At 37.8% G+C, this 134136-nt stretch overlaps 7 protein-coding genes, 2 long non-coding RNA genes, 2 other non-coding genes and 1 pseudogene across 14 annotated transcripts; 9 read left to right on the top strand and 3 right to left on the bottom strand.

Moving 5' to 3' along the window:
- Positions 1-3411: 3411 nt before the first annotated feature.
- Positions 3412-8920, top strand: LOC139130099 (uncharacterized). Its single transcript, XR_011551781.1, has 3 exons — positions 3412-3535; positions 6722-6773; positions 8112-8920. It is a non-coding gene; the product is annotated as an uncharacterized lncRNA (long non-coding RNA).
- A 7629-nt stretch (positions 8921-16549) lies between these two features.
- LOC139129326 (trichohyalin-like) lies at positions 16550-21660 on the bottom strand. The gene is made up of 5 exons (XM_070694960.1): positions 20404-21660; positions 19963-20055; positions 19360-19746; positions 18611-18880; positions 16550-16977 (listed from the first exon to the last, which is right to left on the bottom strand). The coding sequence occupies exons 1-5, from the start codon at positions 20723-20725 to the stop codon at positions 16550-16552; spliced, it is 1500 nt and encodes a 499-aa protein (XP_070551061.1). The 5' UTR covers positions 20726-21660.
- A 4296-nt stretch (positions 21661-25956) lies between these two features.
- LOC139130100 (uncharacterized) lies at positions 25957-30226 on the top strand. The gene is made up of 3 exons (XR_011551782.1): positions 25957-26096; positions 27435-27604; positions 29996-30226. It is a non-coding gene; the product is annotated as an uncharacterized lncRNA (long non-coding RNA).
- A 255-nt stretch (positions 30227-30481) lies between these two features.
- LOC139129325 (ubiquitin carboxyl-terminal hydrolase 25-like) lies at positions 30482-39555 on the top strand. The gene is made up of 7 exons (XM_070694959.1): positions 30482-30544; positions 30792-30926; positions 32136-32320; positions 33715-33876; positions 34299-34422; positions 35303-35495; positions 36365-39555. The coding sequence occupies exons 1-7, from the start codon at positions 30482-30484 to the stop codon at positions 36556-36558; spliced, it is 1056 nt and encodes a 351-aa protein (XP_070551060.1). The 3' UTR covers positions 36559-39555.
- Positions 34688-98697, top strand: LOC139130098 (indolethylamine N-methyltransferase-like). Of its 2 annotated transcripts, XM_070695818.1 has the most exons (5): positions 34688-34698; positions 92098-92130; positions 93914-94076; positions 94577-94784; positions 97442-98697. In XM_070695818.1, the coding sequence occupies exons 3-5, from the start codon at positions 93917-93919 to the stop codon at positions 97866-97868; spliced, it is 795 nt and encodes a 264-aa protein (XP_070551919.1). In that variant the 5' UTR covers positions 34688-34698; positions 92098-92130; positions 93914-93916; the 3' UTR covers positions 97869-98697. The 2 variants fall into 2 exon arrangements, with proteins under 2 accessions (XP_070551919.1, XP_070551920.1); XM_070695819.1 differs by lacking the exons at positions 34688-34698; positions 92098-92130 and adding an exon at positions 92031-92093.
- Positions 48366-77050, bottom strand: LOC139129324 (uncharacterized). The gene is made up of 7 exons (XM_070694958.1): positions 76755-77050; positions 67694-68970; positions 67336-67428; positions 66804-67190; positions 66074-66316; positions 64410-64832; positions 48366-49069 (listed from the first exon to the last, which is right to left on the bottom strand). The coding sequence occupies exons 1-7, from the start codon at positions 77048-77050 to the stop codon at positions 48366-48368; spliced, it is 3423 nt and encodes a 1140-aa protein (XP_070551059.1).
- Positions 88631-88704, top strand: Trnan-guu (transfer RNA asparagine (anticodon GUU)). The gene has a single exon. It is a non-coding gene; the product is annotated as a tRNA-Asn (tRNA).
- On the top strand, positions 90840-90913 carry Trnan-guu (transfer RNA asparagine (anticodon GUU)). Its single transcript has one exon. It is a non-coding gene; the product is annotated as a tRNA-Asn (tRNA).
- Positions 98698-99839: 1142 nt separating the features above from the next.
- Positions 99840-101233, bottom strand: LOC139129323 (beta-1,4 N-acetylgalactosaminyltransferase 1-like). Its single transcript, XM_070694957.1, has 2 exons — positions 100641-101233; positions 99840-100569 (listed from the first exon to the last, which is right to left on the bottom strand). The coding sequence occupies exons 1-2, from the start codon at positions 101231-101233 to the stop codon at positions 99840-99842; spliced, it is 1323 nt and encodes a 440-aa protein (XP_070551058.1).
- A 5137-nt stretch (positions 101234-106370) lies between these two features.
- Positions 106371-111148, top strand: LOC139129321 (nicotinamide N-methyltransferase-like). The gene is made up of 3 exons (XM_070694956.1): positions 106371-106398; positions 107275-107482; positions 108416-111148. The coding sequence occupies exons 1-3, from the start codon at positions 106371-106373 to the stop codon at positions 108831-108833; spliced, it is 654 nt and encodes a 217-aa protein (XP_070551057.1). The 3' UTR covers positions 108834-111148.
- Positions 111149-113238: 2090 nt separating this feature from the next.
- Positions 113239-121262, top strand: LOC139130084 (nicotinamide N-methyltransferase-like). Of its 3 annotated transcripts, XM_070695806.1 has the most exons (5): positions 113239-113477; positions 114682-114769; positions 115316-115565; positions 118994-119201; positions 119523-121262. In XM_070695806.1, exons 3-5 carry the CDS (start codon positions 115409-115411, stop codon positions 119938-119940), a joined length of 783 nt encoding a protein of 260 aa, XP_070551907.1. In that variant the 5' UTR covers positions 113239-113477; positions 114682-114769; positions 115316-115408; the 3' UTR covers positions 119941-121262. The 3 variants fall into 3 exon arrangements, with proteins under 3 accessions (XP_070551907.1, XP_070551906.1, XP_070551905.1); XM_070695805.1 differs by lacking the exon at positions 113239-113477 and having other exon boundaries at positions 114546-114769; XM_070695804.1 differs by lacking the exons at positions 113239-113477; positions 114682-114769 and having other exon boundaries at positions 115168-115565.
- An 8380-nt stretch (positions 121263-129642) lies between these two features.
- Positions 129643-132997, top strand: LOC139129320 (nicotinamide N-methyltransferase-like; annotated as a pseudogene).
- The last annotated feature ends 1139 nt before the right edge of the window (positions 132998-134136 follow it).

Below are 134136 nucleotides of genomic sequence, written 5' to 3'. Positions count from 1 at the left end.
CGTTTATTATTTATCTTGCTCAAAATTGCACATGCAGTCCCAGTGGACAGTTTAGTATACTTGTATAAACACCCCACAATGAGTACATTTCCACGAACTTGTTTTAGTTTGGAAGTAAAATCACAAAAATCATGCTAAAAGATACAGCTATTGGGCCTTTAATAACTTTCCTTTGGTATGTGCCCCACATCATAATTAACGCAGAGAAAGACATAAATTGACCTATGAGGATCGACAAAGATTTCATCAGCGAGAATAATCTTGATCCATCATTTCTTGGAGTTTTCCACCAATTGTTGGCATACAGCTTTGCTGGAAGTTGGGAAACTACATGACTTATTTAAACACACACAAATTTAGTACTGAAACTTGATTATGCTTGTTTTATTACTGTATGTGGTGTCATACATTTGATCAGAGTGTTAAATTTGCATCTAAAAAGAGTGTCTGCCGTTGAAGTCTACCAAGTCTACCAAGTCTACCTACCAACTGACACGGCCTTACAAATTGCATTTATTTGTGCAAGGCAAAGAAAATCTAGATGATATCTGGTGAAATAAAACGTACAGTTATAGCCAGTTTGGCTTTATACAACTGATTCAGACATCTTGTGTTCATAAACTTTGCTAAGTGGTATTGTGACTTGTACTTAAGGTGAAGTACTACGAATTACGTCAAAATTAAGTTGTGGTGTCATTTTTTTGAAACTTTGCACAAATATTCTTGGAAGTTGTGCAAGTGCAAAAATAAAATAAAAATGGGGTCACCACGCTCGTTTCCATGGAAACGGACGTTAAAATGGCGTCGTTAGAAATAAATAAAAATGATATAATTCACTTAAACTAAAGAAAGCAATTATAAAACGCTTAGCAAATGAGTTAATTTTAATAAATACCAAGACTTAAGATTCATATCTATCGAATGTATAGCTTTCATGATGTTTGTAAAGAAATTTTAACATAAGTATCGATTACAAAATGACGATATCGAAATTATATCACTACATAATTTTCGAACTTTCTTCCTGTCGCTTTGAATGGTGTCATTTTGACCAAACTTGGCGAATAAAATCCTGACATAATACCATTTAGTTTACACTTTTAATAAAAGGGTGTCACCACGCTACTTTTTACAATATCTCCAGGTGAATGGGTAATATGCGCCATGTAAATGGGAGAGAAATGTTAATTTTTCGCTCATATTGAATAAAAACAGCTTCCTAGGGGGTCAAAATATGACAAGGTTATAGGTCACATGTATTTCGGAGAGACTGATATAGCCTTCATATCTAAAGCACTTGTGTGGTTCACAGAACAGTATCTCACTGAGTTGTAACAAATATAATTGCTCACTGCCTTTATTTTTCTCTGAGACCTTTCACAAAGTAAAGATATTTACGTTATGGGAGGTTTTAAAATTCAGATGTACAGAATCTGCTTACATGTCGTAGATTCTTTTTCCATTTTCTCTTCACCCAACTTCCCAAATGGTGCTGTCTTGGACATGGAAGCAACGTAATCTCACATTTTTGGCAGTGTTAAGGGACTGGTCAGTTTCTTCGGCCTGGGGGGGGGTGGATTATTTTTTTGCCGACGTCAAAAAGTGGCTGACCCACCTATTCCAACTTTCGAAAACAGGGTGACCCCCCCCCCAAAGCACGACAAAGGTAAAACAAAAGTGAAATATAAATTCAATAATTCAGTTTTATACTTATATTTTATATATATATATATATATATATATATATATATATATATATATATATATATATATATATATATATATATATATATATATATATATATATATATATATATATATATATATATATATATATATATATATACTTTAAACATTCAGGCATTCTGTGTTTGTGTTTGTAAGATAGGAATTTAACAGTGTCAGTTCTAAAGTTTGAATACAGTATTTTGAATGGGCTTTGAATGTACTCCAATCTTTTTATGCATAAAGCAAATGTCCAGAACTGTTGTGAGAAAAATGTGATTGTGAAATATTAGTGCGTGTTGCTTTCTAACACTGCATTCTCATAGAGAAAACAGAAAAGTATCAGGAGCTTGTCATGCTTTTTCAATTTACAGACATCAAGATATATCTGACATAATATCTCTGATATATTTATTTATTGCGCCAGAAGGGAGCGCCGAAAATAATAAACATCAAGATATCTCTAATATATATACCTATCTGATATATGAAAGTCATGTAGCTGAAGGGCATGCTGAAATATGATTTTTGATATGGGCACGCCAAAAATTTTTAAACATACAGGTATGTCAGATATTTATTACATGCCTCGATGTGAATGCAAATCAGTGCATTGATTTGAATAGGAACATCCGGGATGTTAGCGGGCCGGTGAACGATGTACTGACCGGTTTCCATGGTTACCCGGGCCAGTGAAGCCTTTCGATGTTTTCGACGTCAAAATAGACGCTTAACGCTAGATGTAAAATATCCATGCGCGCACTGCTATTTTGACTTTCGTTAAAATCTGTTTGATGCTGGTCGATAATGGTAAAATTGTTTGAAAATGCCCTGCATGTAACTAAATGTCATATAGCATTAACTGTGAAGAGGCATGTAATAAAAATATTATTGCCTGAATACATGGGTTTATGTGCCCTCGCAGCAGGAGACAATTTGCCCTCCTTGCGTCGGGCAAATTGTCACCTGCTCTCGGGCACCTAAACCCATGTATTCAGGCAATAATATATAATATATATATATATATATATATATATATATATATATATATATATATATATATATATATATATATATATATATATATATATATATATGTCTGATATATTAAAGTTTTGCACTAGGGCGGGGCTCTGAAAAATGTCTTATTATTATTAGTTATGCGCCGAAGGGCGCGCTGAAAAATGCAGCTGAATGATGAAATTTGTGGCTGGCACGATGCATTTTTTGCAAGTACTATATGAGCCATGTTGAAATTAAAAAACACACTGACCGCCCTATTGGGCATTTCAAAAACATGGTGACCCCCGTACCACCAAAGTCAAAAACATGGTGACCCCCCCCCCCCATGAATCCATCGACCCCCCCCCCCCAGGCCGAAGAAATGGACCAGTCCCTAATAAGACTACATACCTGCGGAAATTTTGTCTGTTGTGCTTAAATGAAGCTTCAGATATAGTATTTCAGGGTAAAGGATTGAATACTTTGTTGATCACTCAAATTAAATTAAGTTTACCAAGGTTTTAAATAGAGAGCAAATCTCTCCGTAATGTACGTCCACCAAAATCACTGCTGGGTTCAAAATACACTGCAGCATTCTCCAGCTGGCGTCCTGATGGCGTGATTGGTCATAGCGCCCTCTTGCGACCATCTGCCCTCTGTCATGTCAAACTCATTTGAGATCATGGCAGCGTGTCGGGATGGGCACGGTCTCTGGTCTCCGTTAAAAAATAACTTAAAACGTGGAAATAATCGCCGATTGAAGAAATCCATAAACAACAGGACACTAACAGGTATCGCAATTTATCAGGTACGTTTTAGCACGCACATTCAGTGAAAAATCGTCATTTTTTCGGGACGTTTTTATCAACACATGCAACAAGCTACAATCTGGCCGCCGGACAGTTTCAAACCCAATCGGCTTGTCAGGCAATTTTTTTTGAAAAAATGAAATTTACTGTTACGGAGACTTCTGCCATGTTTTGGTGACTAATTTAGCGTTCATGTGGAGAAAAGTCAATATTTGTCCAAAATCATGCAAAAATGAAATATTGTGCACTGCAATTTGTTGCTGAAATTATCAGCTTGTCGGTTGCATTGTGTTGTGTAAAATTAGTCTGAAAACTTGAAGTTGTAGATTTTCACCAGAAATATACCTGCAGACTTGACATGTCATATTGTCATGTCTGCTTCTATGTATGTTTCTGTACACTCATGCACACATCTGTGAAGGTCAAAAAATTATTCTGACAAATTTATAGTGCACAAAAATTGCAACAGGCTGCTATCGGATAATAAACAAAATGACAATTTATAAACAGTTGATAACTGTCCGTCTAAGTGAGAAAATGATGTCTTATCCAAAACAAAACACCAGGTACAGTACGCACCATTTCACAAGTGGTATAGCAATAAACTGATGATGTACACAAAAAAACAGACAACTTGTAATTATGGCAATGTGTTCTGTGTACAGCGATATCATCAGTTTGTGGCTATACCACTTGTAACATGGTGCCTACCGGTAAATATGAACAATTGTTGAAATGACAGCAAAAAATACACATTTACAGCCTGGCAGTTGCAATGAGTTGTGTAAAATTTGTCAGAAAATTTGTAGATTTTCACTAGAGATATCCCTGCAGAGTTGACATGATGTGGTGTCATGTCTGCTTATATGTACAGTAGTTTAATACAGTAATCCTGTGTTACAACTAATCTGTATGGATTATCCTTACACAGTGCAATGTAACGGGGTTTCTCTAACTGACCTTGACCTTTATAGCTGAGAAATTCACCATCACAATTGAAGTGAACCACTCTATTCCCATCGTAATCACAAACATATATGCCATCTTGTTGGTGATCAAAACACAAACCCACTGGACTCTCTAAGTGTCCCTTGCCAATGTATCTTATACTTTGCATCTGGTGATTCAAAACATGAACACATTTCCTGCCAGAATCTGATACAAAAATACATTTCTTATTCACAATCAGATCCCAGGGAACACTGACTTGTCCTTTTTCAGTTCTTGCAATGTGTTCACCAGATTTATTATATTTTCTCACATATCCTTTCCTGTCACCAATGAATATAAAACCATCAGGACTCAAGCAGATACCGGTTGGTCTAATTCCTTCTTTGCATCCAAAACAGTTTAAAATCTTGCTTTGTCCAGAACTCACCACAACTTGACCATTCTTCCAATCACTCATAAAGTATTTGTCATTGTCTTCATCCACTGTTACATCGTATGGATAAAATGACTTTGGGAATGCATGGAATTGTAAGATGAGATCACAGCAGAGTTTGATTGGATCAATAACCTGAACTCTATGATTCACTCTATCACATATAACCCATTGACCGTTGTTCTTGATGTATATTCCCTCGGCCCCATCAAACTGTCCCGGCATTGATCCTTTCCCAAACACTTCCAGGACACTTTCCCTGACCGGATAACCTAGTAGGAAAACGAAAACATAAACAAAGGTCAAAGGTCAATTTGCAAACTACAATTTCTATGAAGTCAAACATTTTCTGATCTCACAAATTTTGACTGAATGCAAACTTCTTTTGTTTACACAAACACATGGAACATTTAAAGGAACAACTTCCTTACATTGTTATGTAACTTGCATGTTTCCATGGCAACATATTTGCATTTTATTGACGGAAATACGATTTCCAATCCATAAGGTAAGTGATTGTATTGCAGATTGGCTGATGTTTTACAGACAAGAATTGCCAGGTTGTAGATTGTCTTCTTGTGTTTTGACCTCAATAACTGATACAAGTTTATGTAACTCACATGTTTCCATGGCAACATGTTTGCATTTTATTGATCAAAGTGTGATTTTTAGTCCATAAGGTAAGTTATTGTGCTGATTGGCTCATGTTTTACAGATAGAGTGGCCTGGTTGTAAATTGTTTTGTTGTGTTTTGACCTCAATCACAGGTACACAGACTGTGTTTGTGTACTTTTTTTTTATTAGATTATCATTATTATTAACCTAAGACGATTTTTTTAGTTCTTACAAAATTATATTGTTACTTGTATGTTCTATTTTGTGAAAATTCTACCTCAACCAGGTTTCCCTGTCCTGCCAAGCTTTGTCTCCCTATGTCTGTTTCAATTTTAAAATACACACCTTTGCTGAATTTTTTATGGTATTGTCAATACCGTACTTTTATTTTGTTTGCTATTTACCAGTTTTCTACATTTTCCTGAAGTGTGTAATATTTTCAAGTTTGTTTTGATTTTGTAAATGGGGATTTACTTATTCAAATAATCCTTGATCTAAAATTCTCAAATATAATATAATGCTTCAAAGGTATAATTGTTTGTTTTGTTGTTTGTTGTGTTTGGCCTTATTAAAATTTATTTTTTTTAATGTTTCTATTTTTTTGAGTTGTTTGACTATTAAATCCTAGATTGATATTTATTTGTTAGATGTGTCAGCCATCAATCAATTGTAATTTATTTACCATTTGTTTATTACTCAATGTTTTTTCAGAATCACCACATGAAATGATTTATTTGTCTTACTGATTTCTGCATGCCATTTATAATAAAACATTTTGTTTGTGTACCATTTCCATGTATTTTTTTAATGTATCAAACAGTTAAGGTATTGTGTTAACAACCCTTGACCTTGGTGACATATTGTAATATACATTTGTACAAGTCTGAAGAGATGATTTTGAAGGCCATGCTAAACTAAGATTGTGTTTAACAGTTTCAATTCTGTTACCATGTTGTCTATCCAAGATCCCGGTTTAAATATTTCCTGAAATGTTGACTTTTTAAATTCTTCAGTATTGCATTTTGTTCATGGTTTAGGCTACTTGCAAATGTTCTCTTTATTAGAAATGAATGCTTCCATTTTCAGTACGATGTGCAAAATCTCCTAATGGTTTACATGTGTGCTAATAAATGAAAATATCACTTGACTAATATATGATTTTTGTATTTTTTGTTGTTGTGCATAGGCCAAAGTGCAAGTTCCAATTATTCAATATTTGCTGCTTCTTTGTTCAAAAAGTAAGTTTTTTAATTCTTTCTGAAATTCTGCACATGGTAATTTTCATTGCTTATCTTTATTGTTCTCTCGCTTTGTTATATTGGACATTCTTAATAATCATTTCATGTCACATTTTGAAGCTTGTTAATTCAAATCAACACACATTTCCCCAAATTACTGTCATGACTCATTCTGTTTTTCAGTGATTATTTTCTTAAACTTTGTCAGCTGTCATAAAATATAATTTTCCTTAATATTTTTGTTGTCTCTTTGTTTCAAAACGAAAGCAATTTTTGTCCCTTTCTTTAATGGGCAGTTGTCTCATACACACTACGTTCTTCTGTGCTTGCTCTGAGAGAAATTTTATCTATTTGCTGATGTACATTTTAGGCCACAAAAAATATTTTGTCGATCAAAATTGTTGTTGATTTGAATTACTTCAAATTTTGGACAATGTTTGCCTATAATTGGCCATGAAAGTTTCCACAAGTGGCTTCTAGCTGGAAATTTTAGAACTGACTCACTGTCATATCAAAACATGCCCTTAGCATTTTCTTGTAGTCAATCTTATTGGACACAATCATTTCTTTGTCCTGGATTTCCACTTACACAGAAGATAACCAAACAGACTCTGTCTTCATATCATGGCCAAACATACCAGGCTACTGACAGCGTTATCTCCATATCATATGCTCTAAGGTCTGTCTCTGCCGATGTTGGCATATCTTGCTAACTCTGTGTCTGTCTATGCCTTTCATAAAAACTTTTTGTTTTCCATGTTTGTCCATAAACAATAGTGTCTTTCCTTCATACATTCTCACTCCCATGCTTAAAGGCACTGTTCGTGATTCCTGGAATTGCCTTTGTTCTAGTCTGTAAGAGGATTATAGAGGTGTGGTAGCCTTTTTTCCCGTTGAAATTGTAATCTGGTGGATAAACTTTATCTCTGGTTTTCTTTCAGTAATCAAACTTTTGCATTTTTGTTCTCCAACAATCAAAGTGTTTCTACCATTGAGAAAAACAATTTGGGTATTTGTCAAAAGAGGAAAGCATTTGTCATGGTGACCCTTAGATTAATCATCAACTGCTTTTACCTTTTTAGGTACTCTAGTGGTAGAATGAATTTTGTAAGAATTAAATTTGACATTTACCACTTTATAATGACAAGCTGAATATGGTCATTAATAGTGTAAACCATGAATACCTTCAGATTTTTGTTACAATGTATCTGGCACACTGAGCCAATCAGATTATAATTCTCCATGATTCTCTAAGATGCCTGGATTTTTTAGTTTTTTTGCATATCTCTTTCTTTTCATCGACATAAATAACGTACGCTATGCTTTTATTTTATACAGATTATCGAAGACATCATTTTCAGTGAAAATCAAGGTGACTGACAGAATGGGTGATGTGATGTCCTGGTAAAAGATCAGCCAGTCCTCCATGATGAAGTACCTTCGACTGCATCACAAGATGATACTGAAGATGTCAGAGTCTATGAAGACATGAAGACAGATGAATAAGGCAGTGGAGAGCTAGGTCCCGGCTATTCCCCAACCCAGATGTGAACACTGACCCTAAAGATATCTTCGGGTTCAACTGAGCCTGAAATTTTATATCGTACATGTACATGTATTGTACACACAAACCAAACGGCCCTTTTCAGGGCCATCACATCCTCCAAAAAGAGAACTACCGTATACCAAAACTGTTTATTATGTATTTATTTTTATTTATTAACAATTTTCTGCTAATTTTCATTGATGATCTACATTGTATGTTATTTGTTTTTCCATGGTGAGATGCAAGTCAACTGATATACGGTAGGTAAGTTGAACGTAATGCAAAACATCAGTGTACCAGCTTTTCAGTACTGACATGCTTGCATAGTTATCAATAAAATATCCTCAAGCAAAATATTTGAACTCAATCACACTCCCGTTATCCAATACAGAGTTCTGGTGCTATTGGATATGCCCCGTACAGATTATCGCATTACATACACGAGACTAGTTAGTCTTGAACAACGTATATGGCTTCATGATGATGTCTATCCAGTTTCTATACTTTGGATTTCTCTCAGCTCTCATTGTCGATCTGTCAATACTGTTTTAAAGACTGACAGTGTAAACTTTGCAGGTTACAACAAGCAAAGGTTGGAAGATCGGACATTTCCAGGTGCAGGACAGAATATATGCTGTACGTATTATTTCAACAAGCATGATGTGTATCTTGTAGTCTACCTGTCTATGGTACGTCAATGGTGCAACAAGAAGTACGCACAGTGGCCCAGCTTATTACATTATGCTGCATGAATGGATCAAAATATTGTAAATATTGTGTAAAAATTGGAGAGACTGATGCATGTCCTGAAGACAGATGAATAAGGCATATGGTCGTATTGAACTGAAAAATTGAAATTCGTTTTGTTGGCACCTCACCTATTAGTCAATGCGCTCTGAGGTGCAAACAAAGCAAATTTCAATGTACAGTTCTTAAAGAATTGTACACACCTAGCAATCACTTATAAAACTTTAAAAGTTTTGTGAAAATCCCTATGAAAATAAGCCTGAGAAATCGATTAACTACATCGTGAAAACAATCATTCTTTTTGTCCTAAAATATTAATTGTCATCAAAAAGATTTGCGACACATGCTGTGTACATATTGTTTGCCATGTGTGCGGTACATTCGTATGTCCTGCAAGAGCGTGAACGCCATTGTAAATATCATCGGTGTAACTGTGGAGCTAGAAATATTTCTAGCTCCATGATGTAACAAACTCCAACCTCGCTCACTGGCTAGCAGCACAGTGCGCTTGGTAAATGGACTGTAATTCTGAGGCATCGATCTTGTATATTTTACTGTAATATCCCTGTTTATCAACCCTTGGTTGAAGAACTATGGCTGTAAGTATCAATAGTGGTCTGATCGGGCTGAAATTTGGACCTCAGTGGTCCATTGCCCACAAAACCAGGTTACAGCACTGCAGCTAAAGGCAAAATATGTTCTGCAGGAGGCAAACACATGGCAAGAGGCAGAATGTTTGATATTTTTTCTATTTTGGAAGTGACCTTGAATCTGGAGGAGCTGACCGTAATGTATACAAAAGCGACTGTGGAGGGGAAACAGCACTGAAAAGTTAGGCCTACCAAAACAAAATGTATAATTATGTGTTTTCTGCACAAAGCAGAGTACGTTTGAAGACCGTTGTTCTTTCCAACCTAAATGTGCGTAGGCAGCTAATAAACATTTTTGAAGCAGTTGAGTAGAGGCCAGGCTCAAGTGATTAAGGTTATGTAATGAGGAAAAGTCAAAGGCGGTCAAAGTTATGAGGGTTTAATTTTATGTATAAGGTTATAGAATTCCAAAATTTGAAGAAGCAAGCATATGACCAAACTCTGCACGAAAGGCAAAAATATTCTTGACCTAACTTTGTGTACATTTTACATGTGATAGCAATCCTTCATTCTGACAAGAAAAAAGCTATGTGTTTGAATCAACGATTTTCCCTTTTCAGTTACAAGTTAACCCATTTTTTCAGATGTTTTTTCCAAAATTTTGACAAAAATTATAATCCAACGAAATGCGATATCCATTTGGTTCAAAATTATCAATAAACTAATATCGTAAAATTAATAAAATGTTGCCCTAAAATTTTGATTGGCACTCAATGAATTGATAAGCATGTAACTTTTGTTATTTTTTTTCTACAAATATTTGATTTTGATATCTAATAAAAACAACAAGTTACAGTATTTGAAATTAATTCCACCCTGAGAATTCACTTGCCTCATGGCAAGTGAATCAAATTTTAATTTTACTCATAATATCAGCAGTACAGTTTCAATATAGACTTGTCTCCTTGCCAGAAAATCATAATAAAAACACTCAATCATCAAACCATGAAAATTGTGTCCAGATTTTTTACCTTAAATGTAAAAAAATGGTAGTTATCTAAGAAATGTTTTAAGTTTATTTGCTATCGCACATAGGTTACAGATATCTATAGTATGTGAATGAAACCAGACAGAGGATATAGAATTCTGGAAGTGTTATCTTTTTAATAACAAGTTGAATAGGCTGCATGGTAATAAGTAGTGTGTGCAAAGAATTTTTAAAATGGAAAAATATGAGATGTTGTGTAACCAAAGTTCACATAAGTGATCATAATTGTCAAATTGGGAAGAAAAGAAGCGCCAAGAATTTGTCATAGATGTGAGTTAGATGAAAGAAATGATGAATGGCATTTGATGAACACAAATGTTATTAAAAAGTGTGGTATCATTCTATATTGCAGCTAGAGCTAAGAGAAAAACAGGCTTGCATTAACGTGATGAATTTTGAAGTATTGCCATTGGTAATTTCTCTTACAGGTACTTCTGTTAACATGTTAATTGTATATGTTTGTGTTAAATGTATGTGTTTTAATAGTTTATTGTATCTTACTACTATCTCCAATATGTGTTTTGTAATGAACAAAACAGAAAGTGAGTTAAAATTACATTTTCTAGTCGTGATAGTAATTATTAGTAAATTACTTGATCATGACTGTAGGGCCCATTTCAGTAGGGCCCATTGAAGTTCAAAATGGCCCGTTCATTTTTGCTTGGATGGGGCCATTTTCACATTGGTGTTTTCAGCCCTCCCAATCACTGATACATGAGAATGCATTGATTAGTATCAAATCAAATTTTCACTTCAATCAGAAAATGTCTTGTGTGATACTGTAATTGCCTATCAGAATTTAAGAACTCTCCTGCAAAAGTGGATAAGATAGCATTGATGTATCCATCACATGTTGTTGAAAATTTGAATTGTGAATATAATTCAGACTGTAAGTCACTCAGTGATCATTTGTAATTTTTGTCCCTGGGCCTGAATGTGATAGCGCCCTCTATAGCTATTGTGTATTTTCCATGTTCTGATCCTGTTTGATTAAATAATCACTAGTCATTACTTCTATTCAAAGGGAGAAAGGGAACATTCTTTTGCCAATATGACATTCCTTGACTTTGAAACTGCATTTACATTCACATTTGTACATGCAGTGTGCATCACACAAAAAGATAATATCCGGTTGACAGCTAAGCCATAAATCATCTCCGCTAATGTTTCAGTTATGCCATATATAGGGGGCCTAAGTATTCATTTTAAAGCTTTTTAGTGACTAAGACTGCAGATCTATAACAATTATGATATGAAGTCATGTGCACTAATTTCTTGACGAGTAAACCCTTCAAACTATGCACACAATAGTTCTCTTTATAACATTGATTGTATGTAGCCGTGATCAGAGGAGCAGAGTTCAGAGGAGGTTATGCAAATATGAACATTATCAATGTCTGGTCTATACGACGCAAAAACCCAAGCACTACAGAGGTTGAGATAGTTTAAAGGGCAAGTAGTTGTAAATTTTGATGGGTTTTTTGCTGTTTCTGTTTTGCAAGGTTTTTTCTACTCCCTAAAACAAGTTAAAACACCCACCATTTAGCTTTTCAACACAGAATCTACACGTAAAAGGCACTGTTATTATTTACATTGAACTATAGTCCAGAACAGATTTCATCGTTAGCAATAACAAAATTCAATTTACATATATACACTTGACAAGCTGAATACTGTGTATCGCAATATGTTTTGGGGAGTAGAATAAAAAACTGTAGGTGACATTAAAGACAAAAAAATAGTTAAAAATCTCTAAAATTACTGCTACTGGTTCTCTAACTTTCATATTATCATTCATGGATTTTACAACATGCACACGAGAAAACAATTACTAAATATTTACCAACAACTGAAATTCAAAACCGCTACCAATTTTAATGTTCTCTGAGTTAAAACTATTTCGCGTCGGGCGATACGCTGCGCCAATGTCCTCGTGCATCCTTTGCGGTATTTTCGTGATAACCTCATATTATCAATATCAAAAGTTGACTTTCGATGAATAGGTAACATTGTTATTAGTATTCAGTTTGTATATTGATTTCTTTCAAGTTGCAAGATAAGACAGCTGCCATGAGGTTGACCTTTATAAACAATGATGAAAGATCAAGAACAATATTCAGTGCCCCAGGGGTCCCCATAAGACAATCAGCGTATGCATATGAAGAGTAAAAAAAGAAAAATTGCTGTAACAAAACATAATTTTAGCAACATTATTGTTTGATTGTCATTTAAAGTGAACCAAGTTCAACAATATTTCACAAACAGAAGTATTAGTGAAGAGAGGAAAAGATTAAACTTTGATAGGAATATTGACCTTAGCAGATGACCATCATTTTTCCTTCAACCTGATTCAAACTTACAATGTATGGCACCAAGTCACTTATCAAAGATATCACAATCAAAACTGCTAGGGCAACACTCTCCTCCCCCCTCTCTCTCCCTATATAAAGTTGTAACGACTATTCTGACTGTGCCCGTTCCACACACTCATGAGTCTAGTTATGTTGTAATTTTGATGAGCATGACTTTCTACTCAGCAATTTCTATAGATACACACACACACACACACACACACACACACACACACACACACACATATATATATATATATATATATATATATATATATATATATATATATATATATATATATGCAGCATTTATTTTGACTTTACCTCTGCACACTCTAAATTTTGAGTAAACGTTGATAAATGACCTCTGTTTACCTCAAACATTATAACCATGATATTAGAGGCATTAAGGCTATTGTCTGGGCTATTTTAAAACACTAACTGTGTAGTACCTTGTTTTCAAATTTTGTCATCTTTTTGTTGCAGTAGATGGTAAAATGCAGTGCAGGAGGAAAACCGGATATTCGGTTGGCATGGCGACTATTTCAGGGTTAAAAATATGAGGAAATTTGTGGCAAAGATATCTATTGAACGAAAAGTCATACAACAACCGAATTTTTTCTGTAGCATTCAGATGTATATGTATTACAATATGAACCTAAATCTATGACTGTATAAGATGTCAATATAAATTAAATCATAGTCATCTCGGTAAGATTTAAAAATTAATAAATTTCACAAATTTCCGTCAAGTTTCTACTATGACATGATTGGATGACCTTGTTTTTTGAGGTTTATTTTGTAAAGTATTTAATTTCACATATGTTGGCTGATTTTCATTGTATTCCAACCATTCTTTCAAGAGTTATTACTGCCACAAGAAACGAATGCAGTACAAAACACAATTGTTAGGAGTATTGGATTGAAATGTTTACAACATAAAGGTGATACTCATACTTCATGCAAAGTTTACGACCTCAAAATAGGGTATTCGACAAGTTTAAATTGTCAGTTGGAATTCTATTTACAAAAGCCTAGTTGTAATTGCTTTCTAAGTGAAAAATGAACTGTTAATTATCAAAAAAACATTGATTTTATAATCAGCATGATAATGAAATTCATGTGAGATTCTTAACTTGTTATGTATATGGACACCATAACGTCTAATATGGTTTGTTTTCTGGTTTAATTGCTATACCTGAATGAAAATCTTCATATGCCTTACAGTAATATCCACACAAAATATAAAACAGAATCATTTGTTGCAAATTTCTTCCGGTTACTCATTGATCTGACTTTTTTAGACTGCAATTAGTCTCAAACTCACAATTTCCACAATGTCATATTTTTACCTCTGAAAAAGCTGCTTCAATAAGCAAGCAAATGGTCACTACTTCATACATGATGCCATAACTCAACAAAGTTTTTAGGCAACCAAAAATAGCGATTTACCTGTTTTGAATATATAATTAGACTAAATAAAATTGGACCAGGGGTCAGTGGGAAAAACGCGATTTTTTCTCGATTTTAGTTAATATTTTTTGAAGAATGATATAGCTTATTTGAAAGTATACATGTCGAGGGTGACAATGAAGGAAAAAAATAAAATTTGATTTTTGAGCATTTTGACCGACATTAGCTCAGACGATGGCCTTAAGTTTGTGTATAGCATACACTGTATAAGTATGGATAAGCACCTCAGCCCAGCTATTGAATCAAAGTTGATCATTTTAACAATAATAACACACTATGCATGGTTTTTATTGAGACCTTAGGGACCGTTCAGTTTTTACGGGCGGGGGGGGGGGCGTCAAAATCTTGTCGCCGGTGTTCAAAAAAATATAGACCCCCCTGCATTTTTCCGAAAAAAATGATGACCCCCCCTTTGTCAGACGAAAAATTTTGATGACCCCCCCCCGGCTGAAAAATAACCAAAACCCATATGTCAAATTTACCCGCACAGTTTGGATTTGAACTCCGGTACGCGGCGCACTTTATTCGTGTAGCAGAGATGCCAGTGCACAAACTTCTCAGCCACATCAATGCAAACGTCTGTTAATTAGGACGACTGTAAGGCAATTTTGAACTTCATTTCCATAGACAACTTATGTCCATGGACATTGTATAAAGTAAATTTTATTGGAGTGGTTCGCCAAAGGCAGCCCTCCGGTTAAGAGGGTCATGGGCCATTACGTAAAGTCAACGTTATTCTAGTGGGCCACCAATGGTGGCCCGCTGGTAAAAAGAGGGTCGACCATGGCCATTGCACGAAGTAAACTTTACTGAACAGGGCCGCTGAAGGCGTCCGGCCGTTATGATGGTCATGGGTATTACAATAAAGTCAATTTATTGTAGTGGGCCGCCGCAGGCGACCCGCCGGTAAAGAGGGTCAATCATGGCCATTGCATGAAGTAAACCTAATTGGAGTGGTCCGCCAAAGGCGTCTGCCCATTAGGAGGGTCATGGGTAAATGGGCCGCCGAAGGGTCGATCATAGCCATGGCATAAAAGTGAACTTTAATGTAGGTATTATGTTTTTGAAAATGTGGTGACCCCCCTTTCCTACCAGTGAAAAAGTGATGACCCCCCCCCTTCTCGGATTCCAAAATTATGATGACCCCCCTGGATTTTGCCGCCCCCCCCCCCGGCCGTAAAAACTGAACGGTCCCTTATTCAAAAATTTGATATTTATTCACTTTGAGTGCAGTGTTAAAACCATCCTAAAGATACCCTGGTGTTAGTCTATAGTGCACAATTAACATTAGCCGCCATTGATTGACCACATGGAGACCCCCTCGATCTCCGATGATGATTATGATGATGATGATGATGGTGATGATAATGATGGTGATGATTAAATTTTTAAAAAATGAAAAATAAAATATTTGGACTCAGTAATTTTTTTTGTTATTATCATTGTTGCTGTTGTTGTTGTTGTTGTTGTTGTTGTTGTTGTTGATGATGGTATTTGCAGAAAAGAACAAAGTATGCGCTGCAAAATTCAATACAGCTCATTATACACAAGGGGTGTCTCTTCATTTTCACACACTTTTCCATCGCCAAAAATGCACCTAGCAAGCATCGAAAGTGGTAAAATTCGACATAGGGTCAAAACACATTAGTTCTCAATCACACTCAACTATATTTTACCTCTTGCCAATGAAAAGTCAACAAATCAGCAGGTTTTATCAGCGCATCTTTTCGTCTCTGTAAAGTTCCAGATTTAAAAGACCCCGCGTTAGATTGAGTCACGTGGGCGTATTTGTAATTGAACCAATAGCAGAGCCTGTACTGAATGAATGTGCCCAGCGTGACGTGACCCGGCGTACGATACTGCGTGTTCCGTTCCATTGCGTCAAAGTCATTCGTGTGCAACAAGTCCATAGACGCCTTTAAGAGAGCTGCTTCTGCATGCGTCTATGGACTTGTAGCTAAATATGACGATGTGTTGAGGATACGCTAATGATTACATTCACAACATAAAGAAAATTTAAACTAACCTCTCTCAACCTGTCTCACTTTCAGGTACACTTCTTTTGTTTCTTCAGGGATTTCTGCTTCACGGACAATATCATCTGCATACGCTGATAGCTTCTCAGCTTTCATCACCACTTCAGGATGGTTGATCTCCAAGTCCCGGGTCTCAGACTTCACACCTACGAACTCACTGAAAATAGTATTAAATTTACGTTCCTCTACTCTGTCTCCCTCAACTATCTCCGATTGTAAATCTTCCCTTCCTCGACCCCTGTCTCTGTTTTGTGATCGTACCATTCCACTACTTATGGTAAGTTTGCTGACCTTGGCCTCAAGGGCTTCATTCTTCTCTGTTATCTCTTCATCTGACAGTAGATGTACATCAGTTATCTGTGCAAATGCAGAGTCACCTGGCAGTCGTTTGAGTTGAGAATCCACTGCAGGATCTGTTAAAGCAATATCAATGGGATCGTCAGCGGGAAAAAAAATCAATTTTACCGCCTGTGTATTTCAAAAGACACCTAAAGTAGATATGGGATCATTTTGTATATGGAGTAATCAGTCGTAATGAAAGTTCAATTTGCTCATGTTATGGATATATTTATCAGTATGAATTTTTGTATTGTTTACGTCAAAAAAGATGATACTTGCACAAATGCAAAATATTCAGAATCTAGTGTCTAAATTAGCGCATTCGTAGTACTGCACATACTTATTGTTTTTCATGGTGGCAGTATATGACAGCGGATTTTACGAGAGGTAACTCGTGGCAACCACATGGCAGGGCGAATCACGTGCAGGTTTAGCCTATCAAGTAACATTAGTTTTCTCAACTGCACCTCGCAGATTTCCAAAAAGTTGAATATTTGCAGGCTGACACGAAGCATCATATCGATCTTGCTGTAAAATTTTGCCATGCACGGGCAAACAAAATATGATGCGTAGATCAGAAATGCGGTTATTCTTACTTCAATAACGTCACAAGGAGGTAAAGTTATGATAAGCAGATAGGGTTGAATATAGAATGTTGTGTTATTGAATAAAAAATTACAAGTAGACGAATTCTTGAATGTTCTAGATTACATACAAGAATATGTTGTGGCAGCAGTCGTGAACTAATATATTAACATATATTATTACTTTGTACTTGAAGTAATCTGTGTTACAAATATATATATATATATATATATATATATATATATATATATATATATATATATATATATATATATATATATATATATATATATATCGTGCAGTACTGTGTACGATGTTTTGTCGCAGAGAAATATGGCTAAAAAATGAAAACGCATTAAGGTTCCAAGACAAGAAATTTGACCTTTTTAATCTAACAATTCTCTAATGGTTAATAAGCTCAGAACCCCCGTAAAGTATACATTTTCTGAAAGCCCAGATATACGGGAACATTTTGGTAACCACAGTGTCACCATTGTTTACATAACTATCACGTGACAAGGTAATTTGCATAACCTTTAAAAAATCGGTTTTCCCTATGTTTTGTCTCAATACTTCAAAATATCTGACTCAAACTTGCTGGAATGCAAGCTGTCACAACACTCTTCAAAAGTGTGTCTCAGATTTTTTATATCTTGCTTAGTTTTTTTGGAGCGCAATTTTAAAGAAATCAACTACGGTTAAATTCACTGCTCTGGAAGTTTTTCTGGCATAAAAACTGTTAAAGAAAGTTTAAAAAAATTCTGAGACACTCTTTTGAAGACCCATAGGACAGCTTGCACTCACACAAATTTCAGCCACATATCTCAAAGCATTGAAACAAAACATAGGGAAAACCGATTTTTGAAAGGTTATGCAAATTACCTGTCACGTGATAGTTATGTAAACAATGTTGACAGAATGGTAACCAAAATGTTGCCCTATATCTAGGCTTTCCGACAATATACAATTTACGGGGGTTCTGAGCTTATTAAACACTAGAGAATTGTTAGTTTAAAATGGTCAATTTCTTGTCTTGGAACCTTAAGTAAATTGTAAATTTGGTACCAAATATATGCGTTCTTACATAAGTAAATATACATAATTTAAAAGAGCACGTCAAACCTTTGACCATATGCTCTGTGTGTTTCTGCAATTCTAATTTCTGCGCCTCAGATTCCTGTACGGATTCTTGGAGGTCTCTACGTCTCCTCTCTTCCTTTTCTTGCAAAAGCTGATCAAGAATGTTTATCTGGTCTTCAGTCGCCTGATTACCCTCCATTTCAAATTCTCTCAGAAGTTCTCTTGCTCTGTTCACTCTTGTGAACGCACGTTCAGTGGTGTCTTGCTTCCTGCGTAGGATGTTGTTAGTGCCTTTTTGCTGTACGGGTAATCCTACGTTGGCAGAACAGAAAATCAGAAAATACAAAAACGAAGGCTGTGAATATATTATCGAAGTAAAACAAGAACTGCACAAGCTTAGCGAGATAAACATTACATCATTTACGCATATACGGACACAACACAGATGCCAAAGTTGCCAGTCACGTAATAGTAATTAGAAAATGTACAGAAGCACAGACTTGTTGAACCCTTTAAAAATAGTCTATTTTTCGAAAAGTTATCAAGGCTCACATTTACTGTACGATATTTAACTTTTTCTGCATCTTGACCTTGACACGATATTGTCAAAGGTTCCACAGAGGCTCGGAAATGTTATGCAACTGCTAACAACCTAAGTCAGTCAGAATAAAAACATTTTGTCGTCATAAATGTTTTAACCTTCCGAATGTAAAACCGACTGATAAAACGGTCATTGTATTACTGCATGGAGTATGCGAGACACCAAAATATGGAATGATGTGTCTATTTACCATACTTTTGGATCAGCTCCTTTCTACACAAGAAGTACTCCTCGTAGTCAATGGTTACGTCAATTTCTAGGTGAAATGCACCGATCTTATCCAATAGTTTCTCAGACAGGAATTTATCTTCCATCATATCCTGCAGTCTTCCTTTCTCATGTTCTGACCTTAAGAATTCCAGTGCATCTAATGACTGACAGGACATTGTAAAGGAAATACTTTCCTGACCAATGCCATTCACTTCCATCTCGCTATGTTGCCCATCAAGTTCCTGACGAACTTCTTCAGTCTTCTCCTTAACCTCGTCACTTGCATAGAAATCCCTCTCCACTTCCTCAACTGTTCTGCCTCTCTGTGCAACAACTTCACTCACTCTAACCTTCACCTTCATATCACCTGCAAAGTTAAAACAAACGAAAGTGAATGTTTTTCTTTTCATTTGGTGAATTCGCGATTATTGGTGAAAGCGCTATAAGAGCTTTGCGTGACGACTTTTTGCAAATGGAAGTGAAAGCAACATTTAGATTTCCGGTGTGAGCAGGGACTTCACTAATGTTACTTATTAACAATTATTGTCCGCATTAACGGCGAAATTATTGAGATCACACATACCTGGATCACGTTCCTGAATTTTTCTTTTTCTAGATGGTTTGTCAGGCTCTGTCTTGCCCTTTGTCTTTATTTTATCGATAACATGTTGGAAAACTAAGAAGTAAAAGAAATATTTAACAATGAATAAGTTAATAAATGACACAGTGATTAATCAGGCAATACATATATTACATATATAAAACATCCCTTCCATAGAATACGGTGGTTTCCAATCGGGTTAGAACTTACAACGTACGGTACCCAATCACCTAGCGGAGAAGCCACAGACAAAACCGCTGGGCCAAATCCCCAATCTCAGAAGGATTGGTTCAATAACCGAGCTAAGTTGCTACAATTCTGATTGCGACCTCTCCACACACTGTAGAGCTCTTGAAGAACTCACGGTCGTACGCACACTATCATACATCGCAAACAAACTTTATCGAAGAATCACAGTAATACCTCGTTTTTTCCATGTGGGCTGCTTCTCTCCTTTTAACACGATTCCATGTTTATTCTCAGCGTCTTCCTTTACCACTCTGACGAAATTGTTGTTAATATTCTCCAGTTCTGGTGCTACCTTTCTTTCAAGTTCAGTTCTGATGCTATTCGCCCTTTTCAGTGCAACTTTATAATTGCACAGAAATTCAAGGATATGGTCCCGCAATTTGTCAGACTTTGACATGTCTACGACGACGCTTTCTTCATATTCAGGCATATGAACCCTGACCAGTTCATGACTTTGAGATTTCTCGGGAATGATAATAGGAACAGCGGCACACATAGCTGCGAGTGTTAGGTTGACATAATGTACGGAAAACTGGTGAAGGAGGACAAGATTAGTTCGGCTTAGTTCATCATTTAAGATTTAGCCGATGGCATTCGAGCAAGTACGACATCTAACTTTGAATGTGGATCCATACGTTCTAGAAGAGTGGATTCGCATCGCTTTGGTACTCCTAGAATTTTCCATTTCAGGGACGATTTCTTGCTTTTGTGGAAGTATTCTGCCACTGCATTCATTGCCTTCACGATAGCACTGTCACTTGTCAAGTATGCCAGTTCATGTTCTTGGAACACAGTTAGAATTTGAAATTCGTCATCATCATCAACGGGTTCAGGGGAAGGAATCTTGAAATGATTCTCATCTATTATTGGCGATAGTCTGGAATGTTTTTTATCAGGACATTTGCGATAGATTTTCTCGTACTTTTTGAAAATACTGCCTCCTACTGTAAATATGCCGCTTGAATCTTGTGCTTCTTCGAATAACCTCCCTCGGCGATACTCGAGTTCTCCATCATCACATTTGGCAATGACAGGGGTAATAAAGTCACTGTCGAACAGATTTACCAAGTAAAACTCGGCTTTCTTAAAGACATCTCTTTCAATTTCGAAAGCTGCTTCGGAGGTTATCATTCCGAAACCGAAGACAAATCTCACGTTTGCCAAGTCCTTTAAATTCGGAAAGTAATCTTTGTGATGATACAGCCAATCAGGATCGGGTGTTCCATTCCTTGATTTGAATCTTCCAACCGGTGATGGCGTTATGAGCTCAACGCCATATTCCTTTGCCTCTTTTATTTCTTCTTCAGTTGCTGTCAGGGCAGTGCAGTAAACAGATATTCCCAACTTGTGAAGTAAACGGATCAATAGATGAATTGCATCAGTTACTCCTCCCTGGATCGGACCTCCCCAGTTATAATTAACTATCAAAGCCTTGTTTCCCATATGCTTCCTAATGAGATATAAAAAGCAGAAATGAATGGGATCAAATTAAATGACCGATTGTCTATTGAAATTGACGATTGCTTGAAATGACTTTGATGGTGCAAATATTTAGGGGACGCTGCACCCAACACAGCGTATTTTATTCAAAATCAATTTTTTGCAAATACTCTTTCAATTTTAATTACCTTGTTGGTAGTGTCACCTTTTAGCTTTTCAAGCAGTCGTAAATGACGTGATAAATACGTGTTAATTTACGCAAATGTATGCAAATTACCCGATTTCCCGGCTTCCCTTTTTTCCCAATTTCAGGATTTCCAAATAATGCAACTCCAATCTGGCTTAATCAAATTTCCTGAAATTGTTTTACTATGTTCTGTTATTATTGAAATTGATTACTATAGAACAAAACGACAAGTTTGTTTGGCAATAAAATTCTTAAATTTGGAACACGAGGAATTTTAATTTTGCTAATCATGTTTTCAATCACTTTCTGATTATTAGCCTTTCAAGCCATGCCATTTAAAATGAGGACAGATAATTGAAAATGGTCGTTTTCGATCTACATATACTCAAATTTCAAGTGAATATTACATTTCAGAAAATAGTATCAAGTTTTATCCTGAAATCAAATTTATCATTATACCAAAATTGAGGGTTTTACCCCAAATAGACAACATCGTCATCCTTTAGGTAAGCAATTGCTACCATAGTAACGTTTAGATTCTCTGCCTTTTGGGAAAAATTCAGTATGAGGGAGTTTCCTTGTCATCTTAAATGAGAAAAATTCCTTTGAAAAAACTGTTGGTAACATGCAGCTCCATTTTACCTGTCCCAACAGCTAAAATGAGTTGGAAGAAATGTGCGTGGTTAGTCTTGTATTACATGTACAGCCAGGTCATTTGTGCTGCGTCAGACACTCGACTTCTTCTGGTCACTAACGCAATGACGATTCTGACTTAAGGTAATTTTTTTGGTCATTATATTCCTCTCTCTTATTATTTCCTAAACTGCTGTTAAGAAAATGTTTATTTTATGTTTAGGATTATTGACAAGGACTTGAGCAGGATTCTGAATGAGAAAAACGAGAATGACATTTTTAGAGAGGTCAAAACAGGTGAACCTTGTAAAGGTGCTTTTCCCATCAGCAGATCACGTACAGGTTGATAAACCTCGATTTCCATAGTAATGCTTATAACGAGTACAAGCTGCATTTCAAAATTGTTTGGTAGCAATACTGTATCTTAGGAAAACAGGCCGTACAAAATATACAGTGCCGTAATTACAAGCCGTCTGTGTTTTGTGTATGGCGATTTGACGTCATCAGTTTGTGGCTCTACTACTTGTAAAATGGTGCCCGCTGAGCTAAGGCGTTTTCAATTAAGTGTACAACCATGATCCCAATCAACTCACTTTGGCTTCTTATCTTTCTTTCCAGCCTTCTTTGGATTTTTCCAAGGGGTACTTCGACTGGACGAAATGGCGGCAGCTTCACCCCTCTCTTCAGTGTCTGGCCCGGCTTCATTGTCCTTGCCGTCGGGCAGGTGACCAGTGGCAAATGGAGACGGACCCATGGCGCGAAGACTCGCAATGGCGTCGTCGGTTTGAGCAGCAATGCGCTGACGCTCACGGACAGTGTATTCATCACCAGTGGCACTGTCCCTACTGTCAGTGCTTCCCCGTCTACTGCAACGCTGGGTACTCAACATGATAATTAAGAATTCTATCGAACGTCTTAGATGCTGCTAGTACGTACAGTTGCGCTGTGATCTGGGTTTCACGTAAGTGGGCGTGTCCATAACAGGCATCTGAACGTTAGTATTTACATAATATTTATGGTATTTAAGCAACGCAAGCATTATTAAAACGGTGTTTATATTTTATCGAGAAAATGGTATACTTTCAACAATGATGTCAGTGACGGACTGACAAAGACAAGAGTCTTTTCTTTGGTTAGTATTGGACCTGTGATAATCAGAAAAAATATAATTCAATTGCAATGAACGCGTAAACTGCGCCATCGAAATACGCGCATTAACCTTAGCACAAACTCTGTTGTGTCGGTAGACTGTGCTTGACATAGGGTGTCTGGTATTTGCTCTCCTATAAACACCCTGTATTTTTGTAAACAACCAAATTAAACGTGCTATAAGTTGTTTACAAGGGGAGAAGCGAGTCCTAGGATGACTTTACAATGGCTACAAGACTAGACTTGAGTAGGTTTGAAACTGTCTACTTTTTCACCGTGCGTACATAGCCCATATAGGCCCGAGAAACATCCTGAGATCGAAGAAAGACGCTGTTGCCCTTTGACATTTTGGAATGAACTCGTTCGGCAAATTCATATTTTTGACATTTGAGTTATTTCTTTTCGCATACCTGTGAATTCTGCTATGCTTTGTCTAGCTTACATGCTGGCCTAAACTCTGCCCGCTTTCAATGTATACCCCTCCTCTGAGATTAGTTACATGTAAGTTGCGATGTGAAAAGTTACTTTCCGCAGTATGGGTTTGGGAACGAGGTCAAACTACTATATTTCCTTCTATTGACAGCCTGAAGTAAAGCTTGACCAAACGTGCAGGTACAAACGTTCAGGTACAACCATGGAGGTAAATGACCGTCTACTACCTACCTGGTGCGACCACGGTACATTATGGCACCTTCATTGCCTAAGTACAAGCAAATATTGTCGCAGTTTCTGGAAACGGAAAACGATGCGGATGCCGAGACTGTGCCAGGCATTGGCAAAGAAGAAGAAGAACTAAATCAAATCAAAAAATCAAACCATAAACAGCCATTTTCAGGGCCATCACCTCTCCGAAAGAGAACTACCCCAAAATTTTGGTCCATGCAAGCTGTTCAGCATGATCCATCGACAAAACGCGATTGACGTAAATAACAGAAGCAAGAGAAATCCATGTCGTCATTGTGGTTTAATTCAATTCCCTTTCAATCGTTCGGCCACAGATTTACGTAGATATCGAAATCACTCAGCGGTCATTAAAAAAAATCCTGCTGAGTAGGTAGCTAGCGTACTGTGTTCTCGGCGTTACACAGTCTCCCATCACAACCCTGCTGACTTTCAAAGGGAAACACGGCGACCGCAGTCTCGATTCGGACCGCGCACGAAAAACTACCCTTTCTAACTGTTTTAAATGAAATCAACTATTCTGCTCTATGCCTACCCGAATAACTCAATCGCTCAAAGACTGCCAAAAATTTGCTCTCGTGACGTCCCAAACCGTTAGTTTATCAGCGAGTCACGGTTAAGGGTCCAGTGGCTAACCATAAGCAAGATATGACCTCACCGGTTTGATCATGTTGACCTATAATGGATAGAGAAACATAACTCAAAAGTTATGATGGCAGGAGCATACAGAAACCAAAATTTATTGGGAGTGATGTCACCAGCAGTTTATTTTTAGCACTCTTTACGCGTTTGGTACCTGGAGAGTTGTGCTTATTTACATTTATGCCTTGTTATCCTTCAGTAGTTGTAATTTATCTGCAGTCAAACTACAGATTCGTTTCTCAAACGGTAAAAGACTGATTACCTGTGTACTAAAAGGTCAACAAACATCATGGCTAGGTTTATCGCTACATAATGGAGTTGGATTATTGCCAATTGTGAAGAACATCGGTGCAGAATGTTTCTACCATGAAGGCGACATTTAAAGCGCCGATGCAAAGTATCTTAAAACAAAGCGAATTATTCATGTGTATTTAATTCTTGTGTAGATATACGCGTAGACTTTTTTTGTGTTTTATTCTTGATGAATCAAAATGAATCGGCAAAACCTCAAGGTACAAGACCCAGAGAAGTAGATTTCCTACGTACAATTCCACCAAACAATTCCGTGCAGAAACTTAAAAAAAAATCTCAACATGAATGGTTGTATGCAAGTTTTAGGGTCCGGTACAAGACTGTTTCGGTGAGAGAGGAATTTACAGCTACGATTGTATGTCTACTATTTAAGTACCACCAAGTAAATGACAAAGGTCTTGTGAGGTCACGAGATAAGGTGTGTAAACGCTGACGCCATTGTGAATGATACAATGTCTACTTCTACTCGGCTGAATGGTGGGTGACTCACGGGTTTCATGAAAGACACGTATGGACATGTTGGATATTTGAGCTCTGAGTACAATGATGCCCATATATATTCGTGGGCGAGGTCTCCAAGGATAGGTAAATAAGCCAGGAGACGTTAGCTTAGCACTTTGCATACCATACCCTTTTCACAATACCCTGAGCAACTGAGAGCTTACTCTGCACATGCGGACTCTCTGCCATGTAGTTTGGTTCACTGCCCTCCATTGGGGATAGCCGCCGAGAGGTCAACAAGAAGCAAAAACAGGGTGCTGGATGCAAGTCTTCATAGATATAACACTAATTGTCAGGCGTTCTCCCGTCTTCGCCTGTATTCGTAAGCGTACATCTTACATGCAGTGATTTTTCGTGTACACGAAACTAAACCATTAGATCATCCCCCGTACATGTGGATATTATGCGCGATCAGACCCTATCACTCAGCTACGTCAATGTTATTACCAGTTTGTGGTCATGTTTATAACTTCTGCTTGTCAGCGAAAGAGATCAAAATAGTAGCAGAAGTCGATATATTTGTCAAACGAGTTCAGCAACCTGTAAATCAGCCACTACATAACGATTTAAATAAGGCTTGCATTGCCTTGTAAGCAATCATGTTTTTCAGCCGCTATAGTTACTCATTAACATTTCCAATTTTTTAATTAATCATCATTCCAGTGGCTTCGTCTGATTCAGTCCTACAATATCTACCCTACGATATCACATCGAAAGATTGTCATTACAGCAGAAGTTTCACCTTTCATTAACACTTTGTTCAATGTCTGCAACGTGACTAACTCTCTTGACAGCCTTTCTCTTTGCCATTCGTCTGCGTCTGCGTAAAGCAAACCTAATTCTAATTGGTACATTTGACCCATTTGTCCAACCGCGCGGTAATTATCACATTTCGACTAAAGATGTTGTGAGTTTCAATTGGCATTACTTTGTCAAAATCCATTCGGTGTCCTAGACGCACACTTACTATAGCAATAACTAAATTACCTTGTCACAGCGGACGCTACGCTCAGTAAATACAGAAGTTGTACAAGTTATTTAGGTCAGACCAACAATGACAACACAGTCAGTTGGCTTTCCACAAGGAAAACCACACTTTGAAGTTGATCATGTAAGGACATAAGTGAAAGTAGATATAATATTGACGGCCAAGAGAAAGCGTTTGAAAGCATTCGAATGTCTCAGCATTGCACGAATCGATGACTTCAGTGACCTTGATAGACACAGACACAATTATTGTTTTAATCCCTGTCCAATAGTCCATAAAAGTGGCGATATCAGTTCAAGTGTCCCGTGCAATTAGTTGGTCCCTCTCTCTCTCTCTCTCTCTCTCTCTCTCTCTCTCTCTCTCTCTCTCTCTCTCTCTCTCTCTCTCTCTCTGTAGTGCTATGTGTATCGATATTGATGAAGCTCTCTACAACTGCAGTAAATACCGAACAAAATTATGCTCAATTAAAAAGACCAGGAGATGAAATAATGAAATATATTGAGTACGTTCTATCTCGCTATGTATACGGTACGGTATGACCTTGCCTCGTGATGCTGTAAACAAACAGTTAATTTGACGCAGTCTAGCGAATTCTGGTAGGTATGCAACCGCAAAGCGTCTACCTCCAAACAGTGGAATTGCCTAATAATCTCATAATTTATCTGATTTCAGAATCTGTTTCAGGAGACTTCGAGGATAATTATCAGACGATCAGCAAAACTACAATTCAACCCGACCGAATGAAGTTTTCTAAAGGTGTATGCTTACATTCATATACAGAGAAGCGTTATAATTCCTATACATCTAGCCAATCTGGAATTTCAAACACCGGAAAAGTTGAGGTAAATTTATTTCTCTTGTACAAAGATTTGTTTGGTGACCCCGATATTTTGTCTTTGGTTTCGAAATAGAATGGTTTCACGTTTCCGCGAGGACTTTGTGAGTAACAGTTCAAATCTTTAATATTCGACGCGCATACACCTTATGCACCAAGCAAATAGGGTATGAACGTGATGATTTGCATCACAAAACAACAACCTTGGTTAAGTGGATGTTCCAGTGGCAGAGCTACATGAGTTTTAAGAAATAATGCCAGCCTGACTTGTGCATGACGGCGTACTCTCTCTGATGATACAACAGGTACTGTTATCGGTTTCCATTTTCAACACTGACAGCCATCATATACTTATCCTAAAGGAGGAAAATGTTCGATGTGTTTATCTCCTAAGAATGGTGATCGGTGTTTGTTTGTTTGTTTTTTACTTTATATCGAATTTCATCTGACTGATCTGATTGGTAATACTGACGGACAGTACAACCTGTAGTGTAACTGCCATGCCTTGTTAAGTTTTGTCTTACTTAATCATTTTGAAAGGTAGTGGTGATGTAAATACATGATATACATTAGACTCTGTTAGAAATGTGTTCTAAAATGCAAAAGTAATGTGAAAATAAGCAAGTCCGTCGTCACGGGGGACAAGGCATTACTAGTGCTAGCGATAGTGGAAGAAAATTAATATTAGTTATGAATATAAATACTGTTGATAAAACTTGAGTATTTCTATAATGATTGTATGCCAACGAAAGTATCGCTGTGCACTGGAATCCTGAATGACGATCGGTATTACTATCAGAGACAGCCGAGAGAGTACTCTAAGGGTCTCTGCTGCAAGTGCGTGGAGTTGGCATCAATACTTATCATCATTCAGCATTCTAGTGCGGTTGGGTACTTTCCAAAGATAAATAATGACCTGAATAGTGATTTTATTAACAAGAATATTCACACATAAATTTATTAATACGGCTCTTTACTACAACAGTGTGAATTTGACATCAACATTAATTGTCATTCAGGATTTAAGTGCAATAGTGTACTTAGGTTACTATACAATACTGACAGAAATATTACATTTTTATCAACAGTATTCATATTCATAAATTTGGTAATTTTTTACTCTCTTACCATGATTAATAACGTCTTGTAACCTGGCGGTTTAGTGTATTCTCCCAGTGTCCTGCACACACCAACAATTTGCTGTTTTAGATATCGATTTGCAATTTATGAATTATCAAGGCGCAAGTCGTTGTTGCAAGCGGAGCAGATAGTGAGGGGAGTACATTACTTCGTGAAGGAGACAGACACAAAGAGGTATAAACGGATCGAAAGGACAGACGGATGGACAGAACTGGCCGGTAGACAGACAAGTAGAGAGACAGACGCAAAGAAATACATAGGACAAAGCCGGGGATCTATAGGCTCTTATTTTTTTTTTTAAAAGAGAAATTTATTTCAACAGGGTCGCAAATAAAACAAATCTACATAACTGTGAATGCATTATAATTACAATGCGTCTTGTCTGAAACAGAAAACAAACAAAAAATAATTAGCTGTGTAATTACAAAGATCATCATATCAATGCATTTAAGATGCATTCTTCTCCTTCAAGTCTTACAAGGCTAAAAAACTTTGCGATGAAATCCTCAGTTTTGTTCATCATTTTATAAGTGAAATATAATGTGTTCATCCACGAGGAAAGATAACATTTTAATTGCATAACATAGGATTGAAGGGAAACTTGCAAGGTCACATTAGTTCAGGGTTGGTTACTGTGATCGACTTTCCGGTTTTCAGATCCGGAATAGGATATGTGAATTTTGGTCTAGCCTCTGTCACTAAACTTTGATTCAGAACGCATGAAAGAAATACATAGGACAAAGCCGGGGATCTATAGGCCCTTATTTTTTTTAAAAGATAAATTTATTTCAACAGGGTCACAAATAAAACAAATCTACATAACTGTGAATGCATTATAATTACAATGCGTCTTGTCTGAAACAGAAAACAAACAAAAAATAATTAGCTGTGTAATTACAAAGATCATCATATCAATGCATTCAAGATGCATTCTTCTCCTTCAAGTCTTACAAGGCTAAAAAACTTTGCGATGAAATCCTCAGTTTTGTTCATCATTTTATAAGTGAAATATAATGTGTTCATCCACGAGGGAAGATAACATTTTAATTGCATAACATAGGATTGAAGGGAAACTTGCAAGGTCACATTAGTTCAGGGTTGGTTACATGACCTTCAGGGACAGATATTCAGACTGTTGTACTACTATTGTTGTAAGTCTCTGTAGCAATTGATATCCTACTATTTCACACAGTCTTTGACCTACTAATATGCCAATTCTGCTACCACGATTACATGATTTTGTGTTGGTCGGTTGCAGGTTTCTAAACTATTGGCCTGGTGCCAAGAGATTTCCACTGATGGATGTGTTATAATATGTCCTAGAATTTGCCAGCAGTCGTTCCCCAGTCCTCTATCCAGAGTCTCGGTGCTATAGCGACCAAAAAACTCCCATAAAACTTTCACTGGGTAACACAGAAGATGTAGAGGGGGACTGGGAGAGAGTTGGGAGATAAAGACTGTCAGGGTAAGACAGGGAATGGGTGCTTTACAGGGAAATGTTAACAAAGTGAAGTGCTTTGAAGTGCTGACGTCACTGATATTGTTTCACAAATATTGGAGATCATTTCGTTTGTTTATTTATAAGATCTCAATGCCTCTCCCACACCAATACATGTTTTGAATAACAAAATGAACCACATGTAATGAGTTTTAAGGTTTTTAACCCATGGCTGTTTAAATTCAATATATGTATACTTTCTACTAGCAGGCAAGTTTACCATCCAAAACTCATTTTATATTTGTCATGAATTATATTGACGAAAGTATATCAGATATTTCTAGCAAAAGTAAATTACTCAAGTTACTTGTGTGTCCTATACCAATTGTTATCAACCTTGAAGAGAAATCTGCTATTGTTTTTTTGGTGATTTTATTTACCATAGACAAAAGGAGGGGTTTGAATGTCTTTTATGAGAAAATGAAATCTTCATGACAGACAAGGCAGTGTATAAATTTCTGACTTCTTAAATTGTTCAATTCTCACTGATCGTAGCAATATCAACCAAATTTTAAAGATGATTGCAGTACTTATTTCCATATTTTTTTTCTTTTAGCACACACTACAACATCAGCTGGACAAGCCCAGATGGTTCCCAGCTCACCATCATCACCAGCAGCAGCATCTGAGGCGCCGCCAGCAAGCCCGCCCGCATCGTGCGGTGTACCTCAAGTCTGGTGCTCTCACAGAGGTAAATGTAACGCCTCCTGTCCTCCCTACACTGTAATGGTTTCTCCCTATTCCACGCATTCCTCTCCAGTTCACAGCATCTTGACTATAATTGTTTCTCCTAAGTAAGTTGTAAAAGTCTAGAGCAGTCGACAATATTTTCAATATGGCGGATTTCTACAGGTAAAGCACATAAAACTTACAGAAGCGAAAGTGAAATTTCAGGTTATACAGGAATTCCATACCCGAAATGCCTAAAATGATGAAAAGATGCATGTGTTTAGCTAGTTTTACAAATAAGTAGAATGTTTTGCCATGACAGATATTTCATTTGTGGTAAAATTATTTATTATATCACAATCTCAGACTCGTGCTGCGGTGCGAATTTGATTTTTGAACCACAGTGCATTGCAGTATCATGTACCGTTTTACCCTCAGCACAAGACAAAAGCTGTGAGAATTACACTGCACTAATCAGTGAGAATGAGCCAAATAGCAAATAGAGTGAAAACTACTTACTGAGCAGAATGGATAAGTATGATGATGATAAACTTACTTTGCAATCTGTAGCAACAAGCTCAGGCCTCTCAGTGTTATTTGATTTTGATGCAATAAAGAATGTTCCGTGGAAATTCAGTGATTTTAAGGATTCTGAGCACGTTGTTGTTCGTTCAGAACCACGGATTAAGCATTTCCCTCGAATGAATGACACAAAGGTACAGCCAGTGGTTGATTACGGGGTCTGTGCTCTCATGGGAAAGTCCTTGAATGACTTTGACAATGAAAATTTGGTCTTGAGAAGTTCTGGAAAATTTGATAATCCACCCTTAATTTTCAAAAATGACAAGATGATCAGTCATGGTATCGTAAAATATGTTTAAAAAATTGATATATTGTAAAAATGATATCTGGTCTGGAAAATGGTATTTTGAACCTTGAAATTCCTTGAAAATTGCAGAATTCAAGTCTTTTAAAGGTATGGACCCTGTTGATAAAAGGACCACAAGGTTTAAGTTTTTACTGATCTTCAGAGATCACCAACTGCCATGTGGTTTCATCGGCACGCAAAGGTACCACCTTCCTTCCATTGAAATGCTTCTCTGTCAACCTGTGACTGTATTTGTCTGTAATTGTAGTTTTGTGTTTTGAGTTTATTTTTTAAACCTGTAAATGGGACTAGATCCCGAAGGCTTTCTTAATAAATAAAAAAATAAAAAAATAAATTTTCCAGGCATACCAAGATGAGTTTAGAAGACTGCAGTCCATAGCGGAGAAGTTTGACCCGTCCTACCCTAGGCAGGACTTCCGCCTCAAGAGTGGGGTCATCTTTTTCTTCAAAAACAAAGCCCCATTGTTTGTTATAGAACGGACAATATATGAACAGTTTGCTTTCAAAGGATTGACGTTTGACAACAGGTGAGCGAAATAGTCTACATTACAACCTGCTGGCATTTCTATTGGGCTGTATTCATGACTCAACCATTGATGTTCAGTTATTTACAGTTGAATTCAGTCAGTTGTTGCCTTGTAATTCACTATCCCCGACTGTGAATAGTATGCGTATCATTGATTGATATCTACCCATGAATTGGATTGTCATTATGGTAGAATGACTCAGGGAGAGATATTTAGACTCTCAAAATTTCACAATATTCTCTTGGTCTACCACTTGTGGGGACTCATTTTAAAGCTTATTGAATAAATAAGGCTCTTTCCAGCTTAGGTTTGTGAAAACTAGGAATTTCGTTTCACCCCAGAGAGATAACACAGGGATGGCAGCCATTTTGAATTTCAGATACATGTATCGGGAAATATTGGGTAGTTTGCTTGTTCTAGTACCAAATTCTACATGGTGACCCCCGGTTTTTATTCTTGATTTTGTAAGAGAATGGTGGAAAAATTGCTTGAGGAAAGTTTGAGCAATAGTTAAAAGTCTTTCATTTTTAACGCACAAACTGCCTTAACCTCGATGACGTCAGTAAAGTGACTTAACAGTTTTTCACTGTAATTATTCTCATTATAATATGTAACAGGTCTGACCTGAGAGCGAGCGCAGCGTAGTATATCGTCATTGATGTTTTCAGGCAATAGCATGCTAATTTCTGTGTTTGATGCATGATTCATAACTTAGCCATTGACTCGTTGAGGTTGAATTGTTGTCAATTGTTTTTTAGAATAACATTTATAGCAATTTAACTCGGAAATGCAAGTTCACTGACGAAAATTATTTAAAACTGGTAAATTATATGATTCCGATCAGTTTATTATATTAAACAGGGGCGGGAACAGAGGCAGTCTAATGTAAAACACGTACTTGATATTCGCGTCGCTTCGGTAGCTAGCTCTCAGCACACTATTTTGAATTCTCGCGTGAGTTGACTGTTCGTTCTCGCGAGAGTAGGCTTGTTTCAAAATGGCGGCGCCTAGTGATGACAGATCCGGGCCTTCGAAAGTGATCGAAAATAGTCATTTTGAAATAAATTTCACACTTTCTTTGGAACAGAGAGATTCTTTTGTCGGCAATACACATTGTCGAGTAGTTTTTGTGGTAGATGATATCTTTAATTTCACGCAATCCGTGTAAAAATATTCAAAATGGCCGCCTCCATGTGAACTGTGCTCTCTTTTCAAACTCGTAGGTACATAGAGATTCCATTCTAAATTTCTTGTACACGCATTAGTCTTTCGGCCGCTCTCGCTGCGCTCGCTATTATCAACTGCCATTGACATCAGAAATGAAATTACCATTCATGGACACGTCTGCCATACCATCGAACCACTTTGACACATACTGGAACATTCACTTTCAGCTGCAAGTCAATCAAGAAGGCAGCCATGAAGAAGATGGACTCCATGGTGTTATCGCCGGAAGACATGGAGAAATATAAGAGGTGGCACGAGGACTATTTGTCATTTAGGAAAGCCGTATCATTACTTGTTTTAGGGTTAGAATCCTATCATAACAAAGAAAAGTAAGTCCTAATTCATACACTGAATGCCTATTTCTGTTTCTATTTGATCTTCTTCATGTAACACGAATGAATAATCCTGTGGCGGAGTGAAAATTCCCAAAGATATTTTAGAGTCATACAACAGAATATTTTTTTTATGTTCTCATCATTTCAATCCACTCATCATAGGAGACAGCAGATAGCCTAAAGAGGAATAAAGTGCTCATCTTCTTTGTCTTTTGTTGCCTTGTATGAAAGTTTCCAAGTGCGTGACTGTGATGTTCATTTAGCATCTAAACATGAAGTTTTTTCCATGGATAAGTGACAGATATGTGACAAGAAGCAGAAGAGCTTTTGTTTATGGAATATCACTTCAGTGAGGATTTTTTCAACCCTTCATATTTCCTCAACAACTATATTTCTACTTAATTTGTGTCTTACAGTTACCTGGAAGCACTGCCGTACTTTGTTTATGCACATAAATTTAATGCAAGTCTCAGACCGGAGGAGAAGTATTATTCAGTAGATGACAGACTCATATCAGTGTACAGAAGAGAGTGTCTATTGGTAAGTATACATTATTGATTACATGTCTGTATGTATCTATCCTTGTTTATGTGTTCCATAGACACATCTTCTCTTGGCATGATGGGTATGTAACCACAATTTGTAAATGAAATGTTCGACATCGTAGGTAATTACAGTGTATTTCCAGGCACACATCAGTACAAGGTCTTACGGCTAAATGAAAGGGTCGCCACAGGAGTGATGTTCTCACTGGTGCAATGATAGGATCTCCTGACAGACATTGTTTATAGTGACACCATGAAGAGATTTGCTGTAAATTTAGGTTTTATTAGCTCTGCTGTCAGAGATGCGAAGCTTATCAAATAGGCTGATTTTACGTCATCATCGTCGTCTGTCCGTGAACAATTGCCTTCTCCTCTGAAATCGCAAGTCCGATTGCTTTGAAATTTGATATGCAGTTTACTTAAGGTGACTTCAGTTAGATTTGTGCAAAATGTGGTGAAATTTGCATATTTGTGTTTTTAAGGCAATTTTTGCCATTTTTGGTCAGAAATTTTTCTCAAAAAACTACTCGTCTGATAGCTTCGGTTGACATGTTCTTATGGGTATCTTAATAGGATATGTTCAAATTATGATGAAATCTTTAATTGTGTATTTTTGCATCTATTTTTGCCATCTTTTATCTGGCCACTGAAATGAGCTATCAAATATTCCCACCTTTTTCATCAACATATGTGTCAACAATAGTTATTCTCTACATAAACACAGCGGGGCTATATCGGTCACTAGGTCGCTTGTATTGATGAAATGTTGAATTATAACACCAGTTTGAAAATGACAATGCACACACTGCTTTTGCCCTTGAAAACTGAGAGTTTTTGTGACCAAAATGACTGATGTTGTTCTGTGTATCCTGCAGCAACTGAATGATCAGTGTGCATCATCGTTTGAATCGGATGATGAAAGAGAAGCCGATGAAGCGTTGAAGACTGTAGAAGAATACGTAGTGCCGTGTTTAGGGATCTTATCTAGCTCTAAGTACGCTGAAGACAATAGTGCTGCTGAAGACATTAGAGATAGATGGTATAGCTTTCTAGGACAAGAAATCAATGGTAAGATATACAGAGGTACAACCAAATGCATTTTTGTGTGTAGAAAAACCGATAAGAGCAACAGTAAAATTGATGTGGCACAACACTAAAATCGTTGTGGTCAACAATTTTTTAATTTTATTTTATGAGGAAAGACTGTATCACACTGTCAGGTGCTATTATCCGCTAGGCGGTAGTAGGAAATCAACTCAGTCTGCAAAAGTTGAAACATTGTCTAGCAGGAGGTCAGACGTAGTCTAAACGATATCACCCAATCCACAAACACTGGCACCAGCGCCTGACCTCCTGCCAGACAATGTTTCAACTTTTGCAGACAAAGTTGATTTGTCTATTACTGCCCAGCCGATAATTGTACCTGACAGTGCAATTGACCTCATCGATTTTACTGTTGTTTTTATCAGTTTTTCGATACACTAAAATGCATTTGGTTGTATTTTAATGACTGACAGATGGACTTGTGTCATGAATAACTTGTTAACACTGTATATTATTTGTTCAGCAGTTTGATCATACCCTTGATGAAGAAGCTGATCATAGGTTTTGCTTGCCTAGACCCTATACATCGCTTACGGCCTCCGTGCCTCCGACCCCTCTGTTGGGTCGGAGGCCGTAAGCGATGTATAGGGTTTAGGCAAAGGTTTTGCTTCTCAACGACAAACATTCCCATTTTCTGATATCACAAGAAACTTTTGATCGTGAAGTTATGTCAATGTTAAATATCAGAAAAAGACATGTTTGTCATATTATTGTGACATCACTGAGTCCAACCAATCATCAGCTGTCCTCACTCATCTACCCAGTTGTCAGTATTGATAAGAAAGAAATGTCTCCATCCTATAAGACAAATTCTGTTTATTTCTTGATCACAGCATCCCTCCAGGAGAAGTTCCAGGACTTCTTACCCAAACTCATCGACGTCTCGGCCGACGCCTGCACTCTGAAGACGCCGACAATGTCCCGGTTGCGGAAGTCGCACGACCTCGGGGAGAGATACGCCGAGGTCATGGAGGTGGTTCTTCAGAGCGGTGTTTACAACCCAAATGGAAAGCCGTCTACATCGTAGCAGTGGCAGACATCCTGTATGATGGGATTCTGGGGGACAATTCAATACCTACGGAGAACTTGATTATATAGGGATAGGAATAACTTGCATAAAGATGCAGCAGGGACTTATTTAACATGTTATCATCGTTGAAATAGAGTCACAATGCTGAACGTTTTGTATTATAACATTTATCACTAAATTCTGTTGGTTATTTTTGACACATTCATTTCGCTATGTTGTTCGCATCAGCACAGCAGTACGGATCGTTGTACTGTGGACGCAATTGTAAAGTACCGATATTTTGTAAAATGGTGTCGTTCAGCCAATTAGGGGTAAGCGATGAAGTTTTTTTTTTATGCTTGCTGTAACAAGTGAGATGGAGACAAATACAGAGGGCCTAATTATCATTTTGAAAAAAAAATTCATTTATTAAAAGTAAGTTGTTTTATACCTTCTATCTGCCCCATTGTAACACAGCACAAGAAAGAACACCCTCCCTTCATCAACTTCAAATACTTTTACTCAGCCAGTGTACAATTTGTTGAGGAATTGTTGTTTTCAATATATGGGGCTTCATTCGATACGTAGTATGTGATTTCTAGGAATGCACTTAAGTGACAAAGACATCAGGAATATTTCTGTCTCTGGCGCACACAGTGAGAATTTTTGCTCGCGAAGAAAAAGATCAGAAATACTGGCTATTTTTCTCAATTGCTCAAACAAGAAATCTCATGAAAGATATCCCGCACACGAGAGTTAATTGGCTGAGCAAAAAAGCCTTGAATGAAATTTTGTTCAATTATTTCTCTCACATGATGCAGGCTTAAAGGAAGGCTGTCGTATACGTTTACATTAGAACAGTCTTTGACAAAAGTCCCATTACATGGCATGCATTTACTGCCCAACTTAACACAGTGAAAGCTCACAGAAAATATCTTTGTGGCCTGGCTATGGTATATCCTTTCCAGAACATCATGGGGTCTAATACTTTGTCTATTGTTGAACACAGAATGCGTCAGTTATGCGTTTGGAAGTAGTTCCCATGTTGATGCAGGGACCCAAACACCACAAAAACAAGTCAGCAAGGTGGTGATCATTACGTTGATTGTCACGCAAACCCAGCAATAACCAATTGCACCAACTTTCACATCTTGAGCAGGTGTCGCATTCCCCGTCTCCCTTCACACACATCATATCATACATGTATCATACCAAGACTAAAATTGGTCGATCAAACTAAAAATAATGTCCTATCACTGTTATTATGCAGACCTCCTGTCTGATGGTCACATTTGTTTTAACTGATTGATCGAGTTCACACTCATAATTAGACAGCAATAATTCTGGGTCAAATTTGATAGTATCCACTTGTTACTTGTAAATCATTATTGTCTGGTTACAACCCATGTTGTATAAAAATATCATCACGATAGTATGTATGCACTCCAGGCCAGCAATTGTTTGCAAATAATCATGTTACCGTCATCCCTGTTCGTAGCTGCAAATAACATGTCATGAGAAAGGGAGGCAAATCTATTTAAGGCGGTATGGGCCTAAGAAAGTGAAAGCCTTGAATTTTGCTCAATTTTCCTCAACGAATCTTTCAGCCATTCTTTTCCAAAATTAAGGATAAAAATCAGGGATCAATGTTAAAATTTTGGTAGTAGAGAAACAAATTACCCGAGATTTGCCCAGATTTGAAATTCAAAATGGCCGCCATCCCTGTGTTAACTCTGTGGAGAAAATTAAGTTTTTCGACTTTGGATTTACTAAGACAGTGAAAACGTTTTGTACACCAAGAGCATTAAAATGAACCCCAACAAGTGGTTGATCAGAAAAGAATTGTGAAAATTTGAGAGCTCAAATATCTTACCCCGAGGCACATTCTACCTTAAGAGTGGATTGTAACAAACTCTCCTTATCATTTATGTTTTCCTGAAAAAATCATATCATTGCAACTATGTCTACAATGTCATTACAGAAAATTACTCTCTTGCCATAGTTTAAAGTTTGGTACCAGTGCAATCATGTATTTTGAGAAGAACAAGCCATGAGAAGTTTTCCCCTGCATTTGGTTTGTTTTTAGACAGTGACATGTGCTGAAAGATGATAATATGGTGTTTGTAAAGCCAGCGGTCAAGCTCGTTTGTTATGCAAAATCCATTCTGGCCTTTTTTCAGTATTACATCAGATATCAATGATATAATGGTGTAGAGACAGATTTGCTTTATCTATCCATGGACACACGTCGCTATTAAAGGTATACTGTCACCTGTTCTAATTTTGCCACAGTTACCATGGAAAGGGAAAATCTAACCAATCACAGATTTTAAGCAGGTGGCCGCTTTTTAAAAACAGTGCCCTCACATGGGCATTTTGAATACCAAGGAACGCCCCTTTGACCATATATGGGCATATTTAGATTACAGGTGACTGTATACCTTTAAAGACTGCTCTATAATGGAAGATTCAATTTTAAAGTCCTCTTCTTTTGCAGTTGTCATTTTGAAAAACTTTTTTTTTTTTTTTTTTTTTTTTTTTTTTTTTCTTTTTTTCGCTTTATCGGTAAAAACTGAAAAACAAACCAGCCACAGCAGAGGATTGGTGTTCCAGAACATTCAGACTTGGAAAAAAATCACACACGCATAGTTGCTGTTTTCATTCAAAATTCCCCAAATTTACAGCGAATCTCTTCATGTTGTCGCTATTAACAAGGTCTGTCAGGAGATTCTATCATTGCTCCAGTGAGAAACTTCTCTCCTGTGATGACCCTTTCTGTTAGCTGTAAGACCTTGTTTTATTTTAATGTATTGTTTTCTTGTATATCCCAACATTTTTTTTCCTATTGTAAATAGACACTAAATGTATTCATTCTGTTCATTGTGAGTGCATGCAGCATGTTAATCGCACTCAGAATTTCAGTTTTGTTTTTGTTTTTTTTCTGACTTTGTTCTTATCAAGTAGAATCACGTCAAAGTTAAAACTGAAATAAAAATTGTTTTGGCTTTTTAAGTATATATTCGTGTTTGTAGTCTTTGTTTGTTGACCATGTTCATCCTGTCAGTAAATCATGAGGGTAGTTGATTAAACATTGCTTTTAACCCTCAAACTCCGCCACAAAAAAGTATTATAACTTATGGTGGCTTTGCACTAAAAGGGACAGGCTTCTATCAGCTGTTCTTCTGAACAAACTGTACGGTGCATAACTTTCAAAGGACAACAAAGGACTAAAATCGGATAACAGTCAATATTAACTATCAGTAGTGCGAGAACCAGAGATTGAGGATTGCCCCTTTAACCAGCACACGTTTATTCAAAGCAATATATTTTGTTATATCAAAGATGACATGAAAAGCCCCTATACAGTAAGATACTATATATTTTAAAAAAAGCAGAGACTCTATAGTTCAATGGTTTATTAAAGGATTAAGAGGGTACATATTCACAGTATAAAACATGTTTTGGTATGATAAAAATTTGATACCACTGTATGAAATGTAATATCTCATTTGAAACTACATAATATGTAGATTAAAAAACTACAATTTTGTTTTGCATTGTCTCTTCTCATTGGAAATTGCAGGGGATTGGAAGACTGACATTCAAAAAAGTGATTGAAATCATGATAAGGTAGATAGAAATGACTCTGATTCAAGATGTCAGAACAAATTTCTGTTTTTGTATATACACATAGTATCCAAAGAACATAATGTGAAAATGCCATGAAATTTGATCCGACTAGAGTGGAGTAAAATTTAAAGTTGCTTTGGAATATTGCATACACGTGAAAAAAGAAGTCAAGAAATTCGGTGATTTGCATAAGTTTACACTTCTATCTCACCCAACATACGACAGCTTGTCATGCTAAAAGGTGAACCAAAGCAATATTTTAATCAAGGTTATCAAAATAATGAAAATTGCAAAAATCATTGCAAACAGAGTGATTAATTAGAGCAGTATATGCCGTGTTGTGTTAAATAGTCCGACATAGATTCTTGATTTTGAAACTCTTTGATTGGCGTGAAGCAGTGTTTCTGGCCTAGATAGCTCACCAAAGTAACTATGGTTGCTACGCGACTGCAGTCCGATGCCATCTCGTCGTATCTTTCGCATAATCTCGTGTTATAATCAACCACAAACAAAGCCTCCAAAAACACCTTTGGAGCTCATTTTAATATGAAAAGCCAATAGTCTTACCGAGACGACCATGGAACAAAGGGCATGCAAGTGTTGCCACTCTTTCTATGTTACTCTGTGCATAGGGTGACCATGGCAAAATGGGAAATGCAAGTGTGTAGACTATAGTCAAAATAGAGCTTAACTACCCCTTAACCTAATGACTTTCTTCGCTGTGTGTCCCACATCTCCCTAATTAATGACGGGAAAGACATACATGTAAATTGACCTGTGAGGATTGTACAAAGACTTCATCAGCGAGTATAATCTTGATCCATAATCTCTTGGAGTTTTCCACCAATTGTTGGCATACAGCTTCCCTGATAGTTGGGAAATTACAGGACCTATTTACACACAAGAAAATTTTGAACTGAAACTTTATTATGATTATTTTATTACTGTTACTCGAGTGTGGTAATTTTGATCAGACCATTTCAAAATTTGCATCTAGAATGTTTGCCTTTTGTCTACACTGAACTTACACAGCATAAATTGTATAAAATGCATAAATTTGTGCAACAAAGAGAAAATCTAGATGATATCTGGTGAAATAAAACCTACAGTTTTAGCTAGTTTGTCATAATATACAACCATGATTGAGACACCGTGTGTTCATAAACGTTGCTAAGTGGTAGAGTGACTTGTACTTAAAAGCCAAAATAAGACCTTTTTCATGTGAAAAACAAATGTAGCCTTCAAATCTAAAATCTATTAAAGCACTTTTGTCGCCCACAGAACAGTACATGTATCTCCCCGAGTTGTAACATTTGCTCTCTGTATTTATTTTTCTTTGACACCTTTTACAAAGTAAAGATGTCTACGTTATGTGGGAGCTTTTAAAATTCAGATATATAACATACATAACAGAATCTGCTTACATGTCGTAGATTCTTTTTCCATTTTCTCTTCACCCAACTCACCAAATGCTGCTTTCGTGAACATGGAAGCAACGTATTAAGGGAGCATTCGTTATTTACGGGGGGGGGGTTGGTGGAATTTGAGCGACAAATGAAACGTAAAAAGCGACCCCCCTCCAAATCAAATTTCTAAAATTTGACCCCCCCTCAATTCATCAATTGTAAAATGTGACCCCCCCCATGAAAAAAAAATTTCATCAGATTTGATTCATTAACCCTTCGCACCCTGTGGCCCCGGGCTGAAAAAGTTTCCTCACATACTAGAGAATCAACATTTTTGGTGAAATGCCAAAATCAAATTTTTGCACACACATGAACTTGTAATCGCTCTAGTCTAATCAAGTACACTAATATCAATAATCAAGAGTGATAAATATACAGATTTACCTAGTTTTATATTGGAAAAATTATTCATAGTTTCCATATAGACAAGATAGTGAATCAACATTTCGGTGACATTCCAAAATCAAATTTCTTGCACAAACATCCACTTGTTACCACCCTAGTCTAATCAAGTAAATTAATATCAATAATCAAGCGTACATAAATACACAGATTTAACTAGTTTTATATTGGAAAAAAATTATTCATAGTTTCCTCTGACAAGATAGTGAATTAACAATTCGGTGAAATTCCAAAATCAAATTTCTTGCCCACACATGCACTGGTAACTACCCTAGTCTTATCAAGTACATTAATATCAATAATCAAGAGTCTATAAATACACAGATTTAGCTAGTTTTGTATTTAAAAGAATTATTCATAGCTTCTCATAGATTATGTATGGAGGACCTGTGTATTTTCTATTTTGCCTGGGAGTTCTTGTGTGTTATCACTGTATACCTAGGGAGTCCAAGACGGAACTTTTCAGAGAGTGTTTTACGTTGCATGCTGCACTGGCACTGGAAGGTTTGAGTGTCAGCGTGTGCTTTTTAAGTCAGATATTTCTCTATTTTGAGTCTTACTCAAGTCAGCAGATATGTAAAGAAACCGGTGAGTGGCAGAGATCGAATTTTATGCGGATCGGACTGTTTACCCTATGCCATCCTCTACTTTAGTCGATGGAACGAACATTGCTCACACAAGTGAAAGCCGTGCCGTATATTTGCAATATACGCACTGCACGCTAAGATGATAATATCACCACAAGTTGAAAGCTGATCTTTCTGCAGCAAATTGTGTGTCAACTGTGAACTTTATTCCATTTATGAGTTCAGTCAGATGTCTGAGATTGTCATGAGAACATTATTTATGATCGTTCCACTGAACTTTTGTCGATGCGCGGAGTTAGCAAAGGAAGACTTCAGATTAGTTCGGCATGTCCCGACCGGAAGTGTAAACAAAGATCTAACTTCTAAGATGGCTGCTCCCGTGGTAGCTGAACTGGACGCTGCTTAGCAGTGAATTGCGTGTGTTGTCGCCGACTTTCATGTGCAGACATTACACGGGACTTACAATTGTGCTCATCATCGAACATTAGTTAAAGTCGCGTGTGAACTATTTGTGTTTCCCAGCCGCGTGGTCAAGTCTGAGGTACCTCTGCGCTGTAGTTTTCCATAGAAATTGTTAAGCATTTAGAAAGGGTTTGAACAGAGTTTTTGTTCTGAAAGTGTGACTCCTGCCGTCGGGAGGTCGATCAGTACGGTTACTGTTACCATGGAGTAATATTTATAGTTTTGAAGTACGGTTTTACTATTTTATATGTAGACCCCGATATTTGACACAATATAGTAATACAGAAGTTGTTTGTTACATTATGACTGTGTGTTGGTTCCTCATTTCATGCCCCATGCTGTGTAGCCCTGCGTACAGGTGTGTGCACGTGTGTTCCCAGCATTATATGGCCTCTACCAAAGCCCTGCAATGGTCTTTGAACAGACTTGAGGTCTCTGCGGCCTGGATCTGGACCGCAATGAAGACTAAACGGTCTTTTTGGCCGAAATTCTGCTCTATTGGGGCAAAATCCTTTCCCTGCCTACCTTTACCTCCTAACCAATCCCAGAAAAGATGCGATTGACTTCTCCTAACGTCCAAAACCACTCATTTTCTGAAACATAACATACTCGACAAGTTGTTTTACCCATGGAGATCCCCATTTTGAATCTCGCTGCAGAGACCCCAGTTATCTCCACAGACCGTTGCAGGGCTGTGGTGGAGGCCGTATACGCCAGGAACACACACAGACCTGTACTCAGGACTACATGCTTTGTTGCTGCTCTAGAGAGGTTAACGCCAGTCTCGGACTTGTTGGCCCTGCTAGAGAAATAAATTTGGCTGAGCTTCGGTCGGTTATTATTCTGCCGTCTCGAAACATCGGTTACACAAGCAACATTTCAGTGAAATTCCAAAGTCAATTTTGTTCTCCATAACTCAATACAACCTTTGTAAAATTTGACCCCCCCTTCAATCATTGATTGTAAAATTTGACCCCCCCTAAAAAGCGGTTTTGTAAAGTCAACCCCCCCCCTGATTTCCACCAACCCCCCCCCCCTCCCTGTAAATAACGAATGCTCCCTAATCTCACATTTTTGGTAAGACTACAAAGACTACATACCTGCAGAAATTTTGTCTGTTGTGCTTAAATGAAGCTTCGGTTATAGGATTTCAGGGTCAGTTGGATTGAATACTTTGTTGATCACTCAAATTAAGTTTAACTTTGGTGTACAAAGGGTTTAAATAGAGAGCAATGTCTCCGTAATGTACGTCCACCAAAATCACTGCTCCAACGTACGGTTCAAAATACGCTCCAGCTGGCGTCCTGATGGCGTGATTGGTCATAGCGCCCTCTCGCGACAATCTGCCCACTGCGAACTCATTTGAGATCATGGCAGCGTGTCGGGATGGGTACGGCCTCTGGTCTCCGTTAAAAAATAACTTAAAACGTGGAAATAATCGCCGATTGAAGAAATCCGTAAACAACAGGACACTAACAGGTATCGCAATTTATCAGGTACGTTTTAGCACGCACATTCAGTGAAAAATCATCATTTTTTCGGGACGTTTTTATCAACACATGCAACAAGCTACTGTACCCTTACAAGGCCGCCGGGCAGTTTCAAACCCAATCGGCTTGTCAGGAATTTTTTTTTGAAAGCATGAAATTTACTGTTACGAAGACTTATACCGTGTCATGGTGACTAATTTAGCGTTCATGTAGAAAAAACTTCAATATTTGTCCAAAATTATGCCAAAAAAATGAAATATTGTGCACTTTGTTACTGAAATTCTAGATTTTCAGCTTGTCGGTTGCATTGTGTTGGGTAAAATTAGTCTGGAAAGTTGTAGATTTTCACCAGAAATATACCTGCAGACTTGACATGTCATATTGTCATGTCTGCTTCTATGTATGTTTCTGTACACTCATGCACATGGGCACACATCTGTGAAATCAAAAAAATATTCTGACAAATATTTCACAAAAAATTGCAACAGACTGCTGTCAGAAAATGAATAAAATAAAATTTAAAAAAACCAGATTGATAAAACAGTCAATCGAAGTGAGAATGTGATGTCTTATCCAAAATAACACGTCAAATTGCCATACACAAAACACAGACGCCTTGCCTTGTAATTACGGCACTGCATGTGTATTGTGTACGGCGATTTGACATCATCTGTTTGTGGCTATACCACTTGTAACATGGTGCCTACCGGTAAATATCAACAATTGTTGAAATGACAGCAAAAAATGCACATTTACAGCCTGCCAGTTGCAATGAGTTGTGTAAAATTTGTCAGAAAATTTGTAGATTTTCACTAGAGATATCCCTCCATGAGGGGAACGCTCCATTAACTTGGACGTACCCGAGTAACCCGAGTTGGTTATCAGAGGATTAATCTCTATGTCAACATATGCGAACAGATTATCTTTTAGTGTAAACAAAACATTAGCACTGCCGGAACTACTTTTAGCATGGCCCACGCCGTGACGGCTCTTGTCCGGCACTCATGATTTCCGACCAGCGTTAAAAGTGCCGTCCAGCACTTGCTGTTACTTTGAAGTCATCATTTAGTTCATAAAATTGCATGAAGAGTTTACAAAAACGATGGTACTATAGAACCCCTTTCAAATAAATGCTGTTTAAACAACACTAGCAGTTAATTAACGTACGCTGATTTTGCATACGAAAAGCTATTTTTGTATGAGAAAGTACGGTAGCGAAAATCAGCACAACAAAACAGGACTTCAGCACAACAAAACAGGACTTTTACTAAAACGTACTCTTCAATTTCAGTTCAGACTCACATTGCGGAAAGGTGCATGCAATGTTATGAAAGTCACGAGCAAACTTTGTGTCAACGGATCCAGTCTTTGAATATCAATCAATGAACACTCACTTATTTTTCTGGTCAAAAGCCAAAGGCTACTTGTCCATCGCAACAAGCCTCTCTGTTTGAATCCGCGTGTTCATTTTTAGCCGGATGCCGGCCAAATTGACCGGCTACTTCCGTATTTTGGCCGGCTACTTTTCAGCAATTTTTCGCTCTCTAGCCCCGAAATTCTGGTTTTGATAATAATATTTTGATATTTGTTGTCTTGCAAGCCGGAGATAACATTTCAGAAGTGCCTATGTGGCTATATGTAATCTAGCAATTTACGCGGTGAACTTGTTGCTATCTAGTATCAGCCTGTAGTACCGCGATCTGCGAACGTGTACTGTACTGGGAATCGCTCTCGAGGTCCCTTGCTTTCCCGACTACAGCCCGAATTATTCCGACGTTCAATCGGGTGCAGCTTACCATTGGACTGACGTTACGCCCACCAATAGCCGGGCCATTTCCGAATATAGCCGACGTTTGTTTCTCTCAAACCCGAAAGAGAAGAAAGTCTCAAACGCGGAAGAGAAAGTCGACGCTGCAGAGCTTTTGTTTTCTGCGTAAGAGTAGGGCCTTGTCTGATGGGTAGGATTTTTGCTCAAATGTATTAAAGCGACCAAAAGTTACTGAGTCTCATTTGTCATACTTTTGAAACGCCACGTCAATCCATCCATAGTCGATCATAGATCTACATCGCGTTTGTGGAGGGGCCGTGGTTTAAGCGGAAGGGAAAGTCTACGCGGGAGTCTACGCTTGAAAACTTTGATTTTCTGCGTAAGAGTAGGACTTTGTCTGTTGGTTGCCGGAGGTTTTAGATCAATCTAAATAAACAAAAAATTACTTGGTCTCATTTTTCGTACTTTTGAAACGCTACGTCGATCACAGTGTCAACTTTCAGGTCGACCACAGTCCCTCTATCCACCGGTCTGGAAACGCCTATTGTAAAAGGTGTCAATCACCTGGACCGCACAGCCAAACCGCGATACGAGGGGCAGTCACGTGATAATGCGTAGCTTGGGTTTGTCCTGCATGCCACAGTCCCCGATTGTGTGTACGCTTTTCTCGAATTTTCGCTGTTTTTGGCTCTATTAAGTGTTCTCTGCGTCTATCTACGACACGAAGACAGAAATCATCATATCCTGAAACCGGTGTTTGTTTTTCGTGATCCTTCTCCCATCGTAAATGATGATAGTGTGCGATAATTTCTGGGGTTGATCGCTGCGAGTGTGTTGACGTAGCACAAGCAACGGCTGGAATCAAACCGGAAAATTTGTCGTCGCTTTCTCTTGCAATGCTAGTATTCAGTGCCTCCAAATATGATAAAATATGTTTTCTGTGTAATATTCTGTGAAATCATGTCTGTTAACTGAGCAGAATAGGAAAGACAACTGCAGAAATGCATGGATAGAGGGACTGTGGGTCAACCGATATTGCATTATGTGTAAGCTTACTGTGTCACAATCGACAAGTCGACCGCAGGTGTGTTGTACACATACGGTGTCGTACAGGTTGACGTTGGGTGTCGTCAATTTGGAATTTTATCAAACATGAACACTGGAATTTAGCTCTCTTTTTCAATTATATTCAACATCACCAAAATCAATGGTAAGCTCGCGAATTCGTTTTATTGTGAAATTAATACCGTGAATTAAATCACTGAAAATTGTGCCGTCCGCCGACTGCCTCTACTATTTCTCCTTTCTTATAATATGTACGAGTGGCCATACTGTTTACAGACGGATCCGGCTAGCAATTCATTGACTTAAATTCGCTCTATAGGAGATGTAACGTCACAGGATACGCGCAGCTCTTGGAGTCCTTACTCACTCGTTATATTTCGTTGTTTACAAGGACAAGAAAAATCTCGTGGAAAGACCGTTCCATGCTGTTCTGATCACATTTGCATATATGATCAATGCGCGTTACTGAAGTGAAGCGTCCGAAAATAGGAAACTTGAATGGAAATGAACGAAGAACGATATTTTGTTTCACCATATTTCTAAAACTTAGTTTAGAGCCTAAATTAAAGAATAAACTAGATTACTTGCAATGAAAAAAGGGCAGTTCACTTTTTCCTGTCAACATAGTTCCATGTGTAAGCATATGTGTGTGCCCCGTGGTACTGAGTGAGTCGTTACAGCCCTGACGTTCCTATCATAGCACCAGCTCCATAAGATAATCGCAACAATGGAAAATTAACACCTTGGGGATTAAAAGTCTTCTGTTTGTTACCCGAGTTGGCAGGCAGCAACTCGGTTTCAGGTAACATCAAAGTTAATGGAGCCTTCCCCTAATGCAGAGTGTGACATGATGTGGTGTCATGTCTGCTTATATGTACAGTAGTTTAATACAGTATGTCTGTGTTACAACTAATCTGTATGGATTATCCTTACACAGTGCAATGTAACGGTTTCTCTAACTGACCTTGACCTTTATAGCTGAGAAATTCACCATCACAATTGAAGTGAACCACTCTATTCCCAATGTAATCACAAACATATATGCCATCTTGTTGGTGATCAAACACATACCCATTGGACCCTCTAAGTGTCCCTTGCCAATGTCTCTTATACTTTGCATCTGGTGATTCAAAACATGAACACAATTCCTGCCAAAATCTGATACAAAAATACATTTCTTATTCACAATCAGATCCCAGGGAACACTGACTTGTCCTTCTTCAGTTCTTGCAATGTGTTCACCAGATTTATTATATTTTCTCACATATCCATTCATGTCACCAATGAATATAAAACCATCAGGACTCAAGCAGATACCGGTTGGATCAATTCCTTCTTTGCGTCCAAAACAGTTTAAAATCTTGCTTTGTCCAGAACTCACCACAACTTGACCATTCCCTCGGTCACTCATAAAGTATTGGTCATTGTCTTCATCCACTGTGACATCCTCCGGATTAAATGACTTTGGGAATGCATGGAATTGTAAGATGAGATCACAGCAGAGTTTGATTGGATCAATAATCTGAACTCTATGATTCCCATAATCACATATAACCCATTGACCATTGTTCTTGATGTATATTCCCTCGGCCACAATAAATTGTCCTGGCATTGATCCATTCCCAAACACTTCCAGGACACTTTCCTTGACCGGAAGGCCTAGTAGGAAAACGAAAACGTAAACAAAGGTCAAAGGTCAATTTGCAAACTACAATTTCTATGAAGTCAAACATTTTCTGATCTCACAAATTTTGACTGAATGCAAACTTCTTTTGTTTACACAAACACATGGAACATTTAAAGGAACAACTTCCTTACTTTGTTATGTAACTTGCATGTTTCCATGGCAACATATTTGCATTTTATTGACGGAAATACGATTTCCAATCCATAAGGTAAGTGATTGTATTGCAGATTGGCTGATGTTTTACAGACAAGAATTGCCAGGTTGTAGATTGTCTTCTTGTGTTTTGACCTCAATAACTGATACAAGTTTATGTAACTCACATGTTTCCATGGCAACATGTTTGCATTTTATTGATCAAAGTGTGATTTTTAGTCCATAAGGTAAGTTATTGTGCTGATTGGCTCATGTTTTACAGATAGAGTGGCCTGGTTGTAAATTGTTTTGTTGTGTTTTGACCTCAATCACAGGTACACAGACTGTGTTTGTGTACTTTTTTGATTTGATTATCATTATTATTAACCTAAGACGATTTTTTTAGTTCTTACAAAATTATATTGTTACTTGTATGTTCTATTTTGTGAAAATTCTACCTCAACCAAATTTCCCTGTCCTGCCAAGCTTTGTCTCCCTATGTCTGTTTTAATTTTAAAATACACACCTTCGCTGAATTTTTTATGGTATTGTCAATACCGTACTTTTATTTTGTTTGCTATTTACCAGTTTTCTACATTTTCCTGAAGTGTGTAATATTTTCAAGTTTGTTTTGATTTTGTAAATGGGGATTTACTTATTCAAATAATCCTTGATCTAAAATTCTCAAATATAATATAATGCTTCAAAGGTATAATTGTTTGTTTTGTTGTTTGTTGTGTTTGGCCTTATTAAAATTTATTTTTGTTTAATGTTTCTATTTTTTTGAGTTGTTTGACTATTAAATCCTAGATTGATATTTATTTGTTAGATGTGTCAGCCATCAATCAATTGTAATTTATTTACCATTTGTTTATTACTCAATGTTTTTTCAGAATCATCACATGAAATGATTTATTTGTTTTACTGATTTCTGCATGCCATTTATAACAAAACGTTTTGTTTGTGTACCATTTCCATGTATTTTTTTAATGTATCAAACAGTTAAGGTATTGTGTTAACAACCCTTGACCTTGGTGACATATTGTAATATACATTTGTTCCAGTCTGAAGAGATGATTTTGAAGGCCATGTTAAACTATTAGATTGTGTTTAACAGTTTCAATTTTGTTACCATGTTGTCTATCCAAGATCCCTGTTTAAATATTTCTTGAAATGTTGACTTTTTAAATTCTTCAGTGTTGCATTTTGTTTATGGTTTAGGCTACTTGCAAATTTTCTCTTTATTAGAAATGAATGCTTCTATTTTCAGTACGCCCTGCAAAATCTCCTCATAATGGTTTACATGTGTGTAAACCAAGTAATAAATGAAAATATCACTTGACTAATATATGATTTTTGTATTTTTTGTTGTTGTGCATAGGCCGAAGTGCAAGTTCCAATTATTCAATATTTGCCGCTTCTTTGTTTAAAAAGTAAGTTTTTAATTCTTTCTGAAATTCTACACATGGTAATTTTCATCTTTATTGTTCTCTCGCTTTGTTATATTGGACATTCTTAATAATCATTTCATGTCACATTTTGAAGCTTGTTAATTCAAATCAACACACATTTCCCCAAATTACTGTCATGACTCATTCTGTTTTTCAGTGATTATTTTCTTAAACGTCTGGTGAAATGGTCCCTTCGTGTGACTGAATATCTTCCAGGGGGTCAATACTATTACACTCGCAACAGAATTGCAACCTAAAAGTACGCGCAAGTGTTAATTTTTTTGATATTTCTATGCGCGGCTTTCATGGGGTCATTTTGCGACACTCAGGTCACGCCCATAGCGGGGATAATAGTTGACCGTCTGTGACGTCACAGGTTGTTTCATTTACATCGAATAGCGGTCCAACGCCGCCTTATCTCTGCCCGGTATCCGCTAACAAAACAGGCTCCCAGTGTTCGCGCTGCCCATTTACCACGTTCGCCAATGCGAATCGAAATCCGAAGTGGCGAAAAAAAATCGATCCTAATTCGCCACAGCGGCGAAACTGATTTTGTTTAAAAAATATGGTAAAATAAAGAAAAAACGTTGGTTTTTTAGTCTTTTGTTTAATCTGCGCTTCTCTCTCGGCGATTCGCAAAAACTGTGTCTACTTCCGTATTATTGCGTTCTTTCCGTCGTACGTATTTGCAATCGAGCCAAGTCTCGCGAGAGATTTGACGTCATGTAGTCTAGTGTACAGCATGCATAAATGGCTCTCGCGAGAATTGAAACTTAGACACACGCAATCGAGCCCTCGCGATAAATTTGACGTCATTTTGTCTAGTGTACAGCGGGCATAGGAACGCTCGCTCGCGAGAATTGAAACTTTTGCTATATGTAGCAGACATACGCATTTTAATCGAGGCAACAAGGATCGGTGTTGCAGTTGATTTACATTGCGGTCTCGATGTTCTGTGTTGTGCATTTTAATCACAGTCTTCAACATTCCATGTTGCGGCCGATTTGCATCGCGGTCCTCGTGTCCCGGTATTCCCCGTTGTTCTTCAATTGCCGTCCCAACGACGCGTTCCGTGTTGCTGTCGATTTGTATCATGAAGGACTCTACCTCCATGATTTGTATCGCGATCTCTACGTTCCGTATTGTTGTTCGTTTTAATGGTAGTCTATTCAGTGTTGCTGTTCATGCAGCTGATTTGTAGTTATAGTGCATTTTAATCACGGTCCCATTTACGTTTTAAGTTACTGTCGATTTGCATTGCGTTCCCGAGTTCCGTGTTGTAGACAAGTGCATTTTAATGGCAGTCACAACGTTCAGTGTTGGTGTTCATGCTGTTGATTTGCATTGCGGTCCCAACCAGCGAGCTAGCGAGGCAGGCTGAGCCGAGGGACCGTGGCCGATCGTACGAACCAGCAGAGACAAGCACATTATAGTTGAAACACTCAACACTTGACGGGAGCTTGAAAAAGTTTACAGTTGAGCCGTTCATGTTCTTGCCGCTGTCACAGCACCAAAAGAACAACGTTTTCCCATAGCGAAGGAGGACACTGTCCTGATCATGTAAGCGGAAACCCTAGAAGTTACCCCCCCCGTAGGGAGCTTACGGAGGTGTGAAATACTTAATTCCCGTTATGAGATACGGCGTCGGGCAAACTTCGGAAAGCCGAAAAAAGTCGACTGGAGAGGCTCGGGGGACACGCCCACATTGCATTTTTCTTTTGCCATATTTCATAATCACGCGCGCTAAACGAAAAAAGAATGAATGTAACTGTTTTATAGACCATCAACCGTATTTCTGTAATTTTGCAACATGGGCATTTCACCAGACCTTTAAACTTTGTCAGCTGTCATAAAATATAATTTTCCTTAATATTTTTGTTGTCTCTTTGTTTCAAAACGAAAGCAATTTTTGTCCCTTTCTTTAATGGGCAGTTGTCTCTTACACACTACATTCTTTTGTGCTTGCTCTGAGAGAAATTTTATATATTTGTTGATGTACATTTTGGGCCACAAAAAATATTTTGTCGATCAAAATTGTTGTTGATTTGAATTACTTCAAATTTTGGACAATGTATGCCTATAATTGGCCATGAAAGTTTCCACAAGTGGCTTCTAGCTGGAAATTTTAGAACTGACTCACTGTCATATAAAAACATGCCCTTAACATTTTCTTGTAATCAATCTTATGGATACAATCATTTCTTTGTCCTGGATTTCCACTTACACAGAAGATAACCAAACAGACTCTGTCTTCATATCATGGCCAAACATATCAGGCTACTGACAGCGTTATCTCCATATCAATATGCTCTAGGGCCTGTCTTTCCCAGTGTTACCATATCTTGCTAACTCTATATCTGTCTATGCCTTTCATCAAAACTTTTTGTTTTCCATGTCTGTCTATAAACAATAGTGTATCTCTCCTTCATACATTCTTACTCGCGTGCTTAAAGGCACTGTTTGCAATCCCTGGAATTGCCTTTGTTCTAGTCTGTAAGAGTATTATGGAGGTGTGGTAGCCTTTTGTTTTCCATTGAAATTGTAATCTGGTGGGTAAACTTTATCTCTGGTTTAAATTTCTTTCAGTAATCAAACTTTTGCATATTTGTTCTCCAACAGTTATATATAAAGTGCTTCTACCATTGAGAAAAACAATTTGGGTATATGTTAAAAGAGGAAAGCATTTGTCATGGTGACCCTTAGATTAATCATCAACTGCTTTTACCTTTTTAGGTACTCTAGTGGTAGAATGAATTTTGTAAGAATTAAATTTGACATTTACCACTTTATAATGACAAGCTGAATATGGTCATTAATAGTGTAAACCATGAATACCTTCAGATTTTTGTTACAATGTATCTGGCACACTGAGCCAATCAGATTATAATTCTCCATGATTCTCTAAGATGCCTGGATTTTTTAGTTTTTTTGCATATCTCTTTCTTTTCATCGACATAAATAACGTACGCTATGCTTTTATTTTATACAGATTATCGAAGACATCATTTTCAGTGAAAATCAAGGTGACTGACAGAATGGGTGATGTGATGTCCTGGTAAAAGATCAACCAGTCCTCCGTGATGAAGTACCTTCGACTCCATCACAAGATGATACTGAATATGTCAGAGTCTATGAAGACATGAAGACAGATGAAGAGGCAGTGGAGAGCTAGGTCCCGGCTATTCCCCAACCCAGATGTGAACACTGACCCTAAAGATATCTTCGGGTTCAACTGAGCCTGAAATTTTATATCGTGTATGTACATGTACATGTATTGTACACACAAACCAAACGGCCCTTTTCAGGGCCATCACATCCTCCAAAAAGAGAACTACCGTATACCAAAACTGTTTATTATGTATTTATTTTTATTTATTAACAATTTTCTGCTAATTTTCATTGATGATCTACATTGTATGTTATTTGTTTTTCCATGGTGAGATGCAAGTCAACTGATATACGGTAGGTAAGTTGAACGTAATGCAAAACATCAGTGTACCAGCTTTTCAGTACTGACATGCTTGCATAGTTATCAATAAAATATCCTCAAGCAAAATATTTGAACTCAATCACACTCCCGTTATCCAATACAGAGTTCTGGTGCTATTGGATATGCCCCGTACAGATTATCGCATTACATACACGAGACTAGTTAGTCTTGAACAACGTATATGGCTTCATGATGATGTCTATCCAGTTTCTATACTTTGGATTTCTCTCAGCTCTTATTGTCGATCTGTCAATACTGTTTTAAAGACTGACAGTGTAAACTTTGCAGGTTACAACAAGCAAAGGTTGGAAGATCGGACATTTCCACGTGCAGGACAGAATATATGCTGTACGTATATTTTCAACAAGCATGATGTGAGTGTATCTTGTAGTCTACCTGTCTATGGTACGTCCATGGTGCAAGAAGAAGTACACAGAGTGGCCCAGCTTATTACATATAGCTGCATGAATGGATCAAAATATTGTGTAAAGATTGGAGAGACTGATGCATGTCCTGAAGACAGATGAATAAGGCATATGGTCGTATTGAACTGAAAAATTGAAATTCGTTTTGTTGGCACCTCACCTATTAGTCAAGGCGCTCTGAGGTGCAAACAAAACAAATTTCAATGTACAGTTCTTAAAGAATTGTACACACCTAGCAATCACTTATAAAACTTTAAAAGTTTTGTGAAAATCCCTATGAAAATAAGCCTGAGAAATCGATTAACTACATCGTGAAAACAATCACTCTTTTTGTCGTAAAATATTAATTGTCATCAAAAAGATTTGCGACACATGCTGTGTACATATTGTTTGCCATGTGTGCGGTACATTCGTATGTCCTGCACTCAAGAGCGTGAACGCCATGGTAAATATCATCGGTGTAACTGTGGAGCTAGAAATATTTCTAGCTCCATGGTGTAACCAACTCCAACCTCGCTCGCTGGCTAGCAGCACAGTGCGCTTGGTAAATGGACTGTAATTCTGAGGCATCGATCTTGTATATTTTACTGTTATATCCCAGTTAATCAACCCTTGGTTGAAGAACTATGGCTGTAAGTATCCATAGTGGTCTGATCGGGCTGAAATTTGGACCTCAGTGGTCCATTGCACACAAAACCAGGTTACAGCACTGCAGCTAAAGGCAAAATATGTTCTGCAGGAGGCAAACACATGGCAAGAGGCTGAATGTTTGATATTTTTTTCTATTTTGGAAGTGACATTGAATCTGGAGGAGCTGACCGTAATGTATACAAAAGCGACTGTGGAGGGGAAACAGCACTGAAAAGTTAGGCCTACCAAAACAAAATGTATAATTATGTGTTTTCTGCACAAAGCAGAGCACTTTTGAAGACCGTTGTGCTTTCCAACCTAAATGTGCGTAGGCAGCAAATAAACAGTTGAGTAGAGCCCAGGCTCAAGTGATTAAGGCCATGAAATGAGGAAAAGTCGAAGGCGGTCAAAGTTATGAGGGTTTAATTTTTTGTATAAGGTTATAGAATTCCAAAATTTGAAGAAGCAAGCATATGACCAAACTCTGCACGAAAGGCAAAAATATTCTTGACGTAACTTTGTGTACATTTTACGTGTGATAGCAACCTTCATTCTGACAAGAAAAAAGCTATGTGTTTGAATCAAAGATTTTCCCTTTTCAGTTACAAGTTAACCCATTTTTTCAGATTAATTCCAAAATTTTGACAAAAATTATAATGCAACGAAATGGGATATCCATTTGGTTCAATTATCAATAAACTACAAAAATATAGTAAAATTGATAAAATTTTGCCCTAAAATTTTGATCGGCACTCAAAGAATTATAAGCATGTAACTTTTGTTACCTTTTTTGTACAAATATTTGATTTTGATAAGAACAAGTTACCGTATTTGAAATTAGTTCCACCCTGAGAATTCACATGCTTCATGGCAAGTGAATCAAATCTGAATTTTACTCACATTATCAGCAGTACAGTTTCAATATAGACTTGTCTACTTGCAAGAAAATCATAATGAAAACACCAAATCATGAAACCATGAAAATTGTGTCCAGATTTTTTACCTTAAATCTTAAATGTAAAAAAATGGTTGTTATCTAAGAAATGTTTTCATCTATTTGCTATAGAACATAGGTTACCGATATCTATTGTATGTGAATGAAACCAGACAGAGAATATAGATTCTTGGAAGTGTTATCTTTTAAATGACAACTTGAACAGGCTGCATAAGAAGTGTATGCAAAGAATTTTCAAAATGGAAAAATATGAGACGTTGTCTACCCAAATTTCACATAAGTGATCATAATTTTCAAATTGGGAAGAAAAGAAGCGCCAAGAATTTGTTGAAGATGTGAGTTGGATGAAAGAAATGATGAATGGCATTTGATGAACACGAATGTTATTAAAAAGTGTGGTATCATTATATTCTATATTGCAGCTAGAGCTGAGACAAAAACAGGCTTGCATTAATGTGATGAATTTGAAAGTATTGCCATTGGTAATTTCTCTTACAGGTACTTCTGTTAACATGTTAATTATATTATGTTTGTGTTAAGGTTCCAAGACAAGAAATTTGACCTTTTTAATCTAACAATTCACTAACAATTAATAAGCTCAGAACCCCTGTAAAGTATACATTTTCTGAAAGCCTAGATATACGGGAACATTTTGGTAACCACAGTGTCTCCATTGTTTACATAACTATCACGTGACACGGTAATTTGCGTAACCTTTCAAAAAACGGTTTTCTCTATGTTTTGTCTCAATACTTCAAAATATCTGACTCAAACTTGCTGGAATGCAAGGTGTTACAACGCTCTTCAAAAGTGTGTCTCAGATTTTTTATATCTTGCCTAGTTTTTTTTGAGCACAATTTTAAAGAAATCAACTACGCTTAAATTCACTGCTCTGGAAGTTTTTCTGGCATAAAACTGTTTGAGAAGGTCTAAAAAAATTCAGCCACATATCTCAAATCATTGAAACAAAACATAGGGAAAACCGATTTTTGAAAGGTTATGCAAATTACCTGTCACGTGATAGTTATGTAAACAATGGTGACACTATGGTAACCAAACTGTTCCCCTATATCTAGGCTTTCCGAAAATATACAGTTTACGGGGGTTCTGAGCTTCGTAAACACTAGAGAATTGTTGGTTTAAAATGGTAAATTTCTTGTCTTGGAACCTTAAATGTATGTGTTTTAAAGTTTATTGTACCTTACTACTCTCTCCAATATGTCTTGTTTAATGAACAAAACAGGAAATGAGTTAAAATTACATTTTCTAGTTGTGACAGTAATTATAAGTAAATTACTTCACCATGACTGTAGGGCCCATTTCTGTAGGGCCCACTGAAGTTCAAAATGGCCTGTTCATTTTTGCTTGGATGGGGCCATTTTCACAGTGGTGTTTTCAGCCCTCCCAATCACTGATGCATTAGGGACCGTCTCAGATTGTCGCAGAAGTTCAAAAACCGAAATTTATTCGTTTAGGGGGGGGAGGGGGTTTGACCTCCATTCAATTAGTGAACTTCACTTTCGCACTTTTATTTTGTGATCACAAGTTTTCGTGTGTTTATTTTAAATTAAAGAAAAACTGCACACTTGTGCCAACAAATTTGTAATCGTTTCCATCTCGTTTGTGCCCCACACACAATCCTAAACCTTTCACTCATCAAATTCAACAAAGACAAAAGTATCATTTTTTAAAATGTGCTATTTATAAGCGTCTGCTCTAACCACTAGATGTCTTTATTCTCACTTGTTATGCACCTTGTCATAGTCGTTTTAATATGATTGGACATGCCCGGTCCTCCTTGTCAAAGTTTCTCGCTTATTTACGGCCCAACCAAGTACAAATTGCGTGTTCGCAGAGACAAAAAACAGATGCAAAAAGGGAAAGTAAAATAAAATGAAACTTTTATGCGGTAAAATGCCCTGTTAGTAGTCAAATCTGATCGGTTACTTTAATTGTAATGTGGCATGGGGAATGCGTCTTCAGTAGCTATAGCAAAATGCAACATTGCACCCTCAGGCAGACATAAACATTTCGCACTTTTGAAGTTTCGTTTAGGGGGAGGGGGGAGGGGGTTTTGATCAAAACGAATTAATTTCGTTTCTTGAACTTCTGCGACAATCTGAGACGGTCCCTTAGAATGCATTGATTAGTATCAAATCTAATTTTCACTTCAATCAGAAACTGTCTTGTGTGATACTGCAATTGCCTATCAGAATTTAAGAACTCTCCTGCAAAACTGGACAAGATAGCATTGATGTATCCATCACATGTTGTTGAAAATTTCAATTGTGAATATAATTCAGATTGTAAGTCACTCAGTGATCATTTGTAATTTTTGTCCCTGGGCCTGAATGTGATAGCGCCCTCTATAGCTACGTATTTACCATGTTCTGATCCTCTTTGATTAAATAATCACAAGTCACTACTTCTATTCAAAGAGAGAAAGAAAACATTCTTTTGCCTATATGATATTCATCGACTTTGAAACTGCATTTACATTCACATTTGTACACGCAGTGTGCATCACGCAAAAAATCAATTAAAAAGCCATAAATCATCTCCTCTAATGTTTCAGTTATGCCAGATATGTGGGGCAATATCAGAGGCCTAAGATTCATTTGTAAGCATTGTAGTGACTAAGACTGCAGATTTATAGTAATTGTGATATGAAGAAATGTGTACTCATTTTTTGACTTGAGTAAACCCTTCAAACTACGCACATAATAGTTCTCCTTATAACATTGATTGTATGTAGCAGTGATCAGAGGAGCAGAGTTATGATATGCCTAACAAATTTGAACTCATAATGAAAATTACCACCATATCAATTCCTCTAGCACAGTACATATCTACAAGTATGAAATTGAGAATGGAACGCCTATCAGAAATGTAATCATTATTTGATTTTCTCGCTATCTTGATAGATCAATCATGCTATTGTTTTGGGGTATTTGTATGAATTTATTTCTTTTTTATTATTACTTTGAAACACTGTTTTGGTTTCTTTTGAGTAACTCCCTTATTTGTTTTTGTAACGCTATTCTTCCCTTCCGAGGGAAGTTGTGTGTCTAATAATAAATATATATATATATAATATATATATATATATATATATATATATATATATATATATATATATATATATATATATATATATATATATATATATATATATATATATATATATATATATATATGAGAATCTAGGAAACTTGTAGTTGTCACTCTACAGGCGTTTCATGCGCTAAGCAATCATCAGATTGATTTTTCGTATATATATATATATATATATATATATATATATATATATATATATATAATATATATATATATATATATTATAATATATTATATATATATATATATATATATGAATAGGGTCATCACAGGGAAATGCAAATATGAACATGATCAGTGTCTGGTCTATACAACACAAAAACCCAAGCACTACAGAGGTTCAGATATTTAAAGGGCAAGTAGTTGTAACTTTTCATTTTAGTCCCCACGGACACCGTCCGGGGGGACTTATAGGTTTGGTCATGTCCGTGCGTGCGTGCGTGCGTCCGTCCGTCCGTCCGTTCACGCAGATATCTCTGAGATGCCTGGAGCGATTTCATTCAAACTTGATACAAGGATTACTTCATATGGCATACAGATGCACGTCAATTTGTTTTGTGATACGATCCAATATGGCCGCCAGGCGGCCATTTTATTACGATTTTTTCATGTACAGAGCCATAACTCAGGCATGTTCCAACCGATTTTATTCAAAGTTGGTACAAGGACATTGACCAATGTCATACAGATGCACGTCAATTTGTTTTGTGATACGATCCAATATGGCCGCCAGGCGGCCATTTTATTACGATTTTTTCATGTACAGAGCCATTACTCAGGCATGTTTCGACCGATTTTATTCAGAGTTGGTACAAGGACATTGACCAATGTCATAGATATGCATGTCAATTTGTTTTGTGATACGATCCAATATGGCCGCCAGGCGGCCATTTTATTACGATTTTTTCATGTACAGAGCCATTACTCAGGCATGTTTTGACCGATTTTATTCAGAGTTGGTACAAGGACATTGACCAATGTCATAGATATGCATGTCAATTTGTTTTGTGATACGATCCAATATGGCCGCCAGGCGGCCATTTTATTACGATTTTTTCATGTACAGAGCCATAACTCAGGCACGTTTCAACAGATTTTATTCAAAGTTGGTACAAGCTTATTGACAAATGTCATAGCTGTGCACGGCAATTTGTTTTGTGATACGATCCAAAATGGCCGCTGTGCAGCCATTTTATTACGATTTTTTCATGTACAGAGCCATAACTCAGGCATATCTCAACCGATTTTATTCAAAGTTGGTACAAGGACATTGACCTATGTCATACATATGCACGTCAATCTGTTTTGTGATACGATCCAATATGGCCGCCAGGCGGCCATTTTATTACGATTTTTTCATGTACAGAGCCATTTCTCAGGCATATCCGCATGTTTTGACCAATTTTATTCAAAGTTGGTACAAGGACATCGACCAATGTCATAGCTAGGCACATCAATTTGTTTTGTGATGCGATCCAATATGGCCGCTGTGCGACCATTTTGTTACGATTTTTTTCATGTCCTGAACCATAACTCAGACATGTATCAAGCGAATTCATTCAAAAGTATTTTTATCACAGACCTAATGAAGAGGACTCTATCCTCTTTGAGGACCTGTAATCAAAATACTGATTAACAAGTGGGGACTGTGTCATCAATGATGACTTGTTTTTGCTACTTCTGTTTTGCAAGGTGTTTTCTACTCCCCAAAACAAGTTGAAACACCCACTATTTAGCTTTTCAACACAGAATCTACACGTAAAAGGCACTGTTATTATTTACATTGAATTATAGTCCAGAACAGATTTCATTGTTAGCAATAACAAAATGCAATTTACACATATACACTGGACAAGCTGAATACTGTGTATCTCAACATGCTTTGGGGAGTAGAACAACAAATGTAGGTGACATTAAAGACAAAAAAATAGTTAAAAAACTCTAAAATTACTGCTACTGGTTCTCTAACTTTCATATTATCACTCATGGATTTTAAAACATGCACACGAGAAAACAATTACTAAATATTTACCAACACCTGAAATTCAAAACCGCTACCAATTTTAATGATCTCTGAGTTAAAACTATTTGGCGTGATGATATTTTTGACTTTCATGAAAGTAAGTTGGCAAAAACTTTATTAAATTTCAAAATGAGCTCTGCACATGTGGTAGACCAAAAAGAGTGGTAATGTAAATTTTAGAGTCCAGGTGTCTGCCTCTGAGGTTTATTTCTTAACTCTATACAGATTCATATTTCCACACTTTAGTAGGGCTGGATAGACAATCAGTAACATTTCATCTGCTTCCAGTTGTATTTGTTAATTTTCTAATGCAATAGAAATTTGCCATTCCAAGCACTGTGCTAGTAAAGTTTTCACTTGTATTTTTTCACCATTTACTGTAAATATATCATAATTGTTGAAGCGTTTAGAATCACAGGGCAATTGATCACATGATATCTGCTGCTCACACCATGTCATTATGTAATATATAGGTGAATGATAACAGGCATTATGAAATTGGATGAATAGGTAACATTGTTACTATTATTAAGTTTCTATATTGATTTCTTTCAAGTTGCAAGATAAGACAGCTGCCATGAGGTTGACCTTTAAAACAATGATGAAAGATCAAGAACAATATTCAGTACCCCAGGGGTCCCCATTAGACAATCAGCTTATGCATATGAAGAGTAAAAAACGAAAAATTGCTGTAACAAAACAGGATTCTAGCAACATTATAGTTTGATTGTCATTTAAAGTGAACCAAGTTCAACAATATTTCTCAAACAGATGTATTAGTGCAGAGAGGAAAAGATTAAACTTTGATAGGTATATTGACCTTAGCAGATGACCATCATTTTTCACTCAACCTGATTCAAACTTACAATGTATGGCGCAAAGTCACTTATCAAAGATATCACAGTCAAAACTACTCGGGCAATACTCTCCCCCCCTCTCTCTCTCCCTATATAAAGTTGTAGCGACTATTCTGACTGTGACCCTTCCACACACTCATGAGTCTAGTTATGTTGTAAATTTGATGAGCATGACTTTCTACTCAGCAATTTCTATAGACACACACACACACACACACACACACACATATATATATATATATATATATATATACATATATGGAGCATTGATTTTGACTTTACCTCTGCACACTCTAAATTTTGAGTAAACGTTGATAAATGACCTCTGTTTACCTCAAACATTATAACCATGATATTAGAGGCATTAAGTTTGTGTATAGCATACACTGTATAAGTATGGATAAGCACCTCAGCCCAGCTATTGAATCAAAGTTGATCATTTTAACAATAATAACACACTATGCATGGTTTTTATTGAGACCTTAGGGACCGTTCAGTTTTTACGGCCCGGGAGGGGGGGCCGGCAAAATCTTGTCGCCGGTGTTCAAAAAAATATAGACCCCCCTGCATTTTTCCCGAAAAAATGATGACCCCCCCTTTGTCAGACGAAAAATTTTGATGACCCCCCCCCACTGAAAAATAACCAAAACCCATATGTCAAATTTACCCGCACGGTTTGGATTTGAACTCGGTACGCGGCGCACTTTATTCGTGTAGCAGAGATGCCAGTGCACAAACTTCTCAGCCACATCAATGCAAACGTCTGTTAATTAGGACGACTGTAAGGCAATTTTGAACTTCATTTCCATAGACAACTTATGTCCATGGACATTGTATAAAGTAAACTTTATTGGAGTGGTTCGCCAAAGGCAGCCCTCCGGTTAAGAGGGTCATGGGCCATTACGTAAAGTCAACGTTATTCTAGTGGGCCACCAATGGTGGCCCGCTGGTAAAAAGAGGGTCGACCATGGCCATTGCACGAAGTAAACTTTACTGAACAGGGCCGCTGAAGGCGTCCGGCCGTTAAGATGGTCATGGGGTATTACAATAAAGTCAATTTATTGTAGTGGGCCGCCGCAGGCGGCCCGCCGGTAAAGAGGGTCGATCATGGCCATTGCATGAAGTAAACCTAATTGGAGTGGTCCGCCAAAGGCGTCTGCCCATTAAGAGGGTCATGGGTAAATGGGCCGCCGAAGGCGGCCCGCCGGTAAAGAGGGTCGATCATAGCCATGGCATAAAAGTGAACTTTATTGTAGGTATTATGTTTTTGAAAATGTGGTGACCCCCCCTTTCCTACCAGTGAAAAAGTGATGACCCCCTTTTCTCGGATTCCAAAATTATGATGACCCCCCTGGATTTTGCCGGCCCCCCCCCCCGGCCGTAAAAACTGAACGGTCCCTTATTCAAAAATTTGATATTTATTCACTTTGAGTTCAGTGTTAAAATCATCCTAAAGATACCCTGGTGTTAGTCTATAGTGCACAATTAACATTAGCCGCCATTGATTGACCACATGGAGACCCCCTCGATCTCCGATGATGATTATGATGATGATGATGATGGTGATGATAATGATGGTGATGATGATGATTAAATTTTTAAAAAATGAAAAATAAAATATTTGGACTCAGTACTTTTTTTTTTGTTATTATCATTGTTGCTGTTGTTGTTATTGTTGTTGTTGTTGATGATGGTATTTGTAGAAAAGAACAAAGTATGCGCTGCAAAATTCAATACAGCTCATTATACACAAGGGGTGTCTCTTCATTTTCACACACTTTTTTTCCATCGCCAAAAATGCACCTAGCAAGCATCGAAAGTGGTAAAATTCGACATAGGGTCAAAACACATTAGTTCTCAATCACACTCAACTATATTTTACCTCTTGCCAATGAAAAGTCAACAAATCAGCAGGTTTTATCAGCGCATCTTTTCGTCTCTGTAAAGTTCCAGATTTAAAAGACCCCGCGTTAGATTGAGTCACGTGGGCGCATTTGTAATTGAACCAATAGCAGAGCCTGTACTGAATGAATGTGCCCAGCGTGACGTGACCCGGCGTACGATACTGCGTGTTACGTTCCATTACGTCGAAGTCATTCGTGGGCAACAAGTCCATAGACGCCTTTAAGAGAGCTGCTTCTGCATGCGTCTATGGACTTGTAGCTAAATATGACGATGTGTTGATGATACACTAATGATTACATTCACAACATAAAGAAAATTTAAACTAACCTCTCTCAACCTGTCTCACTTTCAGGTACACTTCTTTTGTTTCTTCAGGGATTTCTGCTTCACGGACAATATCATCTGCAAACGCTGATAGCTTCTCAGCTTTCATCACCACTTCAGGATGGTTGGTAACCAAGTCCCGGGTCTCCGTTTTCACACCTACGAACTCACTGAAAATAGTATTTAATTTACGTTCCTCTACTCTGTCTCCCTCAACTATCTCCGATTGTAAATCTTCCCTTCCTCGACCCCTGTCTCTGTTTTGTGATCGTACCATTCCACTACTTATGGTAAGTTTGCTGACCTTGGCCTCGAGGGCTTCATTCTTCTCTGTTATCTCTTCATCTGACAGTAGATGTACATCAGTTATCTGTGCAAATGCAGAGTCACCTGGTAGTTGTTTGAGTTGACAATCCATTGCAGGATCTGTTAAAGCAATATCAATGGGATCGTCAGCGAAAACAAAAAATCAATTTTACCGCCTGTGTATTTCAACAGACACATAATTAAGATATGGGATCACAAGGGTATATAGAGTACTATGACAGAACCCCGTGACCTACCTGTGAATGCAAGCGCGCCGTACTAGCGGTTAAGACTGCCGCCGAATACATCGCAGCACTCGTACGGTATTCGCTCGTTAAAGGACTGCCGCCGAATCCCGGCGCCGAATACACCGCGGCACTCTAACAAATATCGCTAGTACGGTGCGCTTGCATTGAAAGGTTATGGGGTTTTGTTATTATTACGTAGTCTGGCAGAGACCCTCTGTTCATGTTGTTGGAACGCGCGCGCCCTTCAGGGCGCGTAGCCTTCAAATGCACAAACAAGGCACAGCGACTGTGGAGAGTCTAATTATTACGTTGTATCTTTTATTATATTTGCATCATCAGCGAGATAATCGACGATTAGTAGTGCGTACTACTTGTGTAAGTCGTGATGAAATTTGAAGTTGCTTATATTATATAGATATCTCTATATATCAGTATGAAATTTGTATTGTTTACGTCATAAAAGACTATACTTTGCACAAACACCTAATATTCAGAATCTGTGTCCAAATTAGTGCATTCGTAAGCTGTATTGTTTTGCATGGTGGCAGTATTACATTCCCTCTCATGACAGCGGGTTGTACAAGTGGTAACTTGTGGCAACCACATGGCAGGGCGAATCACGTGCACCCTTCAAGTAACTTTAATTTTCCCAACTGCAGCTTTCCCAAAATTTGAATTTTTGGCAGGCTGACACGAAGCATCAAATCGATCTTGCTGTAAAATTTGGCCATGCCTGGGCAAATTAAATATAATGTGTCTATCAGAAATGAGATCATTCTAACCTCCATAACATTGCAAGGAGGTAAAAGTTATAATAAGCAGATAGATTGAAATATAAAATATTGTTTTTGAATAAAAAAATATAAGTACATGAATTTATTGAATGTTTAGATTAAATACAAAATAATTTTATGGCAGCGGTCACGAACTAATATATTAACAGATAGTATTACTTTGTACTTGAAGTAATTTGTGTTATGATGCTTTGTCGCAGATAAATATGGCTACAAAAATGAAAACACATTCAGTAAATTGTACATTTACTACCAAATATACCAGATATATGCGTTCTTACATATGTAAATGTACAGAATTTAAAGGAGCACGTCAAACCTTTGACCATATGTTCTGTGTGTTTCTGCAGTTGGGACTTCTGCGCCTCAGTACGTCTCTTCTCTTCCTTTTCTTGCAAAAGCTGATCAAGCATGTTTATCTGGTCCTCAGTCACCTGAGTACCCTCCATTTCAAATTCTTTCAGCAGGGCTCTGGCTCTGTTCACCCTTTTGAACGCACGTTCAGTGGTGTCTTGCTTCCCATATAGAATGTTGGCAGTACCTTTTTGCTTTACAGGTAACCCTACATTGGCAGAACAGAAAATCATAAAATACGAAAACGAAGGCTATGAATACATTATCTAAGTAAACCAGGAACTACACAAGCTTTTTAGTGAGATCAACATCACAACATTGACGTATGTATGCACACACGACAGATGCCAAAGTTGTCAGTGTCTCATAATAAGAAAACGTACAGAAGCACAGACATGTCGAACCCTTTAAGAATAGTCTATTTTTCGAAAAGTTATCATGGGTCACAGCAACTGTACGATATTTAAGTTTTTCTGCATCTTGCACTTGGCACGATAGTGCACAAGGTTCCACAGAGGCTGAGAAACGTTATGCAACTGCTAACAGCCTGAGACTATTAAGTCAGTTAGCATAAAAACATGTTGTCGTCATAAAATGTTTTAACCTTCCGAATGTAAAACGACTGATAAAACGGTCATTGTATTAGTGCATGGAGTGTCCAAGACACCAAAATATGGAATGATGTGTCTATTTACCATACTTTTGGATCAGCTCCTTTCTACACAAAAAGTACTCCTCGTAGTCAATGGTTACGTCAATGTCTAAGTGATATGCACCGATTTTATCCAGGAGTTTTTCTGGCAGGAATTTATCTTCCATCATGTCCTGCAGTCTTCCTTTCTCATATTCTGACCTTAAGAATTCCAGTGCATCTAATGACTGACAGGACATCGTAAAGGAAATACTTTCCTGACCAGTGCCCTTTACTTCCATCTCGTCATGTTGCCCATCAAGTGTCTGACGAATTTCTTCAGTCTTCTCTTTGACCTCATCACTTGCATAGAAACCCCTCTCCACTTCCTCAACTGTTCTCCCTCTCTGTGCAACAACTTCACTCACTCTAACCTTCACCTTCATGTCACCTGAAAAGGTAAAACGAAGGGAAATGAATGCTTTCCATTTGGTGAATCGGCAATCATTGTTGAAAGCGCTATAAGAGCCTTGCGTGACGATTCTTTGGCCTTGGAAGTTAAAACAAACAAAAACGGCGAAATTAATCACACCTACCTGGATCACGTTCCTGAATTTTCCTTTTTCTGGATGGTTTTTGAGACTCTGTCATTCCCCTTTTCTTTATTTTATCGATAACACGTCGTACAACTAACAAGCAAACGAAATGTTTAGCAATAAATAAGTAAATAAATGATAAAGTGCAATACATACATAAAACATCCCTTCCATGGAAGCAAGTGAAAATACAAACTTCGACACTGACAATAGTTACTCCTAAACGTGTACCAACATTCCTTGTAAACGTTCGAAGTGTATTAGTAAAGCAGTAGTGACGGTTGAAAAGTGTTGGAAATTGACGAGTTACAGTACCACATTATTCGATATACGTGTATGTCTATAATCAGAGTAATACCTCGTTTTGTCCATGTGGGCTGCTTCTCTCCTTTTAACTCGATTCCGTGTTTATTCTCAGCGTCATCCTCCACCAATCTGACGAAATCGTTGTTAATATTCTCCAGCTCTGGTGCCACCTTTCCTTCAATTTCAGTTTTGATATCCTTTGCCCTTTTCAACGCAACTTCGTAATTACACAGAAAATCATGGATACGGTCCTGCAATTTGTCAAACTTTGACATATCTACGACCACGCTTTCTTCATATTCAGGCATGTGAACCCTGACCAGTTCATGGCTTTGAGATTTCTTGGCAATAATAACAGGAACGGCGGCACACATAGCTGCTAGTGTTAGATTGACATAATAAACAGAAAACTGGTGAAGTAGGACAAGATTAGTTCTGCTAAGTTCATTATTTAAAGTTTTAGCCGAAGGCATTCGAGCAAGTACGACACATAAATTTGAGCCTGGATCCATACGTTCTAGAAGAGTGGATTCACATCGCTTTGGGACTCCTAGAATTTTCCATTTCAGGGATTGTTTCCTGGTTTTTTGAAAGGAATCTGCCACTGCATTCATTGCCTTAACGATAGCACTGTCACTTGTCAAGTATGCCAGTTCATGCTCTTGGAATACAGTTAGGATTTGAAATACGCCATCGTCATCTACTGGTGCAGGAGAAGGAATTTTCAAGAGATTATCATCTATTATTGGCGATAGTCTAGAATGTTTTATATCAGGACCTTGGCGATATATTTTCTCGTACTCTTTGAAAGTACTGCCTCCGACTGAAAAGATGCCGCTAGAATTTTGTGCCTCTTCGGATAACTTCTCTCGGCGATAGTCGAGTTCTCCATCATCACATTTGGCAATGACAGGGGTAATAAAGTCACTGTCGAACAGATTAACCAAGTAAAACTCGGCTTTCTTGAAGACATCTCTTTCAATTTCGAAAGCTGCCTCGGAGGTTATCATTCCGAATCCAAAGACAAACCTCACGTTTGCCAATTCCTTTAAATTAGGAAAGTAATCTTTGTGATGATACAGCCAATCAGGATCGGGAGTTCCATTTCTGGATTTGAATCTTCCAACCGGTGATGGCGTTATGAGCTCAACGCCATATTCCTTTGCCTCTTTAATTTCTTCTTCAGTAGCTGTCAGGGTAGTGCAGTAAGTAGATATTCCCAATTTGTGAAGTAAACGGATCAATAGATGAACTGCATCAGTCACTCCTCCCTGGATTGGACCTCCCCAATTACTGCTTACTATCAAGGCCTTGTTTCCCATATTCTTCCTGTCAAGGTGCAGAAAGTATAAAGGAATTGGAATATAACTAAATTGACCCATTGTCTATGAAAATTGACGATTGCTTGAAAAGAATTTGATAGTGGCGCAGATCATTATTTAATATGAAGAAACTCTAACTTGTTAACAAGAGTTAAAAGTACAGTACTGAATTCCAAATCAAATGATGACCATTTTTAGCGATATGAAGTTGTTCAAAACGATCTTTCACTACGAAACAAAAGAGCTTCATACCAATAACATACTGTAACAATACATGTGTGTATGTGTATGTATATATGTATGTTTGCATATTATATATATATATATATATATATATATATATATATATATATATATATATATATATATATTTATATATATATATATTATATATATATATATATATAAGCTTATATGCGACTTTTACTCCACTCGTCTCACGACAAGGTGACGATGCCTATCCGTTGGATAACATTCCGACCCCTTCCAGCAGTATAGACCAAAAAGGAAGTGGAATTCAAAAACTATTGATAAATTTGTCGACACTAATTGTGATACACTATTAAATACAGCGTAGTCTTACAAGCCCAAACCTAACAATACTGTGATGTAGCCACTCGATAGTTAATATTATATGATATTTTATGACTTGAATTTAGTTTGTATGACTGACAATGAATGACCGACAGTGACCTATAGTAACCCCTTCTGCACGTGGTACATCGTGAGAACGATTCCCTTGTTTATTTTCGTGACCTCTGAAGGAGAGTCCATCCTCTCTTAGTGAACGTATTGTTTTGACAACTAAATTCAAGTCACGTAGCGTGGCTTGTGATATAGCAGTAGACGTATAAGAGACGGCAACGATACACCGAAATACACTTTAAGTCGTAGCACTTTATTCAGCTGAGTAACGTACGGTTACACGGTAAAACTTGTATGTCTCACACTAGTCTAATGATAGGCGTCTGTCACGGTCAGTGTCGTCTCGAGCGTCGCAACAGGTTCTCTCCTTTAACACACTAAAATGCAGAGTTTATATTGGGTGAATATCTGGCTTTGTCATGACTTTGGTATGCGTCTATAATGAGGAACGTCACTCAAATCTAAGTACAAGGTTAACAGGATGGAAGTATCTCTCAACGCCGAGCATGGCTGAGACTATCTGTCAACATAGCGTCCGGTCAACGTTAATGACTTAAAACAGTTGTCAAAACAATACGTTCACTAAGAGAGGATGGACTCTCCTTCAGAGGTCACGAAAATAAACAAGGGAATCGTTCTCACGATGCACCACGTGCAGAAGGGGTTACTATAGGTCACTGTCGGTCATTCATTGTCAGTCATACAAACTAAATTCAAGTCATAAAATATCATATAATATTAACTATCGAGTGGCTACATCACAATATTGTAATGGTCAATTTAACCCCTGAAGAGCATAATCATTTGAGTTTCTTCAACGTGAGGATGATGTTATTATAACCAAAGCTCACAAAGGAGGAGCAATTCTAGTGCTCCATAATACCGAATGTCAGCGACAGCTACGTGACACAGACTTTTATGCTAAGGAAGCATCTGATGCTACAAAGACAATTATTCAATCAATAAGAAAACAATGTATGCTCGTAAACATCTCTGCATCAGTGATGAGAGGGAGACCCATTTGTAGTTATATTACAGTCTTGCTGCCCTATGGTTGGACCAGATCTTAACAACTGCAGAAGAACAATACTGCTAGTGAAAGATACGACAGAATTCCTGGCCCATCTTGATCAATTCAACAATACACTATTCCAACTACCTGTTGACCTGATGATTGTACCCATACCACACCAAGAGGGACTTGTGGCTATGGAAATGGCTCTTCGGCATCATTCACAATTCACAACCACACGCATTATGAACATTATACGGCTCGCTGAATTTATACTCACAAACAACTGTTATTCTTTTATGGATGGACATCATCGTACAGTTATGAATGCGGATATTGGAAGCCCTTTCGCCGTTAAATATGCTAATATCTATATGATATGGTTTCGGAAATCATATCTACTTGACACTAGATTCCAACTCGTCTGGTACAGAAGATTTGTCGGCGACCTGTTTGATCTATGGACCCCAGCGAAGACAGCGCTGACATAGAATATTGTATATACACTACATTAAAGGTACACGGTCACCGTAAATTTGCATATTCCATATATGGTAAAGGGCGCGGGGCTTAGCGTACTAGCCCTTAACACCTGTAGTTGTCGGTCTTCCATATTTGATACGTCAAAGAACATGCAGACGGCGCTGCTGAGTATGCCATGGCTGGTCGTGTGGAGGCGCCCTTTTTAAAAAGTGGCCACCCGCGTAAAATCTGTGATTGGCTATTAAAAACCAGGTGACCGAATACCTTTAACACCGTACATCTAACTATCAAATTTAATGTCGAATACAGCAAGCCAAGCATAAGATTCCTTGACGTGAATATCATGCAAGACGGAGATAGACTGGAAACGGACTTATTGTCAAACCAACCGATTCCAGCTATTATATTTCTATTAGCTCTTGTCATCGAATACATAAATTTCGCTCAATGCCATACAGTGTAGCTATACGCATTCGGCGATATGTTCGTTTAAGACACATGGACAGAAAACCGACTGGAAAATTTCGCTCTTAGATTTATCCGATCTGGATACAAAAGAAACGTATTACTCCAAAAATAAATGAAGTACGTCATCTTAATCGTCGGGATCTCTTACCGTAAAAGACTATACCAGCAGACACAAGGGTAGCGTATGTTACTACTTACAACCACAGAGAAACATATAGACAGAGTGGCAACACTTGCATGCCTTTTGTTCCATGGTCGTCTCGGTAGACTATTGGCTTTCATATTAAAATGAGCTTCAAAGGTGTTAAACTTTTTGGAGGCTTTGGTTGTGTTGATAATTACACGAGATTATGCGAAAAATACGACGAGATGGCATCGTACTGCCAGTCGCGTAGCAACCATAGTTACTTTGTGAGCTCTCAGGCCAGAAACACTGCTTCACGCCATCAAAACTACACGCCAGCAGTTTCATAAACATGTCCTTCCTTGACGCACGTGTAAAAGACGGTATGACTGACCGTAAACCATTGAGTAAACCAGACAGTATCGATAAAAGACTTTCAACTTTGATTCAAATACACTCATTATATTCATAAAAATATGAGAGGAATTTTAAAACGGTAAAACTCATTTTCCTGAAGCTCAAAACACTCCCGTTTTCGCCAGCACGTCAATTCTGCTCAGCACCACACGACAACAACATTACAAACTTTGCCGAACATACTTTCGCTTAACAATCGGCGAAAATCCGAAAATTACCGAAGGATTCATGGTCGGCACTCTTCGGAAAAGAGAGGAGAGAGCAACCTGAGGCGAGAAAACATGGATGGGTTACGTAACCGCTTCACGCCTTAAACAATACCCGTTGCCACTCTATCTATCTTTCTCTATGTTACAACCCACTAGGACAAAACTAAACCAAACGGTTTCTGATCACCATCATATTCTCTTCCTGTCTGACGTCACGAAAGATGCAATTCCAACACCCACTTAATTCATACCGCCAATGTGAACAAGGATCATGTTAATCTCGATGCAAAAGAAACATTTTGGAGATATATATATATATATATATATATATATATATATATATATATATATATATATATATATATTATATATATATATATATATATATATATATATATAATATATATTTATGTATGTATGTATACCCATAGTATTTTTCTTTGTTTGGCGTCATCGTATACAAGTGTTTTCGCTGAGCTGTACAACTTCTCGCCGAAGGCGCGAAGTTATGCGGCTCCTCGAAAACGATAAATATATAATATATATATATTTATGTATGTATACCCATAGTATTTTTCTTTGTTTGGCGTCATTGTATACAAGTGTTTTCGCTGAGCTGTACAACTTCTCGCCGAAGGCACGAAGTTATGCGGCTCCTCGAAAAATACTCGTATTCGATGATGTTAAACAGAAAAAATTCCATGGATTATACATTTATGACATGAACAGTCTTCTTATTTTTCTTTTGATGTGGACGGATTAAAATTATTGTAACAAATCGCATGATTGTTGTCGTGATTTGTATTTTAATTACCCGGATACTTTCATTTAATGAATAAAGCGGGCCGTCACCCAGGAGGTGTGCAAATGTTTACAGTTATACTTTCATTCATAAATCCGATCAAGTTGGAATTTTGATATATCGAATGGTATCTAAACCAATCAGACATACCGATTCGGTCACGTGAACGTGTCAATCATTGTCTCGCGCTGTACCGATGCCAAGGCAAGTCAGCCATCGGCGGACATAGTTTTCACTGCGCTAGCGACGGATAGCCATAGTGTTTTGAGTTATTTAGAACGTTTACAAATATATTTATGGAGTAAATATTACTACACGATCGAAACAGTATAGTATTCTTAGAGATGCCGTGGCTTTTACGTTTACGACCTTGGCGGGCCCGAAATATTTCGATCGATGACACACAGAGAGTACGTTTGGGGTAGGCACAGCGCTGCCGTAACGGTGTCAACTTGTCAGTTCCCATCTCAGTGGTCAACGTTTTCGTCTTAAGGACTTTGATGTTTGACATGACACATATGTCGCCCGTAGATACATCCTTATTTTGTTGCTTGACGGAAACTCTGTTCTTTTGTGAGTGTTGTTCCGAGTCAACTTTCGAAATACATCGGATTCAGCAGCGCTTCACGGCAGAGTTCAGGCGACAGCTTATGTCTTCACTACAGCCCTATGCTGCAGGTTTGATTCCGATCGATAATTAACGGAATTTTTGAGTGATGAAGGAAATTTATCGTTTCTCGTCAGAAGACTTTATGCTTGTGCATTTTATGTCACTTTCCCAAAGATTATACAGTACTCATTTGAGGTGTATCTTTCGGGTTTATCGCCAACCGGGATCGCCAGGTACGACTTCGATTGGCGATCGCCAGATACGATGTCCACATTTAGCCTTACTTGACTTGAGCCACGACGTTACTGAGTCATTAACACGATCGACGGTATCCTCATTCGATTCTTGGGAATAGTTAATGCTTTTGCGACTCGAAATTTCGTTGGAAATGCCTTCCATGTTGCCATTTGTGAATTTATCGGGTCACCTTTTTATAAAAATGTCATGAGAGCGCGGCATCGATCACTACAAATCAGTCTGTGTCGCGGCGCGCATGTATCAACGGTACAATTACAGGGAAAAAGTTCCGGTTGAACGTAAAACAGGGGCAATATAAATTTCTTATCTGTGCAGGTGTACGTCACACTAATGGTGATTGATGATACGGGCAAGTTCATGTTACTATATATATATATATATATATATATATATATATATATATATATATATATATATATATATATATATATATATATATTAAATGATATTTTGCAGAGTGCACAATGTCATTTGAATGAGCTTAAATTATATATATATATATATATATATATATATATATATATATATATATATATATATAATTTAAGCTCATTTAAATGACATTGTGCACTCTGCAAAATATCATTTACTTATTTACTTTTAATTTGATCAGTCTGCCTTCATCATACAACTACGATCATAGATACATCTTCGATGTTTAAGTCGACCTTTCATCGAATGTCTAAGGTGATCAACTCACTCCAACAGATTCTGGAGAAAAAATCGTACAATTAGAGAGTGTTTATATATTATGCCAACTGTGTTTTGTAACATATCTTCTTTTCTTTAAGTTATTGTGTGATGTTTGTTTTAAATTATTTCTCCAAGTATTTATCTTAGTACCGGTACTGAAGTTAAGCTAGTTAGAACTTGCTCAGATGGATAATAATAATAACTTAATTCTATCTATTTTAATATAATCATCTATATCAGTAAAACACTACTGTTTCTATGTAAGATACTGACGATAAAATATTTTGCTTTGATATGTTGTAGTATTTAACAAAAGTAGCTTCTTTTTTACATTTCGAGGCCAAAATCGGGTCACTACCATTTCGAAGTGAAGTGTCAGAATTCAGAAAAGGGCCCGACATTATTGGCAAAATCAAGTCAAAAGTATCGAAATCTGCTTTTGATTGCTCTGAGGTCAGTCAGAAATGCTGGCAAATATTTATTTTCCCATAAAATATGAAAGTTAGAGAGTCTATTGATTCTAAGATCGGTCACCCTCCCAAATTGACACCAAGAAATGGGCCTAAAACCATGTAGGAAATGTAAACCTGCATAATAAGCTACTGAACGGCAAAAGCAAAATTATTATGAAATGCAAGGATGCGTTGTAGGCAGAGACGCACTGCATGCAAACCCTATAATCCTTACAGTATCAGCGTGCCGATATTTATCTAAATAGTACATACAGATGGAATCATATGAATTCACGCGTATAATTGTATAATACAGGCAACACATTAGTGTAAATTTGTCTGTATTATTACAGTGTAAGAAGGCGATGAATCACTGTTTAAGGTGGTTGGAGAATAAAATTATACATTTTAAAAATCAAAATTTATATCCATCAATTTATCCTTGAACTGGTTTGTGTAACCGTCACGAATTAAATTTTTGACCAAAAGCATATTCATTGCCAGTAGTTAAAAATTACATGGTCTCCATGTGGTTAATAAATTTGGAAACCAATGAAAAAATCATGGTTTAGTGTAATTGGTCAAAGTACATCCGAAAATGGCTGAAGAAATTATCAACCCAGCTTGTGTTGATTGTACCAGAAACAATTCTAAGTGCATATGAAAATCACAGAGTTTTGTCTTTGTGCCAAGTTTTATTCAATTACTTCAGGCCATGTTTGTTTAATGCCTGGGACCTGTAAAATGCGGAACAAAAATGGCAACCAGGCGGCCATATTTGATTTGGCTGAGTCATATTTCTGTCTGTTACTTATCCACTAGGTGACTGACTGCCGTATAATGCGAGTTGGAACCCGTTTGAAAACACTGTGTTGCCATGAAATAATTCTATGTGTGTTTGAAAGTTATATTAATTTTTTGTGCCAAATATGAAAGAAATCAGTGAAAGCATATACAGCTGTAGACACGAAAAAGTGTAAACAAAATGACCATAATGGAGCGTATCGAAAATCAAATTGACGTGCATGCATATTATGTATGTTTAGTATTGTCATTTTGCCAAGTTTGAAAGAAATTGATCTGACCATGTCCGGAATTTGCATTTCATTGTATTAAGATTAATCCGTGATATTTTAGTTTGCACTCCTTTTCCATATTGTCCTTGTTGTTGTTGTTGTTGTTGTTGTTGTTATTGTCGTTACCGTCATCACCATTATCATCATTATCATCACCATAATTAATGATTCTTTCTAATGATGAAGATTATTTTTATCAAAAATAATCCTACTTGTTATAATTTTCTGTAAATTGATGTCGTGTAACGCATTTTTTATGTTGTTCATGATTTTTGACTATGCACTAGAGCAAAATTTAATGAGATATACCAGAAAAAAATCGAGGCAAAAGTAAAAAAAAACTTGTAAATTCTTTGAAGGAGGTTGAATGACCCATCAGCAGATCACGTAAGTGTCGATATCACCTCGATGACCATAGTACCCCGTAATGAGTACAGGCTATATTCAGAAGTTGTTTGGTAGCCAAAGTATGTCTGACGATAACAGCTAACCCCTGAGCTACAGTTTATTCACCTCAGTAAACATGACAATTATGCACTTACTTTGTTTTTTTATCTTTCTTTCCAGCCTTCTTTGGATTTCTCCAAGTGGTACTTCGACTTGAAGAAGTGGCGGCAGCTTCGTCTCTCTCTAGGGTGTCTGGCTTGGCTTCATCGTCCTTGTCGTCGGGCAGGTGACCCGTGGCAAATGCAGACGGACCCATGGCGCGAAGACTCGCAATGGCGACGTCGGTTGCAGCAGAAATAACTCGACGATCATAGTCGCTGTATTCATCACCACTGTCACTGCCCTTACTGCTAGTGCTTTCCCTTCGACTTTGACGCTGTGTACTCATCATGGTGCTAATAAACTCTGATCAGCGGCTAGAATGATGATATACAAAAGTATGTACAGTCGTACAGTTTTCTGGGTTGCAAGTATGTGTTTGTGTTCATGACAGGCAGTCTGAAGGTTAATATTTACACAAAATTTATGACAATTAAGGGCTACGTACGCGTTATTAAGGTAGTATGCGCCACCTGCCGAAAGGGAAAGACCTTAACTTTTGCTCAAACTTTCCTCAAGGAATCTTTCAACCATTCCCTTACCATATCAACAATAAAACTAGGGGTCACCATGTGAAGTCTGGAACTACCTAAACAAATTGCCTAACATTTTGCGATATTTGAAATTTAAAATGGCCGCCATCCCTGTGTTAACTCTATAAGGGACAAAATTAAATTTCCGATTATCCAAAAACTAAGAAATACACAATGCCAAGCTTTAAAATGAATTGCGGAGATTTGAGTGTCCGAATATCTGTCCCCAACGACCCGTTCTAATTTAATATGACTGTGATAAATCAGACAAAACTTCCGTGGACAAGACCCAGAGGAGCGGGTGTTCTACGGACAAATCCACTGAACACTTACGTGCAGAAACGTGAAAAAACTCAACAATGAATGGTTATATGCAGATTATATGGGTCGTTAAAACGCTGTTTTTAGTGAGAGAGGAATTCATGGCTACAATTTTACGTCTACCTTATCAGTACCACTCAGACAATGACACAGGTCTTCTGAGGTCACGAGATAAGGTGTGTTTGCGTTGACGTCACTGTGACTTATACAGCTCTACTTCTATACTCAGCTAAATGGTGGTTTCAAGTGCCGTCTGGACATGTTGAGAAACTTTGCTTTGTGTACAATGTTGCCCATGTATTTATGTGGGCGGGATCTCAACGGTCTGTCCAATCAGCCGGAATGCATGATCTCGCTTCAGGTCGTGTAACTTTAATGTCTTCTTTGCACATCATATCCCTCTTACACAATACCAACTAAGAGCTTGCTCTATACACTCGGATTCTCCACCATGTCTCACAGTTCACTGTCCTCCATCGCAAAATAACCGGTGAGGCGTGTACAAAATACAAAAGCAGGATGCAAAAATTCAAAGACAACACTTGTTTGTTACTTGAATGCCGAGAGGTTAAATCAATGGGCGTTTTTATTTTTATTTTAAACTTTATTTACTGTTTGATAGTTTGTTCGGCCAATAAGGCCGATCTTCCACAAGATCGACCATTAAAAATAAATTAAAACTACAAATAAATACATAAACGAACAACGGTATACCAGAAAATGAACAAGAGAATAACAGGAAACAGAGCAGCTTTACGTTACACCTGATCAATGAGACTTGTATAAAAATTCTACTTGAATGACTTAAGATTTGGGCTATTTTTTAAAGACGAAGGGAGGTCGTTCCAAAAATGAGCAACTGAATAAGGCTTTTTCTCGAGATTCATTTTCTGAGTTTTGGCAATTGCAAATACAAATATTGTTTATCGAAGTTGAGCGCATTGACCTTGACAAACGGACTTTGCAGGTTGGGAAAAATTCTGTGAATATTTTTGACACGTGCCATCGAAAATGAGGAACATCTGTACACCCTTGTGTTATTTTAAGCGATCACTTAATGTAAGCAGCCCCAGTCTTTTAACAGCGGACCGGTTTGTTGGTCCAATTTGGCCCTATATAGCAAACGAATGGCTTCCTTTTTTAATTTTCAGAGTTTTTTACTGTTCGACTAGTCAAAATTTCCCCAAACATCAGAGTAATAGTCCAAGGTTGATTGAACATAACATGTATATAATAACATCCATACACCAAAATGTAAAATCATCATATCATTCCCTGTACATGTGGATACAATGCGTGACCAGATCCTCTAACACAGTTATGTCAATATTGTTATCAGTTTGTGGTCATTTTATTACTTCTGCTTGTCAGCAAAAAGGTCATACTAATAGCAACAGTTGATATATTTACCATAGGTCAAAGATGTTCAGAAACCTATATTCAATCATATGACTACATTACGATCGCATTGAGACTTGAGGTACCAGGTAAACACTGCTTTATCGCCTGTATAGTTACTCATTACTCATGAGTTACTCATTACTAGCTGTTTTTCTCTACATCTCCTGGTAACCTGAAAAGGGTAATTTCAGTGGCTTTGGCTGATTCAGTCCCACAAGACCTGCCCTCAGTTTTCACAGCAAAGATTGTAATCGCAGCAGAAATTTCACAATTTTGTTCGATTTCTACAAGTGACTCCATATCAAACTCTTGACAGCCTTCGTCGCTGTCTTTCGTCTGGTTCTGCGTAAAGCAAACCTTCTTCCCTCGTTTACTGGTACATCTGATCTCTATGTCCATCTGTTATAGTTGTAAATTTCACGGTTTAACTACAAGGGTTCTTATTGGCATTACTTGGTCAAAGTCCATTCGTTGTCATAAAGGCACACTTACTATTGCAATATATAACCTGATCGGTCACGACACAGTCTACATTCAGTAAACGCAGAAGTTGTGCAAGTTAGGTCAAAACGAGACTGACAACACAATCAGTTACTCTCCCACAGTAAAACCACTTTTGATAGTTGATCATTTCAGGACACAAGTTACAGTTTATAAAATATTCTCGGCCGAGAGTATTTGCATGTCTCAGCATTGCAACGATTGGCTACCTCGGTGACCTTGGCAGAAATGACAGTCACCGATACAAGTTTATAAAAACAAAATGGAATTTAAAGTTGTCAAATACCGAAATATAAAATCAAGTTTCCTGTCCTTTCAGGTCGTCCCTACGCTGCCTATCTGTCTGCCTGTGTCTCTGCCTTACTGTGCCTATGTACTCTCGATTTATGATTGTTATATACGCTACACTGACTGTACGGCAGCTGGAAAGAGTCTGCCTCCAAAAACAGTCAATCTGTGAAATCGCCCAATAATCTCAGAATTTCTCTTATTTTACAATCTGGTTCGGAAGGCTCCACAGGAATATCTATCAGGTGATCAGCAAAACTACAATGCATCCCGACCGAATAACGTTTTTTTAAACATGTGTATGCATACATTTATATTGAGAAAAGCATTACAATTCCGACCTCTCGCCAATGAGGAATTTCAAATATTGGTAAAGTTGAGGTCATTTTATTTCTCTTATTATATCAAAATATGCTTTGTGATCCCTTTCCTGTATCTTTTGCCTGATTACATGTTAATTTTTTTAAATAATACTCGATGCAATGTACAACCTTACGAAGACACCAAGCAAATAAGGATTAAACGTGATGATTTGCATCACAAAACAATAACTTCGATTTAGTGGATGTTCACGTCGCTAACTTACATGAGTTTCAAGAAATAATGCCAGCCTTACAAACCTGAGGGATACAGGTCAGTTCGTTTGCACAACAGATCCCGACTTGTTAACTTTGTCAAATAGGGGATGGCGACTTCTTGCTGCGTTTACTTACTAGTATGCATGGCACTGTCGATTTCCATTTTCAACACTTACAGCCATCATACACAGATCGTTGAGAAGTGACAAATGTCGATGTGATGATCTCCAATGATGATGATCGGTGGTTTTTTGCGACTTTACATCCAATTACATCTGACTGTTGTTATTGATAATACAGACTACAGTATGGCCTGTAATATAACTAAGATGCCTTGTGAAAGTTTGTCTACCTGAGCCATCTTGAAAGAACACGATTGGAACTAATTTGGGATAATTGAATGATGAAGTAATGTCGATTTATTTTGCTAATGAAAATTCGTCTGCTTTTCTTTTTAAGTTACACGCTTTTTGTTATGAGAAATTTATAATATCGCAACATTCAGCTATAGGGCACCTAACACTTTTGAGAAATTTGAAAAATATAAAGATCCAATAATCCCAAATTAGTTCCAATTGTGTTAAAGGTGGTAGTGCTGTAAATGCATGATATACATAAGATTCTGCAGAAAACGTGTTTTAAAATGAAAAGATGAAGTGGAGTCAAATAAAACTAGTCGGTCCTCAAAACACGGTCAGTTTTGATTATACTATCTCCCAATACCCTGCACATGCCATCAATGTCCCGGTTTAGATACCAATGGGTAATTTCTGAATTTTTAAGGCGCAATTCGTTGGTCGCTAGTGGAGCGCCGGGGATAGTAAGCTGAGTATTTGAACTAAGAATTTACCCATGGAGCGCGTACTATGTGAAGGACAGAGGCCCACAGAGGGACAAACGGATCGGATGGACAGACCATCGGATGGACAGGCAGGCAGACAGACAGACAGACAAACAAACAAACAGAAAGAATGATAACCGAAGATCTATGCTCTCACATTATTGTTGTCGTCAGTACAGCGCCGCCAGCGGCAGAACTTGAAAGTGTACTGCTCACATGTATATTGTACACAGTATAGCGGAAGTCTTACCGCTACAATATAATTAAAGTTTATCTAACTCACAGTGTACAGAATGACCAAATTTCGAAGAAAATACATGTACACATGTGTATGGTGTCCAATCCATGCCAAAATTACTACTTTGATTTTACAACACAACATGCTATTTCACAACTAAACATGCTATTCGACAACACATCATGCACTTCCAAATCCTATTTTACAACTCAACATGCTCTTCCCAATTTCATTTGACAATTCAACATGCTATTTCACAACTCAACATGCTATTTGACAACACATCATGGACTTCCAAATCCTATTTTACAACTCAACATGCTCTTCCCAATTTCATTTGACAACACATCATGGACTTCCAAATCCTATTTTACAACTCAACATGCTCTTCCCAATTTCATTTGACAATTCAACATGCTATTTCACAACTCAACATGCTATTTGACAACACATCATGGACTTCCAAACTCAACATGCTCTTCCCAATTTCATTTGACAACACATCATGGACTTCCAAATCCTATTTTACAACTCAACATGCTCTTCCCAATTTCATTTGACACTTCCAAATCCTATTTTACAACTCAACATGCTCTTCCCAATTTCATTTGACAATTCAACATGCTATTTCACAACTCAACATGCTATTTGACACACATCATGGACTTCTAAATCCTATTTTACAACTCAACATCCCATTCTAAAGCTAGCTCTGCGGAGCAGGGCAGTGTTACTGGCTATCGAACAAGATTCAAAATGGCGGACGCGAAATGGTCCCCTCGCACAGAGAGAGAAATGCGAACTTTGCACAAGTCTAAAAACGCAGCTTAGTACATTGTGTATCTAAACAAAATGAGCGTGCTCGAAAACTAGGATCGATCACGGTTATAAATTAAAAATTGGCTGTTTTTGGAAAAGAAACTGCGCGCTGCAATCAGCAGTTTTTCTATTGTGCACCGTGCGTGGGAGGCTTTTGTGAAAGACCGAGATTTACTATATGGCGCATCTGATACGGATATGGTCCCATCGCATATAGAGAGATGAAAATAGGCTTTGTGTAAGTTCAAAAGCACAGCTTAGCTCATCGTGCATCTAGACAAGTTGAGCGTGCTCAAATAGGAGATCGATCACGATTTTGGGTGAAAATAACCGAGTTTTCGGTGGAGAGACCACAGTCGTTTCGAGAGCTATTCAGTGCTGGGACTATTCGCCACATAGACGAGTGTGTAGAAGCGAGAAATACCCCTCGCTTCTGTACACTCGTCTATGGGGCGAATAGTCCCAGCGCTGAATAGCTCTCCAAACGACTGTGGAGAGACTGCGCGTTGCAACCAGTGGTTGGTTTTGCCTATGGCGGTCAGCAGGGCTGTGGTGGGAGGCCTTTAGCCGGCAAGGGGTGGACCATTGGGGAGTGGAAAATTTTCGAAAAAAAAATTCCCCACAAATTTCAATAAAAATAATCAGCCAAAGAAACTTGAGAAAAACAGATGACGCACTTTGGTAAAAGGAAAAAAAATCCGTCAAAAGTTACTTTCTGAAACATTTTTATTTCAGTCTGCATCAGATATACTATGATTCTTTGGCCAAGAAGGGGGGGGAGGGGAGATCTGAAAGGTATGATCGTGGCCAGTAAATGAAGTAACTTTTTTATTTTATAACTTTTTGTTCTGTTTATCATATTTTTTCTTTCACTGAAGTTTGGCATCGTAAAGTAATTCGAGATATAAGATAATGTAAAAATCTTATCTGTGATATCGATTGTTAACAACTGTATTGTGGGTCTTTACACTATGATTAATGATTACAGCGACCTCTATCGGTTGTTATCCACACAGTCTTTCTCGCGAAGTCCGTTCCAACAGAGCTTTGACCCTTGTCTGGCCCCATATTCGTATTTTACATCTCCGCTTGCTGAGGCTAATAGTTGTCAGTTGTCATGGCTGTAATGTCGCTATCCGTATTCTTCTGCACTATTGCATTTCACACGCACGGTATTCAACCGTCAAGACAAGTGTACAAATGAAATTTTGAAAAGAAAAATACGGATTTGTAATGTTTAATTGTAAAATAAAGTTTAGAACATTACAATGGAAATCAGTTTCGTTGAATAGTGAAATACAAAGAAAGTGATTGTTTGTCATACGGTCGGTGAATATTTCCCATTTTATGTACCGATGCAAGCTGCCTGAATTGTTGAATTCTTGTTAATTAATCATAGTGTAAAGACCCACAATACAGTTGTTAACAATCGATATCACAGATATGATTTTTATATTATCTTATATCTCGAATTACTTTACGATGCCAAACTTCAGTGAAAGAAAAACATATGATGAACAGAACAAAAAGTTATAAAATAAAAAAAGTTACTTCATTTACTGGCCACGATTATACCCTTCAGATCTCCCCTCCCCCCCCCTTCTTGGCCAAAGAATCATAGTATATCTGATGCAGACTAAAATAAAAATGTTTCAGAAAGTAACTTTTGACGGATTTTTTTCCTTTTACCTAAGTGCGTCATCTGTTTTTCTCAAGTTTCTTTGGCTGATTATTTTTATTGAAATTTGTGGGGAATTTTTTTTTCGAAAATTTTCCACTCCCCAATGGTCCACCCCTTGCTGGCTAAAGGCCTCCCACCACAGCCTTGCTGACCGCCATAGGCAAACCCAACCACTGGTTGCAAGCGCAGTTTCTCCACCGAAAACAATCGGTTTTTTTCACCCAAATCGTGATCGATCTCCTATTTTGAGCACGCTCAACTTGTCTAGATGCACGATGAGCTAAGCTGTGCTTTCGAAACTTAGACAAAGCCTATTTTCATCTCTCTATGCGATGGGACCATATCCGTATCAGATGCGCCATATAGTAAATCTCGGTCTTTCACGATAAGCCTCCCACGCACGGTGCACAATAGACAAAACTGCTGATTGCAGCGCGCAGTTTCTTTTCCAAAAACAGCCAATTTTTAATTTATAATCGTGATCGATCCTAGTTTTCGAGCACGCTCATTTTGTTTAGATACACAATGTACTAAGCTGCGTTTTTAGACTTGTGCAAAGTTCGCATTTCTCTCTCTGTGCGAGGGGACCATTTCGCGTCCGCCATTTTGAATCTTGTTCGATAGCCAGTAACACTGCCCTGCTCCGCAGAGCTAGCTTTAGAATGGGATGTTGAGTTGTAAAATAGGATTTGGAAGTCCATGATGTGTTGTCAAATGAAATTGGGAAGAGCATGTTGAGTTTGGAAGTCCATGATGTGTTGTCAAATAGCATGTTGAGTTGTGAAATAGCATGTTGAATTGTCAAATGAAATTGGGAAGAGCATGTTGAGTTGTAAAATAGGATTTGGAAGTCCATGATGTGTTGTCAAATGAAATTGGGAAGAGCATGTTGAGTTGTAAAATAGGATTTGGAAGTCCATGATGTGTTGTCAAATGAAATTGGGAAGAGCATGTTGAGTTGTAAAATAGGATTTGGAAGTGCATGATGTGTTGTCAAATAGCATGTTGAGTTGTGAAATAGTATGTTGAATTGTAAAATAGAATTCGGAATGGCATGTTGTGTTGTAAAATCAAAGTAGTAATTTTGGCATGGATTGGACACCATAACATGTGGCCATCCTTTTTAGACACTTAAATCGAGAGAGACAAAAAACCAAGCCATGGACACGAAAAGCGTTTCGCTTTTACTCTGGTTCTTTGATCAAACTAGAATTACTGGGTCATAATAATTGTTCTGATAGATACCACTGCTATGTTCAGCGACTTGGTCTTCAGCATTTCACCTTATGAGGGCGCTATTCATGTACTGAGCCACTGATTACGTCCTGTCTCTTTCCTTCCGCTGTCTGCCTTATGACAACCAGTGTGATGAAATGCAGTGCTTTCAAGATTTATTGACAACTTAGAAAGTATGGAAGATGTAAAAATAAAAAAAACGAGACAATATTTTTTTTTGTAATATTTTTCCCTTTGATAGCGACAACTTCAAGTGAAGCCCGCCTGCTTGATTCAAGCCCCGACCTGATAAAAAGTCTCGTTTTCCGCAAAACTTGGGATTCTTTTATCACCGATACACCTGGTACAATTTTAGCAAATCTCCGATATGCACGAAGGTTCCCCGGTCTGAGCAATGAAGCCATGTTCTTCGAGCACTTGAGGTATTCGTCTTTGCTGTTGCAAGCGGCTTTCAGACAGAAACAAGTCGTCAGGCAGTCGAAGGGGCGTGCTCAACATCGCCGAGTGGGTTGGCTTTGTGAACGTCGCAGAAAGTGGCATCTTTTATTTTATCACTGAGCATGTTTTCATATTAACATTAAGTGGGTAGAAAAGACAAGCAAAACATATTACTGAATTATTACATTAACTCTGCTTTTTATCTGCACGCTGCAAATTCAAGCCTCTCCTAGCAATCCATCAATGTTTTTGGGATATATAGAAGGACACTTTTCTACACTTCGCTAAACAACTACCACCCGTTTCCACCACAAATGGAGATGCTTTCCTTAATATAGCTCGTTGACTACTTGCGAAATGGAAGAATACCAAGGAGGCATTTTTCTGCACCTGTGACCTTTCACTTTGCAGACGTGTCTACTGATAGGCGTACAGCCGAAGCATCCTGGTTCACCCTTGACCAATCGCTTGAAGGTGCGCGGCTGTTTCTGTTGGTCTCATATCGGGTTGTGATAATCTCATTGAAGCTGGTATAGGCCGATGCGAAGGAGTACTATACACAAGGGCCCATATCAATGTCGATCGCCGGAAACACCATCAAGATAAAAGAAAGCATATGCTATAAATAACCTAAAGAATGTGATGGTATTAATTTACAATTCATGAAAATTAAATGTCAGCAGTTTGGAGTGTCTTGTGAGCGGAGATAGAGACATCAATGGTTGTTCGGAGTAGCCCGGTATGGAACCGGGCACAAGTAGACAGTCTGGTATGTCACAACTCTACACTGAAGATTTGCTATTGTCTATGATGGACAGCATTGTCTTTCGATGGTTTCGAGAGAGGCGGAGCTCAAGATGTACAATAGAATACGTGAATCCCACGTGTTTGCCCTTCATACTTAAAACGATCATTAACCACATTCCTGGTGGACAAAGTTTGTGTTTTGTTGATACGTCACATCTTGCGTCATAGACCCTAGAGAAAGGTAAACCGCTAACATGCCTTGATACTTGTGGAAATTGCAGGATGCATCTGATTTTTGGTTCAATATTGTGCTAAATTAACTAAAGCAATAACAAGTCGTATCTACGAGAAGTCTACACTGCAGATGATAGCGATACTTCAGTCTCGATCGGCTCATTGACCTTGTACTATGTTTAGGGCAGAGATTTGTCTCGAAGCAGTGGGTAGAAATTGCATGAAATCCGTACCGTACAGTGTCAAATTTCTAAAAGATGTACCTCAAAAACAAGATAGGAACACTTCTTTTCTCACCTTTTCCTCGTCTGCTCGCTATATATAATATGGAAAATATTCCTTCATGTCCTTAGCCCGGCTCTGATAGCATTATAAAAAATGACGAAAAAATAAGTCTGTAATTAAAAAAAAATAATGAATAGGGATACGCTAGGACCCCCATAACTCAAAAGTAGGATGGTGGCAAATTTTTTATGTTTATTTTGCTGTAAAGATAAATCAAAGCACAAAATATGCAAAATAGGACAATTCTCCCTCAAATCCTAAAATATGTTTTGCTGAAACTATAACAATAACCGAAAAGGAGCCCGTTTCTGGTATAGAAAGCGTAGGGTAGGCTTACTTTAGGACAAGGTACCTCTAAAAGAAGGGTGGGATCGCCTCTTTTTTTACTATACTGTTGTCAGAATGAATAAAAGCCAACATATGCAATGCAAAAAATCACAAATGTCACAGTAGTCCTCAACAAGTTTTAGGCGTATTATTTAAGTGTTCAAATCACCACAATACAACAAAAATGAGCCCGTTTACAATAGAAACTCCATTGGGTAGAGGTACTGTGGGACCCCTTGTTACTCTAAAAAGGACGGCAACCCTTCCCCTGTCCTGTTTATTTTTGTGACATAATTAATTAGAGTGCGACATATGTAAACATAAAAAATGACATTATTATCTGAACGTTTTGAGAGTGTTTAAATGAAATCAATTAAAAAGAAAAAAGAATTCGAAAAGCATTTATAGCAGAAAAAGCGTAAGGTATAGGGTACTTCAGAACCGCCTAACTCAAAAGTGGGGCGGGAATCCCCTTTTCAGTTATTTTTGTTGCTGTTATTAATCAGATCATAACACACACAAAAACAAGGAAAATGACAAATTAGTTTTAATTTTGAGTACGCCACAACCTTAAGATATAGCTTACAAGCTTAGCCTCTACAGGTGCACACGGCACTGTTGTTGCTTACAAGGAATTCTGGTGTGGACTAGAATTCAAATGTAAACAACTTGAAACTACAGTAAAATTTACACGTAATACGGTATCGACGCTGTGTTGACAAGCTGAATAGTAGAGGTTTTTCAAGATGATTTTGGGAGTAAAACAAGAACTTGAAATAAAGTTGACATACAAAGAAAGCATACCATTAAAAAGTTACAAATGTCCCCGTGAAAATCTTTTTTTTTCACAAATGTCTCTCCCATAGTAAACAGTATTAAATATTGGCTCACTGGACCCAATACGTACGTCGATAATTAGGAGTTCGCACCGCGGAAGGAGTAGCCGTCGTTTTATTGTCGTTCTTTTCCGTGTTTGTGTGATTTGCACTTACGTTACCAACAAGTTTTGAGAACGCAATTTGAACAAATTCCTTGATGCTGACAATACACATGGGAACCAAAATAAAACGATAAATTGCCACAGTAGTAAAAGACAATAAACGGGTAACTGTCGTGAGCTTATGTCACCCTCCCCCCCCCCAGTGTCACCCACGGCGATTGCTCCGAGAAACGATCGTATTTGAAAGCCCCGTTATAGATTTAAAGTTGAACGCAACGTTTGATAGTTTATTCAAAGACGTCGCCCTTCTAATGTCAATAGTTATTTTCGGTACTTCACATAATGCGGCATTTTGTAATGTTGAGTGTAAAGATCAGTAATGTAAAGTGAATTCGTAGCAATATAATCGCCTGAACGTAGAGGTCGCTCTTCTAATAGAAGTAGCTACTCGCGGTAGACAAGATGTCTCTGTGGCGCAATCGGTTAGCGCGTTCGGCTGTTAACCGAAAGGTTGGTGGTTCGAGCCCACCCCGGGACGCTATTATTTTTAGCAAACGTTTCACCCTTCCCGTTATACTGTAGTAACACGGAAAAAAAGATAAAATTTATTTTCAGAAAAAAAAAATCACTCTGAGTTTTTATAGTTGCTTTTATATTCATACCTTTCATGTAACTCCAACAATGCAAAATATCCTCTGTCATCAACAATTCCTTTCCAATATAATCACATCTTTTATTTCTAATTTTTTTATTTCTGTTAACAGGAATTAATTTCACCGTAGCATGCCAAACTTTTACAAACAGAATAACAGATTTTTGAAAACCAATGAGGGAGAGATATCTAAACGTACTCGCAAGTTGGGGATTCTGAACCTTTCTTCGGTCGTTGGTGGCGCACTTCATGACCACTTGTTGATTCCGCGTTGGTCTCAGATATTTTGAGACTTTTCTTTTTCTTCCTTCTGCAACAGTTCTTTTCTTTTTCACTAACTTTAAATAAATACTCATCCCTTTTAGCATTTTATAACTGTTAGGGGAAAAGAGTTCCATACAAGCAGTGTTACACGCTGGTTAAGAGCGGTAGTAGCCAGTAACTTTGACTATTTTTCAAGTACTTTACTGTAATCATTTAAAAATATACGATTAATAAAATATCATGACGTACAGATCTCAAAATGTTGATGGCAGATAAAGATTTTAATTTTGAAGGCTTTAGATTAACTTGTAAGCCTGCCGTCCATAGCAATCTGACCTCGTCACGGTGCAAACTGTCCGATAAGACCTTTGCGGTGAGCGTGGTGTATAACGGTTTGTAAATTTTGTCCAAACTGAGGCTATATGACATTTTAACCCATTCGTATAAACCATGGGCCGCTGCACTAATTGTGTTAATGGACTGACAAAGCGTTTCAAAAGTTACCCAAGTTTGAAATTTACAATGCCCAATTCCTAATAGTAACACATCAGGATAAATGCAATGATGGTGAAACTTCATTGGCCCAAAACGACCTCGAGTCCACAAAAGTGGCAGGCCTGCCGAAATATTTGAAAGTCAGAATATCTGTCCCTTGGACACATTCTACCGTATTAAGCCTGTCCGTACCATAACGTATACGACGGTGACCTTTAACCTAATACGTTTTCTTGTTTCAGTCAATGAAATCGGCGACAACGCATCAGCGGCGTCCTTGAACGACCCTTGGGCCACCTCAGATGACCTAGAATGTTCGGAGTGACGACATCAAACTGTGAGAGCCGTTTGAAATTACTAGAGTTCGACCTCGGCGTCTTCAGGCCTATGACCTATAGACGATCTTATCTGTCCGCTCACAATCTTTGACACAGCGTTCCTTTGTCGCAGATAAATTGCCCCAGCAAGTTGATAAGCACGCAGCACTTGAAATAAGGGGCGGGGAGTAAAACTATGTTATAAGCCATTCATATGACATGCGTTATCGGAAACGCGACGACCTTTGACCTCAAAACTGACGATATTAAGCCACCAGGGATAATATATAATTTATGTTGGTAAAAATGCCTTGCACTATCATCTTGCTGGAAAATCATTATTGTTTTTGACCTCGTCTCAGCTTTTGAATAAAGTGTTAGGAACGCTTCCAATTTGTAAAACTTAAAATTCAACTTTTAAATACTGCTGGCAGCTAGCTGTGAATTGTGGGGTTTGCTTGTGGTCGTCCAAACTGATTTTTATTAGGCAATAACAATACAGACGTTGTTTTGACGTGATTTTAGTCGTTGTTTCTTCTTTAAAAATTATATTTGTTTATTATTTGATCGATTTGTTCAGAGGCGGGGCTGAAAACCCCCCTGCCCCTATCAGAATATTACAAACATTCCACCGAAAATAAAAAAACCGACAAGTAAAAACGTGAATATGTTTTCTAAAACGTAAAACTGTCCTGTGAAATTTATGCCTTATTGTATAAAAACAACAAGTCGCTGATTGGTTAACGGTTGTCGGCCTGATATTGAGTCCACGCGATGACGTCGCCCAGGGCCTTCGATAGGTCATACGAGACCACTATGGGGTCATTGAAGTTTCCAGTTGATGTGTTGCAGTGACCGGTCTTAATCTGAGTGCAGATATCGATATCCGATAAGAATTTCGTCCACAAATAATATAGGACCCGATAAATGGAAGGCGCATATGACGTCTCTGTGGCGCAATCGGTTAGCGCGTTCGGCTGTTAACCGAAAGGTTGGTGGTTCGAGCCCACCCAGGGACGCCTCTATTTATTTTATTTTTCAGTTGCTGGCGCCCAGTACTGGAGAGTTCAATCATAATGATTTGTACCATCGAAGATTCCTCAGTAATGTCTACCATGTCTCCCAGTGTACGCAAATTATTTGATTAGACTACATTAGTTTTTAAAATTCTAAAAACTTCCCAGTATGCTTGATTTAGAGAGGAGATGCCTTTGTAAAATTTTCAATTGATTGTGTCCACAATCGTGCAGATTAATTTGAAGGAAAGTAAGGAGACTAGTTGCACCTGTTTTGTGATGAAACAAAACGATATTGATTTTTTCCAAATACTACGAAAGGACAAAAGAAATTTACATACTGACTTTTCTCAGGGAATGACCCCTTCAGTTTGTCATAACTTGCCCCCCAAAACTACCTGCAGAATGTGACCTTTAATATTGAAAGTTTTCTTTGAAATCTAAAGTACTTTTAATAGATATAATTGATCAATTACATAACGGCTAAGCATGATTGCTTTCATTCAGAACTGAAAAAAAAATACTTTATAAGAAAACTAACGTCGTTGGTACAAATCAAACAGAATTGTGGGTAAATTTATCGTACTATGTGCAGCGTCACTATTGTAATCATTCATATGAAGTATTTCCTGTGTCTTCTATGCTACGAAAATCTTAGATTTCTGTATTGATCCGTAGTCCGAGATTGCGTGACTCGATCACTTGCGACATTTCAGTCCAGCGACACCCTTCTTTCGCTCAACACTAAAAGCAGTGACTCAAGAGTTTTGAGTCAAATTAAAGTACCAATATCCACACTTCCTTCTCTACTGTTTGGCTGCCAGCGACAAAACTGTCTACACTGTATAAATCAAGACGTTGAGTGGATATTTATGGAAAAGTCGCCACTATCTTTTTTAATCTTACGTGGTCGTAGAAATCACTCACTCATCCCACAGAAAAAACAATATTTTTCCTCTGGAACATATAGAACGTTACTGTCTGTACATGCGTTTCAAGTGTTTGTTGGAGTGATAGAGGACTTTTGCTGCAGACAGTGGCCGACTCCAGAGCGTGCAGTGTTGGCACACCATGTCGCCATTCATAAAATCGCGCATTTGACATGCGCAGAGTGATAAGGGGAAACCCCAGGCTCTGTGTCTGCTCGGTACGGACAAACGACGGGACGATTTGCTGTAGCAGTGTCTGCAGTGTGAGTTATACGTTGTACAACAAATTCTGTAAGTGAAGTTACAATTAACGCTTTAATCGGTATAGGATAAGGTCGGTCTCTCGGGTGACTTTTTAAAGCAGTTATTTTCGAGTACCGTGTCACGCTTTGACCCGCTAAGAGTTGTGACATACATGCCGGGTTACCAGTCAGTCGCGGTCAGTCAGATTTGTCAAAGCAATAGCCCTAATGGAATTCGTCTGATCTCAACAAAATTTAGTGACTCGAAATATTTTGTAGGCTGCAAAATAACACGTTCAGTGCATTCAATACCATAGCATGTACATGTTCAACAAACGGTTTTCACGAAGTAAACATGCTGAATGCCAAATGTGTTGATCCGTACATAGACTCTCAAGAAAAACTCGAGTCGAGTTTTTCTCGAGAGTCTATGATCCGTAGCAAGCTTTAGAAGCTGCCAACAGAGTAGATCTCCTAATGTGATATGATCTCTGACCTCTTGTAACGCGGCTAGGTTCCCAGCAGGGTCAAACCTCAGTTTCATGAATGGGTTGAGTAATTGTGACTTTATTACACTGTAGGCTAGTGTAGCTGGTTTTTTTTTTCAAAACTGGCGAGGGGACGTCTTTGTGAAATGTCATGTTATCGACACAGTCCCTATGTAAGACGGAACGACCAATTACGATTTTTGCCTTGCGAATATACTTCAGCGGTCAACGATAAGTGTCTGTGGCAGTATTTTGAACCAGTTTTCAATGCTTCTTCAAGTTGTTGCAAAGGATTATTGAAATGATTCTTGGGCTTGTTGTCAAATAATATTTTTCATGGGATAAATATAATCTCGAAGTCATATTTAGCGCTTTGTAAATAGAAAATTACTGTACAAAACATGTTCCAGGAATGGCGTTGGCGTCACTACCCAAGCCTTCATAGCTTTGATTACATGGAAGGGATTGGGGAGACAGACAATTTAGATTTTGTGACAGAAAATCGCATTGAAGTGCATTCTTTGTTGTTTCAGACCGTATTTATGTTTTGACTGAGATTAATTTTATACACATTTACATTGTATATTGTGCAAAGTACATTTTGTCGACACCGGTCACGTGATTCAATGCATTCTTTAAGGGAAAACCACTTGAAAAATACTGTAAATATCATTCAAGTTTAACAGGCATTGTCCTCGTTTGACATCAACGTGAACTTATTTCGATCATTCAGTTCATAGCGTGTAGAGAACTCTGATTATCTGTGAATTGATCTTTGCCCGGTCAACCGATCACGATATACCTTACCTGAAGTCAATGAGAGAGAGAGAGAGAGAGAGAGAGAGAGAGAGAGAGAGAGAGGAGAGAGAGAGAGAGAGAGAGAGAGGAGAGAGAGAGAGAAAGAGAGAGAGAGAAAGAGAGAGAGACAGAGACAGAGAGAGAGAGAGAGAGAGAGAGAGAGAGGAGACACAGAGACACAGAGACAGACAGACAGAGACAGACAGACATACTGATAGACAGACGACGGACAGATAGACAATGAAAAATTATACTGGACGGGCAGAGACATACAATGAGACAGATTCAGAGATACTCGGCGAAGGGACAGCAACAGTCACAAGCAAGACAGTGGTATAACGAGGAAAGCTGGAGGATCATTAGTTGACGAAGTCCAGAATACAAAACCAAAGGAAGCGTGCAGAAACGTGAAAAATTTATTTTACGGTGTTTCTTTCATTTCCGGTTTGTTTTATTGTATCCTTCGATCTAGCTAAGCGAGATCATGAAAAAGAGCAATTTGGCGCACTACGTTTCGACAAATATTCGATTTATTAACTTTTGCAGACAATGGAGGTTATTGCTGGAAATCCTGAAGACCAAACGCGGGATGAATTTCCGACGGCAGAGAGTTACCTAGATCACTATTACTCAACCTTGGACGGTCCGCCCGAGGAACAGGGTGTCAACTTCTTCCTCTTTGAACACCTGCACCGAATATTTCACAAAGGTATGAGATCAATACAATGCGATTTTTTGAAAGACTGAAAGATGTGCGGTTCGGATTAACGTGACACCACTGAACAGTATGGGTATGGCCTTTAGATTAGTGCTTGGCCTTTGTTTTCGAACTTGAATTGAAATTATAGACACCTAGAATTTTGAAATAAACATTAATCTCGAAAGAAATGGGAGTAATGGAATTATCATCTGCGCCTTGAAACAATTTAAAACGGTTGCGAGTTTTGAGCTCCTGTTCAAATGATGTCACGCTTATTAGCCCCGCCCTCCATCGCTGAGCTGACTTTGGAAAGAGAGAAAAGTTGGAAATACACTTGAAAACATTAATGAGGTACAATTCGTTGTTTGTTAGAGAAGAAGAATGCGTAATTTTTTTCATATAATTATAAACACATCATTGTGTACTATACTACACTTTATTCGTGTAGTTCAACCTCAGTTGCACAAATCAATTCCGAACATACCACACTTTCTCTCTATTGACGCCAGAGGGCCTGTCCGGGGAACGCTTGATCGACGTTGGAACTGGTCCGTGCATCTACTCGTTCGTGTCTGCCTGTACAAAGTTCACAGAAATCGTGGGCAGCGACTACGCCGCAGATAACAGAGAAGCCTTGAAGAGGTGGATTGATAACGAACCAGGATGTTTTGATTGGAGACCCGTCATAAAACATGTTTGCGAACTAGAAGGACACGGGTGAGCATTAGGGCAATGATACAGTCTCTCAAAATCTGAAACGTTCTTACGTCGCCACTCTGAAAGGGGGGGGGGGTGTCAGAGTTAAAGATGGTGAACACCGCAACAGCAATTCTCTAGTGTTTTCAATAAAATGTATCCAAAATGATTGATTGCAGAGGATATCTAGCGCTGCGTCGAAGACGGGTCAATCCACCTTGAATACACAGATAAACAGCCTGTTGAATATTAGAGCAATAAACAAGCCAAAGCGACGGGTATTATATAGGAGTTCATGACATCAACGCTCGTTCAATAGCGGCCATAAATTGTCTGGACTGGTCAAAAACTGGATGACACACTTGTTAATTGGGCTGAAGTAAATTATTAAAAAATGTCAGAGATTTTTTCTCCCACCAAAAACTGGCTCAAAACGTGTTGCAACCGCGTAGTGTCTTGGTATTATTAATAGAATTTCCTCTACTAATTATACCGATGATTTTCGACATCAATATACTCAGCAGTATTATAATATATTGAACTGGGACCATAGTAAGGATTGATAAGGTTAGCCTGGGGGGTAATTATACAGGGCCCCCTAAACCCAGTATCTGCAATCAATCAGAATGAAAATTACTAACGAGCGTCTCTTGTCATGGTGAATTATGTCGACCCTGATATTTAACATGTCTGGATCGTTGATCACAATTCACTGATAAATGTACATTCATTTGGTTTATCCATGCCTGGGCCGTCTCACTGCCGTCATAAATCAGTTTTCTATGTAAAATGCCAGAAAATCGAACTCTTTATACATCCCAGGAACGTCAAACTATGGGACCGGTCTGTAAATCCGTGTGGCTGTCTATCAGTCTCCCTACCTGTTTGATGTCTATCCGTATAATGTATGTTTGTTTGTCTGTCTGTCTCTCTGTCTGTCTGTCTGTCTGTCTGTCTGTCTGTCTGTCTTTTGTTTGTCTGTCTGTCTGTCTGCCTACCTGTTTGATGTCTGTCCGTATATATAATCTGTCTGTTTGTCTGGCTGGCTATTATTCTGTCGCTCGTCTACCTTTTTAGATGTGTCTGTCTTCAGACCGGTATTTTTCATCAAATGTATGTCACCGTAGTTAGAAAACTTTAGGGGACAATAACTTTAATGATTTTCATGACAACTTTTCCCCACACAGACTTAGACGGGGTGGCTGAGACCAATCTCTATTGAAATTGGTCTCAGCCACCCCGTCTATTAAAATTCATGAGTTTACTTTTCTTGTTTACGTACATACCTATATCAGATGGAAATCTGAGGATTTGCGATTACATCAGGTTGACAACCCCCCACACGAGAGCAATGAATGTAAAAAGTGTGAAAGACGCAGCTCCCACCTAACTATCCAAATGTTTTTTGTGTCGAGTTTGTGTTTGATTCGTTTCAAAAATGGGTTCCTACATTCTTATCCGATTGTTTGTTTCGCCTCGGATATTTGTAGGGAAGTTTGGATCAGTGTGTACGGTAATGTTTTGTTTGTGTGGGGAAAGCTTATGGCGAGACGCAGTCGGACCTATTGTGTTACAGAGTTGATAGAGTGGCCCTTTGACGCTTGCGTTTCGAAACCCGAGTGTGGTTTCTCATCAGTCGCAGTGTAGATTCTTTCCTTAGTTTGTGTTTGTGAAAAATTATTTTAATGCATTTTAGTGGTCTTGCTCTTCGAGTAGCGAGGCAAGTATATTAATGTTTGGGTCTCGTTGTGAGTCCGTTTGGTGGTTCAGTTTGTTTGTTCTATGTTTCATACTTCAGTAAATTTTGTTTTGAATAGTGTGTCTTTTAGAATTTTGCCGAGGTTTGTGAATTTTTAGGCAATAATTACCACTGCGGGGTACGGATTTTATGTTTTCTTGATCAAGATACTTACAAGTATCATGATCGATGTGTTTGTTTCCGTACATTTTGTTTAATAGTTCGTGTACTTTGTTTACTGTTTGTTCTGTGTCGTCACTGGCTAGTTGTGTATAATACTTAGTGTTGCGTAATTGCCTTTCGCATTCGTGTACGTAATCTTTTGTGTTGACAAAGACAAAACCCGACCCTTGTCAAAGGTTTTTTACGGTAATTTGTCTACTGTTTGCAAGCTGGTTTATCGCGATTCTTTGGGCACGCGACATGTTTTGCTTCCTTGTTTGAAAGGGTATCTCTAGAAGTGCGAGTTTAGCAGCTTCAGATAGCTTTCAGGTTTGTGTATTTTTTGCTGTTCGTGGAGTCCAATTTGACTTTTCTTTGAATTGGTGTTGTTGCGATTGTTCGTGTCTCATGATGTCTCCGGTGTTTGGCTTAATTGCTAATGAAACTTTTAATGTTAATTGTTTTCCAAGTCAACTATCCAAGCATTTTAAGAGGGGTGATCAAAAAGGCCAGAACAGCCAATTTTGACCAACCGGGTTCAAGAACCCGGGAAAGGTGTTTAAAGTGTGCGATAGATGTGTTTACAACATAAACATTACGAACAGTAGGATTAAGATAGGTATGAATAATCCAAACTGCCCAGTTTCTGTGTGGGGAAAAGTTGGAATGTACAATTTCATGAAGTTGTTCCAGAAAACAACGCCATATACACAAAATTTACAACTTGATGAGCTTTTAGTTCGTAAGTTTTACATGGAGTGCATTTTCTTTCTTACAGTGATGTGGAGGAAAGAGAGAAGAGAATACGAGCAACCATCAAAGATGTGTTGTACTGCGACGTTCACCAGCCTAATCCAATAGCCCCGAAGGTACTTGAACCGTTTGACTGCCTGGTCACATGTTTCTGCCTCGAAGCGACTTGTAAGACGCAAGATGATTGGATCCAGGGCCTTCGCAACATGGCGACCCTCCTGAGGGACGGCGGCACGCTGGTTCAAGTGGCGATACCTCTGAAATTCTACACGGTTGACGGCAAGCGCTTCGAAGTCTTCAGCGCCGACGAACAATTTCTGAAGTCGGCGTTGCTGGAAGCCGGATTCACCGACCTTGACTGTCACTTTCGGAAGAGAAGCGTCCAGGCCGGGAAAGATACAGATTACGAGTTCACCGTTGTCATAAAAGCGACGAAAAAAGCAACTGCTTGATGGATAAGCTTAGTTGATGGTTGATAAGAGCCGAACGGTACACATGGTCGCAGAAACCATGAAGACAAAAAAATAATAAATGCGGAAAACGTACACATGCTCAAGTACTGAGTCCGTAAGCATGTCGTGGACGGAATTCAATCACTCATAAGACGATGAACTTTTTTACCAGAAATGTTCAGTTCAATATGTTTTGCAAAAATATTCTGAGGGTGAGGTACAGACACAATTTGGAGGGGAGAAAAAGAAAGTGTATTTAAAAGAAAGAACAAAAATTACCGAGAATATAATCCAAATGAAGCTTCAAGCTCAGTTATGGTAGTATGCGCCTCGAAAGTGAAAGGCTGAAACGTTCTCTCCAACTTTCTTAAAGCAATTTCAACCATTCTCTTTCAAAATCAATCACTGAAACCGGGGATTACCGTGCAATTTGTGATACAAGAAAAAAAATTACCCAAGATTTACCGATATTTGAAATTCGAAATGGCCGTCACCCCTGCTAACTCTAGAGAGAAAAATAAAATTTTCGAATTTCGAAAAACTAAGATGGTAAATATTATTCTTACACAAGAGCTTTGAAATAAACCCCACAAGTGGTAGATCACAAAAGAATTGTAAAAGTTTGACAGTCCAAGTATCTGTCACCGAGACGCAGTCCACCTCAATGGACATGTGAGTACGAAAAACTACTATGGTCTGAGTACTAGGCCTGTTTCTTGTGAATCAGGGAGGTGGGAGTTTTACCCATGCAGACTCAACCAAACGCTATCAATGTTGATACTTACGGTATAGGTAATATTCAAATAAACAAAGGATATTTCTTCCCCGACATGTTTTTCAAAATTGTTATTTCTCAGACCGAGGCGAACACACACATACACACAGTGACACATACACTCTCTCTCCCTCTCTCTCTCTCTCTCTCTCTCTCTCTTCGTTAATAATCCGCTTCCTGTCATTGTTAAAAACGCTCGTATGACAGTATATGTACCTAGGCCGTCGTTCGTAAGACACTGACAACCTGCAACTGATTTCAATCTGCATTTGGGCTGTTGCAGAGGCATTGCGCATGTCACGGGACAATCACAAAAACATGTGACTGTCAAGTGATCGTGTAAAAAGTGACAGTCGAAAAGGTCGAGTCTGGGCAGTTGATTCTGGTGAAAGTTAATTTTGAACTTTTGTGCTACGTAGAAAAGGCGACTGTAATGCCGACTATGTACTCGTCGTCCTGTCCTTGTTGGTTGCATTGTACAACATGTATATATATATATAATATATATATATATATATATATATATATATATATATATATATATATATATATATATATATATATATACACACACACATATATATATGTGTGTATATATATATATATATATATATATATATGTGTGTGTGTGTGTATCTGTCTATGTATGTTGGTGTGTATATATTATATAATATATAATTACATTATATATATATGTTAGTTTATATACATACATATATTTACATACATATACATATGTGTGTGTATATCTATATATGTTAATTTATATATCTATATATTTACATGCATTATATATATGTGTGCGTGTGTATATCTATATGTTAGTTTATATATATATATATTTACTAACATTATATATATATATATATATATATATATATATATATATATATATATATATAATACACACTAACACTCACATAAATCCAAAACTTGTCAATAAAAATACCACAAGTTGAATCCGAATTGTTCATTTTATCATGTCATACTAGTCTTACCAGAATGAAGAAAGGTCGAATTTAAAGGAAATTTTATGATATTTATTTTCCATTTGGACAGTCAGATTTCATAAAAAGCTCAATCATAACTTTCTTCTGAGCCAGACTGTACGATTTGCAATTTCCAAACGTACATATTGTAACTTGTATAGTAAATTTTTAAAAGTCTTGGCTGTATTCAAATATTAAATGGTCTCTTTAATGTTTGTTTCCTCTGGATCGTTTCATCTGTTTTGACTTTTTCATTGCCTTAGTCATGGCCGGACCATACCACGACTGGTAACAGTGCAGATAGTTTTTCAACAACAAGTGGTTTGCATAACTCAATGTCTCTTCGGGTTTGTCTTCAAGAAATCTGTATTTGTTATACTTCGGATTTCTAATAGCAACGTGGCGCACTGCCACGTCATCGCACTGGGCTATCCGTAACACGCCCACAGCATCGATGAAGAACTCCCGATGAGCAATGCGCTCGAAGCGAAGGTCAAAGCCGACCTTCAGAACGGCCTCGGTCTTTGCCATCCAGAAATTTGCCACCATATCCAAGAAACGACAGTTGGGGAACTGGTCGACTTTTCCATGATCCGACTTCTTCGCCGACAAGCAGTAACCATGGCTACCCCACGAGATGTCCAATGCAGTGTAGTAGTTATCTGTGTTGGCACAGATGCAGGGGAGCAAACTCCCATCATCCTGTTCGAACATACCGCCGACAAGATCTAAATTCGCCATGGGAGAATCCAATTTCTCAACAAATAATTCAAGTTTCGTCCGCTTCGAGAAAATGAAATCATCATCCACCCAAAGGAAATATTTGGTGCGAACTTGACTGAGCAGTAAATTCTTCCCAGCGTTGTATCCTTCCGCGAACGGCATCTGGTAATGTTTGATGTTGTTCCCGGGATTTTCTCGATCTCCTTGGAATCGTCTGCGATGATGATTGTCATTTGTGGGTAAAATTTGTTGACGCTTTTCACAAGTCGGTTGACGGCGTCATACCTTTCAAAAGTTTTCGTTACGACGGTCACTAAACCGTTGATATTATCGTCGGCGTCGTGGGTGACGTGCAGCTTTGGTAAAGCCGGGCGATGGATGAGAACCCGAATGTCTGCAGAGTGGCCGAACAGGCGAAAGTGTATGACGTCACGGGCTTTGATATGGTAATGAGTACTTCTGTACACAATAAAACGCAAAATTTCATTCAGCTCCTTGACATTCGAAAATGAAGAGATTCTCACTTGGTTTGAATAATTTCCTGAGATTTTCACACCCTCAAGAATTCTTGGATAGTCAGAATACAGGATGCCAAGCGAATTTTCCACTTCGAGCACGGCAAGGCGATTTACACTTGAGTTGAATTGACCCACCGACGTGTGAACTTGGAGACCGGTGATCCTGACATCCTTCAACGGCTCAACTGTCAATCCATTGCCAATATAACTCACCGGTGACATAGCCTCGCACACCGTAACTGGCTCCTCGGTTCGTTTCTTGGCGTCCTGCCATCTTCTAAACTCCGACTTTCTCCGCGCGATCGCTCGCTGCCTCGAGTGGGCCGATGTTGTTATTCCCGGGGCACAGGCAGTCGCCATTTTCACCATCTCCCTGTTTGTCGTACAAAAGCGAGGCGTCGCTGCGCACGCTGAACACCTTCCCGCCCGCCTCAAAGCCAGAGTGTTGTATTGAACGATTCGAGATCCACCCGATTCGAATAAAAATGTCGATCAGCAACAGTAGCGCTACAAGGAGAGCGAGGAAGTCCCATCTTCGACGCCTCATACTCGCGACGCCTTCACATTCACAACCCCCACGTCAGGTGTACTTTCACCTATTACGTAATCGTGACCTGACCTGTCCAGCAGTGCCACCCCGTTGAACAAAGCATACAACAATAGCTCCCGTTTGATAACAATACACCCAATACACAGAGAATGAGTATGGGGCGAAAACAGAGACATGGAGCCGAAGTTATTAGCCACAGCCTTACTTTTAAGGCTAGCGAGAGTTGCGAAGGAATGTTCCCGGCGCGAAGAAGAAGAGAAGCACAAAATTATCACCACCGATCGAGTGAATTTGGGTTAAACATCTCACTGAGTGAGCTTGACCTGTTCCACTGTGGCCAGTCTTTGCTGCATGAGAAGATACAAGGGACTGTGAAGAAAGGGGAAATTAAAAATCAATGTTAATGACAACGTACAAATTGAATTTGAGACACCGCTATTCATATAATGTCTCACGGTTTTGAAACGTTTCACAAGAAGTAGATTTTGATATATTTTGAAATCTTTCTACATCGATGGATTCGCATTTATGTTCGAGGAAACCTATCTCTGCCAGACGATTCTACTATTCAAAAGTTAAAGACACAAATATACAAATATACAGTAGGCCTTCATTGACGTAAAAGCAAAGCATAGCGTATTTCAAATTTATGTGGACATTTTGGATAAAACCAGTTTTTCTAACTTTGAAATCACCTGATTCATTATTGAAGGTGTTGTTAATTTGAAACGTCTCTTCTTTGCCTTTTAAAATTGCCGACGTGCTTTCTTGTTAGATTGGTATACTGGTATTCAAATCAGAGAACATTTTGTTGATTCTCCCACGAAAACACCAGTGGTGTTTTAGAATACAGCTATGAATTGATATGATCTGGCTAAGCATTACTAACAGTCTCGCTATAGGCTGCTAACATAAAATCACTGGGTAACACGCTGTGACTTACCGAATCTGATATTTTGTTGTACTCTTAGCAAACCGTAGCAAAGAACGTTTCGCATTGTAGCAACTGATAAAAAAATCAGAAAGGCCAATCATCGTTCCTCGGAGGTGTAAAATCTAAGACTCCCAGTCATCAGTAACAATGTAACTAGTGGGAGATTTTGTTGGTTGGTAAACAAAAACAATTGCTCGCTACCTTTGTAATGTTTCCAAAACAAATTCGAGGAAAATTGTGTGTTTTTATCTGGCTAAGGGAGTGTGTACTGGTCGTAGAAGATTAACGAAACCATTCTTTGCGACAGAAACAAATGCAGCAAAATGCTTACAAAGAATTCCGAATCGCACACTCACAAGAAGACGCAAAAATAGAGAGGCATATGTTTTGAAGGATACAGATAGAACTCGCTTGTGCTCCAAAGCGAGATATATATTTGTAATCTTTGTCTGCATGTGTTTGGCCGAGAAAAAATGTGCTGTTCCGATAACCCGACCTACCCTATTTTTACCTGCAAACCTAAACTAGCTAGTACGTAAACACCGAAGTAAAAAAAGAAAAAAAAAACAAAATCACACAATCATTACCCGGCAATTAATTTTGCCTTGAACGAGGATGTCTTTTATGTTTTTATTCCTTTTGTATGTATGATGTATTTTTCTGGAAATGTTGTGGCCAGTGTTTGACTGCCCTGAACCCCTGATATTGCATACATAAAAATAAAAATATTTTGGAAAAAAAATCCCTTGCCGAACTACCTACTCTGTTTTTGAAAACCATATCGGAACAGCACATTTGTTTTGGCCGAAACATGAGCCTCTCCTTTGGGGATAAATCATCGGCACAGTTGCTGAGAGGTGCCTGACCATGTTGTTTACTCTTTTCTGAATAGTTTACCCAGAAAGCGTGTCAGCTCAACCGAGGAACTTGTCTGTCATTGAGTCAAAGTTCAGGTCAAGTGACGGCCACCATTCCGTACTTGTCTCCAGACCGACAGGTTGTAGCGTGTGTAACGAGTTCGATATGAATATTCATAATTGATAACACGTCGCAATTTACGTTCTTTGCACATTTAATCACCACTCAAAATACACTTTGACTGGCTGCAGTAGGCATCAGATGCGACTGGAACTCATTCAGGTCAGAGAACACGGGGACCGGACACCGCAAGAACAGCGAGGGTTCCGATTCAGCGATGGAGTCAAAAGTGTACAGCGGTAGTGACTACCACGATCACTTCAACCCTGAAAGTTATCTCAATCATTACTATGGGTCAGCTGCAGGACCGATAGAGGAAGAGGAAGGTGTCAACCCATTCATTTTTCAGAGTTTACATAGAGTTTTTTTACGAGGGTAAGATCTGATATTCTGTGTAACGCTCATCCGAATGTATGCACCAGTGCTGTGATTTCCACCGCGATGTAAATAATTATACAGTTAGTTGTTATAGATACAGGACAAATTCCAAATAACTCACCATTACTGTTGCACGCCAGGCCTATGAGCGTCAAACATGGTTAGATCTTTATTTTCACACACAGTTATACATGTAAGAGAAGCGATAATAAATGAAACAATGTGCGTCTAGTTTCTCTAGGGTCTATGATGAAATAAACATTGACACATAGACACGGCACATTGACAGTAAAAACTTCAACCTCACTTTGGTTGGTAAAATTATTGACCGCGTCTCGTAAGAGAGGTTACTATAGGGGTCACCATTAATTAATAACCTAACTCGGTGTGGACACATTTCAAACATTGAAAATAAAATCAAGTCCAAATTGTTTCTTTTGGCACGCATCAAAAATTTTCTTCCTCTCCACTCACGCAAGCTATTCTATTACTCTATCATCTCACCACACATCAATTACTGTTCTAATGTTTGGAGCTTTTCTACCAATAGCAATATCTATGCCTTGGAGCGTCTACAGAGACGTGCAATGAGACTTATTCTTGACACTGTTCCGCCTCTTTCCACTTATCAAATGTATACTCAGCTTCATTGGCTGCCGATTAACTTGAAACTCCGTTTTAACCGTATGGCCCAAATTTACAGAGCAACTCACAATCTAACCCCTGACTATATAACCAGTATGTTCAATAATTATATCCCTTCTAGATCACTGCGTTCTTCCAATCAGAACCTCCTTAAAGTCCCCAAAGCACGTACAATTAACACTGGGCCCATACTCAACCTCCATGGTATAGCTTAATAAAGATACGGAAAGACCGACTGACTTTCAGTCTGCCATGGTGTTTTTTAGCGAATACATAAAACCAGAAAAACTTGCTTTTTGTTGTCATGAAATAAATTTCTATTGCAAATCCGATAAATTTTCGACCGGTCGGGATGCTTTGGAACTCACAATGCACTGCACCAATGTCACCTAGCGAGAAGACATCATAGTCAAAACCGCTTGGCCGAATCACCACCCTTACGACAATCGGTACAATAACCTAGCTAAGCTGTTACAAATTTGCTGACTGCTGCCCTTCCAAACGGTGTAGAGCTCTTGAAGCACACGCATATTTACTCGCGATCGTACGCCGCACACAATTTTAAAAGCGAAGAATACATCGCTAAAGTTTGCTTCAGTATAACTATGCGTAGCGGACGACGGTTTATAAATTGTATACTTTAACACGTCGGGTATTTCACCGTGGTGTTAAAAACATGTTTCGGGACCAATTTTGCCGGAGGAAGAAGGTTATCGAAAGCCATTCCCTTATAGCTACTGCGACATTGGACGTGTGACGTCATTGAACAATTCTTGCAGAGTTCATGCGGGGAGATAAGGTTGGGCCATGTCTATAGACTTCAATTGCTTTTGGTTATTCTAATGCCTTTTTGATTTTAACCCTTTGAGCATTTAACCCTTTGTCACTTTTATAAAAATTACCCAAGTCATTTTTTTCAAAGTTTTGCCAAACTTTTGTTCATAAACCGTAGGTAATAAAAATGTGATGTTCGTTTTGTCAAAAATTATTCAAACAAATTACAGAAAAATTCATAAAAATTGGTAAAATGTTGCTTTAAAATTTTGATGGGAAACATTACAGCACTCAACGGGTTAATAGTTCATATCTCCTAATAATAGGTGGCATAGACATTCCTTGGAAGCGCGACGCGTTCGTGTACACCGTCTTTGTACATGTGAATTATTGCTTATATGTCACTCAATGTTGAACGAGAAATATCTTGCTCCTTTTAAAAGGAAATCAGATACACCCTGGCACTTTTCATAGGAGTTATGGTAGAATAATGCTTTGCCGTTAGCCGCAAGGCGTGACGTATTAACAAAAACACTGAATTCAATCGGTTAGTAATGAGTGCCAAAGTCAACTTTTGTTGCCTTTCAGAATATAACATAGCCAGCAACGTTTTTAGATTTAGACATTTTTTTTCAGATTTTCTGCGAAAATTTTGGTCAAAAGTTGTAGTCATTCATTGAAATTGAAACTTTACGGGAGCTCCACAAGGAACAGTATTAGCACCGTTTCTTTTTACCCTTTACACAGCTGATTGTAGATCTTCCAAAGCGACATGTCCTTTAATCAAATTTGCTGATGATTCAGGCATGATTGGTTTAATTGATCGTGATGACGAAACTGATTACCTCCATGAGATAGACCGTTTTGTCAACTATTGCGATAAAAATTATTTAATTTTATATGTTGCTAAGACAAAGGAAATGATAATGATTTTCGTAGAAAACAAAGTGATCCTGCGCCAGTAACAATCAAGGGTGAAGTAGTAGCAAGAGTTGATACTTATCAGTATCTAGGTCTTGTTATCGATAATAAGCTTAAATGGCTACATCGATCACATTGATTTTATCATTAAGAAACTTAATTCCAGGTTATATTGTTTAAGAAAATTGCGTTCTTTTAACGTTAACAATGACATTCTCTCGGCTTTTTATGGAGCTGTGATAACCAGTGTTTTCAACTACTGTATTGTTTGCTGGGGTGGGAACATTCCACAACATGAGAAAGGGAAGCTATATAAAATGATCAAGAAGGCAGAGATGATTATCGGTAAGAAACACGGTCGGTAGACTCGCATTATCAGGGCGAATTCAGGACAAACTGTCGCGTATTCTGGCAGACAGTTCACATCCACTTCGACAGGAATTTCAAAGTTTGACACTTTACGTATTGACAGAGCGGCAGATTGAGACTGTCGGCTTCTAGAACCCACCGTTATTCAAATTCGTTTATTCCCCGTGCAATTGTGAATTTTAATAGGGCTTTTAACAGATCTCGATGAGATGTTTGTTGTTATTGTTGTAGTGTTCTGTGTTTGTGTATGTCAGCAGACATCTTAATTACCCATAATGGGACTCAATAAAGTATTATCTATCTATCTATCTATCTATCTATCTATCTATCTATCTATCTATCTATCTATATATCTATCTATCTATCTATCTATCTATCTATCTATCTATCTATCTATCTATCTATCTATCTATCTATCTATCTATCTATCTATCTATCTATCTATCTATCTATCTATCATTTGGTCCAAAATTATTAAAAAAATACAGAAAAATTCATAACAATTGGTAAAATGTTATGGTAAAAATTTTGATGGGAAAAATTACAGCACTCAAAGGGTTCGGAGAGTCATATGGGATTCAAGTATTCTATTCTACACGTTGAGCGTCGCTACTTTTTGAACCACCGCCAATGTATTCCATCGTAGACAATGATATGTCATCTCTACAGAGTTTTAACATCCCAGACTGACTGCTAGTGCCCGGTTCCATACCGGGCTACTCCGAACATTTATCGACGTCATGCCCTCCATCCACAAGGCACTTCCACATGCTGACGTTTTAATTTTCATGAACGGTAAATTGATTCCGTCACCTTGATTACTTCATATGCAATCTCGTATCTTTTATCTAGATGGTGTTTCCGGCGATCGCTTGATCGACATTGGTACGGGTCCTTGTATCTACTCCTTCCTCTCGGCCTGTCCAAACTTCAACGAAATTATCGCCACCGATTTCACGGAGGCCAACAGGAACGCCCTCAAGCGATGGGTCAATAAAGAACCAGGGTGCTTTGACTGGACGCCTATCATCAAACACGTCTGCAACTTGGAAGGTCACAGGTACATAAAATACTTTCTTGTAATCATTCCATTTGCAAGCGGTTGGGCTGTTTTAGAAAGGTAGTCATTGAAGTCTTCCTGTTTGATCATAGGGGATTCTCTACATGTTGGAGACGTGGAAGTATTCAGAGAAGCATGGAGAAAAGTGTCCGTCAAAGGGACTATCCAAAACATATTGCCGCCCTAATGCGGCAAAGTGAGACGTTGTAAGGAAACCCTACTTAAAGCTCCATAAGCTGTATCTTTTTGGCTTTTTTCAAAACTTTTGTGGTTTCCTACACTTTCTGCATTGAATCCCTAAACTTTAATTTAATGCCAAGTATTTAGCATATCAACCCAACCTACATGAGTATAATCTCCATTGTTATTGTTGAAAATTTTATTCAAGTCCGGACTAGAATTCATTTGTAAACAATAAACTATTGCCGCCCTTATGCGGCAAAGTGAGACGTTGCAAGGAAACCCTACTTAAAGCTCCATAAGCTGTATCTTTTTGGCTTTTTTCAAAACTTTTGTGGTTTCCTACACTTTCTGCATTGAATCCCTAAACTTTAATTTAATGCCAAGTATTTAGCATATCAACCCAACCTACATGAGTATAATCTCCATTGTTATTGTTGAAAATTTTATTCAAGTCCGGACTAGAATTCATTTGTAAACAATAAACAATGATCACTACAGACATACATGCTGTGTTGACAAAAAGAATACTCAAAATTTCAGCATGACAAACGGATAAGGGTCAGACACGGTAGTTGATATACATCTGAAGCAGAATACTGAAAACTTGCAAAAAATACAGCTTATGTCCCTTTACATAGCTGAAAGTTGTGGTTACCGACAACATATAGAATCACCTGCCCTACAAATCAAACGTGAGACAATGAGTGGATGTGTTCAATAGTCTATTTTGTGGTCTTTTTTTACCCACAGTGATTTTGAAAAGCGTGAGAACATGCTCCGCGATAAAATTAAAGATGTCCTTTTCTGCGACGTTCACCAAGCCAAACCGCTCGGCGATGTTGAGCTCGCCCCCTTCGATTGCATGACGACTTGTTTCTGTCTGGAAGCCGCTTGCAACAACAAAGACGAATACCTCAAGTGCTTGAAGAACATGGCTTCATTGCTGAAGAGCGGGGGCACCTTCGTGCAGATCGGAGAACCGCTGAAATTCTACCAGGTTGGTGACAAGAGATTCGCAGGTTTTGCGGCAGACGAGACGTTCATCAAGTCGTCCCTTGAGCAGGCGGGCTTCACCGACTTGGATTGCAGATTCCGAAGACGCACGGCAGACGCCGGAAAGAACATTGACTACGAATTCACAATGGCAATCACTGCCAAGAAAATATAAAGTTGACCACATATATGTGACGTCAACCATTTTGCAGCTGCTGAACACTTAAAGTAAAAAGTACCACGAAACTTTGTCCAAACATTCAAGTTCAAGTTGTTCAAACTCAATGAAACTTTAAATCCATTGCCTTTCGAAATCAAAGATAAAACTCAGCGATCACCGTGCACAATTTCGTAACAGGCTATACAATCAGATTACCCTACATTCGCCGATATTTGAAATTCTAAATGACCTCAATCCATATATTAAAAACTAAGACGGTGACAATGGTTCTTACTCCAAGAGCTTTATGATAAGCCCCTAGATGCGGTTGACCAAGAAAATTATCGTAAAAAATTAGAGTCTGGATATGGAGGTAGAAAGGGAGAACTCTTTTACCTCCCTACTGTACCCAATTCACGCTCTACCTGGATTTGGATTTGGTGTTTTGCCAAAGATCCCCGAGAAAAACGATAATCTTCGTGTTCTTCTGTGGGTCTATGGTGCTGCACACAACGGTTCTAATTTTTGCAATAGATAAATAGAAAATATGTTTTATCCATTAAAGCCTTCATCTCCAAGTTTAAACCATTTTTCCCTCTGCGGGTAATGATTTTTTTATTTACCGCCAAGTTATAGTGAAGCACCTTGCACTATACTTGTCATAACAGCAGCTTTATAAATGACATTGTCGTTTGTATTAACAAGTGACTGCCGGTCATTTTCGGAGGTATATGGAAATATTCAAGATTTCAATGGAGCGACCGAACCAACAAATTCAATGGAAGGTGGCAGCGGAAAAATACTTCAAAACGTAAAACGACAGAGTTACACAGGAAGTGGAACTTAATTCCATATTCCGAATTCTTTTTCAAAACCGTTTTCAAATTTAAAGTCTCTGTCTCGAATCCCAGTAAATCATGTCAATATGGTATACATCTTGATCTGAAAACTGCAAATTCTCGCCGCGGTTTTTTGTGTCAGTGTATCTATGGTTTTCGACACATAAACGTCAATATTTTTCACATAATAGACATCCATCGACCCCGGTTGGTATGTATGATTTAAATTTAAGCTAGTTTGTCACATTCAAATCCCCTGACGATACTTCCATGAAGATGCCACTTCGTCATTCATTTTTAATATAGCTTTTTTACTCATGTAGTGTAATGCCCTTTCATGGCAAATCTTCAACAAGTGTTAGGTCATACAAGTCTATTTTATTAAAACATTACACGGGTCTGTTAAACAATACATTATATCCTGATAACACTTGTACTTGAGTCGGAAAGTGCCACTGTAAAAATTGCCGTCTCTATTAATTTCTCTGTTTTGTTTTGTTTTGTTTTGTTTTGTTCTGTTTTGAAATTTTTCTTATATTTTTATTATTGTTATATTTTTGAATTTATCTTAAATCGTTTGTCTTTTCTGTTTTTAATTTGTATGTGTAACTTGTAATTTAAAAATATGTTCTTTTGTGGAGGGTTGCTTTTTATAGGTGTCAGTCACCTGTGCGACTCATCCTGACTTCATGTCAAAGCTGAATAAATAAAATGAATAAAATGAATACTTTCTGGGATTTGGTTCCAGAGTGTAACATCAGAGTTTTGCATTGAACACTGTCCTATATTAGTGGTATATTTAGGGATGAGAAGATTTCCCTTATCTTTCGACCGAGTAGGATACAGATGTTGAATGCTTGAAAAGAAACAAGGAATTTCTGGAGGAACATTTCTACTTATATTATCATAAACAAAAAGTACAGTTTGGTAAGTATATTGCTTAAAAACATCAAGAATTGCCAATTCATGAAACAATGGTGGTGTGTGCTCAAATCTGTTGGAGGACGGTTTGTAAGAGTACGTCCTATTCATTTCGGGGTAAGATGTATAGGCTTAAGGTAAGTGGGTTAAATATTCCCCCAAACTTCTGACGAATAAGAGATATGTGGTAAAATGAAACAATTATAAAGTAGTAACAGTAATGGTTGAGAGACAGTGTGCTTAAGTTTATATAATATACCTGCCTTCGAACTTATTGTTTTGTTAACTTTATTTGTATGTTCTTTCCAGGTAGTTTTATTATCTAGGCCAACCCTAATATATTGAGTGCTTTGAACTTCATAAATCTGTTCCCCTTTAATACTGATTATGCCTTGGCATTGTACTAGTCTATTTTTACCCCGGAATATTACATATTCGATCTTTTATATTGTTAGTTTTGTTATTACTACACCAGTCAACTACATGCTGTAACTTTTCATTAACATAATGTAAATTTATGACTTCACTTGAGTCAAAAGAATGAAATAAACTAGTATCATCAGCAAATAAGCGAGTATCAAAGAAATCTGTACACTTTGCCAGGTCATTGACATAAATGAGAAAAAGAGTGGGTCCCAGTACAGACCCCTGTGGGACTCCACAGGTAATTGGAAGTTCTTGGGACTGAACCCCATTAACACATAAAAGTTGTTTCCTATCGGAGAGGTAGTTCTTAAAGAGATCCATGGCCACCCCACGTATTCCATATGTATATGATTTGTCGATTAAGATACTATGATTAACGGTATCAAAAGCTCTTTTCAAGTCTAAAAATTTCCCAATAACTGTTCTTCCTCTTTTATTTCATCACTTAACTTTTGAACCAAATCCACAATGGCAAGTTTTGTGCTAAATTTTTCTCTAAACCCATATTGATGGTGATACAACAAAGAGAAGCTATTTAAAGCTCCATAAGCTGTATCTTTGGCTATTTTTTCAGAACTTTTGTTTTGTGGTTTCCCTTCACTTTCTGCATTGAATCCCTAAACTGTAATTTAATGCCAAGTATTAAGCATATCAACACAACCTCTATGAATATAATCTACATTGTTATTGTTGAAAATTGTATTCAAGTCCGGACTAGAATTCATTTGTAAACAATAAACAATGATCACTACACACATACAAGCTGTGTTGACAAAAAGAATACTCAAAATTTCAGCATGACAAATGGATAAGGGTCAGACACAGTAGTTGATATACAGAAGCAGAATACTGAAAAACTTGCCACAAGTTACAGCTTATGGCTCTTTAAGTAAGAGGTGATCTGCTTATTTATATACTTTTTCTAAAAATATCTCCGGATTTGCCAATTTTTTACTGCGCACGTGACAGTACGTCGCGTGTTTCTCAGTTCTGGGGCCCAGTTGTTGTTCGCTTTGGAAATTTTCGCAAATTTTGACGGTTTTCTTCGGTTCGTTGATAATATAATGGAAAAAACAGACTCCTCTCTGACTATTAACGTTTATTTATGGGCGTGGGCGCGAGGAAAGCCAAATTAACGGGCTCGGCAAGCCTCGCCCGTTAATTTTCGGCTTTCCTCTCGCCCTTGCCCATAAATAAACGTTAATGGTCAGCGCGCCGCCCGTTATTTCTATATTTGTGGGCAGTCACGTGGTTCAGCTCGACCAATCAAAATGCGACGGACAGGGCATGGTAATATAATGAATACTTTAACATAATATGTAAATAAGATATTAGAGTTAATACAAAAGCAAAAATACGGAAAAGTATTAAAATATTATGTTTGTAAAATTGTTTGCTTAAGGGTGTATGATCAGAAAAACTGTAGCTGTTGTTATATTTTTGCATCAGGGATTTTTGAATTAGCGACTCGAAATTTCTCTGGACATGCCTTCTATGTTTCCATGTGTGGATTTATCAGGTCACCTTTTTTGTAAAAATGTCATGAGAGCACGACAAATCGGTCCATGTTCACGTCGCGACCCGCATGTATGAACAGTACTATGCAAGAAAAAAGTTCCGGTTGATGGCGTACACACAGGGGTAATTCGGATTTCTTATCCGTACTGTTCTACGTCACACAGGTGGGAATTCGGGCCAGTTCATGTGATAATAAGTAGAATCTAGGTCTTATATGTCTTATACTTTTTATATTTATTTTTCTTCGATAGGTCAATGTGAGTTTTTCACTATTTGGTCAAGATGGCCCAGACTGATAAATCCAAAAAGTCCATTCATGCATTTAAAAACTAAATCAATCTAAGAACTTGCATAGGGATATGGCTCTGCAAACTGCTGACAATATTTGTATAACAAAAAGAGAATATTTATGTGTACGTCAAAAAAGGTAGTATCGAACATCTGCAAGTAAAACTGCGCAAAGCATGCATTGTTTATTTTCTTTTGTGCGCATACATCCCTTATAGATGATAATTTGGCGGACTTGAACCATTTTGATCACATAGATAAGGAATTTGAAATGTTTTTCTTTTGAGGGTATTGAGGGGATGTGAAAAAGAAATAAGATTTCAATCGCGATTCCTCCAGCCCCTCCTCACCGTTATTTGTGAACGCAGCCTTACTGTGCGAAACGTTACACAAGTAGATTTTGATACCTGTAAATATCTCCGATTCGCACTAGTGTTCGAGGAAACGCTGTTATGCAGACAAATTCTAAGGTTTACATTCAAAACTTTGAGACAAATATGTAGAGTAGCCCTGAATAGAAGTAAAAAGCACAGCATGGACGGCGTCTTTTAAACTGATGTTGACTTGGTGGATACAACCAGGAGTTATTCTAACTGCTCGGAACCTTGGAATCTCGTGATTATATGATTTTACGTGTTCTGCTGACTCTATGGCCAAGAAATGATAGGTTTGTTTCTGGTCATTGACATGTGGCAAAAATGATGCGGCGACGCGATTTGTGTTTTCATTTCTTGTGGAATTTGATACATTTTCCCCTTTTTCCATAGAACACGATTGGAACTAATTTGGGAAAATTGGATGAGAGTAATTATTAGAAAAATGTAACGAAATCGAAATTTTTACAGCTTAAATTTTACAAAATGATAGAATAGTGTAAAATTTGAAATATTGTTCTCATCGAACAAAACAAAGAAAACACAACGATTATTGCATTCCTCTTTCATCGGATTCATTTTCATGAAAAAAAGTTCATTTTTGTGTAAATGTACTAAAGAAATGAGACAAAATGCTTAAAATTTCTCTACTTAACGACTTTTGAGTCAGGGCACTTTTGAATTGCCTCTGACTTTTTCGTGAATTTAAGGCTTCATAAACATTAAATTGAGTCAGGGCACATTTTAAATGACCCTGACTGACTTAACTGTAAATCAATCGAAAATCTTCATTTTGGTCGAGGAAAAGTGACAAACTGAGATTATTACTACTGTTTCAGTAATGAAGATACTTAAGACAAACTCTCATATTTTCATTCAAATATGAATATTGTTCATATGTTTTGAACAATATTGCATTAGATACTATCATGCACTGATTCTTACTCATAACAATTCAACAGCATCGTAAATTTTGAATAAAATTTTAAAAATGGTAAGAAAATGTAGTGTAATATTAGACAAATTTCTAAAATTCTTGAGAAATGTTTCCAATCCAATTATCCCAAATTAGTTCCAATCGTGTTATAGGGGCAAATGAAAAAGTTGACGCGCACACTTTGAAGTGATGCGGGCGGTGACCAGAAACAAATCAATTTGACGTTTAAAATGTTTGAGCTCGGTCTGGTATTTAAATCAGAGAGGATTTGTTTTTGGTCCCCCCCCCCTCAAACGCCAGAGGTATTATTGAACCATAGTACAGCCTTAGATCAGTATGGCGTGGCCTGGCTACGTATCACCAACGACCTCGCTATACGCTACCCGATTCTGATGTTTTGTTGAACTCCCAGCAGACCGTAGCGAAATAAATTTTCTCAGTCAACTGAAACAGAACCAGGAAGAATGATTAAATTGCCATTCTTTTTTAATTTCAAGAAATGTTTTGTTTTCCGCATTGCTAATATTTTAGTGCTCCGAGGACATTTTGTATGTTTATAGGATGAGTAACACACGGACCGGAACTACAAAGTAAGCAGGTCAGAGTACAGTGGCAGACGACAGAGCTGTCACGATTTTGGATAATGTTGTAAGTGTCCATTGTGAATTTAAAGCATTTTGTGGTCATATGAGAAAAAGAATCTCACACACCAAGGACCTGGGATCAGATTTCTCACACTCGTTGGGGATATTTTGTCACACGATGATAACGCAAAAGTTGAAGAGCATATGTTTTCAAGGTTACAGATAAAACTCTCTTGTGGCACAAAAGATATAGTAAACCGTTGGATTGTTAGACTGACACGGGCCTTTCATGTCAAGGCTTTTGTGGGGATAAACCATCGGCACAGTTGCTGATAGGTGCCTTACCGCATTGTTTGCTCTTATCTGGTTTGTTAACCCAGAAAGCGTGTCAGCTCAAACGGGACATTTGACCACCGTGTCTATCATTGAGTCGATGACCCTAGATAAAGTTGAAGGACCCCCATTCATTCCGTGTTTGTCTCGAGACCGACGGGTTGTAGCGTGTGTAACGAGGGAGATATAAATATTCATAATTGATAACGCGTCACAATTTACTTTATTTGCATATGTAATCGTCATTCTTCATACACGTTACTTTGACGCGCTACAGTAAGCATCAGGTGCGACTGGCAGTCATCCAGGCCACAGAACTCGGGGACCGGACACTGTCAGCCTGGGAACAGGGATCGGTTCGAATTCAACGATGGAGTCTAAAGTGTACAGCGGTAGCGACTACCACGACCACTTCAACCCTGAAAGTTATCTCAATCATTACTATGGGTCAGCTGCAGGACCGATAGAGGAAGAGGAAGGTGTCAACCCATTCATTTTTCAGAGTTTACATCGAGTTTTTTACGAAGGTAAGATCTGATATTCTGTGTAACGCTCATCCGAATGTATGCACCAGTGCTGCGATTTCCACCGCGATGTAAATAATACGTATACAGTTAATTATCATAGATGCTGGGTAAATTCCTAATAATTTCACAATTGCTGTTGCACGCCAGGCCCATGATCATCACACATGACATGTTCAGATCTTTATTTTCACACACTGTTAAGAGCTTCAACGACAAATGAAAACAATGTGCGTAGTTTCTCTAGGGTCTATGATGGAATTAGCATTGACAGGGCATACTGGCAGTGGAAACTTCAACCTCATGCACTTTGACCATTGACCGCGTCTTATCAGAGAGGTTATAGGGGTCACCACTTCTAATAACGTAGACTGGTGTGAACACATATCAACCATTGAAAACAAATTTATATAAATCAATTCCAAATTGATTCTAGTGCTTTTAAAACACAAGTGTCATCTGATTTATTATCTCTTGATGATAGTCATTTTGCTACCGAGAGTTTTTGATATTTGTCAGTCTCTGTTGTTACTTGTTTAGTGCGTTTTTTAAATTAGTTTCTGCATGTTGTAATTTGTCTTTTTCATGTTTTAATTTTTCTCTGTTTGCATCCAGTTATTGGGCTATGCCTGTTGGATGTCAGAATGAATGAATAAATAAATAAATAAATAAATAAATAAATAAATAAATAAATAAATTCGCACGCATCAAAACGTCTTCCTCTCAACTCACGCAAGCTATTCTGTCACTGTTTCATCTCACCACACATCAATTACTGTTCTAATATTCGGAGCTTTTCTACCAATATCAATATCTATGCATTGGAGCGTCTACAGAGACATGCAATGAGACTTATTCTTGACATTGTTCCACCTCTTTCCACTTTTCAAATGTATACTCAGCTTCATTGGCTGCCGATTAACTTGAAACTTTGTTGTAACCGTATTACCCAATTTACGGAGCAACTCACAATCTAACCCCTGACAATATAAGCAGTATGTTCAATAATTATATCCCTTCCAGATCACTTAGTTCTTCCGATCAGAACCTCCTTAAAGTTCCCAAAGTACGAACACTTCTTTATGAAAACACCTTGTCTGTTGCGGGTGTGGATGCATATAACAATCTCCCCAAATCCATCAGGGACTCCGAGTCTCTGACTAGTTTTTAGAAATCTTGTAATAACTTTCTGTATTGTATTTAATTGTCTGATGCTTCTTCGTAGTTTTATTTCTTGCAATTTATACGTCTGTCTTTTTTTGTGTGTTTTCAAGTTTTTTGTGCTGTAATATAATTTTCTTTAATTTGTCTATTCGACCGCCACTGTGTTTCACCTATGGAGTTATCGAGTTTGAATAAAGATTAATAATAATAATAATAATAATAACCAAGGATAATGCGCTATTTTACCTCTATCTCATTTGCATACCTGGACTATACATATTCATATGTTTGTAATGACTCTGCAACTTGCATAACTTGGGGTCGCACCTCAAGGGTAAAGGTGCATGGTAGTATGTGTGGCGCGTCAACAGCCAGTATTGGGAGCTGGACGAAAACAATAGTCGACAGAAAAGCCCGCTTGGCTTTTCTGTGTCACGTAGTTCTGTATATATTAAACTATACGCAATAACACTGGGCCTCTACTCAACCTCCATAGCATTGCTATGCTAATAAAGATACGGAAAGACAGACTAACGTTAACTTTGCCGTGGTATTTTTAGCGAATTCATGATACAACCAGAAAAACTTGCTTTTTGTTACCTTGATATAAATTTCTATTGCAAATCCGGTAAATTTTCGACCATTAGGGATGCTTTGGAACTCACAATGCACAGCATCCAGTCACCTAGCGAAGACATTACAGTGAAAACCGATCACCACCCTTACGCGAAATTGCGGTCACGTAAAATAACCGAGCTAAGTTATTACAAATTTTCTGCCGGCGGCTCCTCCATGAAGCACTCGCACATGGTACTACGTACTAGCACGTACTACACAAACTTAAAAGCGATGATTACATTGCTAAACTTTGCTTCACTTAAAACTCTGCGTAGTGGACGACGGTTTATAAATTGTATACGGTTGGCACGTATAGGTATCTCATCTTGATGTTGAAAATACGTGTTCCGGGGCCAATTTTGCCGGAAACACGATTGGAACTAATTTGGGATAATTGGATGGTGAAGAAATGCTGATTTAATCTACAAATGTAATCTCATCTGCTTTTCTTTTTACATTACACACTTGTTTTTATGAGTAATTTGTATTATTGCAACATTCAACTATCTTGCACCTAACAGTTTGAGAAATTTAGAAAATATAAAAATCAAATAATCCCAAATTAGTTCCATTCGTTTTCGGAGGAGAAAAAGTTATTGAAAGCCATCCCCTTATAGCTATTGCGAAAACATATGACGTCATTAAACATCATGATGACTTTCAGAATTCGTGCAGAGAGAGAAGGTTGGGCCATGTCTAATAGACTTCAATTGCTTTCGGCAATTCTATTGCCTTTTTTATTTTAAGGTAGAACGCACCTCAGGGACAGACTCTAAAACTTTTGCAAATCTCCTCTGATATACCACATGTGAGGGTTCATTTTAAAGCTCTTGGTGAAAGAAAACTTTTCACCGGCTTAGTTTTTCGAAATTCGAAAATTTTTATTTTTCTCCATAGAGTTAACACAGGGACGGCGGCCATTTTGAATTTCTAATATCGGTAAATCTTGGGTAATTTGTTTCTCTAGTACAAAAATTTGCACTGTGACCCCCTATTTTTATTCTTGATTTTGAAAGAGAATGATTGAAAGATTCCTTGAGGAAAGTTAGAGCAAAAGTTTAAGTCTTTCACTTTCAAAGCGCATACTACCTTAATAGGTAATGTCTCTTAATGATTAGCATAGACAGTGATAGCGAGACTCGATTGTACAGCCTATGTACATATAGATGGCAGAAAAATACGTTATCGTTGCTTACATGTCACAGTCGCACAATGTTGAACGAGAAATATCTTGTAAGGAAATTATATACATACTGGCGCTTTTCATAGGAGTCAAGCGGTTTTCCGCTTTGCCGTTAGACGAAAGGTGTGACGTGTCGAGAAAAAAACTTAGTGCGTTAATAGTGATATGTCATGTGGGATTCACGTCTTCTATTGTAACCGTGACTGTACAGCTTGAGCTTCGTTACTTTCCGAACCATCGCAAGACAATGCATTCAATCGTAGACAATGATGTGTCTTCACTAGAGATAGAGTTAACATACCAGACTGTCTGCTGGTGCCCGGATCTAGTACCGAGCCACTCCGAACATCTCATGAGGTCCCGTCGGCATGAGGCACTTCCACTGCTGACGTTTAAACTTTCATGAACGGTAAATTGATTCTGTCACCTTGTTCACTTCATATGCAATCCCTTCTCTTTTATCTAGATGGTGTTTCCGGCGATCGCTTGATCGACATTGGTTCGGGTCCTTGTATCTACTCCTTCCTATCGGCCTGTCCCAACTTCAACGAAATTTTCGCCACCGATTTCACGGAGGCCAACAGGAACGCCCTCAAGCGATGGGTCAATAAAGAACCAGGGTGCTTCGACTGGACGCCTATCATCAAACACGTCTGCAATTTGGAAGGTCACAGGTACATAAAAATACTTTCTTGTAATCATTCCATTTGCGAGCGAATGAGGTGTCTAGGATCGTAGTCAATGGAGTCTTACTGTTTGATCATGGGGACTGGGTCTCCAGATATTCGACACGCGGAAGTATTCAGAGAAGCATAAGGAAAGTGTCCATGATAGGAACTATCCAAATAATACCGCCGCCCTAATGCGGCACAGTGAGACGTGTGCAAGGAAACACTACTTAAATAGCTGAAAGTTCTGGTTACAGACAACGTATAGAATCACCTGCCATACAAATCAAATGTGAGGCAATTTTTGTTGTTTTTTTTTACCCACAGTGATGTTGAAAAGCGTGAGAACATGCTCCGCGATAAAATCAAAGATGTCCTTTTCTGCGACGTTCACCAAGCCAAACCGCTCGGCGATGTTGAGCTCGCCCCCTTCGACTGCATGACGACTTGTTTCTGTCCGGAAGTCGCTTGCAACAGCAAAGACGAATACCTCAAGTGCTTGAAGAACATGGCCACCCTGCTGAAGAGCGGGGGCACCTTCGTGCAGATCGGACAACCGCTGAAATTCTACCAGGTTGGTGACAAGCGATTCGCAGGTTTTGAGGCAGACGAGATCTTCATCAAGTCGGCCCTTGAGCAGGCGGGCTTCACCGACTTGGATTGCCGATTCCGAAGACGCACGGCAGACGCCGGAAAGAACATTGACTACGAGTTCACCATGGCAATCACTGCCAAGAAAATATAAATTTGACCACATATATGTGAAGTCAACCATTTTGCAGCTGCAGAACACTTAAAGTCGTATGCACTTCGAAACTTTGCCCAAACGTTCAAGTTGTTCAAACTAAATGAAACTTTAAACCCATTGCCTTTCAAAATCAAAAATAAAACTCAGGGATCACCGTGCACAATTTCGTAACAGGGCACAAAATTTGATTACATATACCGATATTTGAAATTCTAAATGACCTCATCCCATATGTTAAAAACTGAGACGGTGAAAATGGTTCTCACTCCAAAGGCTTTATAATAAAACCCCAGATGCGTAGACCCAGAAAGCTTTTGTAAAAATTTTAGAGTCTTGATATATGTCCCATGGATGTAGAAAGGGAGAGCCGTTTTACCTCCCTGCTGTCCCCGAGGTACATTCTACCTCAAGCTTGGATTTGGTGTCCTACCACAGATCCCCGAGAAAAACGATGGTCTTCGTGTTCTTGTGTGAAGTCTATGGTGCTGTACACACGGTTCCAATCTTTGCGGAAAATAATTCAAAACCTAAAACGAGTTTACAGGAACTGGAACTTAATTCCATTTTCCGAATTCTTTTTCAAAAACAGTTTTCAAAATTTAAAGTCTCCATCTCGAATCCCAGTAAATCATGTTAATATGGTATACATCTTGATCTGAAAACTGCGAATTCTCGCCACGGTTTCTTGTTTCAGTGTGTCTACGGTTTCAATACATAAACGTCTATTTTTCACATAATAGACATCCCATCGACCTCGGTTGGTATGTATGATTTAAATTTAAGCCAGTTTGTCACATTCGAATCCCCTGATGATACTTCCGTAAAGATGCCACTTTTAAAAACTGAATTTTTCGTTTTTCGTTTTTTAATAGAGCTTTTTACTCAAGTAGTGTAATGCCAAATGGCAAATCTTCAACAAGTGTTAGGTCATACAAGTCTATTTTATTAAAACATTACACGGGTCTGTTAAACAATACATTATATCCTGATAACACTTGTACTTGAGTCGGAAAGTGCCACTGTAAAAATTGCCGTCTCTATTAATTTCTCTGTTTTGTTTTGTTTTGTTTTGTTTTGTTCTGTTTTGAAATTTTTCTTATATTTTTATTATTGCTATATTTTTTGAATTTAACTTAAATCGTTTGTCTTTTCTGTTTTTATGTGTAACTTGTAAAACATGTTCTTTTGTGGAGGGTTGCTTTTTATAGGTGTCAGTCACCTGTGCGACTCATCCTGACTTCATGTCAAAGCTGAATAAATAAATAAATAAATGAATAAAATGAATACTTTCTGGGATTTGGTTCCAGAGTGTAACATCAGAGTTTTGCATTGAACACTGTCCTATATTAGTGGTATATTTAGGGATGAGAAGATTTCCCTTATCTTTCGACCAAGTAGGATATAAACGTCGAATGCTTGAAAAGTAACAAGGAATTTCTTGAGGAAAATGTCCACTTATATTATCATAAACAAAAAGTACAGTTTGGTAAGTATATTGCTTAAAAACATCAAGAATTGCCAATTTCTGAATTAATGGTGGTGTGTGCTCAAATCTGTTGGAGTTTGTTAGAATACGTACTATTCGTTTTTGAGTAAGATGTAAAGGCTTAAGGTAAGTAGTGTAAGTATTCCCCCAAACTTCTAACAAATAAGAGATGTGCGGTAAAATTAAACAATTATAAAGTAGTAACAATATTGGTTGAGGGACAATGTGCTTAATTTTATATAATATACCTGCCTTCGAACTTATTGTTTTGTTAACTGTATTTGTATGTTCTTTCCAGGAAGGTTTATTATCTAGGTTAACCCCAATATATTGAGTGCTTTGAACTTCATAAATCTGTCCCCCTTTAATACTGATTATGCCTTGGCATTGTACTAGTCTATTTTTACCCCGGAATATTACATATTCAGTCTTTTTTGTATTTATTGTTAGTTTGTTATTACTACACCAGTCAACTACATGCTGTAACTTTTCATTAACATAATGTAAATTCATGACTTCACTTGAGTCAAAAGAATGAAACTAGTATCATCAGCAAATAAGCGAGTATCAAAGGAATCTGTACACTTTGCCAGGTCATGACATAAAAGGGGTCCAAGTAAAGACCCCTGTGGGACTCCACAGGTAATTGGAAGTTCTTGGGACTGAACCCATTAACACATACAAGTTGTTTCCTATCGGAGAGGTAGTTTTTAAAGAGATCCATGGTCACCCACGTATTCCACATGCATATTATTTGTCGATTAAGATACTATGATCAACGGCTATCAAAAGCTTTTTTCAAGTCTAAAAATTTCCCAATAACTGTTCTTCCTCTGTCAATTTCATCACTTAACTTTTGAACCGAATCCACAATGGCAAGATTTGTGCTAACTAATATATTTTTCTCTAACCCATATTGATGGTGATACAACAAAGAACAGCTACTTAAGTAAGAGGTGGTCTGCTTATTTATTATTTTCTCAAATACTTTGCTGAACTGTGGTAATACAGAATGTTAAACTTATGTTATTTCCAATATGGTATTGTGTATCGACAACACAGCCTGAGTATTATATATGCAGCAGTGGTATATGTTACCATTTCGATGTATATAAAATGCAACTGACAGCAGTATAAGTGTACATACCACATATTATTATACACCGAAGTCTTTAAGCTATGGAGTTTCGTCGTACAGTAAGTTTCGGTATCAGAGGACGCGGAGTCCAATAACTTTGACGCGGAGTACAATAACTTTAGGTGTCATTGGACACTATTTGACCTTTGACCTCAAAACACCTTTACGTCCAACAAGAGGAAAATGACTCCCGGGAGAATATTTACATTTTTTTTACAAAAAATATATACTTCTTAACATTCAGTAGTTCACACAGTAAATCATGGTCAGTCCACAACCCGTGAATTTGAGTTGAAATTATGCTGCTGACGTAAAATTTCTACCACGTGCACTGCGCAGCGCGGGTAGAAATTTCGTTCTGTGCGCTTAGCGGACGCGCTGAACGCGTTCCCAGTCTGCTCGCGATCGCTCAGTGCAGTGCGCGAGAAGCATCCAAAAACGCCTAAATTTTGACTTTTTTCAGGTAAAATTGGACTAAAAAGGTGTATAATAATAAGGTTATTCACAAAATACCGGGATTTATGTTCTCGTACATAGTATGCTACGGTATAGTTTTCATTTCTTGTGGAATTTGATACATTTTCCCCTTTTTTCCACAGGGACAAATGAAAAAGTTGACGCGCACACTTTGAAGTGATGCGGGCGGTGACCAGAAACAAATCAATTTGTTTTTGCCTAAACGTCCCTTCTTTGACGTTTAAAATGTTTGAGCTCGGTCTGGTATTTAAATCAGAGAGGATTTGTTTTTGATCCCCCCCACACACTTAAACGCCAGAGGTATTATTGAATCATAGTACAGCTTAGGGAGCGTTCAGTTATTATGGCCGGGATGGCAGGCAAATTCTTCCTGCGCATCAGTCAAAATAAGTTAACCCCCCTACCCATTGCACCAAAAAATTGATGACCCCATTTTAAGATGACAAAAATTTCATGACAATATTGCTTAATAGAATTCCCAAAAAAGATTCTCAGATTTTTTCAAATGACCTCCTTACAAACTCACAAGGTGTTAATGGTTAATGTTCAAATTTCCCCTTCTGACTTGCTATGATTTTAAAATTACCCCTCAAAGGGATTGGACAGAAATTACAGGTGGATTGCAATATTTTTGCGCAAGCGTGTGTGTACAAAATTTTGATATTTGGATTTAATTGATAATCAGCTGTTGATAATGTTGATTCATTATACATAGTAGTCTATGAGAAAACTATGTAATACTTTTTCAGTATAAAACTATATCTACGCATTTATAGATATTTAATAATTGACATAAAAGTACTTAATTGGAATAGGGTTGTTACAACTGGTATGTGGACAAAAAATTTGACTTTATAATTTCACCAAAAATGTTCATCCACGGGAGTCAATGATTAAATTGTGAATAATTTTTTCAATGAAAAACTTGCTACGCTTGTGCATATACAGACGTTGAATAATTAACATTATTTTACTTGATTAGAATATGATGGTTAAAGGTGCATGTATGGATACATGTATATAAGAAATCTGATTTTGGAATTTCACTGAAAATGTCCATCCACTATACATGGCAGTCTATGAGGAAACTATGAATGAATTTTTTCAAATACAAAAATAGGTAAATCTGTGTATTTATGTACTCTCGATTATTAATATTAATGTACTTGATTAGACTAGTGTGGTTACAAATGGATATGTGTGCAAGAAATTGAATTTTGGAATATCACCAAAATGTTGATTCACTATACATTGGAGTCTACGAGAAAACTGAATACATTTTACAACGCTAGACTAAATTATTTGTGCTTTTATAGGTGTTTGATAATTGATTAAACATGTATTTGATTCAAACAGGGATTTGAAAGTTCAGATGTTGCAACAGTTATGATATTGGAATTTCACCTAAGTAAATTTCCTTTTCATGGTACTATACACTGTAAAAATAGCGGACGCTAGACGCGTCTTTACGCATTCAAAATGTACATGTCGGTGTTCAAATTTGAACGGCTGGTGTTCATATTGTTAACACTAGTGTTCATAATATTAACAATGATGTTCTAAACCTGAACACTATGTGTTAACAACGATCTCCTTCAAGTGTTCAAAAACTCAGCATCATAGAAATTTTACAATACTGTGAAACAATTAACAGTATTTTGTGTTTTTTACTTTACAATGGCTATATTAAATTTACTATTGCTTCACTGTCCGGTAAACGTACACGGATTTTGGTGTAACGAATTTCACACTAAGTGAAAAATATTTCCGGCCTGCAATTGCTGAAAGCATGTTTTTTCTAAAAAAGGAAGTATACAAAATAATTTTACACGTTTATTACGGTTTGAAAGTTTAAAAATTAGAAAAGAAAATCAGAAAACCACCATGAACGTTTTAATTTTAACATCGGCGTGCAAGAAGCGTTCTACTTCTAAACACTTGGTGTTCAAGTTTGGTGTCTTTTCCTATCCCATGATGCATCCAAACGGAAGTTGCGACATTTTTCTTGTAAGCGCACCCTGAAGTCGTGATCGTGCGGAAGCAAGACCAGAAAGGGTAAGTTTCCTCTCCAAAATAGTGAAAGCTATTAGATTTTTGAAGCATCTATATTATCGTCCTTTGAAATTAATTGTATTGTACCTTGAAATAGCTTAACTACGTGAAGAAACCTTTTTTTCTTTCAGTGGCTGCTATACCAACAACTGGCTGTGAAAACGCAGTGGTACTTTTGGCCATGGCCTATCGATCGATCTCACTGGGGTCAAGGGTCATCACAACACAACTGTAGCGATAACCCTTGACCTGAGCGCGATCGATACGCCTTGCATAGTGCTGCTGCGTAATCACAGCTAACACATGTCTTTTAGTAGACACAATCGCATGTAAAACATCAGGTAAACATCGTAGAGTATACATTGTATTGTTTCAGCATATGAGAGTTTGGCTTTTTTATTTTAATCAGTTGATGACAAGAAGCAGCAAATATTTTGTAACAGTATTGAAGAGAGGCACTGTATATGAAAGTCTCCCCTTTTCCTTAACCTAATCAGTCCCTTGTCTTTCATTTAAAGTTTCATCTCGCCATATGTCCTATTGTTGCACTTTTTCAGGATGTAAAAAGTTGGATTTAACTGAAAATCGAAGAGTTGTTACAGAAGCTGGTGATACAGATAATGAAGATGAGTGTACAGGTAGCTGTCTGGAAACAAGTGTGAGAACCTCAGTTCATCTCTAATGTACATTTAAACTTCCAAGGGTCAGTAACTGAATTTTGATAAATTTCTGTATTTTTGTTCTGAATTAATCTAAGCTTTGGTAGCATGCTATGATCTTTGAAAGCTTATGCCCTTGAAACATTTAGTTGATCATAGCCTGCTACCAAACCGTAGATTATTTTGTATTGTAGCTCAACACGTCTCTTGTACTTAGCAACTGGTTTTTAGCTTTTCCTCTCAGTTAAATAGGTGGATGTACTGCAAACCCTATAATACTTACTGTATTAACTTGGATTATTGCCTGTATTTTAGCTGAAGAGTGCATATACAGATGAATACAGTCAAGAATCCATTTTTTGTATTCAGCAAGCCTGTATTCCTGTGGATTCATGTGAATTGCACGTGTAATTATACTATAGTACAGGCAACTCATTAATGTGAATTTATCTGAATTATCGGGTTTTCATGCAGTACATATGTAGCATATCCTCAAATTTGTACATCCAGAGGTTTTCTTCAAACAGCCTGTACGAATCCTTTCATATTTGGATTACAGGTCCCAAGGGATTACCCTAATCAGATATGTTCAAATTATGCTGAAATATGCAAATTTATTTTTGAGGCAAATTTTGCTATTTTTTGGCAAAAATCTTCTTCTCTTTTACTCACGTCTTCAATATTTGGTAAACATGTCCCTAAAAATGACCTTAGTCAAATTTGTGCTAGTTGTGATGAAATATTCAATTTTTTATATTTACTGGCAAGTTTTGTCATTTTTGGTCAAAAAATCTTTAAAAAATCTTTTCCAAAACTGCTAATCGACAGCTTTGATATTTAAGACGTAAGCTTAGATCGCTACTGATAGTCTTTTTCAGATTGTTTAAATTATGCAGAAATTTGCAACTTTGTATTTTTAGGACATTGAAGACATTTCAGACATTTTTAAGACATTAAGGATTACCAGAATGTGATATATTCAAGTTATGATGAAATGTACATTTTTTTCATTTTAAGGGTGATTTTTACCATTTTTACCATTTTTGGTAAAAAAATTGTATACAAATTAATAGCAGGGTACACCAGAATTCGAAAGGTCTTTACGAATATGTTTTAAATTTCTGAGAAGTATATTTTTGAAATGTCACCAATTTATTTCAGGGTTTATTTAAAGATATTACAAACAAACAAACCTTTTTGTTTATGAAGGACTTTGTTGGACAAGGAAATAGGTTTTACCTGCCAAGGACCCACTTTTCCCACTTTCTGCATGTTGTGCCTTACTGTGACACTTTGACAACTTGACATGTTGTGTTTACTTTAGTGTGGATATACCATATATACCATGTACTCTAGAGAAGCCTTGACTAACTCCTTTTTTCTTCAAAATTTACAATTGTCTATACAAGAGGAAATGTCTTTAAGAAACCATCTTACAAAAATGGGGTATGCACTTTTCAACACAATAAGTATGCCAAATTTGAGCTTTTTCAGACGATTTTTGTACATTTTAAACAAGTATGAACATAAAACGTAATCCACAATATGGTGATTTTTATTGCTTATGTTTTTGATAGGAAGGTGTTAACACTGTTGGTTTTTTCCTCTGACAAACTTTACATACAAAATTGCGATGTTTATTAGCCCATTTACAGTAAATTATTGTATTTCATTCTAGAAATGTTTCGTGTATTTTTAGAATAAATAATTTTACTGGATATCAATGGTCTGTAATGTTATTTCAAGGCTTGAACACCCCGTGAACGCCCAAATTAAAGGTGTTCAACAAGCGCGCATCATGTGTTCTAGCCTTTAACACACTTATCGTTGAACGGCGTCCATGCGTTCAAAAAGTGTTACAGCCCTTTGAACGCGTAAAAGCGTTCAATTTTTGAACACATTTCCTGTGCAACGTGTGTTCAGATATGGAACACATGGCGTTCAATATAATGTCTGATGAACACGTAGCGTTCAAAATCTGCACCCGTGTGTTCAAAAATTGAACGTTGGTTGAACACGTAGTGTTAAATTCTGAACGTCTACAGGCGTTCAAAAAGTGTTACAAAAAGGCGTTTAATTGGTGTTCTATCCTTGAACACTTAACTTTACAGTGTTTACAGTGTATATAGTCTACAGGTAACTGGTAAATAATTTCCCTGATAAAACTTGCTATATCTCTCACATGTTAGTAATAGGAATAATTCCGCATTGTTCATTGCCTTCAGCAGGCTCGATTTACAATAAGACAAGCCTCAGAGTTCCCTAGTCAAATTGCTCAGATTTACAGTCAAATGACTTCAGAGAATGAAATCATGCAGCGAATCATTTTTATCTCTTAGAATATTTCTGAACACTGAAGCTGCTTTTTGACGGGACGGATACTTATGAAAATTCAGTGACCCCCCCCCCCCCCCTCTGAGCTGTTTGAAAAATACATGGCCCCCCTTTGCAGTTTTCAAATTTAAGTTACCCCCACTGGATTTGCCGGCCCACCCCCCGGCCGTAATAACTAAACGCTCCTTAGATCAGTATGGCGTGGCCTGGCTACGTATCACCAACGACCTCGCTATACGCTACCCGATTCTGATGTTTTGTTGAACTCCCAGCAGACCGTAGCGAAATAATTTTCTCAGTCACTGAAATAGAACCAGGAAGAATAATTAAATTGCCATTCTTTTTTTAATTTCAAGAAATGTATAGGTTTCCCGCATTGGTAATAATTTGAGTGCTCCTAGGACATTTTGTATGTTTACAGAATATTTTTGCCCATCTTGGAGTATGTTTAAAGCTCAGAATTTGTTGTTTTAACACTGCCTGTGTATGTAATGTCTCTATTTTGTGGACAGTTAGTAAAATCTAGACGCCATGTAATCAGTAGCAATGTAAGCAGTGGGAGATTTGCTGGTTCCGCCCGTAAAAAATCGCTCGCGCGCGTGTAGCTTTGCCAATCATACAAGTCATAGGAACTTTTTCCTTTGGTTGAGAGAGGAGAGAGAGAGAGAGAGAGAGAGAGAGAGAGAGGAGAGAGAGAGAGAGAGAGAGAGAGAGAGAGAGAGAGAGAGAGAGAGTCAACCAGTCGTATAGTATTAATGGTATGATTATTAGACGCTGAAAAAATGCATGTTTTGCTGAGAATTCATGTTCTCACATTCCTGGCTGGGTGTGTTGGATCGACGGTGTGGGAAAACTCGATCTCACTCTCTCATAAATTGTCTCACACTGCGCAGTAAATATTACACGAGCTCTGATCGGATGATAAACAGCCTGTTTCGTCCACGAGCTAAACGTTACCCAACGGCACGATGAGTAACACACGGACCGGAACTACAAAGTAAGCAGGTCAGAGTACAGTGGCAGACGACAGAGCTGTCACGATTTTGGATAATATTGTAAATGTCCGATGTGAATTTAATGCATTTTGTAGTCACATGAGAAAAAGAATCTCACACATAAAGGACCTGAGATCAGATTTCTCACAGTCGTTGGGGATATTTTTGTCTCATACTCGTCTGCCGCTCGTGTGAGACAAAATATCCCCAACTCGTATGAGAAATCTAATCCCAGGTTCTTGGGGTTGTAAGATTCTATTAATCTCAATCTCGAGATGATAACGCAAAAGTTGAAGAGCATATGCTTTCAAGGTTACAGATAAATCTCTCTTGTGGCACAAAAGATATAATAAACCTTTGAATTGTTAGACTGACATGGGGAAAAACTTGCTGGTAGATGTCTACCGTATTATTGCCCCTATCTGGTTTGTAACCGAGAAAGCGTGTCAACCAGACATTTGACCTCAGTGTCTGTCATTTAGTCGATGACCCTAGATAAAGTTGAAGGATCCCCATTCATTCCGTGTTTGTCTCGAGACCGACGGGTTGTAGCGTGTGTAACGAGGGAGATATAAATATTCATAATTGATAACGCGTCACAATTTACTTTATTTGCATATGTAATCGTCATTCTTCATACACGTTACTTTGACGCGCTACAGTAAGCATCAGGTGCGACTGGCAGTCATCCAGGCCACAGAACTCGGGGACCGGACACTGTCAGCCTGGGAACAGGGATCGGTTCGAATTCAACGATGGAGTCTAAAGTGTACAGCGGTAGCGACTACCACGACCACTTCAACCCTGAAAGTTATCTCAATCATTACTATGGGTCAGCTGCAGGACCGATAGAGGAAGAGGAAGGTGTCAACCCATTCATTTTTCAGAGTTTACATCGAGTTTTTTACGAAGGTAAGATCTGATATTCTGTGTAACGCTCATCCGAATGTATGCACCAGTGCTGCGATTTCCACCGCGATGTAAATAATACGTATACAGTTAATTATCATAGATGCTGGGTAAATTACCAATAATTCACCATTGCTGTTGCACGCCAGGTCATCACACATGACATGTTCAGATCTTTATTTTCACACACTGTTATAATGAGATTCGACGACAAATGAAACAATGTGCGTAGTTTCTCTAGGGTCTATGATGAAATTAGCATTGACAGGGCATACTGGCAGTGGAAAGTTCAACCTCATGCACTTTGACTATTGACCGCGTCTCATCAAAGAGGTTACTAGGGGGTCACCACTTCTTTTAACCTAGACTGGTGTGAACACATTTCAACCATTGAAAACAAATCAATTCCAAATTGATTCTATTGACACGCATAAAAATGTCTTCCTCTCCACTCACGCAAGCTATTCTATTACTGTTTCATCTCACCACACATCATTTACTGTTCTAATATTTAGAGCTTTTCTACCAATAGCAAGATCTATGCATTGAAGCGTCAAAGAGACGTGCAATGAGACTTATCTTGACACAGTTCCACCTCTTTCCAGTGTGTATACTCAGTTTCATTGTTTTACTGATTAACTTGAAACTCCGTCTCAAACGTGTGGCCCAATTTACAGAACAACTCACAAACTAACCCTAACTATACAACTAGTATGTTCAATAATTATATCCCTTCCAGATCACTTCGGTCTTCCGATCAGAACCTCCTTAAAGTTCCCAAAGTACGAACAATTCTTTATCAAAGCACCTTGTCTGTTGCGGGTATGGATGCATATAACAATGTCTCCAAATCATTCAGGGATTCCGAGGTCTCTGACTAGGTTTTAGAAATCTTGTGATAACTTTCTGTATTCCATTTACTCCTCTGGTGCCTCTTCATATGTTTATTTCTTGCTATTTATACGTCAAGTTTTTTTGCTGTAATATAATTTTCTTTTTTCTATTCGACCCCCATTCACCATAACCAGCCTGTATTGGGGAAGGACGAAAACAACAGTCGATAAAACAGCCCGCTTTGCTGTTCTGTGTAACGTAGTTCATTCATTCATTCATTCATTCTTTATTTGTCATGTAATAGTTACACGAAATTTGTGTACATTGGCAGAAGACAAAAGAAAAAAAAATATCTGTATGTATTAAACTGTACGCTATAACACTGGGCCTCTACTCAACCTCAATAGTATTGCTACAGCATAATAAAGATACGGAAAGACAGACTAACGTTCACTGTGCCGTGGTATTTTTAGCGAATTTTAAGGAAATTATATACATACTGGCGCTTTTCATAGGAGTCACGGTTTATCGCTTTGCCGGTAGAACGAAAGGCGTGACGTGTCGAGAAAAAAAAAAGTGCGTTAGTAATGATGTGTCATGTGGGATTCACGTCTTCTATTGTAACCATGATTATACACCTTAAGCTTCGCTACTTTCCGAACCATCGCCAGACAATGTATTCGATCGCAGACAATGATGTGTCTTCACTACAGATAGAGTTAACATACCAGACTGTCTGCTGGTGCCGGATCTAGTACCGAGCCACTCCTATCATTTCATGAGGTCCCGTCATGAGGCATTTCCATCGCTGACGTTTAAACTTTATGAAACGGTAAATTGATTCTGTCACCTTGATTACTTCATATTCAATCCCTTGTCTTTTATCTAGGTGGTGTTTCCGGCGATCGCTTGATCGACATTGGTACGGGTCCTTGTATCTACTCCTTCCTATCGCCTGTCCCAACTTCAACGAAATTTTCGCCACCGATTTCACGGAGGCCAACAGGAAAGCCCTAAAGCGATGGGTCGAAAAAGAACCAGGGTGCTTCGACTGGACGCCTATCATCAAACAAGTCTGCAACTTGGAAGGTCACAGGTACATAAAACACACTTCCATGTAATTATTCCATTTGCAAGCGAATGGCTTGTTTTAGGAACGTAGTCAATGGAGTCTTACTGTTTGATCATAGGGGGGGGGTCTCCAGATATTCGAGACGAGGAAGTATTCAGAGAAGCATAAGGAAAGTGTCCATCATAGGAAGTTATCCAAAAAATATTGCCGCCCTAATGCGGCACAGTGAGATGTTGCAAGGAAAACCTACTTAAATAACTGAAAGTTCTGGTTACAGATAACGTATGGAATCCCCTGCCTACAAATCAAATGTGATTTATTGAATGGATGTATTCAATAGTCTCACTATCGTTTTGCATTATATTTAACTACAGTGATATTGAAAAGCGTGAGAAACATGCTCCGCGATAAAATCAAAGATGTCCTTTTCTGCGACGTTCACCAAGCCAAACCACTCGGCGATGTTGAGCTCGCCCCTTCGACTGCCTGACGACGTGTTTCTGTCTGGAAGCCGCTTGCAACAGCAAAGACGAATACCTCAAGTGCTTGAAGAACATGGCTTCACTGCTGAAGAGCGGGGGCACCTTCGTGCAGATCGGAGAGCCGCTGAAATTCTACCAGGTTGGTGACAAGCGATTCGCAGGTTTTGCGGCAGACGAGACCTTCATCAAGTCGGCCCTTGAGCAGGCGGGCTTCACCGACTTGGATTGCCGATTCCGAAGACGCACGGCAGATGCCGGAAAAAAACATTGACTACGAATTCACTATGGCAATCACTGCCAAGAAAATATAAAGTTGAGCACATAAGTGACGTCAACCATTTTGCAGCTGCAGAACACTTAAAGTCGTATGCACTTCGAAACTTTGCCAAAACGTTCAAGTTCAAGTTGTTCAAACTAAATGAAACTTCAAACTTTGCCTTTCGAAATCAAAAATAAAACTTAGGGATCACCGCGCATAATTTGGTAACGTGGCTCAAAATTAAATTACCCTACATTTACCGATATTTGAAATTCTAAATGACCTGAATCCATATTTTACAAACTAAGACGGTGAAAATAGTCTTACTCCAAGAGGTTTATGATAAGGCCCTAGATGCGGCAGACCAACAAAACTATTATTTTATTTAACCTTTTTTTTTATTAATCTCGAACCAACAGGTTGCCGTATAGCAGATTCGTTTGCAAATAAAACTGTAATACAAAAACGAAAAATATATAACAGTTACATCGTAAACAGACAGGAGAATACAAATAAGAATAATAGCAGAAGGAGTGACGGTGTAAGATTGAATCCTTTCTGTCAAAGATCACGGGAAACAACTTTCTAGAACATATGGTGACAGAGCTTTTAGCGTGTATGCCGCTAAACCGTGGAATAGTTTGCCGCCCGAACTTCGGATGATAAAGAAATTCGCTCTTTTTAAGAAGTCCCTTTAAACCATTATTTTCGTCAATGCTACTGTTGACTTGGATATATTTTTTACCTGCATGTTTTACAGTTTATTTATTTATTTTTATTTTTTTATCATTTTAGTGAAATTTTTTAAAATATTTTCTTTGCTGTTTTTAGGTGGGATCCTTTAGTCTAGATTTTAGCTTGCTTGATTTTGTCGATTGGTTTTAATTACACTCTTTCCTCTGTGAGTTATTTTGTATTTTCTTCTGCGTTTATTTTAGTTCTTCCAGTAATTTCTGTTATGTACAGACCACTGAGACAAGGTGTGTAGTGGTCTTTAAACAATAAATTATTAAATTATTATTATTATAAGAAAAAAAACAAAAAAAACAGCAATAAAGCGAAAGATACACAGAAATACATCCAGATAAAAGTAATTATTCAGAAAAAAAGGATCTTACATAATCCATGACGAAAATTACTGAACTTATTAAAAATATCTAAATTTTGCTTGTTACTGATAGAATTAAAATATGAGCAGTATTCAACGTGGCTTCTGACGTAGGAGACATACAATGTTTTTAAAACTTTGATGCTATTAAAATATTTACAAGAACGCTTGAATAAATCAAAGCATTTGAAAGCCTTTGAAACAAACATGGTTAATGTGCATACTCCAGTTAAGTTTACTTGTTAAAAATACACCAAGTTGGTGCGAGTCAAGATAGTTGCTTAGCACATCTGTAAGGAAATATTTAGACGTTTTTTTTCAAAGTGAATGAAATACATGAACATTTTTAAAATCTAATGACAACTTCCATTTGATCGTCCACTTCACA

This window comes from Ptychodera flava, chromosome 3 (assembly GCF_041260155.1).
Source record: "Ptychodera flava strain L36383 chromosome 3, AS_Pfla_20210202, whole genome shotgun sequence".
Classification (NCBI taxonomy): Eukaryota; Metazoa; Hemichordata; class Enteropneusta; family Ptychoderidae; genus Ptychodera; species Ptychodera flava.
The sequence above is the reverse complement of the archived record's forward strand: the minus strand, read 5'-3'. Positions and strand labels throughout refer to the sequence as shown.

Coding starts and splice junctions, on each gene's coding strand:
- LOC139129321 (XM_070694956.1), top strand. CDS start 106,371: ATGATCAAGAAGGCAGAGATGATTATCG. Junction 106,399..107,274: donor GAAGGCAGAGATGATTATCG/GTAAGAAACACG, acceptor TCTTTTATCTAG/ATGGTGTTTCCGGCGATCGC. Junction 107,483..108,415: donor TGCAACTTGGAAGGTCACAG/GTACATAAAATA, acceptor TTTTACCCACAG/TGATTTTGAAAAGCGTGAGA.
- LOC139129326 (XM_070694960.1), bottom strand. CDS start 20,725: ATGTGTGCCGCTGTTCCTATTATCATTCCCGAGAAATCTCAAAGTCAT. Junction 19,747..19,962: donor AATTCAGGAACGTGATCCAG/GTATGTGTGATC, acceptor TTAACTTTGCAG/GTGATATGAAGGTGAAGGTT. Junction 16,978..18,610: donor CACAGAGCATATGGTCAAAG/GTTTGACGTGCT, acceptor TTGCTTTAACAG/ATCCTGCAGTGGATTCTCAA.
- LOC139130098 (XM_070695818.1), top strand. CDS start 93,917: ATGGAGGTTATTGCTGGAAATCCTGAAGACCAAACGCGGGATGAATTT. Junction 94,077..94,576: donor GCACCGAATATTTCACAAAG/GTATGAGATCAA, acceptor TATTGACGCCAG/AGGGCCTGTCCGGGGAACGC. Junction 94,785..97,441: donor TGCGAACTAGAAGGACACGG/GTGAGCATTAGG, acceptor TCTTTCTTACAG/TGATGTGGAGGAAAGAGAGA.
- LOC139130084 (XM_070695806.1), top strand. CDS start 115,409: ATGGAGTCTAAAGTGTACAGCGGTAGCGACTACCACGACCACTTCAAC. Junction 115,566..118,993: donor ACATCGAGTTTTTTACGAAG/GTAAGATCTGAT, acceptor TCTTTTATCTAG/ATGGTGTTTCCGGCGATCGC. Junction 119,202..119,522: donor TGCAATTTGGAAGGTCACAG/GTACATAAAAAT, acceptor TTTTACCCACAG/TGATGTTGAAAAGCGTGAGA.
- LOC139129325 (XM_070694959.1), top strand. CDS start 30,482: ATGAATTATATTGACGAAAGTATATCAGATATTTCTAGCAAAAGTAAA. Junction 34,423..35,302: donor ACAGAAGAGAGTGTCTATTG/GTAAGTATACAT, acceptor TGTATCCTGCAG/CAACTGAATGATCAGTGTGC. Junction 35,496..36,364: donor TCTAGGACAAGAAATCAATG/GTAAGATATACA, acceptor TCTTGATCACAG/CATCCCTCCAGGAGAAGTTC.
- LOC139129324 (XM_070694958.1), bottom strand. CDS start 77,050: ATGATGAGTACACAGCGTCAAAGTCGAAGGGAAAGCACTAGCAGTAAG. Junction 67,429..67,693: donor GCCCACATGGACAAAACGAG/GTATTACTCTGA, acceptor TTTGCTTGTTAG/TTGTACGACGTGTTATCGAT. Junction 66,317..66,803: donor GGAGCTGATCCAAAAGTATG/GTAAATAGACAC, acceptor CTGCCAATGTAG/GGTTACCTGTAAAGCAAAAA.
- LOC139129323 (XM_070694957.1), bottom strand. CDS start 101,233: ATGGCGACTGCCTGTGCCCCGGGAATAACAACATCGGCCCACTCGAGG. Junction 100,570..100,640: donor GTAACGAAAACTTTTGAAAG/GTATGACGCCGT, acceptor TCATCATCGCAG/ACGATTCCAAGGAGATCGAG.